Below are 144179 nucleotides of genomic sequence, written 5' to 3' on the forward strand. Positions count from 1 at the left end.
TGGGTAGACTTGCATTGTTAGTCAAGGACAGTATTATGGTGGCAGAAAGGACGTTTGATGAGGACTCGTCTCCTGAGGTAGTATGGGCTGAGATTAGAAACAGGGAAGGAGAGGTCACCCTGTTAGGGGTTTTCTATAGGCCTCCGAAAAGTTCCAGAGATGTAGAGGAAAGGATTGCAAAGATGATTCGGGATAGGAGCGAAAGCAACAGGGTACTTGTTATGGGGGACTTTAACTTTCCAATTATTGACTGGAAACACTATAGTTCGAGTACTTTAGATGGGTCTGTTTTTGTCCAATGTGTGCAGGAGGGTTTCCTGACACAGTATGTAGATAGGCCAACGAGAGGTGAGGCCACATTGGATTTGGTACTGGGTAATGAACCAGGACAGGTGTTAGATTTGGAGGTAGGTGATAGTGACCACAATTCGATTAAGTTTACTTTAGTGATGGAAAGGGATAGGTATATACCGCAGGGCAAGAGTTATATCTGGGGGAAAGGCAATTATGATGTGATGAAGCAAGACTTAGGATGCATTGGATGGAGAGGAAAACTGCAGGGGATGGGCACAATGGAAATGTGGAGCTTGTTCAAGGAACAGCCACTGCGTGTCCTTGATAAGTATGTACCTGTCAGGCAGGGAGGAAGTGGTCGAGCAAGGGAACCATTGTTTACTAAAGCAGTCAAAACACTTTTCAAGAGGAAGAAGGAGGCTTATGTAAAGATGAGACATGAAGGTTCAGTTAGGGCGTTCGAGAGTTACAAGTTAGCTAGGAAGGACATAAAGAGAGAGATAAGAAGAGCCAGGAGGGGACATGAGAAGTCTTTGGCAGGTAGGATCAAGGATAACCCTAAAGCTTTCTATAGATATGTCAGGAATAAACAAATGACTACGGTAAGAGTAGGGCCAGTCAAGGACAGTAGTGGGAAGGTGTGCTTGGAGTCCGAGGCGATAGGAGAGGTGCTAAATGAATATTTTTTGTCAGTATTCACACAGGAAAAAGACAATGTTGTCGAGGAGAATACTGAGATTCAGGCTACTAGACTAGAAGGGCTTGAGGTTCATAAGGAGGAGGTGCTAGCAATTCTGGAAAGTGTGAAAATAGATAAGTCCCCTGGGCCAGATGGGATGTATCCTAGGATTCTCTGGGAAGCTAGGGAGGAGATTGCTGAGCCTTTGGCTTTGATCTTTAAGTCATCTTTGTCTACAGGAATAGTGCCAGAAGACTGGAGAATAGCAAATGTTGTCCCCTTGTTCAAGAAGGGGAGTAGAGACAGCCCCGGTAACTATAGACCAGTGAGCCTTACTTCTGTTGTGGGCAAAATCTTGGAAATGTTTATATGAGATAGGATGTATAATCATCTGGAAAGGAATAATTTGATTAGAGATAGTCAACACTGTTTTGTGAAGGGTAGGTCGTGCCTCACAAACTTTATTGAGTTATTTGAGAATGTGACCAAACAGGTGGATGAGGGTAAAGCAGTTGATCTGGTGTTTCTGGATTTCAGTCAAGTGTTTGATAAGGTTCCCCACGGTAGGCTACTGCAGAAAATACAGAGGCATGGGATTCAGGGTGATTTAGCAGTTTTGATCAGAAATTGGCTAGCTGGAAGAAGACAAAGGGTGGTGGTTGATGGGAAATGTTCAGACTGGAGTCCAGTTACTCGTGGTGTACCACAAGGATCTGTTTTGGGGCCACTGCTGTTTGTCATTTTTATAAATGACCTGGAGGAGGGCGTAGAAGGATGGGTGAGTAAATCTGCAGATGACACTAAAGTCGGTGGAGTTGTGGACAGTGCGGAAGGATGTTACAAGTTACAGAGGGACATAGATAAGCTGCAGCGCTGGGCTGAGAGGTGGCAAATGGAGTTTAATGCAGAAAAATGTGAGGTGATTCATTTTGGAAGGAATAACAGGAAGACAGAGTACTGGGCTAATGGTAAGATTTGTGGCAGTGTGGATGAGCAGAGAGATCTCGGTGTCCATGTACATAGATCCCTGAAAGTTGCCACCCAGGTTGAGAGGGTTGTTAAGAAGGCGTACGGTGTGTTAGCTTTCATTGGTAGAGGGATTGAGTTTCGGAGCCATGAGGTCATGTTGCAGCTGTACAAAGCTCTGGTGCGGCCGCATTTGGAGTATTGCGTGCAATTCTGGTCGCCGCATTATAGGAAGGATGTGGAAGCGTTGGAAATGGTGCAGAGGAGATTTACCAGAATGTTGCCTGGTATGGAGGGAAGATCTTATGAGGAAAGGCTGAGGGACTTGAGGCTGTTTTCATTAGAGAGAAGAATGTTAAGCGGTGACTTAATTGAGGCATACAAGATGATCAGAGGATTGGATAGGGTGGACAGAGAGAGCCTTTTTCCTTGGATGGTGATGTCTAGCATGAGGGGACATAGCTTTAAATTGAGGGGAGATAGATATAGGACAGATGTCAGAGGTAGATTCTTTACTCAGAGAGTAGTAAGGGCGTGGAATGCCCTGCCTGCAACAGTAGTGGACTCACCAACACTAAGGGCATTCAAATGGTCATTGGATAGACATATGGTCGATAAGGGAATAGTGTAGATGGGCTTGAGAGTGGTTTCACAGGTCGGCGCAACATCGAGGGCCGAAGGGCCTGTACTGCGCTGTAATGTTCTATGTTCTATGTCTGCTTGTGGTTGTTCAGATACGGTGGGTAGATCTTCATGGTCTTGATCATGCATGGCGTTCGCTATGGAGTGTTTAATTGCTTCCCCTTTGGAGTCTGTGAACGAGCTCTCTGTGGAGGCTTGCGTCACTCTCTCTGTGGAGTCTTTAGTCACTCTCTGTGTGGAGTTGTGCAGTGTTCTCTCTGTGGAGTCGATCTGTGCTCTCTCAACGGAGTCGGTCAGTACTCGCTGTGTGGCGTTGTGTTCTTCTTGGGTATTTGACAGGTTGCTGTCATCCAATGTATCGACGATCTGCCATTGCATCATGGTATTGGATTCATCTACCATAAGTAGAGTTTTGTTTAGCTTTGCAACTGTGTTGCTGATGCTATGATTAGCATATCCGAATAACTCAGCCATGTCTGAGTCGTATTTTTTGATAAACAAATCATCTCTTTTTGTTTCGGTGTTGTTATCGTTCTCTTCGTGTTCAATGAACAAATCATCTTCTTTGGTTTCGGCTTTGTCATTGTGCTCTTCACTTTGGGTGGTGCAAATTGCTTTTCCAGGATGCTGCGAAAGTTATTTTCAACTGCTGGTAGAAGTTCAGGCAATGTGCCCTTTGAGGTTGAATTTGGTGGTTTTGTGCCTTTAAAGGTCTTATTTGTGATTTTTGGGCATTTCCCCTTTAAGCGGACGTCTGATGACATCATGACGCTCGTGACGTAAAGCGTAGGAATCGATTGCGCATGTGCAATCGCTTTTCCTTTACTGTGCGTTTTTTTATAAACGGCGCATGCGCGACGTGCGCAGATCCCTCGCTGCACTGTGCGGTCTTTTCTTTCAACTGCGCATGCACGGCGTGCGCAGATCGATCGGCGACTGGTGCACGATGTTCTGCTGACTGCGCATGTGCGGCTTGCGCATGCGCAGATCGATCTGCGCCCAAAACTTTTTTTTTAAACTGCGCATGAGCAAGACAAACGGTCTTCACGCAAAACGGCTGATTTCAACTGCGCATGCGCAGCTGCGGTTTCCTGCGCATGCGCAGACCCACATTTGCATCTTTTGTTCCCCGGGCAGTTTAAAACGTGCTGAGACGCCATTTTAACTGCTTTCGACCCGTGGAAAAGAACTTTATCAGCGTTTGTTCTAGGTAAGCACTTAAAGTTATCTTTTTCTTGCAATCTGCACTTATCACTCGCGATTTCCAGCATTAAACCTTTCTGTTCTGGTAATGATTGGTTGAGTTTTGCATCGCTCATTCCCTGTGCATTTTGGTCTCTGAGCATTGAATGTCTTAAAGCAGCATTGTTACTGGTGTTACAGTAATCTTCAAATTTCTTCAGTATTACTTCTAATTTGGTGTTTTCTTCACCTTTCAAGTATTTAAAACAGTTATATATTTCTCTAGCTTCATGTCCTGCGAGGTGCAGTGCTATTTTCATTTCTTCTGAGGCTGCGGGGTCCTGGGGGGGCGCGGGGCGATCGGGCCCCGGGGGGTGCCCCCACGGTGGCCTGGCCGGCGATTGGGGCCCACCAATCCGTGGGCGGGCCTGTGCCGTGGGGGCACTCTTTCCCTTCCGCCTTCGCCACGGTCTCCACCATGGCGGAGGTGGAAGAGACTCCCTCCACTGCGCATGCACGGGAATGCCATCAGCGGCCGCTGATGCTCCCGCGTATGCACCGCCCGGAGATGTCATTTCCGTGCCAGCTGGCGGGGCACCAAAGGCCTTTTCCGCCAACTGGCGGGGCGGAAATTCGTCCGGCGCGGGCCTAGCCCCTTAACGTTGGGGCTCGGCCCCCAAAGATGGGCAGCATTCCGTACCTTTGGGGCGGCGCGATGCCCGACTGATTTGCGCCGTTTTGTGCGCCAGTCGGCGGACATCGCGCCGTTTCCGGAGAATTTCGCCCATAGTAAGCGTTCTGAAGTCATCTGGTACCATGTGTTATTCCTTGTGTCTGAATGAAGCTTGTAGTCTTACAGTTGAAGAAGATGCTTTATTTTGAGTTTGTTCTCTCTCCAGTGCTGTACTATGTTACATCTGAGCTGCCTGTCTGTGTCCTGATCACCAGCTGCCGTTCCTGTGAAGAGTTCCTGTTTATCTGTATTTATACATCTCCCATGCTCCCTCTGGTGATTGCTTAGTTGTATTGCATTTACATTGACCCCTTGTGTATATATACACAGATATGCAGATCACTACAATGCTGTGTTACAAAAGCTGATTATTTTATATTTCTGCCACAAAACATGGATTGCTGATTGTGAAAGAGCAGACAGCACTGCTTGTTGGAACGATCAGATGGCTTTACTCCTGTCACTGGGCAGGAATGTAATTTGATTCAAAAGCAATTAAACACACTGGTTTAAATTGCTGCAGCTGCTTCCATTCTAAAAGATCTCTTTATTTTCCATTGTGCATTGCCTGTTACACATTACTGTTAAACCTGTTTGTCTGGAAATGTGGCAGAAATATGAATTGCGCAGATGGAATTATGTTTTCTGCTGTGAATTCCGTTCACATGCACACAATAAATGCAGGTATTCGTTACATTGTTAGAACCATAGAACCATTGGATCCCTACAGTGCAGACAGATGCCATTTGGCCCATCGAGTACACACCAACCCTCTGAAAGAGCACCCTATCCCACTCCCCTATCTCCGTAACACTGTAACCCACCTAACCTAATCGAAGGGGCAATTTTATCATTGCCAATCCACCTAACCCGCCCATCTTTGGGCCGTGGAAGGAAACTGGAGCAAATCCACACAGGCAAGGGGAGAAAGTCACCAAGGCTGGAATGGAACACGGGTCCCTGGTGCAGTGAGGCAGCAGTGCTAACCACTGTGCCACCCTAAATTATATTTTTAAATGTATTTTATGTCAAACATGTATCAACAAGAACAGTAACAAATACAGCAACACAATCAACAACCTACAGTTTGCACAGTTTTATCCTGTTTTACCTCTTGCCCTCCCCCCTTCCCATGACGAACAATTCTTCAAACATTATCATTAACAATCCCCACCGTGCCTCAAATTCCTCCTCCCACCCCCTCAACTCAAATGTGATCTTTTGCAAATGTAGAAAATCATACAAGTCCCTGAGTCAGGCTGCCACTCCCGGTGTCGTGCCTGCCCTCCAATTTAACAAAATCCTCCGCCGGGCAATTCGAGAAGCGAAAGCCATAACGTCCGTCTTGTTTCCTTCCATCAGCTCCGGAACGTCCGAGACCCCAAAGCTCACCACCATTTGGTCTGGCCTGACCTCTACCCCTATAATTTTGGATAAAACACCGTATCCCAGCAACTTACCAGCTTCTCACACCCCCAGAACATGTGCACATGGATCGCCGGCCCTCACCCACACTTTTCACACATGTCAACCACCCCACGAAAGAACCCACTCACTTGTATTTGAGTCATGTGCACTCTGTGCACAGTCTTATATTGGATCAGGCTCATCTACGCACAAGAAGAAGTAGCATTTAACCTACGCATAGCCTCGCACCAAGGACACGAGGAGTCCAAATATGAAAAATAAAGAAGTCTTACTGACCAGTTGTGGAAATAGTGTTTGTGATGCTGATACCATCGAAGACAGATGGACGATTCCAATGATGCTGAATGCCACATTGATCAAATGCAAACTCGACACGGGAGAGAAGACCAACCTCCTCAGTTTGTCCGATTTGAACGGGCTGCGAGTTAAGCCGAAAGTCGCCAATCAAACAGGACTACTGAAAGACTGCAATGGGAATGAGATTGCAACGCTGGGAGCATGTGAACTCGAAGCATGGGTACACAACAGGTATACCATTTTCCATTGTGGACACGGAACACGAGTCCATCATAGCAGCGGACGCGTGTGAGGCCCTGAACCTAGTTGAGCGGCTGCACATTCGAGACAGCGCTGCAAAAGAGGATCATTGCGACTGGCAACAAGATATAATGGCGCAGTTATCCGATGAGATGCAAGCGAAAGTTAAAGTGGAGGAAGACGAAAGAGTGAGAGGATGGGTACACAAACCCGGCACAGATTAGGTGCAAATGGAGAAGACCTCCTGTAAAGGAATGACCCTACGGGCCCTGGCTACAGCAGTACTCCCATCCCCCTCAACAAGATAAACAACCAGCCCAGTGGTAGCGGCCACGCTGAGAACATGGGCTTAGCTGAGACAACACTTCAGACTAACTAAAATGTTCCACATGACCCCCATCTGCAGCAATCAAAGATTCCCCCCAGCCATGCTAGATACCACCTTCAAAAGATAGAGGCGGGACTGGGGCACACTGACGGTCGGGGACCTTTACGTAGGGCACAGACTGGCGACACTGGACAAACGGACGACGAAGTGGAAACTAGCAAAAGGACAGGAAATGAGACACCTCCAAATAAAACATTTCCTCCACAAAGAGACAGTAGGGTACCCCTGGGCCCCAGAAAACACACTACTAGAGGACCTGATAGGCACAGGCAGCAAGGAGGGGGGGAGCTATGTGGGAAAATATACGGACAGAGCTCGAACACCACTAGACGAAACCAGACAAAAATGGAAGGACGAACTGGGGACAGAGGTGGGGTGGGGACTCTGGAGTGAAGCACTGAGCAGGGCTAACTCCAACTCCTCCTGCACAAGGCTCAGCCTAATGCAACTCAAGTGGTGCACAGAGCGCACCTGACCAGAACCCGAATGAGCAGGTTCTTCACAGAGGTGGAGGACAAATGTGAACAGTGCCAGAGGGGCCCTGCCAACCACACCCACATGTTCTGGGCCTGTCCAAACTTGTTGGGTTCTGGACAGACTTCTCCGAGGCATTGTCCAGCTTGTGTGGGTGAGGGTGAAGCTATGCCCAAAAGTGGCAATCTTCGGGGTATCGGAGCAACCAGAGACTACACATGGGGAAGGGGGCTAAAGCCCTTGCTTTCGCTTCCCTAATCGCACGCCGGCGAATCCTGCTCGGCTGGCGATCAGCAGCACCACCCACAGCTGCAGACTGGCTGGCTGACCTGTCGGAATAGACTGACCCAGAGGGTGGCAAAATGTAGATAGGGTCAATTACAAGAAAGACAAAATAAACCTTTCTATACAATAAAGTAAATTAACCCAGGTAAGAAAAATGTGATGTATATATACAAATGTTTATAAATATGAGAAATGCCAATAAAAATATTTTTTTTTAAAGTAGAGGAAGACAAATCAGAAGAGATGGCGGATCCAAAAGGGAATTCCAGAATTCTGGTTAACAGTCTTCAAAAATGTGAATTTGCTCAGTGACATGATACAGGAGCATGATGAGCCTATCTTAAAGCATCTACAGGATGTAAACGGAAAATGTTTAGAGCCTGGACAGCCAATGAGCTTCACTCTGGAGTTCAAACTTAATGAGCCAAATGAGTATTTCACAAATGAGATGGTCACAAAAGCTTACCAAATTGAGTCGGTAGCACCCGCAATAGTGAAAAGGAAGGCATCCGCAATACGGCTGATATGCAAGAAAGCACACGGAGATGGAGTAGGAAGAATCGAGTCAGAAAGTTGAAAAAGTTGGTGACGCAAAAAGACCAGCAAGAAAACCAGTATTCCGAAGGTTGAAGTGACGTCAAGTATCTGGTCACGGTTCAGAAGACCAACCGGACAATGTCGATTTGAATGTGTAATAAGCTGTGCACAAGGAACACGTTCAAAATTATCAGGCATATCATGTTTTGTAAAGCACAGTTACAGTTATACATATGGCCTGTTTAAAATTATGATGCAGATCATGATTTGTAAAACAGTTACATTTGTATGGATGTGCAGAGTCTGCAGGTTCTCCTCGTGTCTGGGTGCATTTTCTCTGGGTGCTCCTGTTTCCGCCCACAAGTCCCGAAAGACGTGCTTGTTAGATGAATTGGACATTCTGAATTCTCCCTGAGTGTACCCGAACAGGTGCCGGAGTGTGGCGACTAGGGGATTTTCACAGTTACTTCATTGTAGTGACAATAATAAAGATTATTTTTATTATGTAAATGTTAACACTTCCAGAGGAAGGGGAATGTTGTGATATGCCTGCGCACAGTTTTGTATATAGTTGTCTATCAAGGTATACACTTAGCGATGCGACTTCCAACCAGCTGGTGGCAATCCAGATCTACCATGTAACTTGAGACACCTGGCAGTTGGTAGTAATTCATACCAGAGGACAGTCGCACAAGGTGTAGCTGCAGGAGAATTCACTGAATTCCACCATTAGCCATCATCTATCTTATAGTTTGTTATTTATCTTTCCACCTGTTTGTTCATAAATCATCTTACTAGTTAAAGAACATGGGGCGTCATTCTCCGACCCCCCACCGGGTCGGAGAATGGTCGTTGGCCGCCGTGAATCCCGCCCCCGCCGAAGTCTCCAGACCCGGAGATTGGGCGGGGGCGGGAATCGGGCTGCGCCGGTTGGCGGGACCCCCCGCTCAATTCTCTGGCCTGGATGGGCCGAAGTCCCGCCCAGAAATTGCCTGTTCCGCCGGCATAAATTGAACCTGGTATTTACCGGCGGGACCAGGCGGCGTGCGGCGCGGGGCGATCTGACCCCGGGGGTGCCCCCACGGTGGCCTGGCCCGCGATCGGGGCCCACCGATCCGCGGGCGGGCCTGTGCCGTGGGGGCACTCTTTCCCTTCGGCATCCGCCCCGGCCTCCACCATGGCGGAGGCGGAAGTGACTCTCCCCACTGCGCATGCACGGGAAACTGTCAGCGGCCGCTGACGCTCCCACGCATGCGCCGCATTTCCGCGCCAGCTGGCGGGGCACCAAACGCCATTTCCGCCAGCTGGCGGGGCGGAAATCCCTCCGGCTTCGGCCTAGTCCCTCAATGTTGGGGCTCGGCCCCCAAAGATGCGGAGCATTCCGCACCTTTGGGGCGGCGCGATACCCATCTGATTGGCGCCGATTTGGGCGCCAGTCGGCGGACATCGCGCCGTTGGGGGAGAATTTCGTCCTAGATGTTCTTTGTACATCATTACCACGGCCATAACACTGAACACAACAACATGGAGTTTACTGTTGGTTTCAACTCCAGTTAGACATGCTGGCACCAAAGGTGTTGCGATAAAATAATGAAAACAGCTTGTATTTTATACAGAACTCGTCTCATGCAGAGCGTCAAAAATGGTTGACAGGGTTGACACGAGTAGCTTCAACACAGGTCTCTGGAGTACACCATTACACACTTCCCTCCAGTTTGAAAAACATTTTTTCACCACTACTGTCTGTTGGTAAAATCATTGGCCCAGGTTTTGCAGTCAGTGGCAAAGCAAGGGGTGCCTGCCGCTTGCTTTGAGGTGAGATTTGTTGAGAGACTTAGCGGTCTAGCAATCTCTCTGATGAGATTTTCAGCTTCATTGCTGTGCTGTGTACTGCTACTGGTAGCAACTTTGTTCACTGGGCATTCAAAAATTATACCTAGAGAAAATTAATGATTAGAATAGAAACGCAGGGCAAGGTACAAAGTGAAATATTCCAAAAGACATTTTAAAAATAAAATTATTTAAAAAAATGTTTATAACAGAGGTAGGTTTAAGTTATCTATAATTGTATTGTCAAATATTAGAAATAAGGTATATATTAAAGTGGGTTTAATTTAGTGTTTTGTGTAGGGGCGAGCACACCTTTTGTTGGATTCATGTTAAACAAAAGTGCTTGTATGTTGTGGTAAACCACGTGACTGTATTGTCTGGTCTGTACTGTTCCATACATGCCTGGGCTTGTCCAGATGGCTCCGCCTGTGGCTCCTCCCCTCGGGGCTTTCTGTATAAGAGTGGCAAGTCTCCACCTCTGGCCCCAGTTCGGGTCCAGAGGCTGGAGGCTTGCTGTTTAGTGTATTAAAGTCTCAGCTAACTTTATCAACGCGTCGTGTATTATTGATGGTGTATCATATGTATGGAGGTTTTTGATTTTATTTTGTGCTGAAAGAAGACTTTTGATGGGAAAAGTAGACACGAGCTGGGAGAAAGAATGAGATGCTGCTTAGCAACCACGTGCCACTTTTAGGGGTTTAGTAGGCTTTTTGGGTGTGTTTTAAACTGAACCAAGAGGCAATTGGAGATAGGAGGCTAGAGAGGGAACAGCTCTCGGCTCAGCTAGAAATAGTAAAGCTATACAATGGAGTAATGGGCACGAAAGCAAGCTCCAGAGAAGGTAAGGGACTGTTAGTTCTAGAAACCAGGGAATGAAAAAGAAACTCCAGGAATATTGAAGAAAAAAGGAACAAAAAGGAAATGCCATTGGAAGAGGGTAATGTCCAGTGAATCTACACTCAGGCCTGGGAATAGAAGAGCTGACGAGGTTGGCTATAGAAAAGCTATATAACTGAAGCTATCCAAAGATTTGGCGTCCTTATTTTGAGTTTTTGAAACAATGGTATTCTGTTCTGAGTATTTGAGTTTATGTGTCAAAGTTTAGATGCATGTTGCAATTCAAGACAAAGGAATACTGAAAGGAGAGCTGGAAAACCTGGAGGCGGGTCCTTGCTCAAACGGCTGAGAGAAAGCGTTGGCTGAAAGAAGATTTTAAAGTGTGTCTTTTTGAGAGTGGAATTTGGAAACACCTGTGTGACAATCATCTGGCGGCAGTTTGAGGAGAAATCCACAGAAGATCGATTGAGTGGCATTTGCCACTTTGTTTCAGAGTGTGGTGTTGTTTGACCATAGATAGACTGTTGGGTTACAGGGAAATGAAATGAAAAACTGTGTGTTTATTGGGAACATTTCAGCTGAAGACATATTTTATAACCAGTGGTCTGCTTAAAATCTGTGAACATTTGTGAAGCTCAGTGGGAGTGAAGGAGTTTTGTATTGTATTGTAGCTAATTGGTATCCCTGTGACTATGTTCATCCATGTTTTTCTAAAAAAAAGTTAAAGTTAGGATGTTTTGAATCAGCGTTCCATTCTAGGATCTTCCCGTCCAGTAGTAACATCAACTGGGATCATAACAAAAGTTAGCTCAAAATACCTACTAATTAGCCAGTCACTAACACTCCATGAATATGAAATTATTTTTTTCAGGGCAAGATCTGTTGTTTGTTAAATTATAAAACCCAGTTAAACCTGATTAAATAAGGTGTAACTTTTTATGGATTTTTGAGGAAAAAATGGGAAGCGGGAAAGTTGAAATTCTCACTGATTTCATTAATACCACCTGAGAGGGTGTTGGTTGGGTTTGTAGGGTGTCCACAATGCAGCCTGTGTTGGAACCCCGAGTGACAAACTGCAACATCAGGATTTCTGAGCTAATCTACACATGCAACATCCTGAAATTGCAATCACTTTCAGAGGGCCTCCTTCAGAGGATAAGGACAGTGTACAGAATAGCAATCACCATCACCCCCGACCAATCAAAAAGGGAGCTGACATTCCTGCTATGTCATGGTGACGTTGTATGAAAATCTTGACTTGGCATTGGCCAAATGTCACCAAATGCCAATTAATAACTTGGAGTACCAGATATAATTTCCAGCACTTATCTAGCCTGAAGTGTGTTGCGAGATATTGAGGAGTCTTAGCTGACTTATCCATTCAACATGCCCAACCATTGGAAAAGAAAAATCAATAAAGGCAATAAAATGTTGACCTATGGAGACAATATAGTTGAAAATAAGTAAATAGAAGATGTGGCCATTCCAAACTTTGCTCTGGTCAGACTATACTTTCAATACTGCATTCAGTTCTGCTTGCTGAGACACAAGAGAGACAGTGAAGTTTTGGAGGCAGTGTGAGAAGAACCTTAAGGCTGGTCGCTAGCATGCATGCTCTGAGTTATAAGGAAAAACTGGTAAACCATGTTTTCTTTGAGTGGAGGAATCTGTTAAGTAATGTTGTAGAGGCATACAATAAGTTCAATTGTGAGTGTTGATCAGAGATGCAGGTTGAAACTACTATAAAGCAAATTTAGGATTAATGCAGATCATTTTGATCAGTGATCAACTGATGGAATGGAGTTGAGGATGGAGCAATGAAAGGAAGTACTTTAAGAAGCAATATATGGGCAGCACGGTGGCACAGTGGCTAGCACTGTTGCCTCACCGCGCCGAGGTCCCAGGTTCGATCCTGACTTTGGGTCACTGTCCGTGTGGAGTTTGCATATTCTCCCCATGTTTGTGTGGGTTTCGCCCCCACAACTCAAAGATGTGCAGGGTAGGTGGATTGGCCACGCTAAATTGCACCTTAATTGGAAAAAATGAATTGGGTACTCTAAATTTATTTTTAAAACAGAAGCAACATGTCATCGCTAAGCCTGCCCATTTCCACCTCTATAACATCACACCACTGCCCCACATAATCTTCCACTGAAACCATCATCCATGTAGTTGTTGCCTCCAGATTTCACTATTCCAGTGCATCCTGCTGGCATCCTGCATTCTACCCTCTGTAAACACCTGTTCTTAATCGTAGCAAGACCCTTTCACCAACTCCCTTGCACTTGCTGACTTACATCGGCTCCTGGTCAAACAATACCTTGATATTAAAACTTTCAGCGTTATTTTCAAATCTTGCCATGGCCTTATCGCTATCGCTTCAGCAACCTTGGCCTTAAGCTCTGGAATACCTCCCCAACACCTCACCACCTTTTGTTCGTTCTGACCAAATTTTTGGCTGACTATCCTTACATTGTATTTTGTGGCTTTGTGGCAAATTATCCTCAATAATGTTCCTGTGAAGTGCTTCCTTTGGGGTATCCAATTACAATAAAGGCACTATGTAAATCCAAATTTTTGTTGATGCGGGGGGGGGGGGGGGAGGCGGGTGAGCTGCTTTAGAATGAACAAATTGCAAGAAACAATACTTTTCACTGTATACCAATACATGTGACAATAATAAATAAATCAAATCATCAAATTGAGGTCTGAATAGTTTCCTTTACTGAGATGTAAGGTAATGTAATTACGAAGTTTAAAAAAATTGCATCAGAATTTTTCTTAAAGTTTGCCGTTATATTTGTAATCTGCAACAGTGACAACGGTTGCAAAGCCATTTGCACAGAGGCGATTGGGACAAGCTGTTTATCAATGATTGACGGGTGGGGCTCAGGTTGATGAGCTGAGCAAGGAACAAGTGACGGGCCAGCGCCCCTTGTGCGCATGTCAACAAAGTTGTTGTTGCAGCTGGCGGCTGCCGGGAGTAGAGGCAAAATGGCGGCGGCGATGCGAAGTCAGGGCTGAGGGAGAAGGGTATCTATTCACCTCCCTCTCCTTGTTTACATTTATCAGAAACAGGATGGACGCGGGCCGGTTTGCGGAAGGGCAGTGCGAGGGAAAAGAAATCCGCATCATCGGGTCGGAACTGGTGGAAAATTATACGGTGAGAAAGACGTTCTGGTGTTTGGATCTCGGCGGCTGGGACTCGGGACAGGGAGAACTTCGGAATGTGGGAAGAGGGAAGGGGAGGAACCGATTTTAACATGGGTGAAGAAGTGGAAAGGATTCTTCCACTCCATCGCCTTCTGCTTTCAGCGGCGTCGCCCTCCTTCAAACAGCACCTCAATCTGTAGGAAGGGGTAGTAATCCAATTTAATCTAAAATGGGCCATAATTGGACATTATTTATTGAATATGCTGCGGAAATGTTTCTAATGTGATATTACGCTTATAACAACAGTCCATCTCATCGACCTGTATAGAAGTATTTATAGCATAATATGGAGCAAGGCATATAACATACTCTTGTGTTTTTTAACGTTTAGGTGGACTCAAATGTTTGTTTTATTACAGATCAGTGTACATTCTTCTGACCTACATTTCCACAAATGCTTGCGTGGAGGCCAGAATGGGAACAGATTTCACTTTGGAAAATATAATTAGACCAGCCTAACTGCACCCTTCAACAATAGGGTGCAGAACATTTTCCTCTCTCTTTCATTGTCTAGAAAGTAGATCAGAATGCTGTCTTCTCTGTGGACTAATCCGTATCTTTATGGCTAATTTGGACATGCCCAACAGATTGTGATGAGACCTTCTTGCAGATGCTATTTCTTCCATCTTAGAGGTTTCCATTTTCTTAACTCATCTATAGATAACTTGATCGATTTCTTTGCCTGAGAATCGGCTCCTTCCCCCAGATGTATTATTATCTAGTGACCTCCCTGGGGCTGAGAGATTGTCTGTTCCTTAAGTGAAGGTAGAATTGTTATGATGTTTGAATAACAGCTGACATTTTGTTAAGGTTTACACATGACTAACAGTTAAAGTACTGGAACGTGCCTCCAACCTTATTATCTACTGATGGGTCAGCATGTCTCTAATTCTGGCCTTGTGCACATTCCAAATTTTCTTTGACCATGGCTTCAGCTGTCAAAGCCCTTATTTCTGCAGTTCCCTCCATAAACTTCTCTACCTCTGATGTCAAAACTGAGAACTACTAATGTTAGTTTAATTCAAAACTCTGAATAAATTATCGTAGGGGTCTTTCACAGTAACTTCATACTTGTGACAATAAAAGATTATTGTTATAATTCCTGGGCTTTTTATCCAAATTAAAATTCCAACATTATTGGAACCTGCCTGATCTGAAGTTAGAAATCTATTTGATCTAATCTTGGAAATATACAATGCTAGTAACAATATTTTAAGTTTTGCACTTGCAGTACTTTGGTAGTTTTTGTACCTTGTGGTTTAGGAAGCCATAATTTCCTGGTTTGGGGTTTTGTTTCTGGCTGGTCTTTTGTTTTTGTGTCTTCTACACTAAGGTTTGTTAAGCAAATAATATGTATTTGTGGGGTTGGGTGGCAAGAAAGAATTAAAACTCCTGTTTGACTTTTCATATCCAGTCCTCTTAAATGAGAAACAAACTTCAAAGCTTTTTGATTTGAGACAGGCCTGACTTTGCAGAGTGAAAGCAAAACAATTTTATGATCTGAGTCAAAGAAGTCTGTGAACCACTCCTGCACTTCCCAATTTTCTGTGTGGATATTTTGCATTCATTCTTCATAGTACAGAACATTTGTTGAGATGCAGATTATTGCACATTGTGGAGCTCAAGTCTGATACAACCCATCTTGCTGCATGAATATTTAGTAAACTACACAAGTGGTCAGTGCATGAAAGCTCTTAACATTACAAATGTTTAACAGATTTCATGGTCTCTTGAATTTAAAAGTTAAAAGCTTTATACTTAGTTGATGTCCAATTCTCGGGTAACTGATCAGGGAAACCGGAGCGTAGCCTTTAAGATTCTTCTTGGGCTGCCTGTCTATTTGATTTCTAGTGCAGTATGGTTAAATATTACTTTTGATTGAATTCAGTATGGTTAGTTAATACTTTTGAGCTGAATCTTGTCATCATCCACAATCCTGGCAATCAACACTTTCAGCTGGATTTCCTGAATATTGGGGGCCTGATTTCACACCTCAGCCCACAGGTTGTCCAAATGTCTGGCTCGGTTGTGATCAGCTGATTTGTGAAGAAAGGGTTGAATCTAACATCTTTCTTGTCCGTGTGGATAGGTTGTTCACTGAGCCTTGGAGGATGGTGCATTTTTGTTCTGGATAGAGCATTTTGTATAATTGGTTTAAAAATATTTAAAATTAGTACAGATGTGAAATAAATATTTTAAATTGTTTTATTGAACAATCTAAATATTTGTGTTTTTGAATAATAGCTTTAATTAAAATTGCTTCATCTAGCTTCACCATTGCAAAACTGATTAGTTTATGGACAGTGGAGGGAGTCTCTTCCGCCTCCGCCATGGTGGAGACCGTGGCGAAGGCGGAAGGGAAAGAGTGCCCCCAAAGCACAGGCCCGCCCGCGGATCGGTGGGCCCCGATCGTGGGCCAGGCCACCCTGGGGGCACTCCCGGGGGCCAGATCGCCCCGCGCCCCCCCCCCCCCCCCCCCCCCCCCCCCCAGGACCCCGGACTGCCCACGCCACCTTGTCCCGCCGGTAAGATAGGTGGTTTAATCTACGCCGGCGGGACAGGCATTTTAGTGGCGGGACTTCGGCCCATCCGGGCCGGAGAATCGCGGGGGGGGGGGCGCCAACCGGCGCGGCGCGATTCCCGCCCCCGCCGAATCTCCGATGGAGGAGAATTCGGCAACCGGCGGGGGCGGGATTCACGCCAGCCCCTGGCGATTCTCCGACCCGGCGGGGGGTCGGAGAATCTCGTCCCTTGTCTTTTTTGTGTGGCAGAGATTGTGGATTTGGGAGGTACTGTCGAAGAAGCCTTGACAAGCTGTTGCAGAGCATCTCAATGCAAACACTTTGTGTTGGTCTTGGAGGAAGGGAATGTTTAATTTGATGGGGTCTAAGATTTTTATTGCGGTTAATTTGGTTTTATTATTGTTTTGGCATCAGACAGAATTCTTGTGATTTTATGCTGACCTAATTTGTTTCTTTTCCCATCATATTGATTCATTATTCTCCTCAAAGAGAATGAAAGAGCTTAAAAGTAATAGCTTGATGTATTGTGGGTTATGTTACAAGGTTAGTGACTTTTAGCAGTTGGCAAAACATCAAATGTGTGTATCCCGTCCTTAATTATTTAAATCACTGCTGCATATTGGTAGCTGTCACTAATGAAAGCCTATAACTTCTTTAGGTGTATATCATAGAAGTGAAAGTTGGGAATCATCAATGGACAGTTAAACACCGCTACAGTGATTTTCATGAGCTACATGAAAAGGCAAGTTTTGCATATTGTAAAACACTTGTATTTTACTAAGATTCTTTGTAGTAATTAAATGCTAGATGTATACACCCTCTGCCAAATTTTCTGAAAAACAGGTTCTGCTTTGAATTCTGACATACAACAACAACTTTCGTGTGGCTTTTAAGCAGGGATGCACTTCAAATTCATGTGTGGCTTGTACACCAGATTTCAGTATCTGCTCCAATGGTCTAGGAAACTAGCTGCAGCCTTTAAATCAATTGGCTTCAGTGATCTTCTCAACCAGTGGTTATCAAATCTTTGGTAAATATTAGTACACTCCGAGTTTGCCAAAGACAATATTAATTGTCTGAATAAACACAGGCATATCACTTATAAATTGCTTTCCCTATTAAATAGTATCAGAAGTAATGCTTGAATAAGTCTGACATCCCTTTTGAACCACAATGTTTTGGTTTGCAAATTTGTAGTCTCAACAATTTGCTCTGTGACTTGACCTGTTGCTTGTGACATGCTTAATACTTCCATGCCAGGGTGCATTGAAACCTTGCTTTCATAATTACACCTCCCCATAATTTTGTGTTTCTGTTCTTGGCTTCCGTCATTTATGTCTGCACCAGACCTGGCTGCTGCCGCTGCTGCTTTGTGTTGGTTGATTGTGTGTTAATTGCAAAGTTCAGATACAATAAGCTTAGACTACATATACTGGATAATTAAGCTGTATTCTGTGCACCTTAAGCCCCAGTTCCAGTATGCATAAATATATCCTTTTTAATCAGATTGTAATTTGGTTGAGCAAAACATGGTAATGGAATTAAAAATACAAATTATCTGACCTTTATGCATTCCAGTACTCAAGAAAGCAAAACTATTTGGAAACAGTGATTGCGCTTAAAGACTACAGAGTGGTAAATGTTACACATCTGTACAAGAGAGGGCAACTGAAAAACTAGAAATGGGAAACATTTAATCATTTTATGAGTAAACTTCTGGAATCTATAATATGGTGATGAAATTGGTGTACACTGAGACTTGACCTAATTGGGGTTGTCATCATAAATTTGTAAACGATCGATAGAGCTTGATTGAAGGAATCTGATTATATACACAAGTGAATGCAGGAGCCATTTTACTTTGGGGGCAGCAAAAAGCTTGATATTGATATGTAATCTTTAACATAAAGGGACACCCTAAGCCATTTTGCAAGTGTACATCAGGAAGATTAATTTGGAGACACGGATACGTTTAACGGCATTAAAAATAAAAACAATAGATTATTGAATTTAGATCTGGACATTCCGTTATAGGAAATTTTGAGCAATGGGGGAAACTGGAGATTTACTAGAATGTTACTGGGAATAAAAGGTAATCGTTACACAGACAGTGTAGAATAAGTGGAACATTTTTGACTGGAACAGAGAAGATTAAGGTGCAATTTAAGCAGTTTTCCAAAGGTAAATTGCAAACAATTGTTCTAAATGATTGGTGAATTTGAAACGAGCAGACAAAACTTCAGGTTAGCTGCAGATACAGGATTGAGATTTATTTGCTTTACTGTGTGGCTAATGAAACAGAAATTTCCAAATAATTTAAAAGGATTGGCTAAATAATTTAGAAGGCCTCTTTTAGCAAAAAAAGGACAGGGAAGTGGGTTTTAAATATTTGGTTTAAATAGAAGCTCGCACAAGCACAGTGGTGAACAATGGCTTCCTGTGCTGTTATTTCTGTGACTATCTTTTTAGAATTCCAATTTCTGAAAAATCGTAATTCTAAAGTGTTGAAGTAACTAACTGTTAATGTGAAGCATTGTTGTGTTCTTGGGATACGAGTGCATTTATTAACCATCTCAAGATGTCATGTGGTTTCTGGTTGACTTTCCTCTCAGTAGAGATTTTCATATATAGCATGCTTATCAGGCTATTTAAGAAAGTATTAGTAGTCAATGTATGTGGGACTAGTCACATGAATGCCAGAGATGATTGGATTCCATTTTGATAGCTTTAACGGTCAGTTTTGTTTTGCTTGTACACAATAAGAGTGTGCAACACACATGCCCATCTGAAAGAAAGCTTATTCCACTCATGCTGGCTAAGCCAGGTCAGTGTGGATTGTAAGGACACATATTTGGGCACTCTTCCTAAAACTACATTGTCAATGCCCACGTCATTGAAGCTGATCCTGCATTAAAGCTGTACTTGTTAAAAAAGGTTTGATGCTGAGATTGGAGAAGATAAATATAGAAAACAATTGTATGTGTTTTCCAAGGGCTAGTCAGTCAGTGGGAAGTATGATTGTTCTACAGACTCTTTCCACGAGTCTCTCCGGGAAGCACTAGCTCACTACCTCCTCAATGATGAACCTTTCCAGTGGAATAGAAGATTTGTAATGAATAATACTATAAAAAAGGCATTGAGCAGGGTGCTAGCATGTTCTCCATCACTTTAGTTCTTTTCTGTAACCACCATCAGTGAAATCTCTTATAATGAATGTACACTCTTCGCTGCTCCCCAGGAAGTTAACCATCATATTGCAAAATATCTCTTTGGTTCACATTCCTTCATACTCTAGTGAATGCTTTGCAGTTTGAGCTGATACCTGCTTTGCTTAATTTAAAATGCAATTGTCCGATGTGTGAAGTTCCTTATGATTCAAGTGTGCGAAAAATCGATGGCCTTTGCCAATTCAGTTTTCGGAAATGTATTCTTTAACATTTTTATTCTGTTTTAGCTAACTGCAGAAAAGAAGATTGACAAAAACCTACTTCCACCAAAGAAGATCATTGGCAAAAATTCCAAAACCTTTATAGAAAAAAGGCAGAAAGAATTAGAGGCCTATTTGCAAACTCTTCTCACGAAGTTCCCATATGCTGCACCAAAAATGTTGTCATTTTTTCTGAATTTTCATCTGTATGTAAGTTTAAAAAAAAAAAAAAATCTTATTCTGTGATATGTTTGGTGCTTAAGAATTTGTTTTTTGTTTTATACATTTAAAATCATTGGGGCAACATGGTGGCACAGTGGTTAGCACTGCTGCCTCACAGCGCCAGGGACCCAGGTTTAATTCTAGCCTTCGATAACTGTCTGTGTGGAGTTTGTGCGTTCTCACTGTGTCTGCGTGGATTTCCTTCTGGTGCTACTGTTTTCTCCCGAAGTCCAAAGATGTGCAGGTTAGGTGGATTGGCCATGCTAAATTGCCCCTTAGTGTCCAATGAAGATGTGTAGGTTAGCTCAAGGGGGTGTTGGGATAGGGTGGTGTGGGGGGGGGGGGGGGGGGGGGTGGTGGTGGTGAGCTTGAGTGGGAGTACTCTCTTTCAGAGGATCGGTGCAGATTCAATGGTCCAAATGACCTCCTGCACTATAGGGATTCTATGATGATGCTCTCAATTGTTGGATTCATTGATAAATGCATGTACTGACATTTTTTTAAAGTGCAGTTCCTTGCTCATGTATTGGTGTCACTGGCAAGGTGGTTATTTTTCCATCCTTACTTGCCACTGTAGGCAAGTAATGTGCCTTCTTAACTGCTGTATGCAACAATTTGATGCAATTGAGTGGCTTGCTTGGCCACCTTCATGGGGAAGTTAAGAGCTGACCATGTTGGGACTACAGTTACATAGAGGGCAAATGTGGCAAGGATGGCATTTTTTCTTCCCAAAAGGACATTAGTAAACCAATTGTGATTTTATAATGGTGTGACAGTTTTATAGTCACTTTTACTATAACAATATTTAACCAAATTTCAAAGAATTGAGGCACATTCTCTATTTCTCTATGTTATTAGTTCAGGCTTCTGGTTACGAGTCCAATAACACAATCTCACTCTATCACAACAATTTCTAGTGCTCATTGGTAAGAATCAATACCGCAACAATTTCTCATGCTGATCTGTAAGAATCAATGGGCAGCATTATGGCTGAAACCAATGCCCCAAATTTTGTTGCATGGTTAATTCGACACTTGTTTATCCTACACTTGTTTATCCTATATGTGCAAAATGAAAATTCAACTCATACTTATAAAAGCAGTAACCTTGTATATGGTTTGATGTTGCTTCCTGAAAAAATTCTGCACCCCTGGCCAATTTTCAGTTCTTTTCTTCCTATCTACACCTCTCCATGATATCTGAACTCCTTCAATTAAGGCCTCTTGACCAATCAAGATTTAACTCGCTGCACATCCACAACTCCTCAGATTCTGAAGCAGTCCATGTCCAAACGCTGCAAGACCCGGACAATATCCCGGCTTGGGCTGACGGGTGGCAAATAACATTCATGCTACAACTCCCAGTCAATGACCATCTCCAACAAGAGAGAATCTACCATCGTCCATGACATTCAATGGCATTAACATCACTGAATCCCCCACTATTAACATCCTTGGAATTACCACTGATCAGAAACTGAATTGGACTCACCATATAAATACTGTGGCTGCAAGAAAGAGGCTAGGAATCCTATGGCAAGTAACCCGCCTCCTGACTCTCGAATGCCTTGTAGATGATGGACAGGCATAAGTCAGGAGTGTTATGGAATGCTGTCTACTTGCTTGGATGAGTGCAGCTCCAACAACACTGAAGAAGCTCAACACCATCCAGGACAAAGCAGCCTGCTTGATTGCTACCTCTTCCACAAACATTCAATCCCCTCCCCACCAATGAACAGTAGCAGCAGTGTGTACCATCTGCAAAATGTACTGCAGGAACTCACCAAGGTTCCTTAGGCAGCACTTTTCAAACCCATGACTGATACCATCTAGAAGGACATGGGCTGCAGACACATGGGGACACCACCTGGGGATTCCCCTCCAAGCTATTCACCGTCCTGACTTGGAAATTTATCATTGTTCCCTCACTGTCACTGGGTCAAAATCCTGGAATTCCCTCCATATTAGCACTCTGGGTGGACCTACACCTCTGGGACTGTAGCAGTTCAAGAAGGCAGTTCACCACTTCCCATCTCGAGGGCAAGTAGTGATGGGCAATAAATGCTGACCTAGGCGTCCACATCCTGTAAATGAACAAAAACAAGAATTATCTTGAATGCGAGGCAAAAAGCATTGACAAGAATTATAATTCCCTATCTTTGTCTCATCAATATGAAGTATGAGAAAAAAATCAGGGAATATTTCTGCTTTTCGAAAAGCGTCTTTTACAGTAGTTTGGAAACACAGTACAAAAGATGCAGCTAATCACTGGATAAACTCTCTGCCTCTGGATAGTTTAATGAGTGCTGTTTGCATCTTGCCACAGAGCTGACTAAAATCGGTCTGATTTGTAGACAGGAAAAAAAGAACAAACTTTTCACAAATTTCTGACTCTTAATGGTCAAGCACACATCTAGATCACATTTGTACAGATGTGAATCTTGTAATTTGAATTTTAGAATATTGTGTTCTGTTGCAGGAGATAAATGGCATTACGGCTGCCCTTGCTGAGCAACTGTTTCACAAAGGTATAGTTTTTCATTTTGAATGCTAAAGGTCTTGACTTTGTGGGCTGCTATTGCAAATTTGTCTACCTGGTTTTCTTTTTAAGACTGCAATAATTTCAGTGGGATAATAATGAAGCATGAATGGAATTTTAAGTTATGGATAAAATGGAAAAAGGTTCTCCTTATAACTAAACTTCGACAATATGATGCCAGGAAACACAATCTTGTATCATGAACTTAACCCTCATCTAAAATTTGAACTTGGAATTCTGCTGTACAGAAGCTTCCTTGGCATGATTGCTTATTGAAAGGAAGGAGAGATTTCATTTTAAGAATTAGCCTTATTAGTTAAAGTAGCGGAAATAAATGTCTTCTCAGTAAACTTTCCATCAATTAATATATCTGTTCTAAATGTATCCCAGCTTAGTCTTTATCAAGTGAAGTGTCATTTGTCTACAAATTTTAAAATATTTTTAATACAATTTTATAGGTGAGCAGTTGCTCTTGGTGGGTGAAGCTTTTTGCCTTAAACCACTACAGTTGTATGCGATCACCCAACAGCTGAGGCTGGCCAGTCCCACCTGTGCCAATGGTGATGCCAAGACTGACCTTGGACACATCCTGGACTTTGCTTGTCGACTCAAGTACTTGAAGGTAAAAATCAATTCTCTAAAAATTGTAAAGTCTAGTGTATGACGGAGACATTTTGCACTGCCCTTTATGGCTTGCAAATTTGAGCCTTTTGATGCTCTTGTACAACTGTAATTTTAATTTGCTTATAAAGGTTGCTGTGGTGCAACCAGTCAATTATTGTTTTCAGGAAAGGAAAATATTTTATTACAAATTAGAGAATCTTATTACTTCTATGTTTCATGGGTAGAATACATTGGACATTGAAAATAATTATTTTGAGCTTCTGTCTGTCTTGATCAGGCAGTTTAAGGATGCCATTGACCCTTCTTTGCAACTGCTTTGTGGATTAAATGCTTTGATTCTATTTTGCATCACTTCGCAAAAAGCTTAGCCGAGATTTAAACTTGACGTAGGAAACAACATCTTCCACGTCCATGCAGCAAAGAAATACTGAGCTATCAGTGCAGAATTATCTTTATTTTTTTAAAAGTCACTTGTGTCTCTTTAATTTTAAATTGTGAAGGATTATAAAAAAACTCATTTTTTTCACTAACAGATAGCAGGCACCAGAGGATCTGTTGGTAGCAGCAATATTCAAGAACATCTCCTTAAATTTGATTTATCAATTTTCAAGTCTGTCCATCAGATTGAGGTTAGTAAAGGAGAAGAGATAATTTAGTTGACGATAGCCCATTTTTTGTTTGTTTTAAAAAGTTCTCCGAATACGGTAACTTATTTCATAATTTCCAGCGAAACAATAAATAATGGGAAGTATATTACATGGCAAGGTACCTATGCTTAAGAAAAGTAATTACTAATGTCTTGAGACAAATCTTAGAAAAGATCAGCGCTTTTCTGGTTTGCACAAAGTAGCATCAAGCAACTTGTGAGGAAAGAATCAAATTGAGTTCTTTTTCCTTCAACTTGCCCAGAAATGCCCACAAATTACTGAAGCTTTTTAAATGGTGTAAAATTTTATTTCCAGCAATCAAAGACATATCTATGTGCAACTTCAGCCGAATATCTCCTTTTATGGCTCTGTCATATTTTGCTTCAAGGTTCCTTTGAAAAATGCTTTGGGATGTTTTATCATGTTAAAGGTGCTATATAAATACAAGCTAATGTTCTTCACGACTAATTAATTACTTTAGGCATGCCAGTCTGTTTGTGCGCAACCAGGTTCTGCAAACAGCAATGAGATTAATGACCGGATAATCTGTTTTTGTGGTGGTGGATGAAGAATGAATGTTGACGAGGTTACTAGAAGAATTCCTCTGCTCTTGTGTCACAAAATCTTTTGCACTCACTCAAGGGGGAAGATGGGCCCGTGGTTTAATGCTTCATTTGAGAAATTGCACCTGCAAAATACAACTTTCTTTTACTGTTGCATTCCCTCCTGTTCAAATGTATGTGCCAAATCTGTGATGTACTTTGTCCATTTTGGACACAATGTTATATGGGCAGTAGTGGGTACAATGGAGACTCTCAAAATGCAGCCTAGTATAAGAAAATAGGAATTTGAAGAGTTATGAACATTTGGTATTATTAGAAACAGAGGAAATTATAGTATGAAGATGTTTAAAATTGTGAAAGGATGAAGTACAATAGGTAGAAATACAGTTTCCAGTTATTGGGGGGTCCAGTATACTGGAATTTAAGTACAGGATTAAAGTAAGAGATTTGGGATAAAAAGCAGAAGAACATTTTTTTGCACCGGGGTGCAAGTTGTGGAATGTAGGACTAATATTGAAGCAGAGATCTGCAACATTCAGTAGATGATAGAAGGAAAAGGGACAGATGGGCAAAAATTTGAGAACACTCAACAATAGATTCAAGAACGGCTTCTTCCCCATTGTTACCAGTCTCCTGAGTGGCCCTCTTATGTACTAAACTGATTTCTACACATCTTCACTACAGTTGTAGCAGTATATATGCATCACCCGATGTCTATATTTATGCATTTACATAGCGTATTTATCGTATGTTCTATGTTTTCATGTTTGGAACGATCTGCCTGGACTGTACGCAGAACAATACTTTTTACTGCACCTTGGTGCACATGACAAATTTAAATCTAACATTAGATTAAATTGGTCGTGTGAAGGGAAAACATGGAAAAATTGTGAAGTTTAATTTGAATATAAATCTTGTTTCACACTCCAATAATTTGGAAATTTGTAAAATGTGTTTAATCTAATTTCCTTTATTATATTCTATTTGTTTTTTTGCAAATTTAATGTTTGCATTGTGTTGTTACAGATAAATAACTGTGAGGCTAAACAAATTATTGGACTTCCTTCCCTGAAGAATTCACTGGCCACAATGAGTGTGACTTTTTCAACAGCTACAATGAAAGTATGTATATGATTTTGTGTATCTAAAGGTGGATAAGTCACCTGGACCGGATGGACTACACCCCAGGGTCCTAAATGAGATAGCTGAGAAAACTGTGCAGGCATTAGTGATGATCTTTCAGGAATCACTGGAGGCAGGAAGGGTCTCAGAGGACTGGAAGGTGGCTAATGTAACACCGCTGTTTAAGAAGGGAGGGAGGCAGAAGATGGGAAATTATAGGCCGGTTAGCCTGACTTCAGTCTTTGGTAAGATTTTAGAGTCTGTTATTAAAGATGAGATAGCAAAGTACTTGGAAGTGCATGGTAAAATAGGACTGAGTCAGCACGGCTCTGTCAAAAGGAGGTCGTGTCTGACAAATCTCTTACTTCGAGTTCTTTGAGGAGGTAACGAGGAAGTTCGACAAAGTAGAACCAGTGGATGTGATTTATTTAGATTTCCAGAAGGCCTTTGACAAGGTGCCGCATAGGAGACTGTTAAATGAGTTAAAAGCCCATGGTGTTAAAGGTAAAATCCTGGCATGGATAGAGGATTGGCGGACTGGCAGAAGGCAGAGAGTGGGGATAAAGGGGTCTTTTTCAGGATGGCAAGCCGGTGACTAGTGGTGTGTCTCAGGGGTCTGTGCTGGGACCACAGCTTTTCACAATATACATTAATGATCTGGAAGAAGGTACTGAAGGCACTGTTGCTAAGTTTGCAGATGATACAAAGATCTGTAGAGGGACAGGTAGTATTGAAGAAGCAAGGGGGCTGCAGAAGGACTTGGACAAGCTGCAGAGTGGGCAATGAAGTGGCAAATGAAATACAATGTGGAAAAGTGTGAGGTTATGCACTTTAGATGGAGGAATTTAGGCATAGATTATTTTCTAAATGGGGAAATGCTTCGGAAATCAGAAGCACAAAGGGACTTGGAAGTCCTTGTTCACGATTCTCTTAAGGTTAATGTGCTGGTTCAGTCGGCAGTTAAGAAGGCAAATGCAATGTTAGCATTCATGTCAAGACGGCTAGAATACAAGACCAGGAATGTACGTCTGAGGCTGTATAAGGCTCTGGTCAGACCCCATTTGGAGTATTGTGAGCAGTTTTGGGCCCTGTATCAAAGGAAGGATGTGCTGGCCTTGGAAAGGCTCCAGAGGAGGTTCACAAGAATGATCCCTGGAATTAAGAACTTGTCACATGAGGAACGTTTGAGGACCCTGTGTCTGTACTCGTTGGAATTTAGAAGGATGAGAGGGGATCTTATTGAAACTTACAAGATACTGCGAGGCCTGGATAGAGTGGACGTGGAGAGGATGTTTCCACTTGTAGGAAAACCTAGAACCAGAGGACACCATCTCAGAGTAAAGGAACAATCCTTTAAAAGAGGATGAGGAGGAATTTCTTCAGCCAGAGGGTGGTGAATCTGTGGAACTCTTTGCCACAGAAGGCTGTGGAGGCCAATTCACTGAGTGTCTTCAAGACAGAGATAGATAGGTTCATGATTAATAAGGGGATCAGGGGTTATGGGGAGAAGGCAGGAGAATGGGAATGAGAAAATATTCGCCATGATTGAATGGCGGAGCAGACTCGATGGGCCGAGTGGCCTAATTCTGCTCCTATGTCTTGTGGTTGTATGGTCTATATTGAGTATTTATCTCTTGTCTGAAGGTATGTGATATGGCTCCATGAATGATTTGACACCTTTATTTTGCAGCAGTTTGCACTAGTAAGCAGACAAGAATGAAAGCGGTAGGAGTTTATTTTGGTGAAGGAGTGAAAATAGAACATAAGTCCAATGGGCCTTTTGGCTGGGCATGGACCAGTTTGGGCCGAAAGGCCTGTTTCCATGCCATACATTCTATAAAGTCACGTCTGTTTGTAAGTCTATTTTTAGACAGCAAGGGCTAATTGATTACAATTATTGAAACATGTCTGGATGTGCTAAAACAGACACCTATTGGTTTAGCACTCGAGCACAGATCAGAAGTGAGTTTTTTGGAGCATTAAATGTAGCCTCCATGCACCCCATTTCCAGTGAAGGTGTGAGATGTGCTGGCTGATACAGAATGGAGTGCTTCATTATGTCTCTGGGATCAAGAGTGAAGCTGCACCGGTTCTCAACCCCATTAGTGGTCTGATAAGACCATAAGACATAGGAGTGGAAGTAAGGCCATTCGGCCCATCGAGTCCACTCCACCATTCAATCATGGCTGATTTCAACTCCATTTACCCGCTCTCTCTCCATAGCCCTTAATTCCTCGAGAAATCAAGAATTGATGGAGGAGGATGCCTTGAATCTTTAGAAGGTAGCAGGGCAAGGGACCGACTTTGGCCTCTTCACATTTGCACACTTAGGACTCAGCCTCAGTAAAGGAATAGCGGTATAATTCCAAGTGTGTGGTGTGTGGCTTGGAGGGAGCTTGTGGGTAGTGGCGTTTTGGTGTGTCTCATGCTCTTGTCCTTCTTGAGACTCTTGTTCAGCTGGACAAGATTGTTAATTGAACCACTTGTAATCCATAAGACTGAAAGTGGAAGATCAAAATGGCAAGTTTCAATTTGGGGAAGTTGGGGAGATAATTTTAAGAAGTTAGTGATCACATCCTTGCATTATGAACAAAACCATGTGGCACAGTGGTTAGCAGTGACTCAACAGTGCCAGGGACCCAGGTTCAATTCCAGCCTTGGGTGACTGTGAAGATTTCACGTTTACCGTGTCTGTGGCTTTCCTCTTGGTGCTCCAGTTTCCTCCCAAAGTCCAAAGATGTGCAGGCTAGGTGAAACTGCTGCTTTATGGGGATACAGTGGGGTATGGGCATAGGTAGAGTGTCCTTTCGGAGTATCGCTGCACACTCGATGGGCCGAATGGCCCCCTTCTGCACTGCAGGGATTCTATGAAATGTTTTTAAAGTTGGGAATTCTTTGTTTGTATGAGTAAGTGATGCCATTCTCCATTCATCAGATATTTGCTAAAATTGATTTGTTTTAATTAGGATATCCTTGTGCCAGAGGCTTCTGAATTTGAACAGTGGGAGGTGGAGGGGATGGCATCTGAGCACCCGGTTGCGGCTGTTATCCCGAGATGGAGCATGCTGACCACACTAGATATGAGTCGTAACCAGATATCTAATATTGATGAATCAGTGGTAAGGAAATCTATAAGGTCAATATGTGGTCACTCATATTTCAGTTGACTGCATTCTGTGCTCCTAACTATCCTTTCTATTTTTTTCCCTTTTTGCCCTTTCTCTTCCCTGCACCTGCAGAGAAATACGAAAAACAGGAACAAAACCAGAAAAAGCTGGACAATCTCAGCAGGTTTGTCAGCATCTGTGGAGAGAAAACGGGGCTAACGTTTTGAGTCTGGATGACTCTGTCAAAGGTTTGACAAAAAGTCATCCAGACTATAAATGTTAGCTACATGTTCTCTCTACAGATGCTGTCAGACCTGCTGAGATTGTCCAGCTTTTTCTGTTAATGTTTCCGATTCCAGTATCTACATTAATTTGCTTTAATCAAAAAAAACGATAGCTATGTCAAATTCTGTCCCAATCCTTCATGAGAGATCAGCTAGGAAGAGTATCTCTGTGTTAATTGAAAAGATTTTTGTCATAGACAAGGACAAATTATTGCGAATAAGATTGTTTGAATCCAAAATTTCAAATATTATTTGCCTCTTAAGAATTAATTTTTAGGGCAGCACGGTGGCGCAGTGGTTAGCACTGCAGTCTCATGGCGCCGAGGTCCCAGGTACGATCCTGGCTCTGGGTCACTGTCCGTGTGGAGTTTGCACATTTTCCCCAGTGTATGGGGTTTCGCCCCCACAACCCAAAGATGTGCAGGGTAGGTGAATCGGCCACACTAAATTGTCCCTTAATTAGAAAAAATGAATTTATTTAAAAAAAAGAATGACCTTTTTCTTCCTTTATTTGTTCTATGTAAGATTATTAAAAGTCGGGTTGAGAAAAGAAAATTAGTTTGTTTCGATATAAAATTCATTTACATAGGTTCTCAAAACATTGATTTTTTTTTTTAACCATAAATGACCACTTAGGTTGAACTGAGTATGTGCTTAGCAAATATGAAACTATCCAATTTTAAATTTGGGTTCTGTAAACTCACTTACCGTTTCCAAAACCACATGCTTGTACATAGATTATCATAGAATTTACAGTGCAGAAGGAGGCCAGTCGGCCCATCGAGTCTGCACCGGCTCTTGGAAAGAGCACCCTACCCAAGGTCAACACCTCCACCCTATCCCCATAACCCAGTAACCCCACCCAACACTAAGGGCAATTTTGGACACTATGGGCAATTTCTCGTGGCCAATCCACCTAACCTGCACATCTTTGGACTGTGGGAGGAAACCGGAGCACCCGGAGGAAACCCACGCACACACGGGGAGGATGTGCAGACTCCGCACAGACAGTGACCCAAGCCGGAATCGAACCTGGGACGCTGGAGCTGTGAAGCAATTGTGCTATCCACAATGCTACTGTGCTGCCGTAATTTTGATTGATTTGAAAAATAGATTGGATAAAATATAATAGAGTTGCAAGAAAATCTGAAAGATATGATAAATTGAATTATTGTGTTTTTGAAAGGCTTCCAAATTGTAAAGCTTGCTGCTTATGAAGCTTACTGATGTGTGGTGTGACATTCTACTTATTTTAATTGTCCGTTTGATCCCTATATAGGCATAGGAGAGTCCGAGGTCAGTTTGTGCTCTTTTTTGCTCATTTGCAGTGATCTGCTTTATTTGTGTTGTCAAGTGGTCACATTCTTTCACTGAGTATGTGAGGTTAAGGGTGTTGCCTAGGGTATGACTCTGCACAGTACTCTGGCCGTTGCAACCTTCACGATTAATCCTTTCTCTCTGCCTATTTAATCTAGCTTCCAAACATTAAAATCACAGTTGTTGAAAGTCATTTTGCTTGTCTTGCATGTCACCCTCGCAATAAAATCAGTGAAATTTGAATAGTTTGTAGTTTAATATAAACTACGGTAACGCATATGGCACAGTGGTTAGCACTGCTGCCTCACAGCTCTAGGGACCCTGGTTCAATTCCAGCCTCTGGTGACTGTCTGTGTGGAGTTTGCACTTTCTCCCCATGTATGCGTGGGTTTCCTCTGGGCGCCCTGGTGTCCTCCGACAGTCCAAAGATGTGCAGGTTAGGTGGATTGGCCATGCTAAATTGCCCCTTAGTTTCTAAAAGATTAGGTGGGGTTACTATGTTACGGGGATAGGGTGGAGACGTGGGCTTAAGTAGGGTGCTCTTTCCAAGGGCTGGTGCAGACCCGATGGGCCGAATGGCCTCCTTCATGAGACAGCAGTAAAAAATAACTTTAAAATAAAGGGCAAAATTATAGGATAAATGCAGTGATTGTGATTTTGGACACTGGTGCACAGTGGTACAAGGTGGGAAGTAATGGTTATAATTCAGCTAGGTTGTTTTTGACCTCTTAAAGGATGTCAAGAAGTGAGCTGCCTGCCTTTCCTTAATGGGAGAAATGAGCTGTAGAATCATGAGTGAAAATTAAGAACTTGTGCCATTAATTGGAAAATAATTAATCATCCTCAAAATCCAGCTCAGATGGTTTGGACATATAGCACGTACAAGTGACAGTAATCCTTAAGACATGTATTCACAACTTGAACTTGGGCACTGCCCACGATGTCAAAAGAGTTTAGTATTCAAGGACTCCATGAAGGTGAACCTCAGATGTGACTGGGCAGTAAATGCACAAGACCAAACTACCTGGGGAACAATGTCCTTCAAACAGCGAAGAACACAGGCTGCTAAGCACAAAAGGCAATTTAGAAAGACCAGGCAGTCTCCATGAATTCAGACATTTCATCCTTGCCCACACCTTGAGTATCCAAGCAGACCTGCAATCTAATTCAATAGCCACGTTCGAACACACAACTGGGGAACTTAATGAATTATTCTGGGGAATGTTCCCTTTTACATTGGATTGGAGATTCTAAGACTGTTCAACAGATTTCATATTCATGTTACGCCATAGTATGTAATGGAATTTTTTCCCTCAAAGAAATTCAAAATTGCTGGCTCCTTTTATCCCTGTTGCTGAATATGTTTCTAGCCTGCTAACCAGCCCACTTATGTACCCGAACATTTTCATGAGTTAAGATCACTTGTATCATTGTATCATATCGCAGAATCACCAATTTTAGAGAGTTCACTTGGGCGAGTAGCAACAGTATATATATATATATATATATATATATATATTTTTTTTTTTTTTTTTTTTGAAGGGCCTAACGGGTGTTCAATCTTTTCCTTTTTTTCCCCCTTTTAAATTTCTTTATGAACTCTGATCACAAGACGCTGGTTTAGCACAGTGGGCTAAGACAGCTGGCTTGTAATGCAGAACAAGACCAGCAGTGCGGGTTCAATTCCCGTTCCAGCTTCCCCGAACAGGCGGCGGAATGTGGCGACTAGGGGCTTTTTACAGTAACTTCATTGAAGCCTACTTGTGACAATAAGTGATTATTATTATTATTATCAGAGGGGATGGAGGCTAGGGCAGTTGTGGGGGGGGTGGAGGGGGGGGGGGTGGAGGAGAGGTGGAGGAGAGGTGGAGGAGAGGTGGAGAGGTGACGGGACATACCGGGGAGGCCTGGAGGGGGGGGGGGAAGAGGGGGGAACCTACCGGGGGAAGTCCCGAGCGGCCAGGTCTCTGGCACTGAGCCTGGCTCTGTGGCTCAGAAGGGAAGGGGGAGAATAGAAAAGCAATAGTGATAGTAGACTCAGTGGTTAGGGGAATGGATTGGAGATTCTGTGGTCGCGAAGGTATGTTGTCTCCTGGAGCCAGGGATGTCTCGGATCGAGTCTCCAGGATTTTTAAGGGGGGGGAGGGGGAGCAACCAACGACATAGCTAAGAAAAGGGATGAGGATCTAAAAAGTGATTTTAGGGAGTTAGGTTGGAAGCTAAAGAGCGTGACAAGCAGAGTAGTGATCTCAGGATTGCTACCGGTGCCACGTGCAAGTGAGTCAAGGAACAGAGAGCGAGTGCAGCTGAACATGTGGCTATAGGGCTGGTGCAGGAGGGAAGGCTTCAGATATGTGGATCATTGGGATATCTTCTGGGGAAGGTGGGACCTGCACATGAAGGACGGATTGCACCTAAACTCGAGGGGCACCAATATCCTGGGTGGGAGGTTTGCTAGACCTCTTCGGGAGGGTTTAAACTAGTTTGGCAGGGGGGTGGGAACCAGAGCTATGGATCAGAGGCTAGGGTAGCTGTTGAACAGGCAGAAGTAGTATGCAGCAAGTCTGTGAGGAAGGATAGACAGTTGATAGGGCAAAGTTGCATTCAGTGGAATGGGTTAAAGTGTGTCTGTTTCAATGCAAGGAGTGTCAGGAATAAGGGAGATGAACTTAGAGCATGGATCAATACTTGGAACTACGATGTGACCTTTACGGAGACATGGATTTCACAGGGGCAAGAATGGCTGTTAGATGTTCCGGGGTTTAGATGTTTTCAAAAGAATAGAGAGGGAGGTAAAAGAGGAGGGGGAGTGGCACTGTTAATTACGGAGTGCACCACAGCTGCAGAAAAGGAGGTAGTTGAGGAGGGTTTGTCTACTGAGTCAGTATGGGTGAAAGTCAGAAACAAGAAAGGAGTAGTCACTTTATTAGGAGTTTTCTGTAGACCCCCCCAATAGCAGCAGAATGATGGAGGAACAGATTGGGCGGCAGATCTTGGAAAAGTGCAGAAGTAACAGAGTTGTTGTAATGGGTGACTTCAACTTCCCTAGTATTGACTGGAACCTCCTTAATGCAAATGATTTGGATGGAGCAGATTTTGTCAGGTGTGTACAGGAAGGATTCCTGACTCCATATGTAGATAGGCTGACTAGGGGGGAGGCTATAATGGATTTGGTGCTCGGCAACAAACGAGGCCAGGTGTCAGAAGTCTCGGTGGGAGAGCATTTCGGTGACAGTGACCACAACTCCTTGACTTTTACCATAGTCATGGAGAGGGATAGGAACCGACAGTATAGGAAGGTATTTAATTGGGGGAGGGGAAATTATACTGCTATTAGACAGGAGCTGAGGAGCATGAAGTGGCAACAATTGTTCTTGGGGAAATGCATAACAGTAATGTGGGGGTTGTTTAAGGAGTACTTGCTGCGAGTGCTGGATAGTTTTGTCCTACTGAGACGAGGAAGGAATGGTAAGGTGAAGGAGCCTTGGATAACAAGAGAAGTGGAGCTTCTAGTCGAGAGGAAGAAGGAAGCTTATGTAAGGTTGAGGAAGCAAGGATCTGACTCGGCTCTAGAGGTTACAAGCTAGCCAGGAAGGAACTCAAAAATGGACTGAGGAGAGCTAGAAGAGGGCATGAGAAAGTCCTGGCCGGAAGGATTAGGGAAAACCCCAAGGCGTTCTACACTTATGTGTGAAATAAGAGGATGGTCAGAGTGAGAAGAGGGCCAATCAGGGATATTGGCGGGAACTTGTGCCTAGAGTCTGAGGAGATAGGGGAGGCCCTAAATGAATATTTTGCTTCAGTATTCACTTGAGGACGGGACCTTGTTGCTCATGAGAACAATGTGAACCAGGTTAATAGACTCGAACAGGTTGATATTAAGAAGGAGGATGTGCTGGAAATGTTGAAAAGCATCAGGATAGATAAGTCCCCTGGGCCTGATGGGATATACCCAAGGTTACTACGGGAAGCGAGGGAGGAGATTTCTGCGCCATTGACGATGATCTTTGTGTCCTCACTCTCCACTGAAGTAGTACCGGATGATTGGAGGGAAGCGAATGTTGTTCCCCAGTTCAAGAAATGGAATAGGGAAATCCCTGGGAATTACAGACCCATCAGTCTTGCGTCTGTGGTGAGCAAAATATTGGAAAGGATTCTGAGAGATAGGATTTATGATTATTTAGGAAAACATAGTTTGATTAAAGATAGTCAGCATGGTTTTGTGAGGGGCAGGTCATGCCTCATTGAATTCTTTGAGGATGTGACGAGACACATTGATGAAGGTCGGCAGTGGATGTGGTGTATATGGATTTCGGTAATGCATTTGTTAAGGTGGTATGCTCATTCAGAAAGTTAGGGGGCATGAGATACAGGGAAATTTGGCTGTCTGGAAACAGAATTGGCTGGCCGAAAGAAGACAGCGAGTGGTAGTGGATGGAAAGTATTCCACCTGGAGATCGGTGACCAGTGGTGTCTGCAAAGATCTGTTCTGGGAGCTCTGCTCTTTGTGGTTTCTATAAATGACTTGGATGAGGAAGTGGAAGGGTGGGTTAGTGAGTTTGCTGATGACACGAAGGTTGGGGGAGTTGTAGATAGTGTTGAGGGTTGTTGCAGGTCACAACAGGACATTGACAGGATGCTGGGCTGAGAAGTGGCAGATGGAGTTCAACCTTGATGAATGTGAAGTGATTCATTTTGGAAGGTCGAACTTGAATGCGGAATACAGGGTTAAAGGCAGGAATCTTGGAAGTGTGGAGGAACAGAGGGATCTTGGGGTCCACGTACATAGATCCCTCAAAGTTGCCACCAGGTTGATAGGGTCGTTAAGAAGGCGTTTCGTGTGTTGGCTTTCATTAACTTGGGGATTGAGTTTAAGAACCGTGAGGTTTTGCTGCAGCTTTATAAAACCCTAGTTAGACCACACTTGGAATATTGTGTCCAGTTCTGGTCGCCTCATTATCGGAAAGATGTGGATGCTTTGGAGAGGGTAGAGAGGAGATTTACCAGGTTGCTGCCAGGACTGGAGGGCATGTCTTATGAAGAAAGGTTGAGGGAGCTAGGGCTTTTCTTACTGGAGCGAAGAAGGCAGAGAGGTGACTTGATGGAGGTGTACAAGGTGATGAGAGGCAGGGATAGAGTGGATAGCCAGAGACTTTTCCCCAGGGTGGAAATGGCTGTCACGAGGGGACATAATTTTAAGGTGATTGGAGGAAGGTGTAGGGGAGATGTCAGAGGTAGTTTCTTTACACCGAGAGTGGTGGGTGTGTGGAATGCACTGCCAGCAGAGGTGGTGGAGTCCAAGTCATTAGGGACATTTAAGCGACTCTTAGACAGGTGCATGGACAACAGTAAATTGAAGGGGTATAGGCTAGGTTGATCTTAGATTAGCATAAATGGTCGGCACAGCATCATGGGCTGAAGGGCCTGTACTGTACTATTCTATGTTCTATATCAAGTGACGAGACTAGCGCCCAGGGATTGACAGAGTTGGCATGCAATTAAGAACGTCATTGCATATTGGACTGATTGCAAGTGAATTGGAGCACAAAACAAAGAAATCTTGCTACAATAGCGCTTTGGCGAGATCTCGCTTCGAGCACTGTGAAAAGCATTGGTCTCCCTAGCTAAGAATAAAATTGCATTGGAGGTGATAATGAAGGTTCTAGGTTGAGATGGTAGTCCTATAATGAGAGACTAAGTAAATTGGGTCTAGTCTGTTTGGGGTGTAGAAAAATGAGATGATCTCATTGAAACATGTGGTAGGGTAGGGTAGCTACGGAGGTTGTTTCCTCTAGTTGGGGAATGTGGAACATGGGATCATAGCCTCATGATAAGGGGCTGATCTGAGATGAGAAATTTCTTCACTAGAGGGTTGTGAATCTTTGGAATTGTCTACTCCAGAGGGTGTATGTTTAAGTGAGATGGGAACATGTTTGATGTCTCATCGAATCAAGGGATATGATTAGTGGGCGGGAATGTGGAATTGACGCAGAAGATCAACCATTATATTGAATGCAGAGCAGGCTTGAGGAGCAGTGTGGTCTAGTCTTGCTCCGATTTCTCATGTTCTTATGTTACAAAAGCTGTTTTAACATCCAGTTAGCAGGTGTTCTTCACTCTGGCATAATTAGTCTGCTTGACTTTTTCCCCAATGGATAGATGGTTGGCTTCAACTTCATCCAATGAACCAGTTTATGAAATAGAAATACATTATGTTAAGTTTCTATACATTGTGATTTTGTAATTCATTAATTACATAGTCTGTATTTTGTTGGTCATTTTGAATTGAATCGGTTCTGTTGCTTTATCCAAATTTGCCATGCTTTAGTATTGTAATGAATATTTTTTGTATATATTTTTTTCCAGAAATTAATTCCTAAAGTGGAATTTCTGGATCTAAGTTACAATGAAATAGCAGTAATGGAAAATTTGCAGGTAGGACAATCACTGAATTGTTTGGAATTGTGTCGAACCTGCAGTGTTTGCCAAATATCAAAGATACTAATTACTCCATAATCTTGAACGACCGGTGAGTTACTTTTTGTGGTCGGTCTATACTGTTTAGTAGGAACCTGAAGCAATTTGAAATGAATGGCGCTTTTGAAAATAACAGCAGCAGCTTTGATTCGTACAACATAATTTTTAACATAGAAAGCCTTTCAGAGTGGTGTAAGGAATAAAACAGATGTTTAAGTCAGAGAATGAAAGAATAGAATGAGTGTCCAAAGACATGAAAAAAGCTTGATTTTAAAGACAACCTCATGGGAAGAAAAGCTGGTGGAGGAATGGAGCAGTTTTGGGAGGGAATTCCAGAGTTTGGTTTGCATTGGTGGGGTTGAGGTGAAGCTAGAGAGGAGAAATGCCAATGTTGTTTAGTGAAGGTGATGGGGAGGCCAACTTCATTTTGGAATATGGCAGAATTTTGGGTGAGCTAAAGTTGGAAACCAAGCAGATAAGATAGCAGAAAACCAAAGATCATTCAGCATGATGGGCATTAGTAAGAATAAATGAGAGCTAGCGCAGCAGAGGCTGAAAAGTCTTAGTGGAGCAGCCGAAGTTGAGCATGCAGAAGAGGGCAAGGGATTGTGGAATGAAGGTAATACAGTGCATCTCAGCTCGATGTGTGTTTAGTCCAACAAGGAAAAATGCCATTACTGGATCTGGATTTGCAAATTAAGTACAAAGTGTGACAATGAAGGTAAGTCGAGGGGACAACAACTCTAACAATTTATATTACATATAAAAAAGGAAGAAAGTACTAAAACGGTAAGCGACTCATTGGAGGAAGGATGAGGAAAGTAATTTTGGGGGAAAACGATGCATCAACCCTGCATAGATTGGGGGGAAAATTGGCCTTTTTTGAAGGAATATCGGGTGCCATTGTGGCACAGTGGTTAGCACTGCTGCCAAACGGTTCCAGGGACCCATGTTCAATTCCGTCCTCGGGTGACTGTGTGGAGTTTGCACTTTCTCCCCACATCTGCGTGGATTTCCTCTGGGTGCTCCGGTTTCCCCTCTCAGTCCAAAGAAGTACAGGGTAGGTGGATTGGCCATGCTAATTGTCCTTTAGTGTCCAAAACGTTAGAGGGGTTATGGGGCTAGGGTGGAGGCGTGGGCTTAAGCAGGGTGCTCTTGGGCAGCACGGTGGCACAGTGGTTAGCATTGCTGCCTTACGGCGCTGAGGTCCCAGGTTCGATCCTGGCTCTGGGTCACTGTCATGTAGAGTTTGCACATTCTCCCCATGTTTGCGTTGGTTTCGCCCCCGCAACCTAAAGATGTGCAGGGTAGGTGGATTGGCCACACTAAATTGCCCCTGAATTGATAAAATGAATTGGGTACTCTACATTTAAAAAAAAAAAGAAGTAGGGTGCTCTTTCCAAAGGCAGGTGCAGACTCGATGGGCCGAATAGCCTCCTGCACTGTAAATTCTATGATTGAATGAGGTAGAAAATGTGAGGAGTTGTAGGATTGTGAACTCTTGTAAGAATGCTTGGGAGAGGAGGCTTGGTGAATGGAATGAAGTAATGAAGGGAGGGGAGAGTGGGTTACTGATTCTTGGAGAAACTACATTGCTGAGTAATGAGGAGTTATGGGTGTTTGAACTGAGTTTGATTTTTTGACAGTTTAGCTTGCAAGGAATGCAAGTGCTGGACAGACATGGGTTTGACAACAATAAGCATGTGAAATATCAATTTTGTAATATGGCAGTTTGCTATCTCCATTTTGTAAATTGAAGATTGCAGTGTTCTTGATATTGTAGCTTCTCAAGCTGACTGCAATGCCATTAATTCATGTATTTTAGTCCAACTAGTTTAGTAATGCAGTCCTCTTGCCCAATCTGATTCTAATGTATTTTATTTTCCTTTGTTTGCAGCATCTCTATAATCTCATTCATTTGGATTTGTCGTTCAACAAGATCACAGTATTACATGGCGTTCATACAAAACTTGGAAACATCAAAACTTTAAATTTGTCAGGAAACCAATTGGAAAGTCTGTCTGGTCTTAACAAACTTTACTCATTAGTTAACTTGGATCTCAGCAATAATAAGGTGTTACAGGTAATCTTGCATATTTGTTCCTTGTGTAAATTTAGAAATAATTAGATGGTTTCGCTGAAGATTTATAAAAATGTGGTTAGCATTGCGTTCAATTCTGGGCAACATACCATAGGAAGGATGTCAAGGCTTTGGAGAGGTACCAGAGAAAGCAACATTGATTACATGGTGAAACGGTGTAGCCTGTGTCCTTGTAAATAACAAGCTATTTACAAATGAAATGTCCCAAGGGAAATTTGACCAGCACTATGACACATCCTGGAGGGTTGCCATTAACTGGAAACTGACTGGCCTATCCTTATAACTCCTGTGGCTACAAAACTAGAGGCTAGAAATCCTGCAGCAAGTATCTCGCCTCTTGACACAGCGTCTCCCCACCATCTGCAAGGCTCAAGTTGGGTATGATAGAATATTCTCTACTTGCTTGGATGAATGTAGCTCCAACAACATTGAAGGCACTCCACATCATCCAGGACAATGCAGCCCGTTTGATTGAGACCCCTTCTACAAACATTCATTCCTTCTACCACCAGACACAGTGGTAGCAATGTATACCATTTACAAGATGTACTGGGGGAAATCATCAAGGCTAATGATGAATCACAGGCTCGGCAGGAGATTGGAGCCTCACAATCACAGCAATGTAGGAGGACTGGCTGGCTGTAATCTGACCATAAATAATTAAATCTTTAATAGTAGAAAAAGATAAGAGCATACTTCATAGACTTATTCAAAGTCATGAATGGCTTTCGTAGTTTTCATTTAGTCCTGTATCCTCTGGTTAAAAGTTACGGTAATTGGCAAAAGAATTGGAGGCGACATGGGGAAACTTCATTTCAAATGCATTGCCTGAAAAAGTGATGGAACAGATTCAAAGCAACATTCAAAGGGAAGAAATTACAGGGAAGAAATTACAGAGCTTTGGGAAGAACAAAAGAGTGGGATTGGATAGGTGTGCTTGAGGGCCGGCATAGGCAAGTTGGGCCAAATGTCCTCTTGAGTTGGATTCTATGATATTGTGGTTTTCTAGTATTGGGATTTTATCATTTCTAGAATTAAGGTACAAGGGGACATCATCTTCAATATAGCTAGGCCATTCAGGAGCAAAATCAGGATGCATGTTTTTTGAGAAAAATGGTGGTCTAAATATGGAATTCTTAGCCCTGCCCCCACACTGCAAAAGAAATGGTTGTTCATGTCATGACAACTGAGGCTTTCAGCATGGGTAGACTGTTGGTAGGTCATGAAAATAGATTTGGGGTACACATTAGTCATGACCTAAAAGTAAAACAGTGCAGATGCTGGAGATCTGAAATAAAAACAGTAAGTGATGTAAAAATGGAGGTCTGGTATCACGTGTGGAGAGAGAAAGTGTTTCAACTCCAATATGACTTAGGAACTGAAAAGAAGAAGAAATGTCACGGGTGTTATATTGTTGAACAAGGGTAGGGTCAGGTTGAACAAAAGGGAAGGTTGGGATAGGTTAGAGCATGGTAGAGATTAAATATCAAAGATGTCCTGGAACAAAAGGCAAAGGTTGTAAAGCTACATTGCATTGGTCAAGAGTAGGTGATAATACAGTAGAATTTCAGCTCTGCCTGAAAGCAAAAACGTGAGAATGAGATACAGACTGGACCTTTTTGTGGGAGAGGTGAAAAGGAGGAATCAAAATGGAGATCAGAATTCATGGTCTGAAATAGTTTAAGTCTATGTTGAGTCTAGAAGGCTGTAAAGTGCCTAATTAGACTATGAGATGCTGTTTCTTCAGGTTGTGTTGGGCTTCACTGGAACATTTCAGCAAACTGAGGACAGAAATGTGAGCATGAGAGAAAGTTGTTGAATTGAAATAGCAAGCAACTGGAAGGTCATAATCATGCTTGTGGGCTGAGCATGATCTAATTAAATGGCAGAGCAGGCTTGAGGGGCTGATTAGATCTACTTGCGTTATGTTCCTTAATGCAGAAAGAAAATGGCTGTTAGTTTATTAAAATATGTAGGCTTGTCTTAACCGTGTGCGATCAACATATTTGTAATAATCTTGGCTTTCTTTCCTTAACGGCCTTTGGTTATAAGCTTCTCGTATACCTGCCTCTTGCAAATTATTTTTATTTATATAGTTGATTAACTATCTAGTTTTGACAGATGCCATGAGATTTATGATGTGGAGATGCTGGCGTTGGACTGGGGTGAGCACAGTAAGAAGTCTGACAACACCAGGTTAAAGTCCAACAGGTTTGTTTTGAATCACTATCTTTCGGAGCATTGCTTCCTCGGGTGAACCCTGAGGAACGAGCAGTGCTCCGAAATCTAATGATTCGAAACAAACATGTTGGACTTTAACCTGGTGTTGTAAGACTTAATGAGTTTTATAGTAATTACATCTATTACCATAAATTATTCCAATTCCAAGATATGGCAGCAAATGTAATATTTTTCAACTGAATTCTCATTGTGAATTATTTGCTGGAAAATCTGCTTCAGTGACCCCTGCCTATCATTCCATCTACCTTTTAGTGTTCTATCAGTAACCTGAGACACCTAGTTAAGGGGAAACCCGTGACCACTTGTATTCAGCCCCATTATGTTTTGCATAGAATGACTTCATACTGTACTACTAAAACTACTTTCCCATTCAATTACTAAATTTAGGCTTGTTTATGCAGTAAACATACACTTTATTTTCTATACCTGTGTGGTACTTTGTGGAACCTGATGCGTGTATTTGCTGAGCTCCACCAACATAAGCTTGGCTGCCCAGAACAGAAAAATGCATTTCTATAGAAAGTGTGATTTGTCCTGATGTAAATAAACTTTTTCCAGATTGAAGAAATCAGAAACATTGGGAATTTGCCGTGCCTCGAGAAGGTCATTCTGAGTAACAACCCTCTGAGCATTATTCCTGATTACAGAACAAAGGTGCTTGCACAGTTTGGAGATCGAGCCTCCGAGGTAAGATTGAAATAGTCATTGTACGAATGGAATGTGAGATGTGGAATGTTTTAAAAGCTCCACTGTTATTTATAGACCATCTTATTGAGATGGCAGTAAAACACTGAATATTGCAATTTAAGCATTTTATAACTGTTTGAATCCTAAATTACATTTGTATCTGTAAACAATAGCTTGGGAAAATGCATTTTTAAAAAAAGTGAGTCTAGTGCAATTATTTGTTTATATGAAATTTATCGTAAGTCTTTTTTACCGTGTTTTATATTTTGTAGATACTGGAGTTTGTGTAACAATGCAGGGCTGATAAATTTTCAGGGGCCCTGAAACCAAGAATCATAGGATGAAATAACTTGGCAGTCTAAAAATGTTGTTAATGATATTTGAGATCCTAGAACTGATATTTTTGAAATATCATGTAATGAACTTTGTTTAATGAAAATTTACAGACAACAGTAAAGCTGGTTCAGGAGCTTTCGTATGCCTACCGCTACTCTTTCATTTGAGAGTACGGTTTATTCTCTTCGTTCAAAAACTAAATTGATATTTCTGGGTTTTCCGTAATGTTCCCTGCCTGTCTTACCTCAAAATACTGTCAGACGCCTTCCCAAAGGTGACTTGCTTTTTGTGCATCTTCTAGGTCTGTTTGGACAATACTGTTACAACAGAAAAGGAACTTGATACAGTTGAGGTGCTAAAGGCAATTCAGAAAGCCAAAGAAGCAAAATATCAAATGAATAATGCAGATAAAAAGGTAAGACTACAGTAATAAAACTTGCTTCTAAGTTCAACTATGTAATTACTTTGGCTTTGTGTTTTGAATGGCCACTACTGAGATACCATCCACTATAAAGATTAGGATCCATGCTACAGAGGAATTACACTAAGGTTTGCTTTCCCTCCCTGATGCTCTCGGTAATTGGTGAATAATCAGCATGGGATGTTTTATAAGTGGTAACCTTCAGTTTGAAGTCACCTAGGAAGCAATCTAATCGTTTTTAAGTTGTGTGTTGGTGTCTATAGTCCAAGCTATAATTCTCTAAATAATAGAATCTGTCTGAAAATGCTTTTGATGGAGGGGAGAGCTTGGTTCAGGATGCATTAGCTCTTTTTACTCTGGTTTCCTGTTTTCTTGCTAAAATGAGTACTCTGCCAAGCTTAATGTAGCAGAGTCATTGTGTGTTGTCTTAAATAAGTACATTTTTTTGTTAGATCAGTGAGGAAGCGAGACTTGCTGCTCCAGGGCCCAAACCCAGCTGCTTTTCTAATGCTGCTTGTCCTTCCTCTCCTCTGCTGCACCATGCTGCCAGCTCCAGCCAAGGTAATCATGTATGTATCGGGCTGCTGGTGTGGGCCATTTCTAGTTCTAGTGCTTGCTTGTCTGCATTGGTGTGCGTGCATGCATAAAAGGGTTAGACTACTGCCACTTAACTTGTGTACAAAATATTCCAACTGCAGTTATTGTATTAATACCTCGATGCCTTTTAAAATCTAGGTGGATTGATGGGAGACGGTGGCGAAGTGGTATTGTCACTGGACTAGTAATCTAGACACCCAGGGTAATGTTCTGGGGATCTGGGTTCAAATCCCACCATGGTAGATGGTGAAGTTTGAATTCAATAAAAATCTGGAATTAAAAGTCTAATGATGACCATGAAATCATTGTTTTTCTTTCATTTAAAGTGTCTAATTCTCTTTTTCCAATTAAGGGGCAATTTAGCATGGCCAATCCACCTACCCTGCACATCTTTGGGTTGTGGGGGTGAGATCCACACAGATACGGGGAGAATGTGCAAACTCCACACGGACTATGACCCAGGGCTGGGATCAAACCCGGATTCTCGGGGCCATGAGGCAGCAGTGGAAACCATTGTTGATTGTTGTAAAAACCCATCTGGCTCACTAATGTCCTTTAGGGAAGGGAATCTGCTGTCCTTAACTGGTCTGGCCTACATGTGACTCCAGATCCACAGCAATGTGTTTGACTCTTAAAAATGCCACTCAGTTCAAGGGCAATTAGCGACAGGCAACAAATGCTAGCCTTGCCTGTGACGCACACATACCATGAAAGAATAAAGAAATACTTGAACATTCTCGCTTTTGTAGCTTACCCAATTTCTTTACAAATGGGTTCCCCTCCAACTCTCACTCAGCACTCCATTTGTTTAGCAAGCTCCTTAATAGAGAAGTCCTTTGTGCCTTAAATCTAAAATGATTGATGAATTTTTTTTTTTTTAGACACTTTGCTATCTTTCAAGTAGCTGAACCTTTAACCCTTTATAAAACATGCATGTCAAGCAGATAAGTATGTAATACGTTACAACTCTGCTGTAAATATGTGACTCCAGTATGCTCATACCCCCTGCAAACTATATTCTTTGTCCAATAACTGGATCTTTTAAAGCCATGAATGTGCATTTGGCTATTTGGATTAGCAATGATTTTGGATTATTTTGACAGCTGAACTTAACTACTTGAATTAGTATGATGCTATTAAGTTAAATAGCTTTTCAGCATGAACGTATGTTAGAATTGTGTTATCAAGATGATGCTTCCCACATATTGCATTTTAAGATTTAAGGTTCATTAGGTCAACCAATGAACATTTGCTTATGTATTTGAATGTCTTTAATGTGGGATCAGCATGGAGTCGCTGTCTTTAATGGTGCTGGTTAGCACTTTGGTTTGCCAATTGTGGATATGAAGAGGTACAATATAGTCTTGCGTCAAGTGTTTGGCTTTTGTCTAACTGAGTCAAGCAGACCGAATGACTGCAGAAAACTGGGAAGGAAGACAAACACAGTGGAAGATGACCTTTTGATTAAGGCTGGTGTGATCGTTTAAGATTTCCTTGTTGAAAATTAATTTAGAGTCATGAGGGGAGGGGTGATGTAGCGGTAATGTCACTGGTCAAGTATGCAAGGGACGTGGTTCAGATTACATCAGATGCCATGGGAATCCCACAGCAGCTGGTGGAATTTGAATTTGGTTAATAAATCTGGAATGTAAAGCTAGTCTCAGTGATGGTAACCATGGAACTATCATTGATTGTCATAAATACCCATCCGGCTCACTGATGCCTTTCAGGTAAGGAAATCAGGCCGACATGTGGCTCCGGATCCACAATGTGGTTGACTCTCGACTGCACTCTGAAACGGCCTAGCAAGCTATTCAGTTCAGGGGCAATTTGGGACAGGCAATGAATGTTGGCCTTGCCAGCAATGACGTCCACATCCCATGAAAGAATAAATTTTTAAAATCATACGGTCCAGAATGAGCCATTTGATCTATGGTACTTGTGACTGATTTCTCAATCGCCCTGCATTTTTTTCTCTCAAAGATATAACTAATTTCCTTTGCTTCCACCATTCTTTCAGGCAGTGAATTCCAGTTCATAAACATTTCATTGGGTTCTCTTCCTAATTGCTTTTTATCTGTAGCCTCTGGTTCCTGACCCTTCCATCAGAGGCACTGTTTTTCTCGCTCTTTCTCTCTTTTATAAAATTGAATGTCTCGATGACATCTCCTCTTAACATAAAAAAGTTAAGGAACATGAGTCCCATTATGTAGGTGCCATCCAATTAAATTTCTGTGTGGCCTAATCTCACTACCCTGCTATTGACCCTTAGTTCTGTGGGTGACAGAAGTTTGAGTGCATGTTCAATTGTTTTTTTCAAATATGATGAAGGTTTCTGCCTCGACTGCTGTTTCAGATTCCCAACTACCCTTCAGTTCATAGCTTTAAAGCTATGTGCCCTGGTTATTGACCCCTCTGCTACGGGAAATTGATCCTTGCTATCCATTGTGTTCAGGCACCTCAATTTTACCCGCCTCAATTGAATCTCTTCTCAGCCTCCAGTGTTCCAAGGAAGACCCAGAAGCCTATCCAATTTTTGCTTGTAGCGAGAATTCTCCATTCCTGGCCACATTCTTGTAAATCTCCCCTCTCTAGTCCAATCACATTCTTATACTAACCAGTATTTTATATGGTTGCAGCATAACCACCTCCTTGTACCCTGTCTTTCCCACTAAAGGGTGTTGTTGCCTTAACCACCTTAACCACTGCCACCTGCTATTCAGGGTTGGTTTAGCTCAGTGGGCTAGACACCTGATTTGTAATGCAGAACAAGGCCAGCAGCGCGGGTTCAATTCCCGTACCAGCTGAGAATTCTGAATTCTCCCTCCATGTACCTGAACAGGCGCCGAAATGTGGCGACTAGGGGCTTTTCACACTAACTTCATTGCAGTGTTAATGTAAGCCTACTTGTGACAATAAAATGATTATTTCCATATCATTTTCTTTCCTTATTATTCTGGAATCTATGGACATGCACTCAAGGTCCCTCTGTTGCTCTATTCATCAGTCAGTATCCTATTCATTGTTCATTCCCTTGTTTTGCTTTCCATTCCCAAATGCATCACCTCAAACTTTTTTGGATTGAATTTTATTTCTGCTGATATCTTCCTGCAACTTTCTTCCCCACGATAGCCAACAATCATATCACCTGCAAACCTCTTGATCTTTTCCTACATTTGAGGCTTGATATATACCATGAGTAGCCAGAGCCCTAGAACTGAACCAGGTAGAATCCCATTGGAAACAGCCTTTCACACACTCGTCATGCACCCATTTCCCCCCTTCCCCACACACACTCACACATTTTCCCCCCTCTTGCCCAAACATACTCCTCTCCTCCTCCCCTCCCCCCACCCACACACATACTGCCCCCCACATGCACACATTGCAGGCACTCACACCATCTCGCCACACGCGGGCACTCCCCTGTGATTGAACCAAGCTTTTGGCTCGGAGGCTAGGATGCTCGCCACTGTACCTTAAACCTCTAACCTTAACATCATGTGCATGCCTCAATTCCTGTACTAGTAGATAGATATTTAATATCATCAATATTTTAATATTCTGTTCCATACACGCCACTATTCTCCCTGCTGCTCAGTCAGAGAGCAAGAGTTTGAATCCTAACACTTGAAAGTTACATTTGAACTGGTAAATTGCTCCAATCCATGAGGGAGACAGAAGAGGGAAACCTGGCTCCTTGCTCCCCTCATTTGACAAAGTGACTTTCTTGGTTTCTGTTGAATCTTGTATTTCAAGCTCCTTGGGTGAACAAAGGAGTGATACCAATTTATTCTATTCTAATTTGTTTTATCATATTTGCTCCCTCCCCTTCCATCACTTAATTGTTTTACTCTGCACTTGAGTATGGGCTTTTAGTGATACTAGCTTCCTTAGGCAAATTCCTTGAGTGTACATTATTCATGGGTGTGCCGAAACAGTGAATATTGGGCGACTGTTTATTTGTAGAGATCTCACTGTTGAACCTGATGCTATTTAGGTGTCGAGCAATGGCTGAGTGGGTAGTACTTGCTCCTCTTGAGTTAGGTTATAGCTTCAAGTCCAGGATATATGCACAAAAATCAAGGTTGGCACTGCAGTGTTGAAAAAGTGCTGCACTGTTGGATATGCTGTCATTCAGGCAAGACATTAAACCAAGGCCCCCTCCTGTCCTTTCAGGTCGATGTAATAGATCCCATGGCATTATTTCAAAGCAGCATAGGAGAATTATCCCCAATGTCCAAGCCAATATTCAACCCTCAATCAACATTACAAAAACAGATTACCTGGTCATCATCACAATGATGTTTGTGAGATGTTTGTGGGAACTTGCAGTGTACAAATTGGCTGCTGTGTTTTCATGTGATAGTAAGAAGTCTTACAACACCAGGTTAAAGTCCAACAGGTTTGTTTCGAATCACTAGCTTTTGGAACACTGCTCCTTCCTCAGCTGAATGAAGAGGTAGGTTCCAGAAACATACATATAGACAAAGTCAAAAATGCAAGATGATACTTTGAATGCGAGTCTTTGCAGGTAATTAAGTAAATACAACACAGACTACACTGAGAGACTCTGCCGTCGCACACCCCTCTCACCTCAACCACCTCGTACACCAGCTCTACAGCAGATGCTGCAACCTGGAATCCAAGATAGAGTCCATATTCTCAACTTGTGCTCAGGGTGCAGCAAACCAGCCAAACAGATGAGACAACGCTACTACGCCACCTATATGCACACCAAGGAACAGGAAGCTTGAGAAACTCTGCATCACCAGCAGCAGCAACCAAGCCACCCCCGGTACCACAGTAGAAAACAATACAGGGAAATCTATTGTCAACTTGTCGGACTACACCCTTCAACCAGACAAAATCGAAGTCCTCAGCAGAGGGTTCAATTTCTGGACCGCCCCCAAAATGGACCCCATCAGTTTCGCGGCAGACATGGAGGAATTCATCAGGCGGATGAGGCTCCGGGAGTTCTTCCACAGACCCCAAGAGGCCGACAGCAAACCCAGTGAGCCAACCAATGAACCGGAACAGCAGACCGAGTGATCTGCGGTGCGGCAACCGAAGAGGAAAGAGTCGAATTGGACCCCTCCGGAAGGCCGCTGCCCTAGACGCGACATGTATGCTCAAGCCGTCAGGAGTCGCGTCAATGCCAGATTCATCAGTTGCATTTACAAGACAGCCCAAAAGTCACCCAAGCACAACGCAACGTCATCCGCGCGCTCATAACCAACCGCAACATTGTCATCAAACCAGCAGACATAGGAGTGGCCACCGTCATACTGAACAGAACAGACAACTGCAAAGAAGTGTACCGACAACTGAACAACCAAGAACACTACAGACAGTTACCCGCAGATCCGATCAAGGAACACACCCGCGAACTCAACAGACTGATCAAGACTTTGGATCCAGACCTACAGAGCACCCTACGTGCTCTTATTCCACGTACTCCCTGCGTTGGAGATCTCTATTGCCTCCTGAAAATACACAAGGCCAACACACCAGGCCATCCTATCGTAACAGGCAATGGGACCCTGTGTGAGAACCTCTCTGGCTACATCGAGGGCATCTTGAAACCCATCGTACAAGAAACGACCAGATTCTGTCGCGATATGACGGACTTCTTACAGAAACTCAGCACCCATGGACCAGTTGAATCAGGAACATTCCTCATCACAATGGACGTCTCGGCACTCTACAGTAGCACCCCCATGATGACTGCATTGCTGCAACAGTCTCAGTACTCTAACACCGACAACTGCCAATCTCCAGACACAATTCTGCAACTCATCTGCTTCATTCTGGATCATAACGTCTTCACCTTCGGCAACAAGTTCTTCATCCAGACACACGCACAGCCATGGGGATCAAATTCGCACCTCAATATGCCAACATCTTCATGCACAAGTTTGAACAAGGCCGCCTCACCCCACAGGACCTTCAACCGATGTTTTACACCTGATACATCGATTACATTTTTTTCCCTTTGCACCCATGGCGAAGAATCACTGAAACAACTACACAGTGACATCAATAAGTTCCATCCCACCATCAGACTTGCCATGGTATACTCTCTAGAATCGGTTGCATTCTTGGCGCACTCATCTCCATCAAGGGCGGTCACCTCAGCACTTCACTGTACCACAAGCTCATGGATAACCTCACAATTCTCCACTTCTCCAGCTTCCACTCTAAACACATTAAAGAAGCCATCCCCTATGGACAAGCCCTACGCATACACAGGATCTGCTCAGAGGAGGAGCGTAACAGACATCTACAGACCCTGAAAGATGCCCTTGTATGAATAGGATATGGTGCTCGACTCATCGATCGACAGTTCCAACGCGCCACAGCAAAAAAACCGCACCGACCTCCTCAGAAGACAAACACTGAGCACGACTGACCGAGTACCCTTCGTCGTCCAGTACTTCCCCGGAGCGGAGAAACTACGGCATCATCTTTGCAGCCATCAACACGTCATCAATGAAGATGAACATCTTGCCAAGGTCATCCCCAGACCCCCACTACCTGCCTTCAAAAACCGCGCAACCTCAAGCAAACCATTGTTTGCAGCAAACTACCCAGCCTGCAGAACAGCGACCACTACACCACACAACCCTGCCATGGCAATCTCGACAAGACGTGCCAGATCATCGACATGGGTACCACCATTACACGCGAGAACACCACCACCAGGTACGCGGTACATATTCGTGCGACTCGGCCAATGTTGTCTACCTCATACGCTGCAGGAAAAGATATCCCGAAGCGTGGTACATTGACGAGACCAATGCAGACGCTGCAACAATGGCTGAACTGACATTGCGCAACAATTATCAGGCAGGAATGTTCCCTTCCAGTCGGGGAACACTTCAGCAGTCAAGGGCATTCAGCCTCTGATCTTTGGGTAAGCGTTCTCCAAGGCAGCCTTCAGGTCGCGCGACAACGCAGAATCGGCGAGCAGAAACTTATAGCCAAGTTCCGCACACATGAGTACGGCCTCAACCGGGACCTTGGATTCATGTCACATTACATTCACCCCCCACCATCTGGGCTTGCGAAATCCTACCAACTGTCCTGGCTTGAGACAATTCACACCTCTTTAACCTGCTCCATCTGGACCTGCAAAGACTTAATTACCTGCAAAGACTCTCATTCAAAGTATCGTTGTGCATTTTTGATTTTGTCTATGTATATTGTGTGTTTCTGGAACATACCTCTTCATTCACCTGAAGAAGGAGCAGTGCTCCGAAAGCTAGTGATTCGAAACCAAACCTGTTGGACTTTAACCTGGTGTTGTAAGACCTCTTACTGTGCTCACCCCAGTTCAACGGCGGCATATCCACATCCATGTTTTCTATATTACAACATTGACCACTTCTCAAAAGTACTTCATTGGCTTTAAAACACTTTGGGTCATACAGTGGTTGTGAAATGCAGAACTTTCATTCATTCATTCATTGATTTGATAACTATACACATGCATCATAATAGTGCCCAGTAAGATGGTGAATCCTTGTAGCTTTTTAAAAACTGTTTTTGTTCTTGACCAGTTGCTTTGTTGTCGTCTTTGCTTCCTCCCCTGCCATCACTTAAAAAAAATTTAAGCTGCATGGTGAACTAACGTATAGAGCCATTGGCATTTTCATTCCAGTTTTAAATTATATCATCAAGCTTAAATTCATTTGAATTGCTTCTTAATACAGAAGATTCTGTCACAGGTGGAAAGGTTATAGGGCATTACTGTTTTTGCATAAGCTAATAAAACTGAAATATTAGCCTTTTATTGGGAAATATTGAAGGTGATTTGGCCAGGCTCATTAGTGCAGCCGTGATTAATCCTCCAGTAAAATAATAAAAGGAGACATTTGATATTTATTGGCCATGCATCCAAGCTGTGATTACAATGAATAATTCCAGATTTTCATTTCTATTGCAGAAATAGGTTCTAAATCAGCCCTACTCAGCAATTTACATCAAAATGACAGTTTGACTCCTATGACTTCTACAATTACCCAGGGATGCTCCAACACAGCAAATCTGTACGAAACCAAGAGCAAGGTAATGTTATCGCACGCATTTCATAGTTGGTAGGAATTGAAAAAGTGTTACAATTATTTTACAGGCTGCATTTAAAAAATATATATAATTTATTGAGGCATTTATATTATACATTTCAACAAAAGTCGATAAACGGCTGCCACCTCCGAGTAAAAACTTCCACAAAGCCCCTCGAACTTTCTTTTCTCTAGCCTGAGAAACCCAGCCATGTCACTAACCCACACCCCTGACTTCGGGGGGGGGGGGGGGGGGGTGTCCAAGTCCCTCCATTCTAACAAAATCTGTCTCTGGGCTACCAGGGAGGCAAAGACCAAGACATCGGCCTCTCTCTCCCCTGGGCTCCCGGGTCTTCTGACGCACCACAAATCGCCTCCTCTGGACTCGGGATCACCCTCAACTTTCAGAGCCTCCGACATGAAGTTGGCAAACCCCTACCAGAACCCCCCAAGCTTTGGACATGCCCAGAACATGGGCATGGGTTCACGGGCCCACACCCTCAAACATCCTGCTCATCCGAGCCATAGTCATATTTGCCCTGTGGACCACTTTAAACTGAATAAGGCTAAGCCTGGCGCACGACGAGGATGTATTAACTCTCCTCAGGGCATCTTCCCTCAGCCCAGCCTCCAGCTCCCAACCCAATTCTTCCTCCCTCTTACACTTCACCTCCCCTACTGGGGCACCCTCTCAGTCCACCAGCTCCTTATAAATTTCCGACACCTTCCCTTCCCCTACTCCCGTTTTTGACGCCCCCTTATCTTGCAGCCCTCGGGGCAGTATGTGCGGAAAGCTCGATACCTGCCTCCGCACAAAGTCCCTCATCTGCAAATACTGGAACCCATTTCTACCGGGCAGCTCAAATTCCTCCCCCGCTGCGCCCAGAACAAACCGGCGATTGCCATATATAGGTGCCCAAACCAAAGCCTCCTCCAACCCCAAATGCTGTTGCTACTGTCCCCCATGCCCTCAGGGCCGCCACCACCACCGGGCTTGTGGAGTACCTGGCCGGCAGGAATGGCAGAGGCGCTGTTAATAGTGCCCCCAAACTCTTACCCTTACATGAGGCTGCCTCCATCCGCTCCCATACCGACCCCTCCCCCACTACCCATTTCCTGACCATCGCTATGTTTGCCGCCCAGTAGTAATTTATAAATTCAGGAGAGCCAAATCCCCCCCCGACCCCACTCCAGCAGCACCTTCTTCACCGGCAGGGTTATTTCACCCCCCCCCCCAAATCCTGAAATCACTGCGTTCACCTTCCTAAAAACGCTTTGGGAATAAAAGTTGGGAGGCACTGAAACACAAACAAGAACCTTGGGAAGACCATTATCTTTGTTTGAACCCTCCCCGCCAATGATAACAGAGCACCTAAAGTCCCTTTTCACCTGCTCTACCAACCGAGCCAAATTCAAATTATGCAGCTGTTCCCACCCCAGCGCCACCCAAATGCCCAAGTACCAAATGCCCCCCCCCCCCTCTCCCCCAACCACTACCACCTTAAACAGCATCTCCCCCAATATCTTCTCTTGCCCCCTCGCCTGGACCTCGCTCTTCCCCATGTTCAATTTATACCCCGAAAACCGGCAGAATTCCTCTAAGATCCCCATAATCTCCCCCAATACCTCCCAACGGGTCCATAATGTACAGCATCAAATCATCTGCATAAAGCAAAACCCTATTATTCATCCCACCCCCGATACTATCCTCTGCCAGTCCCTCGACGCTCTCAACGTCATTGCCAGTGGCTCTATAGTCAAGGCAAAGAGCAATGGGGAGAGTGAACATCCCTGCCTCGAACTCCGATACAGCCTGAAATAGTCCGTGCTCACCGGTTTGTCCGCGCACTCTCCACTGGTGCTAGATACAGCAGTTGGACCCAATCCACAATTTCCTGTCCAAACCCAAACCGCTCCAGCACCTCTCTCAAATATTCCCATTCGAAGGCCTTCTCTACGTCCATGGCGAGCTCCACATCCCGTCACTCAGGTGGCATCATTATCACATTCAATAATCTCCTAATGTTAGCTGACAGATACCTCCCCTTCACGAATCCCGTTTGGTCCTCCCCTATCATCCCTGACACAAAGTCCTCTATTCTCGAGTCCAACATCTTGGCCAATAATTTGGCATCCATGTTCATTAGTCAGATCAGCCTATAGGACCCACACTACTCCGGATCCTTGTCCCGTTTTAGAATCAAGGAGATCGAGGCCTGCGATAGCATCGGGGGGGAAGCACCACCCGCTCCCTCGCCTTGTTAAACGCCCTCACCAGCTAAGACCCCAGGACCCCCAAAAGCTTTTTATAAAATTCCACTGGGTTTCCACCCGGGCCTGGAGCCTTGCCCGACTGCATCACCTCAAGCCCCAGCCCAATGGGGCTCCCAGCCCCTCCACCAGGTCCTCCACTCTCGGGAACTCAAATCCCCTCCAAAAAATGCCTCCTTCCCTCCACCCAGGCTGGGATCCAACTCGTACAGCCTCCTGTAGAAATCCCCGTTCACCCCCACTGGGCCCAAGACCGTGTGCCCCCCCTGTCCTACACTTTCCCGATCTCCCTTGCTGCTGTTTCCTCAATTGATATGCCAGCATCCTGCCACAGGCTGCATTTTGTTAATGTGAATGCTTTGTACAGTGAAAAAAGCTGGTTTTATGTATGTCTTCTATGTGAGATGCTCATGAAATCCCTTCACCTCAGGAAGAATGTATTGGCCTCAAAGGGGTGCAGTGCAGTGTAGATTCACCAGAATGATACTGGGTGGGGAAGGGGTATTAGCTTGCATGTGTAAGTTGCGGTTGGATGTTTTAAGATTTGGTAGATAGAGGAGAAGCTATTTCTTGTGGGGAAATCTGGAACTTCTCCCACACTCTGATGGAATAGTATTGAGGGCTGAATGGCCTAATTTATATTCCTATGAGTGAAGACAGTTGAGCTCTAATCCTGTTTAGTAACTGGGACTTGTCAGTTTTGTTTTCCCTATATCCCCTCATCTTTTGAAGCAGAAAAATCTTGATCAGCACCTTTTCTGAAGGTGAAGAAATCCTGACAATGAGACACCGTCTTACTGTGGTCTGGTAATTTGCTGTGCCAGTGGGTCACGTTTTGTTTCACACTTCAAAAAACAAATTGTTACAGTATTGCAAATCAGTTCAACCTGATTGAAAGCATTAGTGGTGATCAGTTTTGTTTACTTTCTCATTTCAAACCACTCCCAGTGACCGATGCCCAGTGACTGTCTTCCATGCAGTAAAATTTGATTAAAACCTGTACTAGTTCAAATTGTGGAACTGCTGTGTAAATATTACTAGGTTTCCACAATCCGAAATATATGACTCAGCACAAATATCAGCATAAACCAAGTGCATCATTGTTCTGGAGTTGCAAGTTTAAGCAGAATTGGGATTAGCTCATGGCTTTGTATCCACATTAGCCAAGCAAGGAATTGCAAGATATCACAGAATTTCATAGTCCCAAGGAGAGCATTTGGCCAGTTGTGCCTCTGCAGGCTCTCTGGTGGAGCTAGCTACATAACCTGTTCCTTCCCTCCTCCCCATACCTTTCCAAATATTTATCCTCTTTGCCTTTAAACACTCTTCTACCACTGTTTCTTATAAAGGCATTTCATTTTCTAACGGCTTGTTTTATTTCAAAAAACCCTTCACCTTTCTCTTCAGTCTTTTGCTACTGATCTTCCAATTACTGTCCTCCAGTTGTGTATTAAGAAACAAAAGAAATAGTGTACCCCTGTTCACCTTATCAAAGCCTTGGATAATTTGAACACCTGTCATATGTCCACCTAAGAAAAAAAGCCAAGTTTCTCAATAACTAGAACCTCTTTGCCAAGATGATACTGATCTCTTGTCATCTGCTCCATAATATTTGACATCTTTCCTAATGTAGTGTTCACAAAACTTGACACATATTGGTGATTTGTCTCAAGTTAGCTACATTGCTTTGGATTTTTGTCCTGTGTTCTGATTAATATTATATTTTATAACAAACTTTGTATCCACGTTGCTACATTCCTTTTACATAAGAAAGAACTAGAAGCAGGAGTAGGCCACCTGGCCCCTCGAGCCTGCTCCACTATTCAATGAGATCATGGCTGATCTTTTGTGGACTCAGCTCCACTTTCCGGCCTGAACACCATAATCCTTAATCCCTTAATTCTTCAAAAAAACTATCTATCTTTATCTTAAAAACATTTAATGAAGGAGCCTCTACTGCTTCACTGGGGAAGGAATTCCATAGATTCACAACCCTTTGGGTGAAGAAGTTCCTCCTAAACTCAGTCTTAAATCTACTTCCCCTTATCTTGAGGCTATGCCCCCTAGTTCTGCTTTTACCCGCCAGTGGAAACAACCTGTCCGCATCTATCCTATCTATTCCCTTCATAATTTTATGTTTCTATAAGATCCCCCCTCATCCTTCTAAATTCCAACGAGTACAGTCCCAGTCTACTCAACCTCTCCTCGTAATCCAACCCCTTCAGCTCTGGTATTAACCTAGTGAATCTCCCCTGCACACCCTCCAGTGCCAGTACGTCCTTTCTCAAGTAAGGAGACCAAAACTGAACACACTACTCCAGGTGTGGCCTCACTAACACCTTATACAATTGCAGCATAACCTCCCTAGTCTTAAACTCCATCCCTCTAGCAATGAAGGACAAACTTCCATTTGCCTTCTTAATCACCTGTTGCACCTGTAAACCAACTTTTTGCGACTCATGCACTAGCACACCCAGGTCTATCTGCACAGCAGCATGTTTTAATATTTTAAAATTTAAATAATAATCCCTTTCGCTGTTATTCCTACCAAAATGGATAACCTCACATTTGTCAACATTGCATTCCATCTGCCAGACCCTAGCCCATTCACTTAGCCTATCCAAATCCCTCTGCAGACTTCCAGTATCCTCTGCACTTTTTGCTTTACCACTTATCTTAGTGACGTCTGCAAACTTGGACACATTGCCCTTGGTCCCCAACTCCAAATCATCTCTGTAAATTGTGAACAGTTGTGGGCCCAACACTGATCCCCGAGGGACACCACTAGCTACGGATTGCCAACCAAAGAAACACCCATTAATCCCCACTCTTCGCTTTCTATTAATTAACCAATCCTCTATCCATGCTACTACTTTCCCCTTAATGCCATGCATCTTTATCTTATGCAGCAACCTTTTGTGTGGCACCTTGTCAAAGGCTTTCTGGAAATCCAGATATACCACATCCATTGGCTCCCCGTTATCTACCGCACTGGTAATGTACTCAAAAAATTCCACTAAATTAGTTAGGCACGACTTGCCCTTTATGAACCCATGCTGCGTCTGCCCAATGGGACAATTTCCATCCAGATGCCTCGCTATTTCTTCCTTGATGATAGATTCCAGCATCTTCCCTACTACCGAAGTTAAGCTCACTGGCCTATAATTACCCGCTTTCTGCCTACCTCGTTTTTAAAATAGTGGTGTCACGTTTGCTATTTCCAATCCGCCGGGACCACCCCAGAGTCTAGTGAATTTTGGTAAATTATCACTAGTGCATTTGCAATTTCCCTAGCCATCTCTTTTAGCACTCTGGGATGCATTCCATCAGGGCCAGGAGACTTGTCTACCTTTAGCCCCATTAGCTTGCCCATCACTACCTCCTTAGTGATAACAATCCTCTCAAGGTCCCCACCTGTCATAGCCTCATTTCCATCAGTCACTGGCATGTTATTTGTGTCTTCCACTGTGAAGACCGACCCAAAAAACCTGTTCAGTTCCTCAGCCATTTCCTCATCTCCCATTATTAAATCTCCCTTCTCATCCTCTGAAGGACCAATATTTACCTTAGCCACTCTTTTTTTGTTTTATATATTTGTAGAAACTTTTACTATCTGTTTTTATATTCTGAGCAAGTTTACTCTCATAATCTATCTTACTCTTCTTTATAGCTTTTTTAGTAGCTTTCTGTTGCCCCCTAAAGATTTCCCAGTCCTCTAGTCTCCCACTAATCTTTGCTACTTTGTATGCTTTTTCCTTCAATTTGATACTGTCCCTTATTTCCTTAGATATCCACGGTCGATTTTCCCTCTTTCTACCGTCCTTTTTGTTGGTATAAACCTTTGCTGAGCACTGTGAAAAATCGCTTGGAAGGTTCTCCACTGTTCCCCAACTGTTTCACCATAAAGTCTTTGCTCCCAGTCCACCTTAGCTAGTTCTTCTCTCATCCCATTGTAATCTGCTTTGTTTAAGCACAAAACACTAGTGCTTGATTTTACCTTCTCACCCTCCATCTGTATTTTAAATTCCACCATATTGTGATCGCTCCTTCCGCGAGTATCCCTAACTGTGAGATCCTGAATCAATCCTGTCTCATTACACAGGATAAGATCTAGGACCGCTTGTTCCCTCGTAGGTTCCATTACATATCATTACATACCATGCTGCCTTTTCAGCACCTTTATCAAAATTGGCAGTGATATAACCTTTTGGAATTACCTCACCGAAGGATTGATTGGCATTTACAGCAAAGTGCTCAGTACGTCACAGGAGTGTAACAACCTACGTTTGCACTTTTTACTTTCCTATATGGGAGTGGATCTGAGAGCAAATTAATTTGAGAGCCTCTCTCACTTCCTTGGCTCCAATCAGTAGAGAAAAATACATCGGAAGAAGTGGAGAAAAAGCAAGGAGGGTGGTTGAGGAAAATAGTAAATACAAGTTGTAATTGAAGCTTATTGAAATCCAATTTTTGAAATCTCATTAGATTTTCATTTGTTTGAATTTTATTTCAGGTTGCAAATCAGGAGATAAAATCTCAAAAGAAATCACTTGAGGAATGTCCTGACTGTCCACATATGAGGTATGGCATTCTTGTGCTGCTGTATCAGTAAATTATTCTTTTGTGGATAAGAACAAAGAACAATACAGCACAGCAACAAGCCCTTTGGCCCTCCAAGCCTGCACTGATCACGTGTCCTATCTAGACCAACCGGCTGTATCCTTCTATACCCCGTCTGTTCTCGTACCTATCCAGATAAGTCTCAAAGGTCACGAACGTATCTGCCTCAACCACCTCACTTGGCAGTGCATTCCAGGTCACCACCACCCTCTGTGTTTATTAAAAAAAAACTTCCCCTGCACATCTCCACTGAACCTTTCCCTCTTCACCTTGAAGTTGTACCCCCTTGTAATTGTCATTTCCGCCCAGGGAAAAAAACTCTCAACTGTTCACCCTATCTGTACCCCTAATAATTTTATGCACTTCTATCAGGTAGCCCCTCAGCCTCCTTCTCTCTCGGGAGAACAATCCCAGTTTATTCAATCTCTCCTCAAAGCTAATATTCTCCATACCAGGCAACATCCTGGTGCACCTTTTCTGTACTCTCCAAAGTCTCCACGTCCTTCTGGTAGTGTGGTGACCAGAATTAGACACAGTATTCCAAATGTGGCCTAACCAATGTACTATATAACTAACATAATTTTTGAGCTTTTATACTCTATACCCCGTCCTATGAAGGCAAGCATGCCATATACTTTCTTTACCAGGTTTCCTAGATCTGGTAAAAATGGGTAGATTGTTTTGTTTGGAATTTTAATATAGAACTTTAAATTTTTTGATGCACTTGGCTTGATTTTTTGGTTTCATCATCTTGTCTTCTTTTCACTTCAGCAGTAAGTATAGGTGTTTTTCTGGTCTCTGCATGTTTCTGCAGTCTGTCTCAGGTGGCGGTGGCATAGTGCTATTATTGCTGGACTAGTAGTGCAGAGACCTGGGTTCGAATCCCATCACAGCAGGTGATCAAATTTAACCTCCATAACTATCTGGAATTGAAAGTCCAATGATGACCATGAAACCATTGTCAATTGCTGTAAAAACCAGCACCATTCACTAATGTCCTTTAGGGAAGGAAATCTACCATCCTTGTCTGGTCTACATGTGACTCCAGACCCACAGCAACGTGGTTGTCTCTCAAATGCCCTCTGAAATGTCCTAGCAAGCCACTCCGTTGTATTCAACTGCTACCAAAACACAAAAAAGGAACAAAACTGGACGGACCACCTGGCATCGAACCAGGCACTGGAAACGACAACGGCAAACCAGCCTTGCCAACCCTACAAATAATAATCTTTATTAGTGTCATGAGTAGGCTTACATTAACACTGCAGTGATGTTACTGTAAAAAGTTCTCTTTACTAACTCTGGGGCTTGTGCCAAAGTTGGGAGAGCTGACTCAGAGTAGTCAACCAACAGCCTGACATAGTCATACTCACAGAATCATACCTTTCAGACAATGTCCCAGGCACGACTATCACCATTCCAGGGTATGTCCTGTCTCACCGACAGGACAGACTCAGCAGAGGTGATGGCACAGTGCTATACAGTTGGGAGGGAGTTGCCCTGGTAGTCCTCAACATCGACTGGACCCCATGAGGTCTCGTGGCTTCAGGTTAAACATGGGCAAGCAAGCCTCCTGCTGATTACTACGTACCGGCCACAATCAGCCGATGAAGCAGTACTGTTCCATGTTGAACACCACTCGGAGGAAGCACTGCTCTGGGTGCGGGACTTCAATGTCCATCACCAAGAGTGGCTCGGTGGTACCACCACAGACCGTGCTGGCCGGGTCCTAAAGGACTTTGCTGCTAGACTGGGACTGCAGGAGGTGGTGAGGGAACCAACAAGAGGTAAAAACATACTTGACTTCATCCTCACCAATCTGCCTGCTGCAGATGCATTTGCCCATGAGAGTATCAATAGGAGTGACCACTGTAAAGTCCTTGTGGAGACAAAGTTCCGCCTTCCCATTGAGGGTACCCTTCATACTGTTGTGTGGCACTATCACTGTGCTAAATGACATGACCACTACCATCTAGAAGGAGAAGAGCAGCAGATACCTGGGAACCCCACCACCTGGATGTTCCCCTCCAAGTCACCCACCATCCTGACTAGGAAATATATCGCTGTTCTTTCACTGTCGCTGGGGCAGCAACCTGGAACTCTCTCCCTAACAGCACAGTGGGTGCACCTACACCTCAAGGACTGCAGCGGTTCAAGAAGGCAACTCACCACCACCTCTGAAGGGCAACTAGGGATGGGCAATAAATGCTAGCCCAACCAGCAACGCCCACATCCCTTAAAATCCCAATTGCCATTGCAAGCAATATAGAGAATCTAATGATAACTGGCATATCATTCTACATTGTGTACCATATCTTTCTTACTAATACAATTTATTTACTTTGGACTGACTTGTGGAGACTGTGTGAAAGGGCATTGGCAAAGGGAACCAGAAATGAAAAGCTCAGCCAGCTGAGAAGAGAGTCCAGACTAAACTGAGGCCACAGAAGGCATGCATCTTCTCAGTCCATTGTCTTCCTCTGCAGAAAGTGTAGCAGAGTCTGCAATGCTGTAGTGGGGCACCTGAACTACACCAAATGATGCTGACGAGTTAATAACCATGGCACAGACCATTATCTCACAAGACAAAATGGTGTCATTAATTTTGGGCAAAAGTATAGCATCTTTAGCTTTTGATTAGAACATAGAGGCCATTCGGCCCATTGAGTCTGCACCGACCCACTAAAGCCCTCACTTCCACCCTATCCCCCAACCCAATAACCCCATCTACCCTTTTTGGACACTACAGGCAATTTAGCATGGCCAATTCACCTAACCTGCACGTCTTTGGACTGTTGGAGGAGGGCTATATTGTTAACAGGGTGGCATGGTAGCACAGTGCTTCACTGCGCCAGGGTTCCAGATTCGATTCCCACTTGCGTCACTGTCTGTGCGGAGTCTGCATGTTCTCCCCGTGTCTGCATGGGTTTCCTCGGTGCTCCGATTTCCTCCCACAAGTCCCAAAAGATGTGCCTGTTAGGCAATTTGGACATTTTGAATTCTCCCTCTGTGTACCTGAACAGGTGCCGGAATGTGGCGACTAGGGGCTTTTCACATAACTTCATTGCAGTGTTAATGTAAGCCTACTTGTGACAATAAAAAGATTATTATTACTATTATAATGCAGGGTTGTAGCCTTTTCAAAACGCAACTGAAAACCTGTATTCAGAATAAGTCTCGTATGACAAAATATTGTGAAGTCTTATTACACAGTATGAGCTATGATTTATGCAAGAATCTTTGAAACACTGCAGTCTTCCATGTATTATCCAGATCAATTATATTTTTTGCAACTAATCACTACTTAGTAGTCTGACATATATATTGAATTGTACTTTAGGTTTTATTTCAACATCTTTTTTCTTTCTACAGCATTTGCATAATTTCCACCGGCTCATTTAAATCTTTTGTCTCCCCCCAAAAAAGGTTTGGACCTGAGAATGCAATTGCCCAAGCTGATGTGCCGAACACATTACACAATCCTACAATGACACTTGTGTTACCTTTCTCCTGTGTGTCATACACTGCCAGCAATCATGACTTTGCTGCATATTTGTCTGGAATGATTAACCAAGCTGCATTGAAACTACATACCACTGAGACATTGATTGACTGCGCAGGAAGCCCTGTTGACCATCCTGAGGTATTCCATACTGAAGCTGGGTATTTTGAGATGGGACTCGATCAAGGTGAAAATATTTTTGAATGTAATTCAGACATTGATCTTGCTCGTGTTTCTGCCAATGCAGGAACTGAGGCCAGTAATGTATTAAAGGTACTGTGGACGCTTTGTATTCAGGTGAACAAGGGACTACGGTTGTTTGCATCTTGCATTGTGTTGACTGACAGTGTTGTAGCTGTATTTCAGATTCTTCAACATGAACCTTTGGGGAATATGCAAAGTGTTATTTCTCAGATGCAGATGGTACTCTATCTTCCCTGTTCAGAAATTTTGGAAGTGAACTTTGAAGTGCCAGAAATGTGTGTCTCAATGAAGATGAAAACCCATGGTTGTTTCTTCTTTATCTCTGATTCCCAGATTCTCAAAGATTTCTACTTGTGTTTAAAAACTGTTCTATACCAACAGTCTGTATCCATCTCAAATTTGCCTCGGCTTGATTATGAAGGGCCACTTATAAAAGACTTTATCCTTCAGCTTTTGCAGTATCAGCAGCTCCCACTAAATGACACTGATATTAAAGGTAGTTTTGCTGCATATATTCTGATTAGAGATAATGTCATGCTGCAAGATGAGTTAGAAGTGTTAAATTCATCTGTTCAACAAACTGATGTGGTCAGTGATACTGAGTCAGAGTCCAAGAAAACATTATATTCTGAAATCTGTTCACCAATTCTTCCTGAGAGAGAAGAGAATCTCAAACCTATGTACATACCTTGTCTGCTGTTTTTGACAGCCCAGAATCTTTATTTTGTACGGGTAGATTTCTCTGCAGCAGCAAAAAGGAGATCTGCTTCTGAAGAGGAGGATTCAAGATATCCATTTAAGGTGAACAGAATTCCACTGGCTACATTGCTTTTAAACCCAAAGCAAAAAACCCATAGAGTTGAAACAGTTGCATTTTCAGATGGCCATGTTCTTGAATTCTTCATTGGATATCAACTTGCAACAGCAGTTTTTGTGCTGCCTCATGAGAAGTTCCACTTTCTACGACAATTCAGTCAACTCAGAGCAAGTCTTCGGGGTGTCAAGTCGATTGTGGTATCCAGACGTTTTCCAGATCGTAGCTGCTTGGAAAAATGTTCTGCAAATACCATCAGTCACTCTCCAGAAAACAGGTAATATCAGGACAATGCATGGTTGGTAGTCAAATCCTAAAATGTGTTTCAGAAGGTAGATGATCTAGACATGTCCAAAAGAAACCAAGTCACTCCCACCCCTATAAGCATACATGTATTTGCCGATTGGAAGCCAGAATTGGCGGTCCTGTGGATCTCCAGACTCTTATTGATGCAGTTGTATGATTGGTAATGGCGGATTGTGAACTGGGTAATTCTATTTGAGGAATTGAATGTCTCCCTTTCTGCTTGGCAGTTAGTCTATCAGCTTTGATGAAGGCATGCACAACCCAGTGAACCAGAGTTTTGATGTCAGTGCCTGCTGGGTACTCTTCAAACTGTGTATGGTTGGTTTCCTGTATAAAAACTAATGTAAACATAGTACTTTCGCACAAAGCTTGAACTCTTCAATTGATGTTGAAACTTTTACAAGTCTATGCGACTTGTTGCTAGCAGTGTTAAAATAAAAAAACTGGAATGATCTGTATCTGGTTATTGATCCAGCACATGATGAGTAGAATGTATTTTATAGCAGCTTCTAAAGTCCAGTTGATCATATAATGACAAAATTAACATTATAATTAATCCAAGACTATTGGATTCAGTGTTGCCCTTTTATTCAGAAAGGTGATGCTTAACACGTGTAATAATTTCTTTAAAATGTATAACTGGAGAAACCTGTGTGCATCAGGTTGAACAAAGAACAATACCGCACAGGAACAGGTCTTTCAGCCCTTCAAGACTGTACCGGTCATGATACAAAGCTTTGCCAAAATCCTCAGCACTTCCTTGTGCTGCATCCCTCTATACCCATCCTATCCATGTGTTTGTCAAGATGTCTTTTGAATGTCGTTAATGTATCTGCTTCCACAACCTCCCCTTGCAACGCGTTCCAGGCACTCTCCACCCTCTGCGTAAAAAACCTGCCTCGCACATCTCTCAACTTTGCCCCACGGACCTTAAACCTATGCCCCCTGGTGACTGGTCCCTCCACCCTGGGGAAGAGCGCCTTCCCATCCACTCGATCCATGCCCTCATAATCTTGTAGACCTCTATCAGGTCACCCCTCGACCTCCATCTTTCTAATGAAAATAGTCCGAGTCTATTCAGCCGCTTCACGTAGCTAACACCCTCCAGACCAGGCAACAATCCTGGTAAACCTCCTCTGCCCCCTCTTCAAAGCCTCCACATTTTTATGGTAGTGTGGCGACTAGAATTGTGCGCAATATTCCAAATGTGGCCTTACCAAGATTCTATACAACTGTAGTATGACTTACAAATTTTTATACTCAGTGCCACTTCCAATGAAGGCAAGCATTCCATATGCTTTCTTGACTATCTTGTCCACTTGTGTTGCCATCTTCAAAGATCTGTGGACCTGCACACCCAGATCTCTCTGACTTTCTATATTCCTAAAAGTTTTGCCATTTACGGTATATTTCCCCTCTGTTAGACCTACCAAAATGCATAACCTCACATTTGTCCGGATTAAACTCCATTTGCCATTTCTCTGCCCAAATCTCCAACCTATCTGATGTATCTTCTGACAATCCTCAACACTATCTGCCACTCCACCAACCTTGGTGTCATCCACAAACTTACCAATCAGACCGGCTACATTTTCCTCCACATCATTTATGTACACTACAAACAACAGAGGCCCAAGCACAGATCCCTGTGGAACACCACTAGTCACAACCTTCCATTCAGAAAAACACCCATCTACTGCTATCCTTTGCCTTCTGTGACCGAGCCAGTTCTGTATCCACATTACCACCTCGCCTTTGATCCCGTGTGACACCTTTTGTACCAGTCTGCCATGAAGCACCTTGTCAAAGTCTTTACTGAAGTCCATGTAAACAACATCTGGCGCCCTCCCCTCATCAATCTTCTTTGTCACCTCCTCAAAAAAAAACTCGATCAAGTTAGTGAGGCATGACCTCCCCTTCACAAAACCATGCTGTCTATCGCTAATGAATCCATTTGTTTCCAAATGGGTAGAATCCTGTCCCTGAGAATTCTCTCCAATAATTTACCTACTATCGATGTGAGGCTCACCGGCCTATAGTTTTCAGGATTATCCCTGCTACCTTTCTTAAACAGCTGTACCGCATTAGCTATTCTCTAAATTGTACCATCTAAATGGTACAATTGTGTCTTTCAAAAAGCATTTAGATGGTTACATGGGTAAGATGGGTATAGAGGGTTATGGGCCAAGTGCGGGCAACTGGGACTAGCTTAATGGTAAAAAACTGGGCGGCATGGACTGGTTGGGCCGAAGGGCCTGTTTCCATGCTGTAAACTTCTATGATTCTATGATTTCTATGATTCTATTCTCCAGTCCTCTGGGTTCTCACCCAATGAGGATACAAAGATGTAATTCCCAGCAAAGCCCCAGCAATTTCCTCCCTTGCTTCCCTCAGTGCTTATATTTAGGCATTAAAATTCCTTCTTGATGGCAGAAGGCTATTTTGTTTTTCATAAATCCAAAATACTGCGGATGCTGGAGATCTGAAATAAAAATGAAATACTGGGAAAACTCAGCAAATTTGGCAGCATCTGCGCAGAGAAAAACTCCAAAATGAATGATGGAGGAGAGTCATATTAGACTCAAAATTAACTCTGTCTTTTCGTAGATGCTGTCAGACCTGCTGCATTTTCCCAGCACTTTCTGCTTTCTCTCTGTATTCATGTTTCTTTAGCTCAGTACTTTGAACACTTAATGTAAAAGGTACATGATGAAATTTAAGATCTAAATTGGGTCCTCCATGGTAATGACCACAGCTGGCCTGAAAAGCTGAAACGCATCTGTAATCTGAAAATTGTTTCATTTAAAACTGCAACATAGAAATGGGCTATCTAGCCCATCAAGTCTATACTAATACTTTACTTCCAGCCATCAAGTCCAATCATACTCTCATAACTATAATTTTTTTAAGACCACTTTTAATCACTGCTTCAAGAGCAATTTGTGACAGAGAAATGCAATTGTCGGGGCAAAGAAACTTTCCCTACATGTTGTTACCTTGCTGACCACTGGAAAAAAAGTTAATGCAGAACCCTTCATAATCTTGACCTTTGAGATTACTCCATAACCACCTCAGCTCATCTGTGTGGGTGGGGGGTGGAGTTGGGTGTGAAGAGTTGGGTCTAATGTGTCAAGCTATAACTTCCTCAGTCTTGTGAAGATCTGAGGAATCAATGCTGTGCCTTGTCCATTGCTTTTATATCCTCCCATAATGGGATCCCCAGGACAGGTCAGCACATTCCAATTGTAACTTAACCAGGATCTTGTCTGTTTGAATTATTTCCTTGTTTTCGTATTCTAGATACAAAGCCAAGGATTCTGTTTTAAATAGAGATGGGTCTTCCTGAAAGAATCCATTTGTGAAAGAATGGTAGCACAATAACTTCTGTTACTACATTAAAAAAGCAACAGCCATAAATCGCAGTACATGGGACAATTCAATTTTTTCCGATGCCAAGATGCAAGTTTAGGCCTATATTTGGCATATAAGTCGTAGGCTCCCCCCAAATTTATCATCTAATAAGTTTGTTTTTGGCTGTGCATGTATTAGGAGTTGTCTTCAATTTTTCAGCTCAGTTATATGTTTAGGGTTAAACTCTCATTTTAAGTTGGTGTATGGATCAAGCAGGTCATCTGAGCCATGCTGCTAAGATGCCATGCCCACACAGAGCAGACTGCATATGGTGACTGACTAACAGAAATTGGACCTCTGCACCAACAGTGGTGCTTCGCACTTTATATTTGGCTGACAAGTCTACCCCCATTTTTGGAAGGATTTTTCAAAGTTGTAAATGTTGATTTATAAGCCATGATGTATGCTGATAGCAAATTCAGGGCAGCAAGTAGTTACAGAAAACCGAAGTGCTTGGAAAACTTATTCCATTCCACATGGATTGTTAAAGCTTTGTTTAGAAAATGCTTTTCCTTTATTTTCTTGTCGCAAAATTTTCATTAGGTTAATCCTATTGATGAAATTCCTTTTTAAGTTTTTATCTTTTGTGATTTTATACAGCAGCCAACCAAACATCAGATCAGAGCTGAGCCGTTCTCTTCTGTATCCTTTAGAGGCACTGCTGCAGAAACTAACTGAAGAAAACCAGTGTCCTTTTCACCTTTCTGCTTCCCAATCTCTCCGACATCTAGCAGGTTTGAAAAGAAGAGCTATTGTGGAATATTTTCACAGTAGTGTGGCTGAGGTAATCTTTATACATAGTGGGGGCACATATTTATGTACATTATCTTTGCTAAAACCACTAGATGAGACCAGTTGGACTAAATATGATGATTGTGGCAGACCTGTTTAAATACTGTGGTAATCTTGATGTTCCCTCCTTCTGGGGCTGGGCTGTGACCACACAAGGAAATAACTCCAGGCATTAGAATTTCCACCAGTTCAACCATTTTGGCAATCACCATGACACTGACATTCCTTTGTGTGTGCATATTGTGAATGGCCTTATCCGTACCTGAACATATTTTCTTCAATTCTGCATCATGAACCATTTCTAGGAATCATAGAAAGGCCTCCTGTGCTGTCTACATTTAGCCTGTCATGTCTGTGCCGGCTTTCTGCAAGAACAACTCCGTTAGTCCCACTCCCCTGTCCTTTACCAATCTTTTCTCTTAGGTGCTTATCCAGTTCCTTTTCCAAAGCCAATTGATTCCAAATTCTCAGGCACTGCATTCCAGATTCTGCTTAACAAGTGTTTCCTTGTGTTACCTTTGTTTCTATAGCCATTCCCCTTAAATTGGTGCCATCTGACTCAAAACTGTTCCGACAATGAGAACGGCTTTTCCCTGTCTACTCTGAGCAGATCCCTCGTGAATTTGAACACTCTTATCTATTCACCTCTTAATTTTCTTCTCCAAGGAGAATAACCTGAACTCCTCCAATCTGTCCATGTAACCAAAGTCCCTCATCCCTGAACCATCCTTATAAATCTTTTCTGCACTCTGTCTAAAGCCTTCACATCCATCTGAATAGTTCTTTGAATTAGACTCATTACTGTAGTTGAATCTGAACCAGTGTTTGGTAAAGGTTCTTCATACTACTTTACTTTTGTATTCTATGCCTTTGTAATAAATTTCAAGATCCCTTATGCTTTTCTGACTACTTTCTTAATCGGACCTATCACCTTCAACAATTTGTGCATGTATGCCCCCAGATCTCTCTGTTCTTTCGCCCTCTTTAGAATTATACTGTTTGTTTTACATTTTGAAATTCTGCCTGTCCCTCCAAACTAGGCCATTGATATCATCGAATCCCTACAGTGCAGAAGGAGGTCATTCAACCCATTGAGTCTGCACCAACCCTTCGAATGAGCATTCTACCTTTGCCCCATCCCATAATCCCATAACCTAACCTGCCCATTCCTAGACACTAAGGGGCAATTTAACATTGCCAATTCACCAAACACGCGCACCTTGTGACTGTGGGAGGAAACCAGAGCACCTGGAGGAAATCCACATAGACACTGGGAGAACCTACAAACTCCACACAAGACAGTGACTCAAGGCCGCAATTGAACCCACTGTGCCGCCTTCACAATATACATCGTGAAAAGCGGTGCTCACAGTACCGGCTCCTCGGTTGCCAATTCTAGCTGGACATATTCCGGGAGATGTCAACAGAAGTGACGTTATCGGAAGCCTGCAAAATGATACCACGATACAGACCAGTGGAACAGAGCGGTCTCTTTGTACTATATATTTTGTATAGTTCAGCTGCGTGACTCTGCTCCATCAAGCTAGTCACCTAGTCCCTAGTCACAGGCTGTTTCTGTCGACTGTGACTCCTGATTCAGTATGGCAGAGTGAGGGAGAATGAACTTATCTTCACTAAATTCTGCTACTGAGTCTAAACAGTTCCTTCCTCTTGTTGCTCTTGGCGGACAGAAATCCGCACCCATCACCAATAATACTAATTGATCACTATACCAGCATCCAGCCCAATGCTCTTTCCTCCAGCTCTGCAGCCTAAGTGGACATCACCTCAACTGATCGGACCAATGATCATATGGTCTCGGCAGTTTTGATAGTTCCATCTGGGAACCTCCGCCAATATACAGGCTTTTCAATGGGTGTTGGAATAGATTTCTGGTGCTGGTACCTGAATGCAGGATGTGAATAACTGATAGCTGTTCCTGACATAAGGAAAGGTCAGCTCGTACCCGAGCATGAGCTGTGATTAGCTAGCAATTAGTTCTGATCTTCTGGAGGGTCAGGTGATACCCGAGCAAAGGCCGTGATTGATTGGCTGCTGATCCTGGCTACTGTAGCTGTTAGCTGACCTCCTAGAATGCTTTGTTTGGCCCTGGTGATTGCGGCTAATTTCGGCAGACGCCTGGCCATTTTGGGAGGGTTGGCAACACTACTGATGCCTAGAAATCCTACCTTCCGCCAGTCTGAAAAACAACTATTCTTCACTGCTGTTTCCTGTCATTCAACCATCTTCATATTCATTATGCTACTGTCACTTTTATTCAGTGGGCTTCATCTTAGCTGGCAAGCCTCTTATGTGGTACTTTATCTTTTGGAAATTCCTTTGGACGCAACATCAACTGTATTACCCTCAATTCTCCTCTGACACTTCATCAGAAAACCTTAATCATCTTAGTTAGACAAAATTTGCCTTTAACAAATCCATGCTGGCTTTCCTTAATTAGTCTGTAATTGTACAGATGACTAAATTTTGTCCAGAATTATCATTTTTGCAATCTTAACGAACAGAGAATAAAGTGACTGACCTGTTGTTGATGGGCTTATCCTTGTTTGAACAGGGTTGTAAAATTTACAATTCTCCAATCCTCTGGCACCACCTCTATAATCTGAGAAATATTCAATAAATACATCTAGTGCCTCCACAATTTCCATCCTTCCTTCATTCCATCCAGTCCTGGTCACTTATCAAGTGCAACCAGCCGTTTGAATATTTCCACTCTATTAATTTTTAGCTCATCCAATAGCTCCTGTTTCACTATGACTTCAGCGGCCTCCTTTAAAAGATAGATGCAAAATACTCATTTAGTACCTCAGCCAAGACCACTTTTTGGTTCCTTTTATTACCCTTTTACGATTTATTTGCCACCAATCTGTTATTTATCTGTCCTCATTTTCTTTTCCACTTGCCCCATGAACTTACTTTATTCAGCCTGGTTCTTAGTTGTATTATCAATCTGACATCTGTCATGCACAGCCCTTTTCTTCATCTTACTCAATCTTTTTCATCCAGGGACCTCTGCTTTGTTTGCCTTGTCTTTCCTCCTCATGGGAATGTACCTCAACGATCTCATTTTTAATTGTGCTTTAATTACTGCCTGTCAAATGGATGTGCTGGGAATTATTTATCTTGCTACTTTGTCTGCAAAGTAAATTTTCAGTTCCATTGTCATGGAATTATTTATTCAACTCATCATTCATTTTTAATGCACGAGTTGCTTTTCTCAAATATATGGTTACATTTTTCGAATGAGCTTCTGTGAGTGTACATGACTTTATATTGCTTGCTGGTCCCCCTGTTTTATATTGTTTTCTCTTGATGCTCCTCATCTTGCTATTCAGATTGTCAATTTGTTATTCTGCTCTAAGTGACTTTCTAGAATCAGGGGCGTCATTCTCCGACCCCCCAGAGGGTCGGAGAATGGCCGTTGGCCGCCGTGAATCCCGCCCCCGCCGAAGTCTCCGAAGGGAGAAAAGTCGGCGGGGTGTTAATGGCGCCGCTGCCGCGGAGAATGTCACGGGTCTGCGCAAGGCAGCCGATTTTCGGCCTGCCGATATTCTCCTTCCCGGATGGGCCGAAGTCCCGTCGACGTGATGACCGTTCACGTCGACGTGAATCAAACCTCGTTTTCATCGGCGTGACCCGGTGCTCCAGGCTCACGCCGACCAGCGAGGAGGTGAGTGACGGCCTGGGGGGTTGGCTCTGGGCAGGAAATGGCGTGGCCGCAGACTGATTGCGTGAGGAGAGGTGTGTCTCGGCTTGTGTGTGTGTGTGTGTGTGCGGCGGGGGGGGGGGGGGGGGTTGGTTGGTTAGAGTAGGCTGGGCTCCGGGGGAGTGCCGGGAGGGGGTCCGTGCCGGGGTGGAGGTTGGGGGTTGGGGGGGGTCCGTGCCGGGTTGGGGGTTGGGGGGGGTCCGTGCCGGGGTGGAGGTTGGGGGGGGGGGGGTCCGTGCTGGGGTGGAGGTTGGGGAGGGGGTCCGTGCTGGGGTGGAGGTTGGGGAGGGGGTCCGTGCTGGGGTGGAGGTTTGGGAGGGGGTCCGTGCCGGGGTGGAGGTTGGGGGTTGGGGAGGGTCCGTGCCGGGGTGGAGGTTGGGGGGGATCCGTGCTGGGGTGGAGGTTGGGGAGGGGGTCCGTGCCAAGGAGGGTGATGGGAGGGCAAATGAGTTGGTCCACCCGGCCAGGTGCCAGCCTCCAACAGTTGGACCCATGCGGTCCATGCCACCTGGCTGGGGGGAGGAGGGGATATGGGCAATGATGACATGTCGTCGTTCCCCTCCCCCCCCCCACCAGGCCGTCATGTTTTCAGATCATCCAGCGATGTTGGCCGCCGTGGTGGCAGCCGCTCATGTCTATGTTGCCCTGGATGATGAGGAGGAGGAGGAGGAGCGTGCCAGAGAGGCGGCGCAGGCTGCCGCAGAGGGGCAGGCGGCAGCCGCCCAGGCTGGAGGGACACCTGACCGACAGGACGAGGAGGGGGAGGAGGACGTCGCGGCCCCACGGCAACGGAGGCTCCCGAGTGCGCCCCGTGTGTACCGGCCCCGGCAGTCACACCAGGACCTCACGGACCGGTAATGCAGGAGGAGACTCCGGATGAGCCGGGAAACCGTGGCACACATCTGCCACCTGCTGGCACACCTGTCACCGCGTGGCACTGGCGGGGGACACCCTCTCCCCGTGTCCGTCAAGGTTACGGTGGCCCTGAACTTTTATGCAACGGGGTCATTCCAGGCACCGAGTGGAGACCTGTCCGGCATTTCGCAGACATCGGTGCACCGGTGCATCCGGGCAGTGACAGATGCCCTTTATGCCATGGCGCACCGCTACATCCGCTTCCCCGTGGACCGGACCAGCCAAGATGCCCGGGCCGTGGGCTTCTCTGCCGTGGCCGGGTTCCCCATGGTCCAGGGCGCGATCGATGGGATGCACGTCGCCGTGCGGCCACCTGCAGATAACAGGGCCGTGTTCACTAATAGGAAGGGGACCTATTCGATGAACGTACAGGTGGTCTGTGACCACCGCATGATGATCCTGCACGTCTGCGCCCGTCACCCAGGCAGTGTACACGACTCATTCGTGTTGTCGCGGTCATCCATCCCCGGCATGTACGAGGGACGCCATCCCCGGCTGAGGGGCTGGTTGCTGGGCGACAGGGGCTACCCATTGCGATCGTGGCTGATGACGCCTATACGGAGGCCACGCAATGAGGCGGAGAACCGCTACAATGATGCCCATGTAGCGACAAGGGGAGTGATCGAGAGGTGCTTTGGCGTGCTGAAGATGCGTTTCAGGTGCCTGGAGTATCGGTCAGATAGGGTCGGCCGCATCATTGTGGTGTGCTGCGTCCTGCACAACATAGCCCAGCAGAGGGGCGATGTGCCGCAGGCAGAGGAGGGCGGAGTGGAGGAGCAGCAGGAAGAGGCACAGTCCTCCCCAGATGAGGGGGATGGGGGCAATGGTCAGGGCAGACTGGGTAGACACAGGCGGGTGGCTGTCCACCGTTACCGGCTGGCCCAGCGGGCACGGGACAGACTGATAGCCGCCCGCTTCACTGACTAGATGGGCGTGGGAATCGGGTAGTATGGCCACAGACCGCACACCATGGCAACAGCCGACCACCCACCCACCCAGCACCCTCACCCCCCTCCCCAACCACACCCACCCCACCCGCATGCACACCCCCCCCCCCCCCATTGCCGATCCACCGGCGGCACAACACAGTTGCGGGTGGACGCGTGTCTATCGCAGGCCATGGAGGATGATGACAACCCGCCCTGCGATGAGCTCCTGGCTCTACATCGTTGGACTATGTCTGACCCATGGCCACCGTACCACCATCCACCCGGACCATCCCTGCATGCGGCTGTGACACTGCAGCGCACGGTCCTGTCCTCTGCCCGGGGGGATGTTGATGGCGGCCCAGGGGGAAGGGGGCAGACTCACCTGGGGCTGAGGTAAGACCACCCCTCACACACACACTTGCGCTCAACGTACATGACACGCCCGCACACTTTGGACAGAGCACAAAGGCAGCTTCGGTAGGTGTAACATTGACTTTAATAACCAAAGGAGTTCATGCACGTGCCCTAGCCCCTAAAACTCATCTGTGCCCTGCACCCGTGCCAACTTACTCAGTGTCTAATTGTTTGGCCTTACGGGCCCTTTGACTACGTCTACGTGGTTCCCCAGACGGTACAGCAGAACTGGAGGTGGACTCCTGTGATTCCTGCCCTCTGACACTGGATCCCTTTGGCGGCCGTTTCCTGGGGCGTCCTGGCCTAGATGGGCCAGGCTGCGGCCCGGGCGACTGGGATGGCGAGCTGCCAGCCTGTCCTGCCCGTTGCCCACCCGATGCACCTGGGACAGAAGGGGGGGAGTCCGAGGTGTCGCGGTGTACCGGGATCTCCCCTACAGAGGGAGCCGGGACGGACCACACCACCACCTCCTCCTCCCTCGGGGTGCCCGATGGCCCAGGCCTCTACATGGGTGGGGGATGCGAACGGACTGGCCATCCGACGCGCCCCCGACATCTGGCGCTGCCAGTCCTGGAGGCCCGTGCTGGTATCGACAGGGGTCTGCAGGTTTGCAGCCATGGAGCCCAGGGGGTTGTCAAACCCTGTCTGTGACAGTGCGACGCCGGCTCGCACATGGCCACTGGCGCCGATGCCCTCAGCGATGGCCTGCAGAGACTGGGCCATGGCCTGCAGAGACTGGGCCATGGCCTGCAGAGACTGGGCCATGGCCTGCAGAGACTGGGCCATGGCCTGCTGAGACTGGGCTATGGCGTTGAGCGCCTCTGCCATCTGGCGCTGGCACTGGCTCATGGCCTCCTGTGAGAGGGCAGCCATTTCCTGGGCCACAGACGCCGCCTGCACGGAAGGCCCCAGGCCTCGCAAACCGTTCCCCATGTCTGACACCGTCGCAACCATTGCCTCCACCGCGGACGCCACCCGTGCGGTGTCAGCCTGGGTGGCACGCATGACCGGGACCACTCCCAGCTCCTGGACGCGGGTGGACTCCTCCACCTGCGACCGCAGCCGCCGCAAGCCGCCCGTCACCCTCTTCGCTCGTCTCCGGGTCGGTGGTTGCATCGGATTTATGTGTGGGTGTGGTAACTGCAGGAACCCGGGATCCATCTGGGCGGCAGATGTTCGCTTGGCCTGGGCTGCCCTCCGACCGCCCGATCCCTCTGCTGCTCCTACCTCCACCTGCTGTACCGGGACGGCTGTGTTGTGCGCACCAGTGAGTGTACCAGACGCCTCATCACTAAAGTGCCCAACCGTGGTGAGTGTTTCTGCGATGGTGGAGGGTGTTGGTGACAGCAGTGGCGTTGTGTCGTGCTCTTCGTCCCACTCTGACTCCATGGCACTTTGGGGTGGGGGTTCGTCTCCACCCATCCACTCTTGAGTCACTGTCCGGTATTTCGTCTTCCCGGGTAGGGCTGTCCCGGGTAGGGCTGTCCCGGGTAGGGCTGTCCCGGCTCGGATGTGACGGGGGCCTGTGGCTGCCCCCCTCATCGCTGGGTGGTCGCTCCCGCACGTGACGGGGGTGTCGTCTCCCTGTTGCTCCAGGTCTCTCCGTCTCCCGTGGTGTGCGAGGGGCATCCTGCGGGCGTCGCATGCTGGAGGGTCCGGGTCTCTCCGTCTCCCATGGTCTCCGAGGGGCATCCTGCGGGCGTCGCATGCTGGAGGGTCCGGGTCTCTCCGTCTCCCGTGGTGTGCGAGGGGCATCCTGCGGGCGTCGCATGCTGGAGGGTCCGGGTCTCTCCGTCTCCCGTGGTCTCCGAGGGGCATCCTGCGGGCGTCGCATGCTGGAGGGTGCGGGTCTCTCCGTCTCCTGTGGTCTCCGAGGGGCATCCTGCGGGCAGTGTGCTTCTGCGGGGATGGGTGCCTGGACGTTTGGTCCTGCGATACACAATGAAGCATGCATGGTTAGACATCAGGCAGTGATCAGGTGATACGGGGAGGGGGATATAGGGGAGGGGGGATATGGGGACGGGCTGTCGGTGGCTCACTTGCTGGTGGGCCCCCGACCTCTGCATCAGCAACCTCCCGGTCCTCAGGTCCGCCAGCCAGTTCCAGGGCCCTTTCCTCGTGTACGGTCAGTGGCCTCTCATCAGCGGGCCCTCCTCCAGTCCTCACATGCTCCCTATTGTTGTGTGCGCGCTTCTCCTGTGGGGGGGGGGGGGGGGGGGGGGGGTGGCAGGGGTAAAAGGCAACAGTGTTAGGCAGGTATATGAATGCACGCCATCGGTTGCGCGTGCATTGCAGAGGTTAAGGTTAGGGCTGGATTCACTTGGGGATATGGGGGAGGGGGGGAATATGGGGGAGGGGGGAATATGGGGGAGGGGGGAATATGGGGGAGGGCGGGATATGGGGGAGGGGGGGATATGGGGGAGGCTCACCCTGCCTGCTCTGACGAGGTCGTTCACCTTCTTGTGGCACTGGGTGCCTGTCCGTGGTGTCAGGGCCACAGCGGTGACTGCCTCTGCCACTTCCCTCAACAGACGCCGGCTGTGGCGTGGGGCAACTCTGCGGCCGTGCCCGGGATACAGGGCGTCCCTCCTCTGCTCCACCGCGTCCAGGAGCGCCTCCACATCGCGTGACTCGAACCTCGGGGCTGAGCGACGGCCAGCCATCCAGTCGGGTGTTGCGGTCGGGTGTTCCGGTCGGGTGGGGGGGGGAGCTGCGCGGCCTTATGAGCCGTCACGCCGTGCGGCGCGTATGACGCTGCACGGCGTGAACCACTGCGCAAGCGCGGATCCCGTTACGTTGCTGCTAGCCCATTTCGGGCCGGAGACTATCGTCCCATTTTTATGACGTGACGCAAGTGGGATTTGCGCCGTCTTTTGCGCCGATCGGCGGACTTTCCGGCGATAACGGAGAATTTCGCCCCAGATTCTGGTTAACTAGAAATTGTTTGTGTGGAGTCAATTGAACTGGACTATGGCCCGCAATTGATGTTTTGCATACTAATCAATATGTTGAATATTTATATTTAATCAATTAATATGTTGGTCCTGCACTGAGGAACTTTTAAATGTATTTTGCTTCCGTTTATCCTTGCACAGCTTAACAGTTTACATAATTTTAAAAACCTTCATATTTTTGCTTGAGAAAATTTTTATAAATGTTGCTCATTTTTGAATTTGAACTAAGTTATTCAATCAGCCTTTATATTAAATAACAGGCCACTTGATAAAGAGAATTTTGGATATCATTGTTGGTCTGTATCAAAGTTGACTCTGGATCATTTGTGTAGTGGTGAACAATTCCCTTTTTCAATTGCTATTGAAATAAGTGCCAGCGTATTCTAGGATAAATTTTCAAAGCTTCATTACTGATGGCTTAAGCAAAATGGATGAGCATTTTTGTTCACCTTTTAGGTACTCTCTTTATTCACTCCGTTTCACCAATTTTCTTCAATTGTACTTTTACAGGTTGAGAATGAGGAGTTAAAGCATTTAACTTGGTCTTCAGTCATATTTCACAAATGTTCTGAGCTTGAAGTGACTGCGTGCATAATGCTCTCAACCAAAGCACTATATTTTGTGCTAGATGATGCTATTGTCCAGCTTGCTGATCAAACTGGTAGGGATAATTGATTTATGTTTACTTAACCGTCGTTTGCCGTGTATAGTAACAATTATCTTCAATTTCTAGGTTTTTCTGCAAATCAAGTTGCATTTAGTATCTGGAACATTACTTAGTAAGATCCTCACTATTATAATGAGCAGTTAAATACAAAGCTAATCTCAAAGGGTGGGACCTCATGGCGGCACAGCACAGTGGTTGGCACTGCTGCCTCACAGTGCTGAGGACCCTGGTTCGATCCCGGCCCTGGGTCACTGTCCATGTGCAGTTTGCACATTCTCCCCGTGTCTGCGTGGGTCTCACCACCACAACCCAACAGATGTGCAGGGTAGGTGAATTGGCCATGCTCAATTATCCCTTAATTGGAAAAAAAGAATTGGGTACTCTAAATTTATTTTAAAAAAAACAAAGGGTGGGACCACTTTGCTCATTTAACTTGGATTAAGGGAAATCTGAAAGACGTTGACTTGAAAGAATGGCAGAAGCAATGGAAATTGCTCTACCATTCTTCCACCACCGACAAACAGTGGCAACCTTGTGTACAATATACAAGATGCACTGCAGTAACTCACCAAGGTTCCTTAGACAGCACCTTCCAACTCCACGACCACTACCACCTAGAAGGACAAGAGCAGCAAATATCTGGGAACCCCACCACCTGGAGGTTCGCCTCCAAGTCACTCGCCACCCCTATTTACAAATATATTGCCGTTCCTTCACTTTCGCTGGGTCAAAATCCTGGAACTCCCTCCCTAACAGCATAGTGGATGCACCTACACCTGAAGAACTGCAGCGGCTCAAGAAAGTGCCACCTTCTGAAGGGCAATTGGGATGGGAAATAAATGCTGGTTTAACCAGCAACGCCCACATCTCATAAATGAATTTTTTTAAAAAACAACCTTTAGAAGGAAATTGGATATAAATTTGAAAATGAAAAAGAAATTGCAAGGCTATGTCGGACGTTTGGGTAACTGGGACTATTGAATAACTCAAAGATCTGGCATAGACATGATGGGAGAAATGGCCTCTGTCCATGATATATGATTCTACAATCTCTGTCTTGTGATTGGGATTGAGAAAAACTATGGTAGTGGTGGGCTAAATGCGGCCCATTAGTGTTCTGAGTGCGGCCTGAGAGAGATTTTGTTGACTGCTGCCCATATGCAGGATTGCCGTATTCCGCTGGTTTCCATTTGTGTAGCTTTTTTCCTACCGGTGTGACTGAAATGATATGCACATAAAAGCAAGGGCTCGCGAAGTGAGGTGTGTGCTGATTGCACACAACATTGACTGCAAGAATCGTGCACTCCCTCTGCCCAATCAAGTGTAAAGAATTATTTTGTTTTTGCCACTTGAAGTTGATAATTCTATTGATATATAAATGAGTAAGCATTTTCTAGAACCCATTATGAAATATTCAGCATGTATTAAATGAATTCAATCTTACTCAAGGATTATAGTTGGTGAACAGGCCTGATTTCAATCTTGCAGCCCACTGAGATGAAGGAGGGACATTCATGTGGCTCTACCATTGAGCTATGTTATTTAACAGCCTCAGCTTTTAGCAGAGGAGCATGAGAGTGGTACTGGAGGAAAATATGGGAGAGCTCAAGAGGTAAATGTGTAGAAATATGTCTGGGCCCGGGAAGAGGAGGGTAACCCCCTTCACCTGGCACCCATGCATCCCAATGGTCAATTAATACAGTGAGCAAAAACATTGATATTATTTTCCCTGACCTAAAGCTAATTTGTTGCATAATTAATGCTACTGTAGTCGAAGTTGACTAACTTGGTGTGGACCAAAGATTGAACCTTAGGTTGGTTAGATATTCTTGTCTGGTAAGATTTAACTTAAAAGAGGAATTGTGCATTTAATTTCAATGTTAGTTTTATATTTTGGCGTAACTAGCATAGAGAATTTTATTGGTAAATGTTATAAAGGGTTATTACTATCAGTAATACTTGGGTCCTTTTGCCATAAATGAGTTTTACTTAAATTTTCCCTGTACATTTGGGCTCCATAACTATTTCAACTAGTTGCAAGTTCCCAAGCACTTCTGGGTCAAATGTAATTTTAATTGAAATATTTACAAGCCGAACTTTGACATTACTTTTTGTTTTCTTCTCCTAACCTATAATGTAAAATACTGGCCAACATTTTGCACTGGTAATGACTGCAGCAAAACTTGTCAGTGTTTGCTCTCGTTACTGCATTGAAACTGACAGCAACTTCTAGAATCCACCTTGTGCACAACAATGCAGAAATCCAGCCGTTTCTGTCGGTGACTATTGTTTCTCCAGAGCATATACTGTAAAGGCACCCCAGGTGATGGGAAATCTTTAAATTGATGAGAACTTCCAGTGTTTTATTTGTTAATCTTGATGTAAAAACCCTTAATTCGCACCTTTTTTTGAATGAGGTGTATGTAATTTTAAAAATATATTAATTCATAATTAGGAATAGACACCCTCACTAGCCACAAAATCATGTTTAGATGGTTCACCAATCTTTTCCATTGTAATGAACATCCACATTAAAAAAATTTGTTTTGAGATTTATTTCAGTAAAAAAAGAGAGTACAGATAGTAGCTATCTGAAAATTTAGAAATGAAGGGTATGAAATGCCTTTAACATTTGAATATAATTGGTTGTTTACCTGCTGACATCACCACTGCTGCATGTCAAGAGAGCCCTTTGATTTGATACCAAATCTGAAAATTGGAATCTGCGCCACAGAGATTTATTGACCCTTGGGACCAACTTTCTTTGAGGTTACAGTCTTTACTAAGACACCTGACTTTACCAACAAGAAGATGCTGTACAGATCATGGTGAAAGAGGAGGTAATTCAAAATCTTGAAAGGTTTGACATTGAAGAGGATAGGTGTTGGATAGGCAGTATCTACTTGAATGAAATGAAAATCGCTTATTGTCACAAGTAGGCTTCAACTGAGTTACTGTGTCGCCACATTCCGGAGCCTGTTCGGGGAGGCTGGTATGGGTATTGAACCATGCTGCTGGCCTGCCTTGGTCTGCTTTCAAAGCCAGCGATTTAGCCCTGTGCTAAACCAGCCCTTTGTTGATAAGGCTCCAGGACTGGATGAGATGCAGCCAAGCATACAGAGGAAATTGAGACAGGACATTATGGAGGAGCCAGTCATTTTAAAAAGAATTTAAAGTGCCCAATTTATTTTCAATTGGGCAATTTAGCACAGCCAATCCATCTACCGGCACATCTTTGGGTTGTGGAGGTGAGATCCTTGCAGGCATGGTGAGAATGTGCAAACTCCACACGGACAGTGACCTGGGGCCGGGATCGAACCAGGGTCCTTGGCGCTGTGAGGGAGCAGTGCTACACACTGTGCCACCCTGTGGAGACACTAGTCATAATATTCCTGTTCCCCCTTAGACTCGGGTAGTGCCAGACGACTGGAGAAATGTAAATATTCATCCTTGTTCAAAGAAAGGTGTAAAAATAACTCCTGGAGCTGCAGGCCAGTCAGTTAAAATGGTGGGGAAGTTTCTGGAAACACTACTTCTGGACAAAATTAATCGTCACTTAAGGAAATATGTGTTATTAAGGAAAGCCAGCATGGATTTATTAACGGCAAATCGTGTTTGAGTAACCTGCTTGAGGTTTTCGATGAGGCTGTTGCTGTTAACGTGGATTTCCAAAAAGCATTTGATAAAATACTATACGGAAGACATTTGAGCTTTAAAAAAAAATTGTTTTGTCATTTACGGGATGTGGGCGTCTCTGGATAGGCCAGCATTTATTGCCCATCCCTAATTGCCCTTCAGAAGGTGGTGGTGTGTTGCCTTCTTGAACCGCTGCAGTCCTTGAAGTGTAGGTACACCCACTGTTCTTTAAGGAAGGGAATTTCAGGATGTTGCCTGGCGACAGAGAAGGAGTGACGGTATATTTCCAAGTCAGGGTGGTGAGTGACTTGGAGGGGAACCTCCAGGTGGTGGGGTTCCCAGGTATCTGCTGCTCTTGTCCTTCTAAATGGTAGTGGTCGTGGTTTTTGGAAGGTGTTATCTATGGAACCTTAGTGAGTTACTGCAGTGCATCTTGTAGGTGGTACACAAAGCTGCCACTGTTCGTCGGTGATAGAGGGTTTGAATGCTTGTGGAAGGGGGAGCAATCAAGCGGGCTGCTTTGTCCTGGATGGTGTTGAGCTTCCTGAATGTTGTTGGAGCTGCACTCATCCAGGCAAGTGGAGAGCAAAGTTATAATTTGTGGAATAAAAGGGACAGTAGAGACATGGATACCAGATTCCCAGAGTAACGGGAAACAGAGTGGTGGTTAATGGATGAAACATAAAACAGGACTTAGAAGCAGGAATAGATCATTTGGCTCTTTGAGCCTGCTCCACCATTCGATAAAATCATGGTTGATCTGATAATTGACATTATTCCAGTTTCCTGCCTGTACCCCATCACTCTTAACTACCTTGTCTATCTAAAATCTATCCAAGTCAGCTTTGAATAAATTCAATGACCCAGCTTCCACTACTTTCTGGGGAAGCGAATTCCACCGATAAATGACCTTCAGAAAAAAAAAGTCTCCTCACCTCTGTTGTAAAAGGGAGAATTCTTATTTATCAACTGTTCTCGTCTCCCCACAAGAGGAAACACCCTCTCTCTATCCATCCTATTAAGTCCTCTCAGCATATTCTGTTTCACTAAGATCACTTCTCATTCTTCTGAACTCCAATGGGTGTAGGCCCAACCTGTTCAACCTTACTTCATAATATAAGCCCTTCATCTCAGGCCAGTGAATCTTTTCTGAATTGACAACACAATTCTATCCCTTTTCAAATGTGGAGAACAAAACTGCACAAAGTATTCCAGAGGTGGTCTCACCAGGGCGTTGTTCACTGCAGTAAAACTTTTCTGCTTTCATATTCCATTCCCCTTACAATACATGCCAACATACTATTTTGCCTGCTTAATCACTAACTGCGTACTGAGTTTTCCAAATTACCCAGATTTCTCTATCACTGAATTCTGAAAATGGCGATTTTCTAAGTATCCTGCAACCTCCTTGAAATGAAACGAAAATCGCTTATTGTCACAAGTAGGCTTCAATGAAGTTACTGTGAAAAGCCCCTAGTTGCCACGTTCCGGTGCCTGTTCGGGGAGGCTAGTACGGGAATCGATTATAGCAATTTCTCTCTGACAGATGTTCGACTAGCTGGCCTTTGGTTTCCTGCTTTTTGTCTCCTTCCTTTCTTGAATTAAAGTGTTATGTTTTCTATTCACTAATCCACTGGAATCTAAGACATTTTGCAAGATTGTAGCCAATGTCTGTCTTATCTCTGCAGCCACTTTTAAGACCCTATGTTGCAGGCCAGAAGGTCCTGGGAACCTGCCTGCCTTCATGTCTAAGAATTTTCCCAGTACATTTTCCCTGGTGACGGTGATTGTTTTGATTCCTTTCACCTCTTGATTTTTCACAATGTTTTTGGGACGGGACGAAGGTTTATAGTGGAGTTCCAAGGATTTGGTTTTTAAGACCCGTGCTCTTCCTGATATATATTAATGACTTAGACCTTGGTGCACAGGACATGATTTCAAAATTTGACCGTTTGTACAAAATTTAGAAGAATTGTAAACAGTGAGGGGTATAATGTAGAACTTTTGGACGTAGGATGATGCAATGGGTGGACAAGGGATTTTTTTTTTTAAAGACATTTTATGAAGGCATTTATAAATTTTTAACAACAATTTCAAGAGGAAAACAACAAAGTAAGTAACACCCACCCAACCAACAACCACACCCAGCCAACTTGGCTTACATACACAGTTCCCCAGTCCCACTCCCCCACTTACTAATCCCGCCTCAACCCCACCTCCCTCCCGAACCCCCCCCCCCCCTTTTTGTGTTTCCTGACAGCTTAATTTTCCCCAAAGAAGTCGATAAACTGCTGCCACGCCCGGGTGAACCCTAGCATCGATCCTCTCAGGGCAAACATGATCTTCTCAAACCTGAGAAACCCGGACATGTCACTAACCCATACCCCCGATTTTGGGGGCTCGACAAGGGATTTATTTTAGTGGGAAGAATGTAGAGAGACACTATTAAATAACGGGTATAATTCTAAAACGGGTCTACTGTGGCCGAACAGGTTGATTGAGTGGTTAATAAAGCATACAATATCCTCTACTTTTATTAATAGGAGCACAGAGTACAAATGCAAAGAGGTTATGTTGAACTGTATAAAACATCGGTTCCACCTCAATTAAAGTGTTAGGTTCTGGGCGGCACACTTTAATGCCGTCCTACCTTTCCTAAAGAGATTGTAGAAAAGATTCACAAATGGTTCCAGGGATGAGGAACTTCTGTTACCTGGATAGAGAGTGGGACACTTTTCCTTGGAGAAGTGTTGAGAGGAGAATTAATAGAAATACAAAATCATGAGGGGGTCTTGGCAGAATAGATAGGGAAAAACTTCCCATTGATGGAAGGATCAAGAGAAAGAGAGCTCCGATTTAAGGTAATGAAAAACTTTCATGCAATGAGTGTTTGGGATCTGGAATGCACTGCCAGAATGTGGTAGATGCAAGTTCAATTCAGGCATATAGGAGGAAATTAGATTATCTGGAAAGGAAGAATGTGCAGGGCTTCAGGGAGAAGGTTGGGAAATGGCATCGGGTAGATTGCTCGTTTGGCGTCCCACCACAGACTTGAGAGGCCTCCTTCTGTATTGTAACCATTCTGTAATTCTGTTGGCAGCAAGGTGTCTACAAAATCAGCACCTTTATCTTCGTTAGAAGATGAAACATTCTGGATATATGTCCAAACCTCAGTTGAAAGTGGATACTTCGCAAGTTGCCACAACATAATGCGGTTGGTCATATAAACTAGTGCATTCTGAATGTTGCACCGATTTGAGTTCAAGTTTCAATATTGCTTTTTGAACAGTTCTCTCGAAGCATTGATTAATAACTTAAAATATTTCCAATACATTAAGTTCACAGTAACATTAAATGATCTGTTTTCATAAATTTAATTAGGATGTTGGAATGAGCAGTTGTCTTTTGACCGTGAACAGACCAGTCTGCTGCTGTCCTTCTGCTTTGTCTTAAAATTAAATGATCTGCAGTCTGTGCATGTGGGCCTTTTTGATCAGTATTTTCGCATCACTGGTGAGTCAATTCCCCTCATTTTCTCTTGGTAGCTCACAATTTTGCAAGCATCTAGAAAATATCTAACTTTTATGTTCCATTTTTTTATAACCGTAAACGTCAATTGTATTTTTATGAAATGTATTGACATTTTGACCATGGTGAATTGCTAACACCGATTTCTGTATGTATTCTTGGTGTTTTAATACTTGATGTGCAGTTGTGGTAAGAATTAGGAGTTTGCTTTGCAACTGCAGTCCAGTCTTTTGACTGAAGATAGAAATTCGTGCAGTACAAATTAATTTTCTTTTATCTTGCTGACCTACACCACAGAAGGGGGCCATTCAGCCCATTGTGTCTGTGCCAGCTCTTTGAAAGAGCTATCAGAGTTCCCCGCACAGTTGCTCTTTCCCCAGTATCAAAGAACTATACTTTTGAAACTATACTATTGAATCTGTTCCCACCACTCCATTCTTTCAGTCAGTGCATTCCAGATCACAAAACTCCTCATCTTCCCCCTGGCTATTTTGCCAGTTAACTTAAATCTTGTGTGCTCTGATAAATGACCCTCCTGTTAGTGTAAATAGTTTCTCCACATTTGTTATCAAAACCCCTAATCATTTTGAACACCAAAAATTAAATCTCTCCATTAATGTCCTCTGTTTTAAGGAAAACAATTCCAGCTTCTCTACTCTTCAACATAACGGGCCTCACATCCTTGGTCACTCTCCTCTTAAGACTTGTCACTGCAGCATTTCTAAGGACTGCAGCATGTGATGATATGGAAGTTAGCTGCTAGTGTTATTTGTAACTGTTCTTGGTTTATGATTTTTGTAGAACAGATTGGGTCCCCGATTAATGGCACTTTTTTGTTGTTAAGTCCTGCTTGGGTGTAGGCCCATAAAATCGTCCACCATGAAAAATCTATCAAGCTCAGTCCATGTGAAGAATTTGGGAATTTTCAAAGATCAGCACTGTTGCAATGCACAGAGATAATTCATAATTGTACTTGTACTTTGTCATCACAAGAATGATTGTAGATGTTAGCAAGTTAAGAATTTTTACTATTAAAACCTTTATTGGATAAAATGTTCTTTAAAATGAGGACAAAATATATTCTTGCATATTTAGGTAAACTGCAGTTTTCTCCAAGGTTTAACAAATTCCACAAAAAGAATATTGCTTCATTATGAATTTTTAACTTTTGATCTAGGCCCATCTGCTGAACAGACAGTTGCTTGCCTGACCAGGGATAGCTATACCACGCATACCTTTGTGCAGCAGTTAATGGCTGTTTTATCTTTGTTGGAACGGACACCTTCACCAGAGCCAGTCGAACTAGATTTCTATACAGAATTCGGAAAGAAAAGCACAGGTAATGTAGACGGGACTATATAGCTTTGGGCAGTCTACTTTTTGAAGTAGTTTAATTGACGTTCGTAGCTATGCCTTACCTGACTCTCCACATTAGTGATTTGGAGAATGGAAGCTGTAGGTTTATTTTTCTCGTGTTTATTTCGAGAATGTTATATGGTATATAGAAAGAAGAAATCTGTGATGTGTAACCATCACGGATGTGCAGTCTGAACATCAAATGAGCTGCCACAGTATTTAATGTGGCCCGTGAAAAGCATGTTTATGATCATTATCAAAACCGTCAAACCGTATGACACTCTTGATCCAACGTTTCTGATTGCTCTATCTTGCCAGTTTTACTGCATGTCATTGGTACCGATAAAGACTGACTATGTGACTTGTATTTAATACAGAGACCTGAAGATAATTGTTCAGTAGGTTCCCACTATTAAACATAATCCTGAATATATTTTGGGGTTAAATATTTTATTAAATTCTGTTTATTAATTTAATGGACTGACCATCAATTTGCACAACTGTGCACAAAAAAGACTTTGTAACTGACTCATTTAGATTGGTTTTTAAGATTAGTAGCCCCTCATAGCCCTTGTGGCGTACGATTAGTAGCCCCTCAGCCTTTCCAAGTCTCAAATGTCTTTTGACCAACCTACTTCATCAATGTTGTCCATAACCAACTGCTAGGAATGTGTGTTTAATCTACTCCTAAAGGCATCATTGATTAGAGATTGATAAATACTGTAATTTCACATGTTCTGCTCCCAATTGCTACATTTGCTTCAGCATCAACATGACTCCTTCCTTTTCTTTAAATCCTGCTTTGAGTCCATAGCATTATTTTCATTTTTAACTCATCTTAACAGAGTAACTAGCATGTAGTCACAACAAATAATAGTTTAATGAAAACAGAGATGATAGTCATACTTAATCCTAGGGCCTGCTATTTGCCGACTATTTTCTTTGTTATAAATTTAGAGTACCCAATTCATTTTGTTTTCCAATTATGGGATAATTTGGCGTGGCCAATCCACCTAGCCTGCACATTTTGGATTGTGGGGGTGAGACCCCTGCAGACACGGGGAGAATATGCGGACTCCACATTGACAGTGACCCGCCGCTGGGATTGAACCCAGGTCCTCAGCGCCGTGAGGCAGCAGTGCTAACCACTGTGCCATCATGCCACTTTACTATTTGCCGACTATATTAGTGATTCTGCCTCCTTGTAAAACTAAATATGTTGGTTTGTGCTGCACTTCATTTTTTAAAAAGTATGAATATGCAAGGCAATTTGTAACTTGTGAATCTTTTTTGAACAGGTCAAATGGAAAATTATGAAATTATCCACTCCAGTAGAGTGAAATTCATTTATCCTAGTGAAGAAGAAGTTGGTGACTTGACTTTTATTGTAGCAGAGAACATCCAGGAACCAAAAAATCTCCAGACATCCAACATACTTTTGTATGTCCTGGCATTCCAAGTAAAGTCTCTGGAAACGTCTTTGCATGCTAGCAAAAGTTCTCTACAGCCTAAAACTTTAATTTTGACTAGCTATGACATGCTTCTATTTGAAGAAGATTATGTCAGTTATCCATTGCCAGAATTTGCAAAGGAGCCTCCACAGAGGGACAAATACAAATTAACTGATGCCAGGCGGATCCGGGATCTAGATCGTGTACTCATGGGTTATCAGACTTACCCACAGGCCATCACATTTGTGTTTGATGATGTGCAGAACCGTGACCTCTTGAGTGACATGATGCTTGACCATTTTGAACATCCACTTAATGCCTCTTCTGCCAGTAGAAAATACCACTGTAACAGCAGCCGTGAAGTTCAGTGGTGTCTCTTTGTAGCCAGCCCTGAAAGTCGTGAGAAGCTGATTGCATTGCTTGCTAGACAGTGGGAGCTGCTTTGCAGTAGAGAACTACCACTTGAACTTACAGGTTAACATTTTGTCCATGTCAAGTATGACCAATAAACTGTAAAACTAAGTTGTACTGATGATAAGCAGTTATTTGTACAGCACTCTTGGGGATTGTAAATACCATGGGAGTCAGACCAGTTTCTTTGATGTCTAGGGCGTTTAAAATATATTTTTTACGAATTCAGCATAAACAAAGTTTACTTGTACACACTGATGCATCTTGCTTTTGTGCAATATAAACTGAACATAAAGGTCACTGTTATGCTTGTATGTTTTTGAAATATTAAGTGCAATGTTTATCTAATGGACAACTTTCTTTGGCATGCTGCTATAATTAATTTGAAATAAAGTTGGTCTTGGATTTTTTTTTTTAAAAGTACTGTGCTTTAATGAAACTTTGGAAATATTTAATTAATGGTTTTCTTCTGGATAAAGTTGCAGTTTGGAGCACTGCTACGTAGTACTGTTGAGTAGATAAGGTGCAGATTTTCTATTCTCTATCAAGGAAGTGAAAATTGGGTCATTGGCAGTATAAATGTGTCTGATTGTGTCCAGTCAAAGATGGCACTGGCTAAGCTATAGAAGGGGGCTGCTGAACTGTCTGTGGCAGAGGGTTTAAAAACTACTTGGCAATGGTAAAAACAGGGACATAACAATTTCTTTCCAACAACCCAAAACATACTTTTGCAATGTGTAAATGAATGTCCAGTAAGTGCTTCATGTAGCATATTAAATTGTTTTGTCACTTTTCAAATTCTGAAAATGAGGGCTTCCTTGCTGAACATAGTATACTGAAGCTTTGATGACGTGTAATGTTATGGGAGTTCATGCTATTAACTTGTCTGCCAAAAGATTCTCAGTAATAATTGACTGCCATCCTAAACTGGAAAATCTTATGCCAAATTATGCCAGAATCCTCTCTCTGATGCCTCTTAACAAATTACTCTGAAATGGCATTAGTCATGGCCAGGACTATGCCCCCCTGCTGCAAGAGAAGAGGTAAAAATTAGTCCTACAAAGTAGGATGATGTTAAAGGCTAATGAAACTGTCATAAATGTAGTTTGGACTTTCCTAGTTAAGTGGAATGATTTCAGAACTTTTGCTTTTGTATCATGCTACACACATTGTCCAGAATTTAACCACATGTGCTATGTAAAAGGAATAAATTAGTAATCTCGTTCAGATCTCAGGTTATCTTTACAAACCATTCTCATGTTCCTTCATTTGGACCTTCTGGAGAATGTCTTTTAGAATTCGAGTTATTCATTTAAAAAAGAAACAAGTGGAAGTTACAGGATGATTATTGTAACAACAAATACATTTGTGTTGGTTCAGCATGGGACAAATCTTCACCTCTTCCCTTAACTCCTTAAGGAGCCATGTTGGTATCCCACCAGTCAATGTCCAGGAGTTGATTTTGAAATTTGTCTCCGATTCTGCATGACCGTTTTGGGTGAGTTGTATTAGCATTTAAGATGAGTTACATAGTGGAGGTTAAAAATATCTCCGTATTGGATTTAAATTGTGATTAATTTAGAATTGGGTTATTAAAGGAAAGACATTATAGTAATAAATTAAATAACCAATCTATTAAATAGATTAAACTTTATATGCTAATAATTAGCAATGTTTCCAGAAATTCTTATTGGGACTTTTAACGTTTAATAATAATTATACACAAGTATGCCACCCATAACTACCTTCCATGGGTGTTCACCTCTACCATCATCACAGCAGTCTACGTCCCACCCCAGGTGGAAGTGAAGAAGGCGCTTGATAAATTGTACACTATGATGAACAGCAGTGAAACAGAATACCAAGAGGCCTTATTCATTGTGGCTGGGGACTTCAACCAGACCAACCCTGAGTGTACTGCCAAAATTCCACCAAAACATCACCTGCCCCACCAGGAGCCCCAACATCCTTGACGACTGCTGCACAAACATCAAAGGTGCCTACCGATCCATCCCCCGACCACATTGCGGAAAATCGGACCACAAGACGGTACTCCTTCTCTCGGCATATAAGCAAAAACTTAAGCGGGAGAATCCGGCTCGGAAGGTTGTACAATGTTGGTCCGAGGCAAGCGGGAGAATCCGGCTAGGAAGGTTGTACAATGCTGGTCCGAGGCAATGGAAGAACTCCTACACGACTGCTTGGAGTCAGTGGACTGGTCCATGTTCAAGAACTCACCTAGACGAGTGTGCCATCACCATCTTCATCAGTGTGTGTCGAAGATTGCATGCCAAAGAGGTTAGTGTGTGTGTTCCCCAACCTGAAACCATGATTTAACCGGGAGATCAACTCCCTATTGAAGTCCAGATCTGAGATATTCAAGACGGGTGATCCTGACCTATACAAGAAATCTAGGTACAATGCCCGCAAAACCATCCAGAGATAATACCAGATTAAGCTAGAGTCCCAAACTCTCGTCTGTTGTGGCAAGGCTTAAACAATACTACAGGCTACAAAGCAAAGCCAAGTATAATCTCTGGCAACAGAGCACCCCTCCCCAATGAACTTGATGCTTGTTTTGAGGAGGAAGCCAAGAAACCGTTGTCAACTGCCCCAACAGCCTCGGACACACCCATACCTACCATCACAGCCAGCCTCAGAAGTCATATCAGCCTTCCTGAAAATGAACCCACATAAAGCAAAGGGCCCTGACAGAGTCACTGGTCATGCACTCAAATACTGTGCGGACCAGCTGGCGGGTGTATTCTTAGACATCTTCAACCTCTCCCTACTCTGTTTCAAGGTTTCAACCTGCTTCAAGAAGACTACTATCATACAAATGCCAAAGAAGAACCAGGCAATGTGCCTAAATGTGCGTGGCCCTGACCCTGACATCTATCATGTGGCCCCCGCCCCCCCAATGGTTCTCAAGGGAGGCTAGGATGGTCCACTTCCCAGGTTTGACATGTGGGAGTGATCTGTCCCTTCCTGCGAGTGGCCAACCTCCCCATTTCTTCTCTGCTATCCGCAAGCTCCCTTTCATCCAGGTGGTGAACAGGTCTGCAAAGAGGTTTGTGAACTTCCTCCATGTATCGTGGAATCTCTCCTTGCACCCCTTATTGAGTATATTATTTTTTCTAGTTTCAGGAACTCGGCCAGGTTTGAGAGCCACTCCGAGGCCCTGGGTGGCACTGCTGACATGCATCCTAGCAGAAGTCTCTGCCTGGCGATCGGTGAGGCAAAGGCCAGGGTGTCTGCCCCTTTCCCGGTCCAGAGCTCTAGCACAGCTCCATCTCAACCCCCACATCCCTGGACATGGCCTCTAAAAAGGCCGTCCCGAGGCTGGGGCAGGACCAGAACATGTAGATTATGTAATACTGTCACATGCGGTGGCAGCGTGTGATATAGTTTTGGTTACTATTATTTTTATATTCTGCAAAAGTTCTATATTAAATGCAAAATTCTACTTTAAAAAAAAAAATGTTTCCAGAAATGAAGCAATCTTGTCTAAATGAACTAGTTAACTCTGTGCCACTGGGAGGAAGATGCTTGCCCCTTGAGATGGTGTTCTGAATCTCTTTTGGAGAGTGCTATCCACTCTTTCTGCAAATTCATCTGTGCTAATGGCTGTATGTTGGTTAAAATCTTGCCTCCTTTGATCACAGGAAGCTTTTCACCCATGTGACACTTGGATCATAACTGTAACCCTTCTCTCTTTGAGAGTTGACATTTTTTAAGAGACATTTACCAGGGGCTGGTTTAGCACAGGGCTAAATCGCTGGCTTTGAAAGCAGACCAAGGCAGGCCAGCAGCACGGTTCAATTCCTGTACCAGCCTCCCCGAACAGGCGCCGGAATGTGGCGACTAGGGGCTTTTCACAGTAACTTCATTTGAAGCCTACTTGTGACTAAGCGATTTTCATTTCATTACTCCCAAATTTACTAGACCATCTGCACTGACTAGAAAGACTACAATGAATAAGAAAAAAGTGCTGATTTTTGACAAACTCTTCAGAAATGAACTTCAACCTGTACAAAGATTTGGCAAGTTCTGCAACCTCTTCAGAAATCCAGTCTTGACTGCGACACAGTTTTTTGTCCAGCTAAGCATTAAGACTGAAGCAATCACCTTTACATCTGGTTTTGTAACAGACCTTTGTGACAATTCCATTCCCCTCCCTGCTCACCAAGATTGCTTACTAATTGCTTACAGCCTTGTTCTGTTAGATCCTCAAGACCATTGACCTCCAACAACCATGACCATCTACCTTTGCACCAGTATGACTTCACTCAACAGAAATGTTTCCTCCCAATTCCCTTTGACTGCTACAGTTTTGCTAGGGCTCCTTAATACCATACTTGGTCAAATGCTGCTTTGATGTTACGGCAACCACTTTCATTTGAGTTTCGCTCTTTAGTCCATGTTTGCACTAAGGCTGTAATATGGTTAGGCGCTGAGTGGGCCTGGCAGAACTCAAACAGCATCAATGAGCAGGTTATCGGTAAGTGCTGTTCGATAGCACGAATGACCCCTGCCATGACCATGAAGGCTGATGGGGTGATAATTGAAAGAGTTAGATGTTAACTGCTTTTTGTGGACAGGACATTCCTGGGCAGTTCTCCATATTGCCTGGCCAGTATTAGAACAAAGAACAAAGAAATGTACAGCACAGGAACAGGCCCTTCGGCCCTCCAAGCCCGCGCCGACCATGCTGCCCGACTAAACTACAATCTTCTACACTTCCTGGGTCCGTATCCCTCTCTTCCCATCCTATTCATGTATTTGTCAAGATGCCCCTTAAATGTCACTATCGTCCCTGCTTCCACCACCTCCTCCGGTAGCGGGTTCCAGGCACCCACTACTCTCTGCGTAAAAAACTTGCCTCGTACATCTACTCTAAACCTTGCCCCTCTCACCTTAAACCTATGCCCCCTAGTAATTGACCCCTCGGCCCCGGGGAAAAGCCTCTGACTATCCACTCTGTCTATGCCCCTCATAATTTTGTAGACCTCTTATCAGGTCGCCCCTCAACCTCCTTTGTTCCAGTGAGAACAAACCGAGTTTATTCAACTGCTCCCCATAGATAATGCCCTCCATACCAGGCAACATTCTGGTAAATCTCTTCTGCACCCTCTCTAAAGCCTCCACATCCTTCTGGTAGTGTGGCGACCAGAATTGAACACGAAACTCCAAGTGTGGCCTAACTAAGGTTCTATACAGCTGCAACATGACTTGCCAATTCTTATACTCAATGCGCCAGCCAATGAAGGCAAGCATGCTATATGCCTTCTTGACTACCTTCTCCACCTGTGTTGCCCCTTTCAATGACCTGTGGACCTGTACTCCTAGATCTCTTTGACTTTCAATACTCTTGAGGGTTCTACCATTCACTGTATATTCCCTACCTGCATTAGACCTTCCAAAATGCATTACCTCACATTTGTCCGGATTAAACTCCATCTGCCATCTCTCCGCCCAAGTCTCCAAACAATCTAAATCCTGCTGTATCCTCTGACAGTCCTCATCGCTATCCGCAATTCCACCAACCTTTGTGTCGTCTGCAAACTTACTAATCAGACCAGTTACATTTTCCTCCAAATCATTTATATATACTACAAAGAGCAAAGGTCCCAGCACTGATCCCTGTGGAACACCACTGGTCACAGCCCTCCAATTAGAAAAGCATCCTTCCATTGCTACTCTCTGCCTTCTAAGACCTAGCCAGTTCTGTATCCACCTTGCCAGCTCACCCCTGATCCCGTGTGACTTCACCTTTTGTACTAGTCTACCATGAGGGACCTTGTCAAAGGCCTTACTGAAGTCCATATAGACAACATTCACTGCCCTACCTGCATCAATCATCTTAGTGACCTCCTCGAAAAACTCTATCAAGTTAGTGAGACACGACCTCCCCTTCACAAAACCATGCTGCCTCTCACTAATACATCCATTTGCTTCCAAATGGGAGTAGATCCTGTCTCGAAGAATTCTCTCCAGTAATTTCCCTACCACTGAAGTAAGGCTCACCGGCCTGTAGTTCCCTGGATTATCCTTGCTACCCTTCTTAAACAGAGGAACAACATTGGCTATTCTCCAGTCCTCCGGGACATCACCTGAAGACAGTGAGGATCCAAAGATTTCTGTCAAGGCCACAGCAATTTCCTCTCCAGCCTCCTTCAGTATTCTGGGGTAGATCCCATCAGGCCCTGGGGACTTATCTACCTTAATATTTTTTAAGACGCCCAACACCTCGTCTTTGTGGATCTCAATGTGACCCAGGCTATCTACACACCCTTCTCCAGACTCAACATCTACCAATTTCTTCTCTTTGGTGAATACTGAAGCAAAGTATTCATTTAATACCTCACCCATTTCCTCTGGCTCCACACATAGATTCCCTTGCCTATCCTTCAGTGGGCCAACCCTTTCCCTGGCTACCCTCTTGCTTTTTATGTACGTGTAAAAAGCCTTGGGATTTTCCTTAACCCTATTTGCCAATGACTTTTCGTGACCCCATTCTAGCCCTCCTGACTCCTTGCTTAAGTTCCTTCCTACTTTCTTTATATTCCACACATGCTTTGTCTGTTCCCAGCCTTTTAGCCCTGACAAATGCCTCCTTTTTCTTTTTGACGAGGCCTACAATATCTCTCGTTATCCAAGGTTCCTGAAAATTGCCGTATTTATCCTTCTTCCTCACAGGAACATGCCAGTCCTGAATTCATTTCAACTGACACTTGAATACCTCCCACATGTCAGATGTTGATTTGCCCTCAAACATCCGCCCCCAATCTATGTTCTTCAGTTCCCGCCTAATATTGCTATAATTAGCCTTCCCCCAATTTAGCACATTCACCCTAGGACCACTCTTATCCTTGTCCACCAGCACTTTAAAATTTACTGAATTGTGGTCATTGTTCCCGAAATGCTCCCCTACTGAAACATCTACCACCTGGCCGGGCTCATTCCCCAATACCAGGTCCAGTACCGCCCCTTCCCAAGTTGGACTGTCTACATTTTGTTTTAAGAAGCCCTCCTGGATGCTCCTTACAAACTCCGCCCCATCTAAGCCCCTGGCACTAAGTGAGTCCCAGTCAATATTGGGGAAGTTGAAGTCTCCCATCACCACAACCCTGTTGTTTTTACTCTTTTCCAAAATCTGTCTACCTATCTGCTCCTCTATCTCCCGCTGGCTGTTGGGAGGCCTGTAGTAAACCCCCAACATTGTGACTGCACCCTTCTTATTCCTGATCTCTACCCATATAGCCTCACTGCCCTCTGAGGTGTCCTCCCGCAGTATAGCTGTGATATTCTCCCTAACCAGTAGCGCAACTCCGCCACCCCTTTAACATCCCCCTCTATCCCGCCTGAAACATCTAAATCCTGGAACGTTTAGCTGCCAATCCTGCCCTTCCCTCAACCAGGTCTCTGTAATGGCAACAGCATCATAGTTCCAAGTACTAATCCAAGCTCTAAGTTCATCTGCCTTACCCGTAATATTTCTTGCATTAAAACATATGCACTTCAGGCCACCAGACCCGCTGTGTTCAGCAACTTCTCCCTGTCTGCTCTGCCTCAGAGCCACACTGTCCCTATTCCCTAGTTTTCCCTCAATGCTCTCACCTTCTGACCTTTTGCTCCCGTGCCCACCCCCCTGCCATACTAGTTTAAACCCTCCCGTGTGACACTAGCAAACCTCGCGGCCAGGATATTTATGCCTCTCCAGTTTAGATGCAACCCGTCCTTATACAGGTCACACCTGCCCCGGAAGAGCTCCCAGTGGTCCAGATAACGGAAACCCTCCCTCCTACACCAGCTGTTTAGCCACGTGTTTAGCTGCTCTATCTTCCTATTTCTAGCCTCACTGGCATGTGACACAGGGAGTAATCCTGAGATTACAACCCTAGAGGTCCTGTCTTTTAACTTTCTGCCTAGCTCCCTAAACTCCTGCTGCAGGACCCCATGCCCCTTCCTGCCTATGTCGTTAGTACCAATATGTACAACAACCTCTGCCTGTTTGCCCTCCCCCTTCAGGATGCTCTCTACCCGTTCGGAGACATCCTGGCACCAGGGAGGCAACATACCATCCTGGAGTGTCTTTCACGTCCACAGAAGCACCTATCTGTGCCCCTGACTATAGAGTCCCCTATTACTATTGCTCTTCTGCGCTTTGACCCGCCCTTCTGAAAATCAGAGCCAGCCGTGGTGCCACTGCTCTGGCTGCTGCTGTTTTCCCCTGATAGGCTATCCCCCCCGACAGTATCCAAAGGGGTGTACCTGTTCGAGAGGGGGACAACCACAGGGGATTCCTGCACTGACTGCCTGCCCTTTCTGGTGGTCACCCATTTCTCTGCCTGCACCTTGGGTGTGACCACATTTATATAACTGCGATCTATGACGCTTTCCGCCACCTGCATGCTCCTAAGTGCATCCAATTGCTGCTCCAGCCGAACCATGCGGTCTGTGAGGAGCTCCAGTTGGGTGCACTTTCTGCAGATGAAGCCATCCGGGACGCTGGAAGCCTCCCGGACCTGCCACATTTCACAGTCAGAGCACGGCACCCCTCTAACTGACATTGTGTCAATTAATTAAAATTAAAAGTTTAAAAAAAAAATTTTACATTTTATTTTTTAAAAGTTACTGTTAACTATCTGTTTCCTAGCACTAGATTTCTAATATAAATGCGAAAGCTAAATATAGTACTCTCCGATCTCTGGCTTAGATACCCCTTGAAATTATAATTAAGTAATTATGTTTAACTAGTTACCAATGCTTAATTTTTTTAATTTTGTGTAGATTCCCAACCAGCCACTCGGGTCACAGCTTTTCTGTGATGTCACTTCAGTTTCCCCCCCCCACACACACACAATTTGAAAAAGGTATAAAAGTAAAAATGAGTAAAAATCACTTACTTACCTTCTTACCTTCTGAGTGTCTTAGATGTTCTCAGGTTCTCTCCCTGACAGAGACTGCTCCTCCTCCTCCGAACCGCTCCCGAAACTAGGTCGCGATCTTTTTAAATCTCCGCTCTGACTCGTAGCTCCTGCGTTTTTAAAATCTCCCGCGCTTTTTAAATCTCCCGGCTCTCTCTCCACTCGCGCTGTTTTCAATGTCCTGGCTCACTTTCCTCTCGCTCTGTTTTCACTGTCCCGGCTCTCTCTCCTCCCGCTTTTCAATGTCCCCTTGTTGCTGTAATCCAACAACTTGGCTAAGGGAGCAGCTGGATCTGAAGCATTAATCGTTGGTACTATTGCTGGAATGTTATCGGGACTCCTTGCGTTTGCAGTTGGCAGTTCCTTCAGCCATTTCTTGATATAGTAGAGTGAATCGAATTGGCTGACTAACAACTGATGCTGGGGACCTCAGGAGGCAGAGATAGGTCATCCACTTGCCATTTCTGACTTAAGATGGCTGTAAATGCTTCAATCCTTATCTTTTGCACTTTTGTGCTGGTCTCCCCCATCATTGTAGATGGGGATATTTGGGGAGCTCCTCTTCCTGTTAGTTGTTTAATTGTCCACCTCAATCTGTGGTAGGACTAAGGAGCTTACATCAGATCTATTGGTTATGGGATTGCTTAACTCTGCCACTTGCTGCCTTCGCTGTTTGGAATGCAAGTAGCCATTTGTTGTAGTTTCACCAGGATGGTCATGCCCCATTTTTAGGCATGCCTGGTGCTGCTCCTGACATGTCCCCTTGCACTCTTCATTGAACCAGGGTTGATGGTAATGATAGAGTGGGAGATATGCTGAGCTGTGAGGTTACAGATTGTGGTTGTATAAAATTGTGCTGCTGATGGCCCACAGCTCCTCATGGATGTCTTGTTTTGTGTTGCTGGAGATGTTCAAAATCTATCCCATTTTGTACAGTGGTAATGCCACACAGTACGACGGAGAGTATTCTCAATATGAAGACGGGATTTCATTTCATATGGACTTTTTGGTGGTCACTCCCAGCAATACTGTCGTGGACAGGTGCATTTACGGCAAGCAAGTTGGTGAGGACAAGGTCCAAGTAGGTTTTCTCCCTCTTGGTTCCCTCACACCTGTCTCAGACCCAGTCGAGCAGTTATGCCCTTTAGGACTCTGCAAGTGCTATTCAACATAGAGGAGTACTGATTCATAGCTGAGGTGGGGTGATTGGTGGTAATCAACAGGTGGCTTCCTTGCCCTTGTTTGATCTGATGCCAAGTGACTTCATGGGGTCCAGAGTCTGTTGCGAATTCCCAGCACAACTCCCTCCTGACTATAACCACTGTGCCGCCACCTCTGGTGCATCTGTCCTGTTTGTGGGTCAGGACATACATAGGGATGGTGATGGTGGCATCTCACACATTGTTTATATGTCAGAATGTTGGTTGACTCATCTGTGGGACAACCTCCCAATTTTGGCACACGCCTCCAGATGTTGCTGATTTTTCTGGGGTGACCGGGCTGGGCTTGCCAAAGAACAAAGAAAAGTACAGCACAGGAACAGGCCCTTCGGCCCTCCAAGCCAGCGCCGACCATGCTGCCCGTCTAAACTAAAATCTTCTACACTTCCGGAGTCCGTATCCCTCTATTCCCATCCTATTCATGTATTTGTCAAGATGCCCCTTAAACGTCACTATAGTCCCTGCTTCCACCACCTTCCTACTGCAGCGAGTTCCAGGTACCCACTACCCTCTGTTTAAAAAAAATAAAAAAAAAACTTGCCTCGTACATCTCCTCTAAACCTTGCCCCTCGCACCTTAAACCTATGTCCTCAAGTAATTGACCCCTGTTCCCTGGGAAAAAGTCTGACTATTCACCCTGTCTATGACCCTCATAATTTTGTAGACCTCAATCAGGTCGTCCCTCAACCTCTGTCGTTCCAGTGAGAACAAATCCAGTTTATTCAACCTCTCCTCATGGCTAAATTGTCATTGTTATTTCCGGTGCCTGGGTCAATGCCTGTTTCGTTCCCTTTTGTATCAGTCCAGTTTTTTGTTCCCTTTTTAGACTTTATAGTGGTTTTGATACATCTGAGTGGGTTCTTAGGCCATTTCACAGTCAATTGCTGTGGGTCATATGTAAGCCAGACCAGTTGGGTTTTTATGTCAATGGCTTCATGGTTCCTTACCAAGACTAGCTTGTGAACTGAATTTAAATTCCACCAGCTGCCATGGTGGGACTCAAGCCCATGTCCCCAGAGCATTAGGGGCAGCACGGTAGCCTTGTGGATAGCACAATTGCTTCACAGCCCCAGGGTCCCAGGTGAGATTCCAGCTTGGGTCACTGTCGGTGCGGAGTCTGCACATCCTCCCCGTGTGTGCATGGGTTTCCTCCGGGTGCTCCGGTTTCCTCCCACAGTCCAAAGATGTGCAGGTTAGGTGGATTGGCCATGATAAATTGCCCTTAGTGTCCAAAATTGCCCTTAGTGTTGGTTGGGGTTACTGGGTTATGGGGATAGGGTGGCGGTGTTGGCCTTGGGTAGGGTGCTCTTTCCAAGAGCCGGTGCAGACTCGATGGGCCGAATAGCCTCCTTCTGCACTGTAAATTCTATGATTAGCCCTGGCCTCTGGATTACTAGTCTAGTGACATTACCACTGTACCACCACATACACCACTTGACTCCTTGTACACCCCTTTCCCCCCACAAATGACAATGTATTTATTGGCTCCGTGTTATGCTCTTGAATTTTGTTCCTAAATCCCTCTGTGTGTGTGTGTGTGTGTGTGTGTGTGTGTGTGTGTGTGTGTGTGTGGGTGTCCTCTTTAAAACCTATCTCTTAACTAATATTTTGGTCACTCTTCCCAGTAGCACCTTTGGCTCAACCACCACAAATCTCTGAGGTTCCTTGGGTACTTCTCCATTAAATGGTGCTCTGTAAATACAAATAGTTGGATCTTTTTTGAAAAGTTGTATTACACCCTGCGCTCGTGCATGGTCAATTCCAGCATCACCTGACCCGGAGTCGCAACAATAGTGAAATTAGATCTTATTTAAAAAGATTTTATGTACATTATTGTAATTAAACAGACAGAAAATGTAACTACTACCCCTATCCCAAACCCTCGTCCTCTCCGCTCCACTCTATATGTAAAATATATATCCACATGCACAAAGGGTGGTGGGATGGGAAAGAAAATATTAATGAAAATAAAAGGATAAGGATCTTTAATGCACTGTGATGAATTCCAGTTAATATCTTACTGAGGTTCAGGCTTTCGTTTTGGTACTTCCTTCTAGGCTTGAGATGATTTTTCTGGCAAGGTTGTCTACCTTCTCTGCAGACTCAGCATCATTTTAGGTTCACAGCAAATGATGCGCCAGGCACTCATGCTTTTTGAACAATAGAGCAGTTCTTATCCTTCAGCAAGCGAGAGAGAGACAGTTCCTTTCACCTCCAAGGCCTAAAATTTTCTAAGTTCTCTCAGACAGCATCATGCAGCACTGACTGTTGTCAGGCCAAGCACTATCCCTGGCCAACCCACCGTTGCCCGTTAACCAATTGAACGGACTCCCTCCAAAACCAGTTCCTAAGATCACCTGGTGCCAAAGAGTCTGGCTTCTCCTCTCCCAAAGCCTGGGAACACGCTGTCTTGGCAAGCGGGCTGTTTTAACTGAGTCTTTTGCTTAAAAGCACCTCCTGATTATGGGTCCACGGACCAAAACAATAAAATAAGTAAATGTGAAAAAAGGAAATAGACAAGAAGGACTCTTACAAAGTATTTAAACTCTTAAACTGATCTTTTCAGTTTGGATTTTATCAGGAGCACTTAAAAATCATGAGAGTATATATTGTGATCTACACATGCTCATACAGTGCCCTGTGCTGCTACTTTAAAACCTATTCTGTTGATTAAATTACTTTGGAATTTTGCCCATCTCCCCATCTTCCCACACCAAACCCAACACTTATTCCCTTTTTTTGGACAAATTTTGCGGAGAGCTTTCATAGGAAAACAAGTTCAGTCTGTGCACCTTGCATGCATGCTGTTTTTATTTTTCCTCGCCTTTTTGAACAAGCAAATGTTTAATCAGTCTGCAAATAATCTTAAGTGCAAATTTCTCATGTACTGCCACCACCACCTTAAGGAATGGGCAATAAATACTGGCCATGAGCAAATAAAAAATATTGCTCGGTAATGAACACTTACTGGGAACACACTATACCAAAAGTCAAACGTTGTTTAAAAATCTGGTGTAACAGTAATGTACTATTTATTGTACTATTAAAGCATATATAAATGATATCCAACTGCTTTTTGTAGACGTCTGCTTTCATACTTCACGGATATCTCATCCGACATGCCTTTTACTTCCATTTATTACACATGCAATTGCAGTTTTAAAGATAAATAACTGATCAGCTCTTTATCAGATGCAATAAGTATAGAATTAAATGTACAGTGTAAATATTGATAAAAGATTAAAATGATTGGCATGTAAGCCAGTGATTAGTGTCTAGTGGTAGAATTTGAAATTTTATCTCACTGGAGTAAAATTAGCTGTAAATTAGTCTATAGTAATAAAATCTACAATTCAATTGCTAGTAATATTTTAAAAGATTTATTTAAAAATATGGTTGTGAATCAACTGTTGGTCTATTACAATTCTGAAACCACACTTTTATTAAGAACATATACCATTTAACCTCAAACAAGTGTACTATGTGACTACAGGTCACACTATATGCAATATAGAAACTACAATAGCTTCTTTGGCTTTTCAGAGGAAAGATTACAAATTTTGTCTGCAGTACAGTCACCGATCTTCTCCAAATATCCTTGCTATATTTTAGTGCAGCAGCTGGTTACTGAACTGTAACAAGATTAATGTTTCTAAACTTAAATTCCATGCCTGTGTAGATACATAGATCTTTTTAATGCATTTTGTTATCTCAAAGCTTCTGGGGAGATTTGTTGAACAATTGTTTTTGAACATTGAAAGGTCTTTCTTGTAAAGTAACTGTCCAGCAAGGGGGTACTGGTTTAGTTAAGCCAGTCCTTATGGAGTTGTACAGGGTTAAGAACTTGGGAAGTTGATCGCAGGAGAATTGATAGTCTGAACCGGTATCATTCAGCGCTAAAGAAAATAAAATACAAAAGTTGTTTTGCCAATAGTAATTCTATTGGTCATAAATGGAAACCCAATCCAAGTTATCAAAAAACGGTGGTGGTAATGTGAATCATCGCAATTTACACGTGTTCTTTGGAGAGGTTGAGAGTGAACCTGAATATCCTGTACCATCTCAGAACATTGGACTCCTATTGTAATATTACAGTTGTGAAAAGAGAAAATGCACAGCAGGTCAGTTAGCAACCATGAATCAACTGTTATCCGAGTTCCTGTTCTATAATGGGCATTCTCACTCAATCTATGTACCTTTTTGGTCAGCTGTGCATTTTCTGCACTTCACATCTCCAGCATTTATGGCTTTTCAAATTTAGCTGACTAGGTATGTTTTTATAGTTCCAACATCTAGGTTGTCTCAACGTGGTGTCTTAAATACGTCTGCCAGTTTTGAACTATTGGAATAGTCATAATCATGTTGATAGACAATTAGTGTAAAGTAGATACCTGGAGCAATTCTCAAACTATTTTATATAAAATTCAACATGCTTGCTAATAAAGCGCCTAGACTTGTTTCCTCTTTTTTTTGCTATTTAACTTGGTTTTCAGACGTCTTTTTTGTTTCTTAATGCTGTTCAGCTGAGCTGGGCTTCCAGTATTGGGAATCTCTTCCTGCTGTTTGACATTTGAGGGAGCAAACTGTTGTGCAAAATCACTTTGTTTAAATCCAGTTGTGCCAATCACTCCAGTTTCTGCATCCCAAACGAACCCAGTCACTCGGATGAGGTACTTGTAGCTGGTGTATGACCATCCTGGACAATGAACATCAGGTCTATTTGTTCTTACTATTGTGTAGTTGCAGCCAACACGGACCCTTTCACATCCAATTGGCCAGGCTGAAGGCCTCATTGGTCTGTGGTGAATAACAGATTACCAAGTTATTATAGGAGGAAATTACACGATTTAATCCTTGAAAACGGACTGCAATTTTTAAATGTTTAAATGGCATTTGAAACACTCGAAAAATCTAATACCAGACTTTTTAAACTTAACTGCATAAACTTACTGTTCTGAGAACATTAATTCAAAAATATCTTGACTGAGGTATTGTGAGCATAGGAGTGTTAGGTGAATGGGTCATGGTGCGTGTTAAGAGATGGGCAGCAGAGGTTTGGATGACTAGAAGATAGAATTATGATATATAAGGCTGAATTTTTACCTTGGTGTTGAGGCCCGTTTTGGTTTGTGGCCGCACTGATTATTTGGAGAGATTCTGATATTCTTCTGTATTCCCAATCCTGTTCTATTTTCCTTTCATCTATTTGAGGCTCACAAATTCCTAGTGTACAAAACACACACCCACTCCCCATTGAATTTGAGTTCCCTTTTTAAATTGAGGATGGAATTCCGATTTCCTCCTGCACTTTATTAACTGGTGCTCTGTGGGTTGGAAGCCCATTAAAAGCATGCCAAGCTTGAAAGTGAAGTAAATGCTGAGGAGTCAGAAATGTTCTGCAAAGTGCAAAATGGGTTGACATCTTCAAAGGTCACTATTAGGTGCTATATTGTAACGAAGATGTGCTTTTCATGCAGAAATTCATCATAGGGATATTTCCTACAGGGGTAAGTCGAATTTTTTGAGTCCTGAAAGTGCACAGGTCAGGTTTTCCTGAGCCCAGATGAAACTTTGGACAAAAGTATCACAATTGTGTAAGACAGGTTGGATAAATGGGATGGATTTTATTTGTCTGTACATATGTTAGTATCTTCATTTACTGTAACCCACATTCCCTGGGTTCAGTGCCATTCTCTGGAATTCCCTTCTAAAACAATCTCTGCCTTTCCACTTTCAAGAAAGCTTCTTGACATCCATTGTTTTGATAAAGCTTTTGATCACTTCTAACTCCTGCATTGTAGCTTATTGTCCAATCATTTAATGTATTTCCCTCATCTCCACTCTCCTTATGAAAGGGCCTTGTGATCTTTTCCACATTAGAGCATTTTATAATACCAAGAGTTTAGCATTTGTACGTGGGTAAAGATTGGTTAGGGTCTAAAAATGATTACTCACGTTTCACATTCTTGGAAGAGATCTTTGCCCAATTGCAAACAGCGGCAAAGTTTACAACCCAGAGATGGTGTTTCCTGCCATTGATTTCCCACCAGGCTTGGTGAGCAGCGGGCTGGAGAGAACATGAGTGCATTAAAATAATCTCATTCAAAACCAAGCCAAATTATAACATCATTGTATCAGCTTGGAATCTTATTCAGGAAGACAGTACATTGTGTAACTGCATTAAGAATCAAGCTGTAATGGAGTCATATTCGGGACCAGTTTGCATAATACACTGTACCCTTACCTCTTACCTTAGAGAGGATCTTATTGCCATAGAGGGAATGGAACAAATGTTCATCAGACTTGTTCCGGGGATTGCGGGACTGTCTTATGAAGTGAGATTGGAGAAACTGGGCTTGTATTCTCTAGAGTTTCTAAGAATGAGACGTGATCTCATTGAGACTTACAAAATACTTATACAGGAATAGACAGGGTAGGTGCAGATAAGATGTTTTGCCTCGCTGGGGAACCTAGAACCAGGGTCACAATTTCAAATAAGGAGGAAGCCACTTCGGCCTGAGATGAGGTGCAATTTCTTTACACAGTAGTTTCTGAATCTTTGGAATTTTCTACCCCAGAGGGCTGTGGAATCTCAGTCATTGAGTATGTTTAAGGTAGGGGCTGATACGTTTCTGATTAACAATTAAGGGTTATGACGATAGCGTGGGTAAAAGGCATTGACGTGTCCAATCAACCATAATCGTATTGAATGGTGGAGCAGGCTTGATGGGCTGAATGAGGTTGGAGGTGAGTAGCGAATTTAAAAACCCTTACCTGGTCCCGTGTCTGTTCTTCTTTTCTGTTTTATTTGTTTTTATATAAGGCGGGAACCGGAAGTTCGACCCGCGGACCTCTGGGAAGTCCCCCCCCCTCCAACCAATAAATTCTGGTGGAGAGGAAACCCGAGACACTACACGTGTAGTGTCTCCGACCCGCCCTCCTCCTCTAACCTAATAATAAGACCCATTGGTGTGAGGTAAGTGCCATATTTTATTATTATATTATTAGCATTGTGCAGGTCAAGGTTCGGAGGTGGAGGAGCAGTCTCTGTCAGCGAGAGAACCTGAGAACATCTAAGACACTCAGAAGGTAAGAAGGTAAGTAAGTGATTTTTACTTATTTTTACTTTTATACCTTTTTTCAAATTGTGTGTGTCGGGGGGAAACTGAAGTGACATCACAGAAAAGCTGTGGCCAGAGTGGCTAGTATTTGGTAACTAATTAAACATAATAACTTAATTATAAGTTAGAGGGATATCTAAGCCAGAGATCGCAGAGTACTATAGTTAGCTATCGCATTTCTATTAGAAATCTAGTGCTAGGAAACAGATAGTTGACAGTAACTTTGAAATTAAAAAATATATAATTTTTTTAAAAAAGACAAATTTTAATTTTAATTAATTGACGCAATGTCAGTTAGAGGGGTGCTGTGCTCTGACTGTGAGATGTGGCAGGTCCGGGAGGCTTTCAGCGTCCCGGGTGGCTTCATCTGCAGAAAGTGCACCCAACTGGAGCTCTTCACAGACCGCATGGTTCGGTTGGAGCAGCAATTGGATGCACTTAGGAGCATGCAGGTGGCGGAAAGCGTCATAGATCGCAGTTATGTAAATGTGGTCACACCCAAGGTGCAGGCAGAGAAATGGGTGACCACCAGAAAGGGCAGGCAGTCAGTGCAGGAATCCCCTGTGGTTGTCCCCCTCTCGAACAGGTATACCCCTTTGGATACTGTCGGGGGGGATAGCCTATCAGGGGAAAACAGCAGCAGCCAGAGCAGTGGCACCACGGCTGGCTCTGATGTTCAGAAGGGAGGGTCAAAGCGCAGAAGAGTAATAGTAATAGGGGACTCTATAGTCAGGGGCACAGATAGGCGCTTCTGTGGACGTGAAAGAGACTCCAGGATGGTATGTTGCCTCCCTGGTACCAGGATCCAGGATGTCTCCGAACGGGTAGAGGGCATCCTGAAGGGGAGGGCAAACAGGCAGAGGTCGTTGTACATATTGGTACTAACGACATAGGCAGGAAGGGGCATGGGGTCCTGCAGCAGGAGTTCAGGGAGCTAGGCAGAAAGTTAAAAGACAGGACCTCGAGGGTTTTAATCTCGGGATTACTCCCTGTGCCACGTGCTAGTGAGGCTAGAAATAGGAAGATAGAGCAGCTAAACACGTGGCTAAACAGCTGGTGTAGGAGGGAGGGTTTCCATTATCTGGACCAGTGGGAGCTCTTCTGGGGCAGGTGTGACCTGTATAAGAAGGACGGGTTGCATCTAAACCGGAGAGGCGCAAATATCCTGGCCGCGAGGTTTGCTAGTGTCACACGGGAGGGTTTAAACTAGTATGGCAGGGGGGTGGGCACGGGAGCAATAGGTCAGAAGGTGAGAGCATTGAGGGAGAACTGGGGAATAGGGACAGTGTGGCTCTGAGGCAGAGCAGACAGGGAGAAGTTGCTGAACACAGTGGGCCTGGTGGCCTGAAGTGCATATGTTTTAATGCAAGGAGCATTACGGGTAAGGCAGATGAACTTAGAGCTTGGATTAGTACTTGGAACTATGATGTTGTTGCCATTACAGAGACCTGGTTGAGGGATGGGCAGGATTGGCAGCTAAACGTTCCAGGATTTAGATGTTTCAGGCAGGATAGAGGGGGATGTAAAAGGGGAGGTGGAGTTGCGCTACTTGTTCGGGAGAATATCACAGCTGTACTGCGAGAGGACACCTCAGAGGGCAGTGAGGCTATATGGGTAGAGATCAGGAATAAGAAGGGTGCAGTCACAATGTTGGGGGTATACTACAGGCCTCCCAACAGCCAGCGGGAGATAGAGGAGCAGATAGGTAGACAGATTTTGGAAAAGAGTAAAAACAACAGGGTTGTTGTGATGGGAGACTTCAACTTCCCCAATATTGACTGGGACTCACTTAGTGCCAGGGGCTTAGACGGGGCGGAGTTTGTAAGGAGCATCCAGGAGGGCTTCTTAAAACAATATGTAGACAGTCCAACTAGGGAAGGGGCGGTACTGGACCTGGCATTGGGGAATGAGCCCGGCCAGGTGGTAGATGTTTCAGTAGGGGAGCATTTCGGTAACAGTGACCACAATTCAGTAAGTTTTAAAGTACTGGTGGACAAGGATAAGAGTGGTCCGAGGATGAATGTGCTAAATTGGGGGAAGGCTAATTATAACAATATTAGGCGGGAACTGAAGAACATAGATTGGGGGCGGATGTTTGAGGGCAAATCAACATCTGACATGTGGGAGGCTTTCAAGTGGCAGTTGAAAGGAATACAGGACCGGCATGTTCCTGTGAGGAAGAAAGATAAATACGGCAATTTTCGAGAACCTTGGATGATGAGTGATATTGTAGGCCTCGTCAAAAAGAAAAAGGAGGCATTTGTCAGGGCTAAAAGGCTGGGAACAGACGAAGCCTGCGTGGAATATAAGGAAAGTAGGAAGGAACTTAAGCAAGGAGTCAGGAGGGCTAGAAGGGGTCACGAAAAGTCATTGGCAAATAGGGTTGAGGAAAATCCCAAAGCTTTTTACACGTACATAAAAAGCAAGAGGGTAGCCAGGGAAAGGGTTGGCCCACTGAAGGATAGGCAAGGGAATCTATGTGTGGAGCCAGAGGAAATGGGCGAGGTACTAAATGAATACTTTGCATCAGTATTCACCAAAGAGAAGGAATTGGTAGATGTTGAGTCTGGAGAAGGGGGTGTAGATAGCCTGGGTCACATTGTGATCCAAAAAGACGAGGTGTTGGGTGTCTTAAAAAATATTAAGGTAGATAAGTCCCCAGGGCCTGATGGGATCTACCCCAGAATACTGAAGGAGGCTGGAGACGAAATTGCTGAGGCCTTGACAGAAATCTTTGGATCCTCGCTGTCTTCAGGGGATGTCCCGGAGGACTGGAGAATAGCCAATGTTGTTCCTCTGTTTAAGAAGGGTAGCAAGGATAATCCCGGGAACTACAGGCCGGTGAGCCTTACTTCAGTGGTAGGGAAATTACTGGAGAGAATTCTTCGAGACAGGATCTACTCCCATTTGGAAGCAAATGGACGTATTAGTGAGAGGCAGCACGGTTTTGTGAAGGGGAGGTCGTGTCTCACTAACTTGATAGAGTTTTTCGAGGAGGTCACTAAGATGATTGATGCAGGTAGGGCAGTAGATGTTGTCTATATGGACTTCAGTAAGGCCTTTGACAAGGTCCCTCATGGTAGACTAGTACAAAAGGTGAAGTCACACGGGATCAGGGGTGAGCTGGCAAGGTGGATACAGAACTGGCTAGGCCATAGAAGGCAGAGAGTAGCAATGGAGGGATGCTTTTCTAATTGGAGGGCTGTGATCAGTGGTGTTCCACAGGGATCAGTGCTGGGACCTTTGCTCTTTGTAGTATATATAAATGATTTGGAGGAAAATGTAACTGGTCTGATTAGTAAGTTTGCAGACGACACAAAGGTTGGTGGAATTGCGGATAGCGATGAGGACTGTCGGAGGATACAGCAGGATTTAGATTGTCTGGAGACTTGGGTGGAGAGATGGCAGATGGAGTTTAATCCGGACAAATGTGAGGTAATGCATTTTGGAAGGTCTAATGCAGGTAGGGAATATACAGTGAATGGTAGAACCCTCAAGAGTATTGAAAGTCAAAGAGATCTAGGAGTACAGGTCCACAGGTCATTGAAAGGGGCAACACAGGTGGAGAAGGTAGTCAAGAAGGCATACGGCATGCTTGCCTTCATTGGCCGGGGCATTGAGTATAAGAATTGGCAAGTCATGTTGCAGCTGTATAGAACCTTAGTTAGGCCACACTTGGAGTATAGTGTTCAATTCTGGTCGCCACACTACCAGAAGGATGTGGAGGCTTTAGAGAGGGTGCAGAAGAGATTTACCAGAATGTTGCCTGGTATGGAGGGCATTAGCTATGAGGAGCGGTTGAATAAACTCGGTTTGTTCTCACTGGAACGAAGGAGGTTGAGGGGAGACCTGATAGAGGTCTACAAAATTATGAGGGGCATAGACAGAGTGGATAGTCAGAGGCTTTTCCCCAGGGTAGAGGGGTCAATTACTAGGGGGCATAGGTTTAAGGTGAGAGGGGCAAGGTTTAGAGTAGATGTACGAGGCAAGTTTTTTACGCAGAGGGGAGTGGGTGCCTGGAACTCGCTACCGGAGGAGGTAGTGGAAGCAGGGACGATAGGGACATTTAAAGGGCATCTTGACAAATATATGAATAGGATGGGAATAGAAGGATACGGACCCAGGAAGCGTAGAAAATTGTAGCTTAGTCGGGCAGCATGGTCGGCACGGGCTTGGAGGGCCGAAGGGCCTGTTCCTGTGCTGTACATTTCTTTGTTCTTGGTGTGTTCTTTGAATGGCCTACTACTTTTCCTATGTTCCTATGTAACCGTTCCAGCCTGCAGTGCTTGGGACCAAGTCATTTCTGGACTTTGGAATTTTCCGGATTATAGGATGATGTTAGAATGCCTTACAAATAAGTGTGTGAGCCTCAAAAGACGATAGATATAAATATTTACCTGAAGCATAAAACAGTGATTAAATTCTATAAATAAAATTAATAAACATTATAAAGCAATAATAAAAATGTTCTTTTAAAATCTATACTGCATGTTCTGTGACCCCTGAGTTGTTTGGCCTACTCAAAACGTTTCCGGATGACTGGTGTTTCCGAACAACAGATTTCCAGATGACAGTGGTTATAGTCCAATGTAATTGTATTGGGATTTTATCGGATAGGGGATCACATACTAAGATGTTCTGCTTCTGGAGCCAATGCAATTGGGGTGGCGCCCGAGGATAGATCATATTAACTGGCAAATTTTGGATCTCTGTTCCAGCCACTATTAAAATGTTAGTGCAAGTACTGCACTGTTCAAACAAGGACCAATGTTATTATGTCAAACAGTATTTTACACGACTGAGACTTTTATGGTCTTTTATTCTTTGAAAGACTCTTTGCGACCTTTCATTAATCACACCACCCTTCTGCTGTGCTTCTCCTCTGCACAGCTTTGTGAGGCTACTTGCCCTGGTTTCCACTCTTCCTTCTTGATCATAGCCAGAGCATCTCTTGCAATGGTTTCTCCTCGGAACTTGAAACTACCATATTAGTCTCAGGAATCTAACCCCCTTCTTCCCCTGCATTCATCTTCATTGTTAACCTGTAGCAACATAATCCCGAGCCTTGGGGCTAGCTTCCAAGTGTACACCAATTACAATAGAACATTATAGCACAGTACAGGCCCTTCAGCCCTCGATGTTGCACCGACCTATGAAACCAATCTAAGCCCATCTACACTATTCCATTATCATCCATATGTTTATCCAATGGCCATTTAAACACCCTTAATGTTGGCGAGTACACTACTGTTGCATTGCAGGCAGGGCATTCCACGCCCCTACTACTCTCTGAATAAAGAACCTACCTCTGACATCTGTCCTATATCTATCTCCCCTCAATTTAAAGCTATGTCCCCTCGTGCAAGCCATCGCCATCCGAGGAAAAAGGCTCTCACTGTTCACCCTATTTAATCCTCTGATCATCTTGTATGCCTCTATTAAGTCACCTCTTAACATTCTCTCTAACGAAAACAGCCTTTCCTCATAAGATCTTCCCTCCATACCAGGCAACATCCGGGTAAATCTCCCCTGCACCCTTTCCAATGCTTCTACATCCTTTCTATAATGTGGCGACCAGAACTGCACGCAATACTCCAAATTACATCCAGTTCTACTCTCAATGCTGCATTACCTCTTTGCTACCAGTTTGATTCTTCAGCATCAAATCTTGGATGAGCTATTCTGTCCTCCTGCTAAACATTGGCAAAGAGAAGTCATCATCTTTGGTTTCCAGCACAAACTCTTCCCTTATCCCCGACCCCATCCCTCTCCCCAGTCAGTGCAGCTTTAGCTGTGCCGTTCATATGCGCACCCTGTTTAAATTTCCAACTTTATATCCTTTCCACCATCACGAGCAAACTACTTCCACCTCCATGATATTGTCCACCATTGCCCATTCCTCAGATCATGTAGCTTTGACGCACAGAGATTCAATGTTCTCCCAGTAAGCCACGCTCCAGTATTGCACAGTAAGATCTGCACCCGATCCTCTGCCAGTATCCTCTTTTGCACCATTGTCCTTGACCTCACTGAGACATACGGAAATCCAGTCCCCCCAAACCTCTATTAAAATGCCATGATGTGGAGATGCCGGCGTTGGACTGGGGTGAGCACGGTACGAAGTCTTACAACACCAGGTTAAAGTCCAACAGGTTTGTTTCGATGTCACTAGCTTTCGGAGCGCTGCTCCTTCACCTGAGGAAGGAGCAGCGCTCCGAAAGCTAGTGACATCGAAACAAACCTGTTGGACTTTAACCTGGTGTTGTAAGACTTCGTACTCTATTAAAATGTTCAGTCTTGTGTTTAAGTCCCCCTCATGATGTTGTCCCCACGCTAATGGAGTTATAGAGTTTTACAGCACAGAAAGATGCCCTTTGGCCATCGTATCTCTGCCAGCCATCAAGCACCATATCTCCAGCTTCCTCCATCCACTCTTCAGTTTCAAGTCTATTCCCTCTCCCACAGTCACTGGTTGTGCTGCCTTCACCTGGATGGACATCATGCTATGGAATTCCTTCCATTAACTCCACAAACTTGCATCTGGTCAAAGGTCTGGTCTCCCTCCCAACATTTCCCTGCTTGGCTGGGTATCTTTTTCCTTATAAGACCGAAGCATCATTAAAGACAAAAATATAAATGCATGGCATAAAAAAAACTTGTAACTCATTTTATAAACGTTATAAATCTTAGACGAAAGAGGCAGAAACTCGAATAAAGACAGTTTTAATCACATATCCTGTTTTAGTTTCCCTTCCTGTGTAAACTCCCAAAGATCTCGCTTGGAACTAGGAGACAATTTCTCTTTTTAATGGGTTGAAACTTGATTCATATTTCGTTCCTTCAGTCAGTTGAAGTTTAAACATGTTGAGATTCACCCACAGTGAGAATGAAGAACGCCATGATGACCACAGTGCTCCATGAAGAGTTAGGAGAAAGGCTCCAAAGTGAGAATGCAGAATTAATTTTAGTTACATTTTATGCTCTTACAATCAAGAGTTATGGGGATAAGGCGGGAATGTGGAGTTGAGTATTATCATATCAGATCAGTCATGATCTCATTGAATAGTGGAGCAGAATTCATGAGCCGAAATATCTACTTCTGTTCCTTAATCTTATGGTCTTATAATTTTCTTTTACTCTGGGTCACAATTATGCCTTCAAAATCATAAAAGTTACAGTGTAGAAGGAGGCCATTCGGCCTGTCTGGTCTGCACCAACCCTTGGAAAGAGCACCCTACCCATTCCACATCTCCACCCTATGCCTATAACCCAGTAACCCCACCTAACCTTTTTGGACACTAAGGGCAAGTTAGCATAGCCAATCCACCTAACCCGCACATCTCGGGACTTGTGGGAGGAAACCGGAGCACCCGGAGGAAACCCACGCAGACACGGGGAGAACGTGCAGACTCCGCACAGACAGCGACCCAAGCTGGGAACCGAACCCGGGGCCCTAGAAAATGAAAACCCACACTCCCATCACCCAGTATTAGCTGTGAAGAAGTCATACTGACTCAAACTCTGTTTCTCTCCACAGATGTTGCCAGACCCACTGATTTCCACCCCACCTCAGCATTTTCTGTTTTTATTTCAGATTTTCAGCATCCGCATTTTTCTGCTTTTCTTTTAGTTTTAAGGTGCAGTGGGGCAGCACATCTTGTCACAAAAATGTGGTTTCCGCTTTCCAGCATCAAGTCAATGTGGACAAGGAAATGTCTCTCTGGGTAGAGGGCCTGTTCCCCAGCCTCTGTAGCAGTGGATTGGCCCAAACACACTGTTCAATTCTGCTAACTACACAAAAGAGGGAGAGGGGGAGGGGGGGGGGGGTTAGCAGACGCTTCAGAGAAAGGATGGCAATGTGGGTCAGGCACATTGGGGGGGGGGGGGGGGGGGGGAGATATGAGTTATCAGGAAGCATTACAACATTTCCAGCTCTGTCTTCTAGGAAGAAGGGGGCAAAGTGGTGAGGTGGCAGGGTAGCAGGGTGGTTAGCATTGTTGCTTTACAGCTCCAGGGACCAGGGTCCGATTCCCAGCTTGGGTGACTGTCTGCGTGGAGTTAGCACTTTCTCCCCACATCTACATGGGTTTCCTCCGGGTGCTCCCGTTTCCTCCCACAAGTCCAAAGACGTGCAGGTTAGGTGGATTGGCCATGCTAAATTGCCCTTAGTGTCCAAAAAGGTTAGGTGGGGTTGCTGGGTTACGGGGATGGAGTGGAGGTGTGGGTTTCGGGAGGGGGCTCTTTCCAAGGGCTGGTGCAGGCTCGATGGGCCGAATGGCCTTCTTCTACCCTCTAAATTCTATGATTCTCACTAGGGGCACGTACAATTGTAAAATATTAAACCCAGAAGATCTGCATTATACCAGGGCACAGGATGGAAATGGAAACAAGCGAAGGCAAAATTAAAACCTGTTCAGAAGAATTTCTCTAGTCAGTGACAAACATTTGACTAATCCGTGTCTGGGTGAAGGAGATACTCGTCCAGCCAGATGCTAAAATCCTCAATGTTTAACGTCCTTTTAAATTGCGTTTCTAAAAAAGTGTTATTCTACACCGCGGTGCATGCTGTATAAATGCAGCACTATTCCCACTTTGCTGTTCAAGGAAGATTCACTAATGTTTGCTATCTTCCATCTGGGTTCCCCCAGGACGGGTCTGTTTTTTAATAGCAGAACTCAAATAGAATTCAAACCTTTCTAACAACCTGAACAATTCCAGTGATCGAATTTAAGATGTATTACACAGACCCTGGACTTCCAGTTTACTCGGAAATACTGAGCTACTATATTTAGCGATTAAAGTTGCCCTTTCCTCGACAAGTCACATTGGAACATTAAGTTGATGCTAAATTTCCAAACTTACTCAAATCCGCGCCCAGCAGCAGCCCGTGCGCCGTCCGTCCCAACACACACAGCATCAGATACACAAGCACCCGGAAAATGGTCATTTCGAGCGATCACTGAGCGACGGGATTAGCAGGGAGACTGGGGAGAGGAGTTGGAGCCTTGTGATTTGTTGCAGCGAGGTTGATTCTCTCTGCTTGATGTTTGGGAGCTTTTAAATATTTGAACAAGGCTCTCAGGTTAGGGCTGTTGCATCATCGGAATGTCTGATCAACCAAAACAGGAGGCGTCTGGAGGTAAACTGACAAGGCTGAAATGGGATTTAGAAGGGGACGGGGCTTCCCACATCATTTGACCATATTGTAAAACAGCGAAGTCACTAAACAATGGATTTTGTTTGCTGTTAGCTGAGTCTCTCTTGACTAAACTGTAGAATTCCCTTGCTCTTAACTAAGATCCATCAATCCCTGCCTTCAAACGAGAAGCCCACTCAATGAAACTACAAAGTGTGAATAATGGTCTGGTCACTTAACAACCGTCAGGTTTGACATTTGCAACCAAAGATATCCAGTAGATAGAAAGAGTCAGTTAACTTAAGGAAAATACCTCTTGAGGTTACGCTTAAAGTTAGGACCAGTTTTGTAACATCCAATCAATTATGTAAAACTGTAAAATTGCTGAACATTGATTGTATTATTTTGTCTATGTAGGTGTAAATGTGGAAATAAATTCAATTAAGATCGAAGTTCATCGAATTTAGCAGCACTTTCTCATTTTGAAAATAGTGGGATTCATCTGATGTGAATGTCAACGTTTCAAAAATGTTTCACCCGTTTTACAACAAGAATGAAACTTCCTACATTTATCAGAAGACATGGGTGTGCAATCTATTGTCCATAGCAGCCGCATAATTCATTGTAGTTCTTGCTCATTTGCTATGCAAAATGAAGTATACCTATGGTAATATTTGAGCAAATATTCCAGTTAGATCTCTGGCCAGTCCATTATTTTCATTATTGAAACTCTATGATTGATGTTTTGAGATGAATGCTGATCCCTGATCATTACAAGAATATAGCAGTAGGCTAGTTACTCAAATATTAGAAGTAACCTTCTACAATATTCATCCATTTTACAACTTAAACAAATGGAACATTCTTAGCTTTCCATATTTAAAGTAAAAGTAAATAATCTTTATTGTCACAAGTAGGTTTACATTGACACTGCAATGAAGTTACTGTGGAAAACCCCTAGTCGCCACATTCTGACGCCTGTTCGGGTACACAGAGGAAGACTCCAGAATTCTCAGCTGGTATGGGAATTGAACCCTGTTGCTGGCCTTGTTCTGCATCACAAACCAGCTGTCTAGCCCACTGAGGATATTTGACACTATCCTCTGCAGTGGTGTCGGTACATTCAGTGCTGTTAGGAAGGGCTCTAAGATTTTTACATAGCCACAGTGGTAATGTAGTTCCAAGTCAGGGTGGTGGATGTATTAAGTAATGAAAAAAGAAAGAGGCTAGGGGAACAAAGAACAAAGAAAAGTACAGCACAGGAATAGGCCCTTCGGCCCTCCAAGCCTGTGCCAACCATGCTGCACGTCTAAACTGAAGCCTTCTACACTTCCGGGGTCCGTATCCCTCTATTACCATTCAATTCATAAGACCATAAGACATAGGAGCGGACGTAAGGCCATTCGGCCCATCGAGTCCACTCCACCATTCAATCATGGCTGATTTCAACTCCATTTACCCGCTCTCTCTCCATAGCCGTTAACTATAAGACCATAAGACATAGGAGCGGAAGTAAGGAAGTAAGTTCATGTATTTGTCAAGATGCCCTTTAAACGTCACTATCGTCCCTGCTTCCACCACGTCCGCTGGCAGTGAGTTCCAGGCACCCACTACCCTCTGTGTAAAAAAAACTTGCCTCGTACATCTCCTCTAAACATTGCCCTCGCACCTTAAACCTATGTCCCCTAGTAATTGATCCCTCTACCCTGGGAAAAAGTCTCTGACTATCCACTCTGTTTATGCCCCTCATAATTTTGTAGAGCTCTATCAGGTCGCCCCTCAACCTCCTTCGTTCCAGTGAGAACAAACCGAGTTTATTCAACCTCTCCTCATAGTTCATGCCCCCATACCAGGCAACAGCCTGGTAAATCTCTTCTGCACCCTCTCTAAAGCCTCCACACCCTTCTGGTAGTGTGGCGACCAGAATTGAACACTATACTCCAAGCGTGGCCTAACTGAGTTTCTATACAGCTGCAACATGACTTGCCAATTTTTATACTCAATGCCCCGGCCAATGAAGGCAAACAATCCATATGCCTTCTTGACTACCTTCTCCACCTGTGTTGCCCCTTTCAGTGACCTGTGGACCTGTACACCAAGATCTCTCTGACTGTCATTACTCTTGAGGGTTCTACCATTCACTGTTGTCATGCGAGAGTGCCTTTAAGAACTGATGTTTAAGCAATGTACCTTTAAGAAAACAGTGATGTCATAGAGTGGGTGGAGCTCAGCTCAGTTCAGCCATTTTGCAGTTTGGTTTTGCAGTTTGATTTTGAAGTTTCAGTTTGAAAAGTGCCTGGCTGGTTTTGCTGAGAGCAGTTTAAAAGTGCCTGGCTGTTTTGCTGTGAGCTGATTAAAAGGAGAAAGCCAGTTTGAGATAGCAGCTTGAGAAGGTCTGGTTTGCTGTGAGTTGCCTGCAGGGAGAAGCCAGTTTTGAAAAGAGCTGGGTGTGTGTCTGTGTTTTGCAGTTTGCAGGAAGAAAGCAAGGTCCTGAAGCTGAAGTCAACCAAGCTAATATATCTCTGCCATTCTACAAAAAAAAAATATATCCTTTAATCTGATGTGATACTGTTTAAAGGTGTTAAGTCTCTTGGAAGTTTGAAGGAACATTTTAAGGCGTTATTTACTGTTGCAATATTTTCTGAGTTATCTTTGAAGTAAAGGGTGTTAAGAGATCCAATGGAATAAACAGTGTTTTGTGTTTAAAAACCCACATGTCCATAATTGTAATCCCACACCTAGGGAAAAGCTAGGAAAAGCAACAAATCCATTAAAGGGAGAGGTTGGTTGAACTCCATGATACATTTTGGGGTTCTGAAAACGCCTCGCCCGTAACAATTGGGGGCTCGTCCGGGATAAAAGTCTATCTATTGGATTGGCTTTTGTGAACTTAAAGATAGTGAAGGATTGTTGCTTTTCCGGTGTGGTATTTTAGTTTAAGTGGGGAGAGTGTTGTGAACAATGGCTCTTTCAGAGGCTCAGAGGTTTTTAGGGGTGGAGAATGTCTCACATAGTATTTTACAGACAGAAACGAAAAGCAGACTGTTAGATTTGGCAAGAACATTGCAGTTAACATTACCTGACAAAATGTGAAAAGATGAGGTAATTATGGCGATGGTTAAGCATTTAAAGTTGCCTGAGATAGAGTTTGACTCATTGGAAATGGCAAAAATTCAGTTGCAAATTAAACAAATGGAACATGAGAAAGAATTAAAGTGGCTGGCATATGAGAGTGAGAGAGAAGAAAAAGAAAGAGAGAGAGAGAGAGAGGAAAAAGAAAGAGAAAGAGAGAGAGAGGAAAAAGAAAAGGAGAGAGAAGAAAGGAGAAAAGAAAGAATAGCCCTAGCAGAACAAAAAGAAAAAGAAAGGGAGATACAGATCAGAGAAAAAGATAAAGAGAGGGAGTTTGAACTTCAGAAAATGGCCATGAAACATGACAATCAGTTAAAATTGGCAGACGTAAAGGGAAACGTACAGTTGGATGATAGTGATGAGGATAGTGAGAAAGAGCGTCATAGTCGAAGGCTTGGTGGGAATCTATTTAAATATGTCCAAGCATTGCCAAGATTTGACGAGAAAGAAGTGGAAGCCTTTTTCATTTCATTTGAGAAGGTAGCTAAACAAATGAAATGGCCACAGGACATGTGGGTGTTACTGATTCAAACAAAGCTGGTAGGTAGAGCTAGTGAAGTGTTTGCATCACTACCGGAGGAGGTATCTGGAACGTATGAGGAGGTGAAGAAATCCATCTTAAGTGCATATGAGCTAGTGCCTGAAGCTTACAGACAAAGGCTTAGAAATTTAAGGAAAGAATTTGGTCAAACATACATGGCGTTTGAAAGGCTCAAACAGAGTAATTTTGATAGGTGGATAAGGGCTTTGAAAATAGACCAAATGTATGAACCTCTCAGAGAAATTATACTTTTGGAGGAGTTTAAAAATTCAATTCTTGATGTAGTGAGAACTCATGTGGAAGAACAGAGGGTTAAAACTGCGACATTAGCAGCGGAAATGGCAGATGATCATGAATTAGTTCATAAATCAAAGATTGGTTTCCGACATCAGTTTCAGCCGGTGAGGGATAGAAACTGGGTACATGAGAAATACTCAGTGATAAAGGTAAAAGTGATCTGATGGGAGACAATAAAGAGAGTGTACCTCAGATTGAAAAAGAAATCCAGGCGGGTGGAAAAGAAATAAAAAGTTTCAGATGTTTTCACTGTAATAAACTGGGAAGGCTGATGTGGTAAAACAGGATAAGACAGTGGGATTTGTTAGGGTGGTAAAGGAAAGCCCAAGGGAAATGAAGGAGGTGCAAACGATTGTACAGCCTGTTCAATAAGTAATTTCAAGAAGGTGCCAGGTGTCTTTAAATAATTTACTTGTGTGGGTAAAATTTGCTCATGGGTATCAGGAGGAGCAGGTAAAGAAGTCACAATTTTAAGAGATACAGGGGCTAGTCAAACTTTAATGGTAAGAGATGAGGAATTATGTAGTTTGGGAAGAATGTTGTCAGAAAAGGTGGTGATATGTGGAATTCAGGATGAGAGGAGTAGCATTCCATTATATAAGGTAAGGTTGGAAAGCCCAGTGAAGAGAGGTGAAGTAGTCATAGGAGTAATAGAGAAACTATCTTGTCCAGGAATACAGTTTATCTTGGGTAATGATATAGCTGGATCGCAGGTGGGAGTGATGCCTACTGTGGTTGATAAGCCAGTGGAAAATCAGACAACTGAAGTGATGAAGGACGAATATCCTGGGATTTTTCCGGATTGTGTAGTAACAAGGTCGCAAAGTCACAGGTTAAGACAAGAGGAGAAATCAAAGAGTGAAGATGAAGTTGAAGCGCAATTATCAGAAACAATTTTTTTAAATTAAAAAAAAATATATTTTATTGAAAATTTTTTCTAAACAACATTTTTCCCTCTTACAAAACAAACGGAACAGTAACAAAATATAAAATTTTAACAGTACACAAGTAACAAAACCCCATTATCTATTGACCTATACTAAACTAACCCCCCCCCCCCCTCCCCCCCTTCCAGGGTTGCTGCTGCTGGTCATCTGTCTTCCCTCTAACGTTCCCTTAGGTAGTCGAGAAATGGCTACCACCGCCTGGTGAACCCTTGAGCCGACCCTCTCAGGGCAAACTTTATCTGCTCCAGTTTAATAAACCCCGCCATATCGTTTACCCAGGCCTCCAGTCCGGGGGGTTTCGCCTCCTTCCACATAAGTAGGATCCTGCGCCGGGCTACTAGGGACACAAAGGCCACGACATCGGCCTCTTTCGCCTCCTGCACACCCGGCTCTTCCGCAACTGCAAATAGAGCTAACCCCCAGCTTGGTTTGACCCGGGCATTCACCACCTGCGAGATCACTCCCGTCACTCCCTTCCAATATCCTTCCAGTGCCGGGCACGCCCAAAACATATGTGCGTGGTTTGCCGGGCTCCCGCCACACCTCCCACATCTGTTCTCCACTCCAAAGAACCTGCTCAATCTTGCCCCCGTTATGTGTGCTCTATGTAGCACCTTAAATTGAATCAGGCTAAGCCTGGCGCATGAGGAAGAGGAGTTTACCCTGCTTAGGGCATCAGCCCACATACCCTCTTCTATCTCCTCCCCTAATTCTTCTTCCCACTTTCCCTTTAGTTCTCCCACCGACTCCTCCCCCTCTTCCCTCATCTCTCTGTAAATCTCTGACACCTTGCCCTCTCCGACCCACACCCCTGAAAGCACCCTGTCCTGTATCCCCTGTGTCGGGAGCAACGGAAATTCCCTCACCTGTTGTCTAGTAAACGCCCTCACCTGCATATATCTCAAGAAATTTCCCCGGGGTAACTTATACTTTTCCTCCAATGCTCCCAAGCTCGCAAAAGTCCCATCTATGAATAATTCCTAATTCCCAACTGGTACCAGCTCTGAAATCCTCCATCCATTCTTCCTGGGGCGAACCTATGGTTGTTCCTGATAGGGGACCCCACCAGGGCTCCCCGCACCCCTCTCTGTCGCCTCCACTGTCCCCATATGTTCAGTGTTGCCGCCACCACCGGGTTCGTGGTATACTTTTTAGGTAAGAGCGGTAGCGGTGCCGTCACCAGCGCCTCTAAACTCGTCCCTTTACAGGACTTTCTCTCCAGTCTTTTCCACGCCGCTCCCTCACCCTCCATCATCCATTTACGTATCATTGCTACATTGGCGGCCCAATAGTAATCGCCCAGGTTCGGTAGTGCCAGTCCTCCTCTATCCCTACTACGCTGAAGGAACCCCCTCTTTACTCTCGGAACTTTCCCTGCCCACACAAAGCTCGTGATGCTCCTATCTATTTTATTAAAAAAGGTCCTGGTGATTAATATAGGGAGACATTGAAATACAATTAAGAACCTCGGGAGGACCATCATCTTAATTGCTTGCACCCTGCCCGCCAGCGATAAAGGCTGCATGTCCCACCTCTTGAAGTCCTCCTCCATTTGTTCTACCAGCCGTGTCAAATTAAGTCTGTGCAAGGTTCCCCAGCTCCTAGCGATCTGAATCCCCAGGTATCGGAAGTTTCTTTCCACTTTCCTTAGCGGTAAGCCTTCTATCTCTCTACTCTGGTCCCCTGGATGTATCACAAATAATTCACTCTTCCCCATGTTTAGCCTATACCCCGAGAATTCCCCGAACCTCCTCAAAATTCGCATAACCTCTATCATCCCCCCCGCTGGGTCCGACACGTATAACAATAGGTCATCCGCGTATAACGAGACTCGATGTTCTTCTCCCCCTCTAATCACCCCTCTCCATTTCCTGGAGTCTCTCAACGCCATGGCCAGAGGTTCAATTGCCAACGCAAACAACAATGGAGACAGCGGGCATCCCTGTCTTGTTCCCCTATATAATCGGAAATACTCCAATCTATGTCGACCTGTAACTACGCTTGCCGTTGGTGCCCCATAAAGAAGTCTAACCCAGCGAATAAACCCGTTCCCAAACCTCCTTAACACTTCCCATAAATACTCCCACTCCACCCTATCAAATGCCTTCTCTGCGTCCATTGCCGCCACTATCTCTGCCTCCCCCTCCACTGGGGGCATCATTATCACCCCTAATAGTCGTCGCACGTTAACATTCAGTTGTCTCCCTTTTACGAACCCTGTCTGGTCTTCGTGCACCACCCCCGGGACACAGTCCTCTATCCTCGATGCCAGTACCTTTGCCAGCAACTTGGCGTCCACGTTCAATAGTGAAATAGGTCTATAGGACCCGCACTGCAACGGATCTTTGTCTCTCTTCAAAATTAGCGATATAGTCGCCTCCAACATCGTCGGGGGTAGAGTCCCCCCTTCCCTGGCCTCATTGAACGTCCTCGCCATCAACGGGGCCAACAAGTCCACATATTTTCTGTAATATTCCACCGGGAACCCGTCCGGCCCCGGAGCCTTCCCTGCCTGCATGCATCCCAGTCCCTTAATAACCTCATCCACCTCAATCGGCGCCCCCAGGCCTGCCACCTCCCGCTCCTCCACTTTCGGGAACCTCAATTGGTCCAGGAACCGCCGCATCCCCTCCTCTCCCCCTGGGGGTTGAGACCTATACAGTTCCTCATAAAAGGTCTTAAATACCTCATTTATCTTTCCTGGCCTTCGCACAGTGTCTCCCCTTTCATCCCTAATTCCTCCTATCTCCCTCGCTGCTGCCCTCTTTCGCAGTTGGTGCGCCAACAGGCGACTAGCCTTTTCCCCATATTCGTACCTCCTCCCCTGTGCCTTCCTCCACAGTACCTCCGCCTTTCTGGTGGTCAGAAGGTCAAACTCGGTCTGGAGTCGTCTCCTCTCCCTGTACAACTCCTCCTCCGGGGTCTCTGCAAATTCCCTGTCCACCCTTAAAATTTCCCCCAGTAATCTATCCCTTTCCTTGGCCTCTGTTTTCCTTTTGTGGGCCCCAATAGAGATCAGCTCTCCTCTGACCACCGCTTTTAGTGCTTCCCAGACCACTCCCACAGGGACCTCGCCGTCGTCATTGACCTCCAGGTATCTCTCAATACACCCCCTCACTCTTGCACACACTCCCTCATCCGCCATCAGTCCCACATCTAATCGCCAGAGTGTTCTCTGCTCCCTGTCCTCTCCTACTTCCAGGTCCACCCAATGTGGGGCATGATCCGAAACCGCTATGGCTGAGTATTCAGCTTCTTCCACCCTAGAGATCAACGACCTTCCTAAAACAAAAAAATCTATCCGGGAGTACACTTTATGGACATGGGAGAAGAAGGAATACTCCCTATTCCCAGGTCTTAGAAATCGCCATGGATCCACTCCCCCCATTTGGTCCATAAACCCCTTAAGTACCTTGGCCGCTGCCGGCCTTCTTCCGGTCCTTGAGCTGGATCTATCTAGCCCCGGGTCCAGCACCGTATTGAAGTCCCCTCCTAAAATCAAATTTCCTGCCTCCAGGTCCGGTATATGCCCCAGCATCCGTCTCATGAATCCCGCATCGTCCCAATTTGGGGCATACACATTAACCAACACGACCTCCATTCCCTCCAGCCTACCACTCACCATTACATATCTACCTCCGTTATCTGCTACGATGTTCTTTGCTTCAAATGCTACCCGTTTCCCCACCAAAATGGCCACCCCTCTGTTCTTTGCGTCCAGTCCAGAGTGGAACACCTGTCCCACCCATCCTTTCCTTAGCCTATCTTGGTCCGCCACCTTTAGGTGCGTCTCTTGGAGCATAGCCACGTCTGCCCTTAGTCCTTTCAAATGCGCGCGCGCTCGGGCCCTTTTTATCGGTCCATTCAGGCCTCTCACGTTCCACGTGATCAGCCTCACTAGGGGGCTACCTGCCCCCCTCCCGTGTCGACTAGCCATTACCTTCTCTAGGCCAGTCCCATATCCCGCCTCCGCGCTCCCGCTCGCTCCCCCAGCGTCGCACACCGTCCCCGACCACCCACTCTTTAGCCATTCGCTTTTGGATTTCCGCAGCAGCAACCCAGTTGTCCCCCCCCCCCTCTTCCCCCCCCCCCCCCCCCCCCCCCCCCCGCTAGATCCCTATCTAGCTTGATTGCTCCCCCCACATCGCTTCCGTAAGTCAGCTGACTTCAACTGACCCCGGGTACTCCTGCTCACTCCTCGACCCCCCCGGTGTGAGGGAACTCCCATCCGCCTTGCGCCTGTTTTCCCGCCTTATTCTTTCTGGCACGGGAACACCCCTTTACCTGACCCGCCACTTATGGCGCAGCTCCCTTTCCCCTCCCCCTCCCCTTCCCCATTCTCCGACTATGTCCCGTCTTTCCCTCTTCTCTGACCTTAAGGCGGTAGAATCGCACGATTATCGCCCTCGGTGGTTCTCCCGCTTTTGGTCTTCTCGCCGGGATCCGACCTGCCCACTCCACCTCCATGGGGCCCGCAGGGGCCTCAGCACCCATCAGTGAGCTCAGCATCTTACTTGCGTACGCTCACAGTCCACTCCTTCCACACCCTCAGGGAGACCTAGTATCCTAAGGTTCTTCCTTCGCGCTCCGTTTTCAAGGGCCTCAATCCTGTCAGCACACTTTTTATGAAGTGCCTCGTGCGTCTGAGTCTGAACCGCCAGGCCCAGGACCTCGTCCTCAATACCTGACACCTTCTGCTCCACCACGCGAAGCTCAGTCTCCTGGGTCTTTAAAGTCTCCTTAAGCCCCTCAATTGCCTGTAGCATCGGGGTCAGTACCTCCTTCTTCAGCAGATCCACGCACCGTCTCACGACCTCGTCCTGCTCAGGCCCCCATGTCGCCTGCGATTTCTCCGCCGCCATTTTGTCTTCCACTCCCTCTGACCTTATGGTCGAAGATTCTTCAGGCTGCAGCCGCCGCCGCCAGTTTTTTCCTTCGTCGTTCGGGGGGGACTCCCTTCCCACACACCCCACACCGGGTTGCTCGGCCGAAAAAATCCCCGTTGGGGCTCTTAAAAGAGCCCGAAGGTCCGTCGGAGCTGGAGCCGCCGAAACGTGCGGCTAGCTCATCCTCACCGCAACCGGAAGTCATCAGAAACGATTTTTGATCAGATGATTGAAAAAGAACAAGAACAGGTGGAGGATGAGGCGGATATTTTTAGTTCAGGAAAATTGGCGGAGTTACAACAGAAAGATGTAGAAATAAAACGGATCTATCAGAAAGCATATATGGAAGAGGAATCTGAGAGTATACCAGAGTTTTATTACTGTAAAAATGATGTCTTGATGAGAAAATGGAGACCTGTACATATGCAGGCGGATGAAAAGGGGGCAGACGTTCATCAAGTAGTATTGCCGGTAGGGTATAGAAAGGAGGTGTTGCAAGTTGCACATGAGGTACCAGTGGGAGGTCATTTGGGAATAAGGAAAACTCAAGCTAAAATCCAGAAACATTTTTATTGGCCTGGACTACATAAAGATATCGTTAAATTTTGTCAATCATGTCACACATGTCAAGTGATAGGGAAACCTCAAGCAGTGATAGAACCAGCGCCCTTAATACCCATTCCAGCATTTGAGGAACCTTTTACAAGGGTCCTAATCAATTGTGTAGGACCGTTTCCTAAAACAAAAAGTGGGAATCAATATCTTTTGACTGTAATGGATGTGTCTACTAGGTTTCCAGAGGCCATTCCAGTACGTAATATTACAGCTAAAAGGATTGTGGAGGAGTTACTTAAATTCTTTACTAGATATGGACTATCCACAGAAATTCAATTGGATCAAGGAACAACTTTTACTTCAAAGTTATTCAAAGAAGTTATGGATAGCTTAGGAATAAAACAATTTAAAACAACTGCGTACCATCCAGATCTGGTTGTGGAGCAACTCCAATTTTCCACATGCTCCCCAGAACCCTTAACTCTCTTGTCTATCACAAATCTGTCTGACTCTGCTTTGAGTAAATTCAATGACCTGGCCTCCACTGCTTTCTGGAGAAGAATATTCCACACACTAACAATCATTTGAGAGAAATCTTAGTTTTAAACAGTAGACCTCCTATTCCTAAACTGTGTCCCCTGGCTCTAGGCTCTCCTACAAGTGGAAACATCCTCTCGGCATCCACCCTATCAAATCCCTTCAGGATCCTATGTTTCAATAAGATCACCTCTCACCCTTCTAAACTCCAACGGTTATAGACCCAACATGTTCAATGTTCCTTCATAAGATAAGCCCCTCATCCCAGGAAAGGGGTGAGTAAACCTTCTCTGAACTGCTTTGAAGACTCCATTTGTCTTCCCAGGCTTCCAGACATACCTCTGCCCCTGTTTTAGATACCTAGGCCCCTAATTTGTGATTCCAGCCCTCCTGTGGTGTTCCCCTAGACCCTTTCTTTCCATTTACCTACTAATCCGTTGCCTCAGTGTCATGCTTCACACTATTGAAAACCCCACACAGAATTACTCAATTTCTCTCTCATTCATGTATGTTGTAGGTCCATGATATCATGTGTCCCACCTCAGCTGGATACTAGGTTGGAGCTCTCATTCAAAAGGAAAATAAGGCAGATGCTCAAAATCTGAATTAAACAATGGAAATTCTGGAACTGTTCGGTAGGTCATGCAGCATCTCTGGAGAGAGAAACAGGGTTAATAATGTTTCAGGTCAATGACTTTTTTGTCAGAATTCAGAACTCCATTCTGCCAAAGGCTTTGATCTGAAACATTCCCACTGTTTCCCTCCTCACAGATGTTGCCTGACCTGCTGAGTATACCCAGCATTTCCAGTTTCTATAACAGAATTAAACTATCAGAGATGGATGAGAAGTAGTTTGGGAGTATGTGATTTTGGGGTGATGGAGGTGGGAAGTACACAGGAAAGGTGGGGGAAGGTAAGAGACAGAAAGAGGGAAAGAAATGAAGAATGGTGATGAGAAAATGAACAGCAAAGAACCTAAAGAATTAGTGGAAGAGAAGCAGAGGCACATCTTCAAGAAACAATTTTATTTTGACCAGTCAAGAACACCACAGGATATCCGCTAATTATATTTTTAAAACTGTAATTGTATTCAGGGAATTCTTTAAAGATTTTTTGCTAGTTTGACTTTCCAAATTAAAATAATTCAGCCCTGCAGCAAAGGGCAATAAAGTTTAGAAAACCCATACTGTGAAGTTTTACCGCTAACATTCAGGAGCAACATTTTATGGTTCATTGGGACAGAACACAGTTGTTTGGATCGGACAAGGCCGCAATGTCCAGTAATTTCTGTTTAAATAGAGCGTTGTACCCAAATAATTACTCTACAGCATCTCCCAGGAGTAATTGTGTAAGTGACCAAAGATTCATTTTGCAAAGCTATATGTCACATTTTCTACTTTCAAATGACATTGTTACTTATGATGTTCATTTTTCCTCCCATGAACAGATTCACAAAACCACCATCTGTTACAAATTCTTTATATATAAAAATAAAAATTTCTCTTGTACATATATAATATATTATATATATATATATAACGTTTTTGTGAGCAAAAGCTGTAACAATTAGAATTGGTCAGTAGAAACTATACTTTAATGGCTAAAAGAGCAGATAGAGTAGAATAAAGTAAACAAGGGAAACTTATATCAGATATCAAAAGCTCAGCACTGCAGAAAGCCTAAGGGAATACAGAAAGTGCAGGGAATTAGGAGAGCAAAGAGAGGGTACAAAAAAATGTTTCCAGTTTCATGTAGTAAAATCAAGAAAAACCTAAAGATGCTTTATAAATACATATAGAGGAGAAGGATAACTAAAGAAAGAGTAAGGTCAATCGGAGACCAAAAATACAGCTTATACATGAAGGCAGAAGATGTGGACTTTGTTCTTATTGAATACTTCTTGTCTATTTTCATCAAAGAGGGGAGAATATTTTGGTTCAGAGGTGCAGTGGAAAAGATTGGATTGTATAAGTATAATAAGAGAGGAAGTTTGAGGGCTTTAACATCCTTAAAAGTGTATAAATCATCAGACCTGGGCCAGCAGCACGGTTCGATTCCCGCACCAGCCTCCCCGAACAGGCGCCGGAATGTGGGGACTAGGGGCTTTTCACAGTAACTTCATTGAAGCCTACTTGTGACAATAAGCGAATTTCATTTCATTTCATTTCAAATGTATCCCAGGCTGCAAAGGGAAGTAATGGGGAAATCACAGAGGCTTCGACTATCATTTTCCAATCCTCTCTGGCTACAGGCTTGAGCTGGAGGTCTGGAGGACTGTTAATATAGTACCAATGTTTGAAAAGGGAGGATGGAACAGACAAAGTAGTTATAGGTCAGTCAGTCTAACCTCAGTGGTGGGTGGGCAAAAATGAAACAATTCTGAGGGAAATCCAGCATCTCTGCAGCTATCTCTTTTTGAATCCGAGGGTGCAAGCCGTCAGGTCCCAGGAATTTGTTGGATTTTAGTCTCTTAAGATTCTCCAATATCTTAGCTCTGCGGATATTGATTTTCCTAATTTCCTCACTTGGTTTAGCCCCACGTTTATTGTCTATGTCTGTGTTGGAACCTGTGTCTTCTACTTGAAGACAGACACACAGAGGATGGAATTTTCTGATTCTTCAGCGAAGTGTCGTTTCAGGCAGGGAAAGTGATGATGGCATTGGCAGATTGGGCCTGACTTTTAGGCACTAAAACTTTTTTTTTCCATGGGTTTGATGCCACTTCCATGGTGGGCGGTCTCTGATTCCCCAGTCCCACCATCAGCTGAGCGCCTCAATCAGCAGGGGGGGGGTGGGGGTCCATTTAAAGGCTGCCCCAGTGTTCCCCACCCCACTTCCTCATGGGCCCAACAAAGAGAATGGTTGCAAGGAAGTCTCCGCCAAGGTTCGCGGAGGACTTGCTCAGCAGAATCCTGGATGCCATGGAGGAGCGTTGTCACATCTTGTACCCCCAGAAGGGTAGGAGACCATCAAGCAAGGTCACCAACCCTGCATGGGCAGCGGTGGCAGTCCTGGCAAGTGCCAGCTCCCCGCAAAGGAGGACAGGCATCCATTTCTGCAAGAGGACAAATGGTGGCCTCTGTTCAGCCAAGGTAAGTCACTCTTCTCATCTATCAGTACTCACCTACTCACATACCCATCACACATTCACAGGGAGCTCACCTACTGCCACCTTAGGAGACACCACCACTCCCTCTCCCACACACTTTTTCATCTCCCCTGTGGCTCGTTCCATCATCACGGTAGCATTGTGGATAGCACAATTGCTTCACAGCTCCAGGGTCCCAGGTTTGATTCCGGCTTGGGTCACTGTCTGTGCAGAGTCTGCACATCCTCCCCGTGTGTGCGTGGGTTTCCTCCGGGTGCTCCGGTTTCCTCCCACAGTCCAAAGATGTGCAGGTTAGGTGGATTGGCCGTGATAAATTGCCCTTAGTGTCCAAAATTGCCCTTAGTATTGGGTGGGGTTACTGGGTTATGGGGATAGGGTGGAGGTGTTGACCTTGGGTGGGGTGCTCTTTCCAAGAGCCGGTGCAGACTCGATGGGCCGAATGGCCTCCTTCTGCACTGTAAATTCTATGATAATCACTTCCCTGTTCCCACTCAACAACTAGACGTGCCAGATCTCCTTAACTTTTGCCCTGGTGTGTGTCCTGCTTACACCCTTCCCATCTATTCATGCAGGACAAGCTGGCACATAGTAAACAAAGGGTGATGTCAAATGGGTGGAGGGATGCCAAGTTCAAAATCCTCTCTCAATTCAAGGAGAGAGCCCTCCAGCTGGCCAGGGAGGAAGGTGACCACGTCTCCGCCGAGGATGAGGTGAGTGCCAGAAAAAACAATGAGGACGCCATCATTCATCACACCAAGCTAACGTGAGTCCTGCCTCTTCTTCATGAATGCCCCTGCCATGCAGTAAAGACATCTCCCTTTTCTTGCAGCCACATCAGGGGAGCATCCCTGGTCGTCCACCAGACAGGCACAGGAATCCACCTCGGACACCAGCAAGGATGAATTCTCAGATGTAAAGATCAAAAAGGCATCACAGCTTTCACCCACACCCTCCACAACGCAGGGATGGACACCTTGGTGGGATTCAGTATTACAAAAGTCTTAGGGTCACAATTCAGTGAGCACCTCACTCTCTCTTTGATCCACAGTAAGTGGAGGCAGGGACGTCCGAGGGACCTGGATTTCGGCATACTGCTGGAGGCTGGGACTCTGCTGAGGTCCTGTCAGACGATGTGACTCTGGACTTGGTCGTGCTTCAGTTGTTGGAGTACCAACGGCAATGTTGGGAACATCAGGAATGTATGTCAGCTACACTGCTCCAATTGAAAGGTCAAATGGAGGAGTCCCGATGCCTGCTGTCTGAGGAAATCATGCTGATGCCCTAGAGGCAGCCAGGTCAACAGTGCGAGGGTGGAGACCTTGGTGCGAGACTTCTGTTCTGCACTGGTAGAGAGCATAAACTCCATGGTGCAGGCACTTGTGGGCATCCTTGAGTGTCAATGCCAGAGGATGATAGGGCATCGAGACCTCACTCCAGCTGCCTCGTTATGTGATGGAGGCAGGCAGGGGCCCTCAAGCACCCTTCGGGAGGACGAGAGGCTGGAGTGTAGCCTGAGGGCTTTCCATCCAGGAGACTCTGGGACTGACTCCCCTCTTCCTGTGACCGAATCATCTCCAGCCCCACAGACCAAGGAGGGTAGCACCAACACACAGCATCACCCCAACAGCAGGCCGGATCCTCCAGATTTCATCATGGTGCCACTGAGACAACTGTGTCATATTCCACTGAAAGGCTGGATGTTCACCCCAGAGCCTCCTTCATCTGCCCTCTGCAAGGCTGCCAGCTTATTCGTTAGCATTCCCTCAGAGTGACAGAACACACCAGTTATGCCAGGGTTTAAACTAGTATGGCAGGGGGGTGGGTACCGGAGCAATAGGTCAGAAGGTAAAAAATTTGAGGGAGAACTAGGAAATAGGGCAACTATGGCTCTGAGGAACAGCAGACAGGGAGATGTTGCTGAAAACAGCAGGACTGGTGGCCTGAAGTGCATATGTTTTAATGCAAGGAGTATAACAGGTAAGGCAGGTGAACTTAGAGCTTGGATTAGTACTTGGAACTATGATGTTGTTGCCATTACAGATACCTGGTTGAGGGAAGGTCAGGATTAACACATAAACATTCCAGGATTTAAATGTTTCAGGCAGGATAGAAGGGGATGTAAAAGGGGTGGAGGAGTTGCGCTACTGGCTAGGGAGAATATCACAGCTGTACTGCAGGAGGACACCTCAGAGGGCAGCGAGACTATGGATAGAGATCAGGAATAAGAAGGGTGCAGTCACAATATTGGGGGTTTACTACAGGCCTCCCAACAGCCAGCGGGAGATAGAGGAGCAGATAGGTAGACAGATTTTGGAAAGGAGTAAAAGTAACAGGGTTGTTGTGATGGGAGATTTTAACTTCCCCAATATTGACTGGGGCTCACTTAGTTCTAGGGGCTTGGACGGGGCAGAGTTTGTAAGGAGCATCCAGGAGGGCTTCTTAAAACAATATGTAAATAGTCCAACTAGGGAAGGGGCGGTACTGGACCTGGTTTTGGGGAAGGAGCCCGGCCAGGTGGTAGAAGTTTCAGTAGCGGAGCATTTCGGAAACACTGACCACAATTCAGTAAGTTTTAAAGTGCTGGTGGATAAAGATAAGAGTGATCTTAGGGTGAATGTGCTAAATTGGGGGAAGGCTAATTTTAACAATATTAGGCGGGAACTGAAGAACATAGATTGGGGGCGGATGTTTGAGGGTAAATCAACATCTGACATGTAGGAGGCTTTCAAATGTCAGTTGAAATGAATTCAGGACCGACATGTTCCTGTGAGGAAGAAGGATAAATATGGCAAATTCCGGGATCCTTGGATAACGAGAGATATTGTTGGCCTCGTCAAAAAGAAAAAGGAGGCATTTGTCAGGGCTAGAAGGCTGGGAACAGACGAAGCCTGTGTGGAATATAAGGAAGGTAGGAAAGAACTTAAGCAAGGAGTCAGGAGGGCTAAAAGGGGTCATGAAAAGTCATTGGCAAATAGGGTTAAGGAAAATCCCAAAGCTTTTTACACATACATAAAAAGCAAGAGGGTAGCCAGGGAAAGGGTTAGCCCACTGAAGGACAGGGGAGGGAATCTATGTATGGAGCTAGAGGAAATGGGTGAGGTACTAAATGAATACTTTGCATCAGTATTCACCAAAGAGAAGGAATTGTTGGATGTTGAGTCTGGAGAAGGGTGTGTAGATAGCCTGGGTCACATAGAGATCCCAAAAGACGAGGTGTTGGGCGTCTTAAAAAATATTAAGGTGGATAAGTCCCCAGGGCCTGATGGGATATACTCCAGAATACTGAAGGAGGCTAGAGAGGAAATTGCTGAGGCCTTGACAGAAACCTTTGGCTCCTCGCTGTCTTCAAGTGATGTCCCGGAGGACTGGAGAATAGCCAATGTTGTTCCTTTGTTTAAGAAAGGTAGCAAGGATAATCCAGGGAACTACAGGCCGGTGAGCCTTACATCAGTGGTAGGGAAATTACTGGAGAGAATTCTTCGAGACAGGATCTACTCCCATTTGGAAGCTAATGGGTGCCTGGAACTCGCTGCCGGAGGAGGTGGTGGAAGCAGGGATAATAGTGACATTTAAAGGGCATCTTGACAAATACATGAATAGGATGGGAATAGAGGGATACGGACCCCAGAAGTGTCGAAGATTTTAGTTTAGACAGGCAGCATGGTCGGCGCAGGCTTGGAGGGCCGAAGGGCCTGTTCCTGTGCTGTACTTTTCTTTGGTCTTTGTTCTTTGTTCTTTGTCTTGTTGGTAATGAGGAGGTTCCCCACAATGGCCAGGACCATCATTCAAACCAATCATTGTGAATGTCTGATCCCAGCACATGGAACTCAGCGCCTGGACCCTTATGAAAAGTGCAGCTGCCTCTGGTGACACTGAACCTCTGGGGCACACCTACCTAAGGAGGAGCCTAGTTCAGAGGAAATGAAGCTGTCTATGCAACATCACCCCAATATTGCGCTGGTCAATGATAATACGCAAACCGCCTTCTGTCATTAAAGAGTCAGACATTCACAGTATCTCCTTGAGGAACAATGCACTATCCCCACTGCAAGTCATCACCATCCTCCTGCAGCCATTCCCTTCCCATGACATGGCTTCCTGTAGCAAGACGGGAAGTGACATCAGTTTGAGTGGACGTAATCACTATTCCTAATCCTCGTTATCCATGAAACAGGAAGTTATGAGTGTGTCCCACGCTCTCCTGCCCTTTCTGGTCAACAGCTACTGCCTGATGTCTGACCTCCCCTCCCTCCAGAACCTTATCTTCCTTACCCACATTGACATCCTCTTCATCTGAGCAGACATGCTGCTAATCCATTCCTCCTCAGGTAGCTGCCCGCCCCGTTGAAGCACCAGGTTGTGCAGGGCACAGCAGCCAACCACGATGCGTGACACCCACTGTGGACTGTACTGCAGGGCTCCACCTGACCAGTCCAGGCAATGGAACCGCATCTTCAGCACTCCGATGGTCTGCTCCACCAAAGTGCGACTCGCAGCCTGAACCTCGTTATATCCGGTCTCTGCTTACCTCTGTGGCCTCTGCACAGGTGCCATCAGCCACGTCATCAGGAGGTATCCCTTGTCCCCAAGGAGCAAACCATTAGCCAGTGTACTCCTTCAAAAATGTCAGGTATCAGAAAGAGGCTAAGGATGAAGCTATCGTGAACACTCCCCAGGAACCCAGCACACATGGAGGATGCGCTTTGTATGGTCGCAGACTAACTGAACATTGAGGGAGTGCAAGCTCTGGAAGTTGATAATAATAATAAACTTTATTAGTGTCACAAGTAGGCTTACATCAAAACTGCAATGAAGTTACTGTGAAAATCCTCTAGTTGCCACACTCCGACAGCGCCTGTTGGGATACATTGTGGGAAGCCTCCAATCTGGGAGAATCACATGGTTTGTGTGTCCTGGCTAGCCTGATCCTGGTCCAGATTGATGTAACTGTGAGCCCAAGCAAAGAGTGTATCCATCACCTCCTTGATGCACTTATGAGCGGAAGCCTGTGAGCTGCTGAAAAGATCATTGGTGAAAGGACCCAAATGCATGAAAGTTTAGGGTGCCTGACTTTGTAAGCCACAGGCAGTGGGTGCCCTCCAGGCTCATGCAGCGCCAACTCCTGAGGAAGATGGCACAGATGAGCCACCATGTCCTTGGACAGGTGAAGTCTTCATCAACACTTATTCTCACTCACCTTTAAGATGTTAGGAAAATAAAAATAGTTTTAAGGGATTTATATTTGTATTGGTAAACATTAGAAATAAAGTATAGTTTTAAGTGGGTTTAATTTAACGTTTCTGCGCCTGGAAGGGTAAAAGTAATAGTTGGATTCATGCTGGACAAAGGTATTTGTATTTGAGGGGGTTGGCTAAGTTCCGACTGTGTTTCTATTGTGCTTAGAAAGGGCTACAGTGTGAACAATAAATAAACCAGCAGTGGTTGCTTAGCAACTGGGAACTTGTAAGGTAAAGAAGCTTTTAAGTCTTCGTTTCTCTAATTCATGGACAGTTGGAGACTGCTAGTGAGAGAGAAGCCAGCTCTCGCAGTTCTGCTGGAAGCAGTTGGTTTAGAAGGTTGGAGAGGGAACATCTCTCTCAGCTTGTCTAGAAGAAAAGCCATACTATGGAGTAATGGCTAAGAAAACGATTGATGGAAATATAAATGCCAGCTAGTTAAGGAAACTAGAGAAATGAAGAGAAGTGTCCAAGAAGTCTGGAGTTAAGTGGACAATGACCAAGGTTTTGTTCAGAAGAATTTAAGGAAGAGTAAACAAAAAGTTCTGAGTTAAAGAGACAATTGCGGTGACCTGATTTAAAGTGGGACAGCAATCTTCAAATGTCTGATATCATTTTAATACAGTCTGGGAATCAAGAGTGAAAGCAATTGTGAGCAGTTTGCACAGCAGTGAAGATGGGTGGCATGGTAGCACAGTGGTTAGCACTGTTGCTTCACAGCGCCAGGGCCCCAAGTTCAATTCCCACTTGGGTCACTGTCTGTGCGGAGCTTGTACGTTCTCCCCGTGTCTGCGTGGGTTTCCTCACATAAGTCCCGAAAGACGTGCTTGTTGGGCGAATTGGACATTCTGAATTCTCCCTTTGTGTACCCGAACAGGCACCGTAGTGTGGCGACTAGAGGCTTTTCGCAGTAACTTCATTGCGTGTTAATGTAAGCCTACTTGTGACAATAATAAAAATTATTATTATTATAAATAAATCTTAAAGAGGTTGGTGTAAAATCCTGGATTGGATTCAATGTTAAACATGGTGTGGAAGCTTTGTTTAAATGTCATTTGGAAAACTGGTCTGGGATTTGGAATGCAAACCGCTAAGGGAAAGATTTTAAATTGTGTTTTTGTGAGTGAAGTTTGGAAATTCACATGTAATCATCTTGGGGCATTCTGAGGAGAAATCCACAGACACAAACTCGGGTTCAGAGTAGATAATGCATTTGCCCATAGTCATCTTGTGTGCTTAACAAGGACTTTGTGTTAATTAGACCATTGTAGATTAAGGTTTACTTTGTAATCTGTGTTAATCCTAAAACCTGTGTGTGATTGTTAAACTAAGGGGGAGTAAAGGAGTATTACATAATAATCCAACTTTTATGCTTAATAAATACTTTCTCCTCGTTGTTAAATCTAAATAGTAGCCCTGTGACTCTGTCCTGCCACATTTTATTTAAAAAAAGTAAAAGTTATGATGGGGGATTCTCCACCAGCAGGATTCTCTGTTGCACTGGCATCGTACCCACGCCCGGGGGTTTCCCGTCGGCATGGGGTGGCCACAATGGAAAATTCCATTGGCAGGTGGAGAGAATGAAGAATCCCGCTGCCGACGAGGGCATGCCTCCCAGGAAAATGCGGCTGGCGGACCGGAGAATCCCACCCATGGTCTATTGAGCCGGTGCTCCTTTCTGGGATCTTCCTGTCCAGTTATCATATCAACTGGGTTTATAACAAAGGTCAGGTGTTGTCTGCGGATCTTGAGTCATAGAATGCACCCCCCGCGAGGCCGCTCTCTGGGGTCCCTCTTGTGCCAATGGAATAGCCCCTCCCACCCCTTCCTCCTCAGGGTTCTGCTCCTGCCTCTGGAGAGCCAGGAGCCCTCATTGATGTTCTCTCTCCACTCAAAGCACGAAAAGAGTGATACCCAGTTCCACAGGCTCCATATCTCTCATGCTACTCACTGCAAGGGAAGAAATAGAGAGGGTGAAAATTGAGAAATCACCTCCATGGGTTGACCCTTTTCCCATTCACCCCCAGTAACAGTTCTTGATGGCCACTGACTACAGTGCTAGCTACATTGAGGATCATTACAGTCCCCCAGAATGGACAAGACCATGCCACACTTTTTCCACCTAGCATGGCTGAGGGGCCACAGTTTTGGAAACCCTCCTGTCTCCAGAGATCTCATGTGAGGTGCAGGTATTTGCCCCTTGTTAGGCTCACTGTTAGGTGCTGTGCGCAACCAAGGGGGCAGAGGAGGGCCCTGTAAGAATCTCACAGCACCCACATCAGATAGAGCAGGGTGTTCTGCTGAGCCTTTTAGCTTTTGCCAGGGAACATGTATGTGCTTGTTCTCTCAGCAAGTGATGAAGGCAAACTATGGCTTGCACAGAATGGGGAGGTCAGTGTACAAAGAATTAACTGCTGATTGGTAATCAGTGGCACTCATACACATCAGTAGTGCGTAAGTGGGCATAATTGGCTCATTATAAAGGAATGGTAATAGACTAGTGGCTCAATGAGGTATGATCACTTATGTCATGCCTCTTTATGCTCAATCATGAACTCACAGGCAACACCCCTCCCCTATCTTAGTGGATCCTTCTGACATTATCTAATATGCATCCACCAGCCCAGGCTTCCTTTTTCAGTCTCATGACACTTCAATAAGGCAGAGGCCCATCAGCTGAAAATTTCAGCCTAATTTTGGATGAACTTTAAAAGTGGCTTCTTGGTGTTGAGTGCTTCTCTCATTTCAGACTTCAGACCATACCCCCTTCAATCAAAAAGACCATTTCCCTTCTGAGCCCCCATGCCTCTTCCCCCCTCCCCAGCTCATTTGCTCACCCCCTCTGAGTAAACAGTCAGGCATCTCAACCCTCCAAACCCCCCGAACAACGCACAACCTCTGTCGCCATTGCACTTCCCTCTCCAACCCTTGAACGCAGAGCTGGCTGCTCCCCTGGTTCCCCGAACGCCGTTGTTCAATTGCCCACACCACGATGCAACCCTGGTGCCCTGAACTGCATTGCCAAGTTGCCCCACCGCAGTAAGCACTGGTGCCCTGAGCAGCTGCACCTTCTGAGGCCTAACATCCTTGTTGCCTGAGCAGCAGAGCCTCCTCTGACATCCCATGCCCCACCTTCCCCATCCCCAATGCACCCACTTAAACCACAAGACATGTAGCCTGCTACCTCTCGTCCTCCACAACATTACAGGTGCCCTCGCTGCCCTGGGAGTCATTGGTGGGCTTGGTGAACTGCATGCTCACCTTCAAACTCCCCAGTTTCCTGTTTTTACAAAGCTGAGATGAAGCACTTTGAGGTGACATCACGCCGTCATGGGTGGCCTTTCCACCGAGGGCGGAGGATTGCTGTGGGGAGGCCATCTAATGATATTTAAATAAATGCTAATTGATTGCATCATTGGCAGGGGTCAGGAACAACTGATCCACAAAATCCCGCTGGCGCAAATCACGTTTTCGGCCTCTCGCGATATTTTGTGCCCCCATTACCATTTAGGACCACAGCAAACAGGAGTGCCAAAACACGGCCAAAAAGCTTGTTCAATGCCTTCATCATTTCCTCGTTCCCCATGACAATATCTCCTGTCTCTGCTTCTAAGGGACTAACATTAACTTTGAACTCCCTTTTTATATACTTACAATACCCCATCCAATCTGTTTTTATATTCCTGACAGATTTACTGTCATATTTAATTTTTTTCCTTTTTTATTAACTTTTTGGTGGCTGTTTGATGGTGTCTAAACAACTCCCAATCTTCACACTTGCGACTGTTTTTTTTGCAACATTTTAAGCCTCTTCTTTTAATCCGTAACTTTCTGAGTGAGTCACAAACAGGTCCTTCTGGCTGAGTTTTTGTTTTTGCTGAACATATTGAATTTTTTCTTTAATTGTCTTCCACTGTTTATTTACTTCCGTAACCTTTAGTCTATTTACACAATTAACCGTGGACAATTCTCCTCCCATACCTATGTCACTGGCTTTGTTTAATTTTAAGATTTTTGTTTACGATTGGAATATCTAATTTTCAAGTTGCCATACTGCAAATTGTATTTGTTCCTATGGGTGGAATCAACAGAATTTGGCAAAGTGTCAGGTTGAGACCAAAAACCAACACCTAACTCTCCTATTACACAGACCAGTTTTCTTGCTAAATCTTGAACCTCTTAGCAAAAAAAAGAACGAATGAACGTGGTTTACACCATCACTCTGGCAGGGCGTGGTCTCACAGAGCCACAACTGGCTCCAAAGAGATTGGGGTGCCGCGATTAACGGGCTCCCCAATCAGCACTGCTGCATAATGGCCCCCTACCCCCATCATGGAGATATCAGATCACCACCCCCACCCACAATCTTCACTGGCATTCTATCCCCCCGCCACATTCACCGCCGGCATTGAACATCCCCACCAACACCGCAGAAGTACACTTCCTCCCACCACACATCAATGGACCTCACCCCCATGGGGTTCCCAATAGGACCCGCCCCTGGAATTTCCCTCTCGCATAAGTTGGCACTGTCAGGTTGGTGCCAACCTGGCAGTGCCAACCTGGCAGTGCCTGTCTGTGTTGGGGGCTGTACCAAGGGGCAGTGCATCGGCATGACCCTCAACCACCTGGGGACTATACTTAGCTCTGCATCCGCGGATGGGTCCCCTTGACTGCTTCAGGCCTGGCCCAACCTGTTGAAGTATGAATATTGTCCCTACACCCTGGGCTAGTGTGCGGTCAATTCCAGCCCCACTTGACCCGCTGTCGGAACACAGGTGAAATTAGGTTTTATTTAAAATGCCCAAGGGCCTTGGTTGAGCCCAATAAACTACAGTCACCAGGTTTGTAACTTTAATACACAAGCAATCTTTTATTAGGTACAGTATTATAATTAAACGGTCAAAAAATGTAACTGATTGTCTGATTCCCCTTCCCCAAATTCACCTCCTGACTCACCCCACTCTCCACACAGCCACACACACAAACAAGACAGAGGGGAAAGGGAAATAAAAATATTAATAAAAATAAAAGGATAAGGATCTTTGACGTACTGGGATCACTTCCAGTCGATGTCTTTCTGAAGTTCAGGCTTTCATTTTGATATTTCTACCTTCTCGGCTTGAGATGGTTCGCTCTGGCAAGGTTGTCTACGTCCTCTGCAGACTCAGCATCATTTCAGGTTCACAGCAAAGGATGTGCCAGGCACTCACTGCTTTCAGAACAATTGAGCAATTCTTTCACTTCAGCAAGCAGAAAAGAGAGAGCGCGAACGTTCCTTTCACTTCCAAGATCTAAACACTTCTGGCAAGTTCTCTCAGAAAGCATCATGAAGGAACCAATCACTGACTGTTGTCAGGCAGAACAGTGTCCCTGGCAAACCCACTGGTTGCCAGTTCACCAACTCCCTCCACAGCTGGTTCCTAAGATCCACTTGGTGCTGGAGAGTCTGGTGTCTTCTCTCCAAAATACATTGTCCTGGCAAGCAGGCTGTTTCACCTTCAATCTTCTGCTTAAAGGCAGATCCCGGTTATGGATCTATGGACAAAATAATAAAATAAAAGAACCGGGAACAAAGGAAATAAACAGGAAGGACTTTTAATAAGGACATGGGGAGTCCACACTGAATAAAAATAAGAACAATGTATTATTAACAAACAAGATATGTACATTTCCCTGTAGACCCCAGTGGGTTCCTCTCTGGTCAGTGCCTTACTGACTGACATTATATATACTGGGTAATTGGGTTACTCCACTCTTACTGGGGGAGCTCGTACTCCGCAAGGAGCACGGGGCAGACAAGCATTCCCACCTCACTTGGCCCACGTGGGATATTACAGGACCGTTACAATATTTTGTGAGGGGAATCATGTGGTGGGGGTGTTTTGGGTTTTGCAAGCACGGGCTGGTTGGGTACGGCCTGTACCTTGCCCATTGCAGACAGCAGAAGGGACAAGCTGTTTGATATTATCCACTAGTCTTTTGGATGTACGGCCTACACACTGAGCATCACACTGACACTGAAAGTCATATCCCACATGTGTGATGATTCCCTTGCATGTCTTACTGGGCTTCATCCTGCACTCAAACTCACCTCAAAATGGAGCAGCCAAAATGAACTCCTTTTCCATTGAGAAATTCAATATGTTCAGCAAAAACAAAAACTCAGCCAGAAGGACCTGTTTGTGACTCACTCAGAAAGTTACGGATTAAAAGTAGAGGCTTAAAATGTTGCAAAAAAAACAGTCGCAAGTGTGAAGATTGGGAGTTGTTGAGACACCATCAAAATGGAGCAGCCAAAATGAACTCCTTTTCCATTGAGATTCTGACAGTTCTCTGCGCTATAAGATCGGCCTTATTGACAACCTTGTAAATAGGACCCACGCCATTTGCTCACCATGCTGACATTTTGCGTGATAATGGCTACCCTGACCAGATCATTTCATGTTGTATATTATGCAAACTCATGAATGGACCTAAGGCTGTCATTTTCGGCCTTGGAAAGGGCCCAGTTTAACTCTGATTACCCTGGAAGTTCAAGGTATCTCAAACATTTGAACAATAGATGAAGCTAGCGGTTTTGTGCTGCTCCTGTGCAGCAATAGCATGAGTGGTATTCGCCACTAACAGACATTACCATCCAGCCCGTGCTTGCAAAATGCAAAACACAGTGTCCAACATTAGATGTGATTCTGCAACTGGACAACGTTTGCTAAAGAATCTTCAATATGCTAAAAATTAAGCTGACAACCAATTTAAGATTGTCAGTCGGGCTCACAAAATGGTGTATTTACATGTACTGGAAGCTAGATATATTAATACGCAGGGCCCTGTTCTTTGCAGACAGAAAGAGCATGTACACACATTGCACATGTTTCAGCAAAACAAAACAAGTGTTCAATTTCCCAGGACAATGCTTTTACCAATCAGAGTTAAACTGCCAGGTTTAAAACTCAAACAATGCCTAGCAGTTAACTGTCAGTCACCATCTCCTGGTGCATTCTCCATGGAAACACCTCTATCAATCAGAGTCCACTTGCTAACCAATCAGCAACCTCTTACAGTGTAAAGTTGGTGTTTCCTCTGACATTTGAATTCTTGCGATTGCCCTGATGAGTACAAGACACAAAGCTTCAACAAATTGTCTTTTTTCCAGCAACACTCATGTTCTGTACTACCAAATGACAATTATTTTATTTCATGATGGAATGTGGGCGTCACTGGCAAGACCAGGGTTTATTGTCTATCCCTTTGTTGCATTGTGAAGGTTAGAGTGGGAAAGGCATTATAGTTCCAAATTAGGCTGGTATGTGATTTGGAGGTGAACTAACAGGTAAAGATGTTGCCATCGGCCTGCTGCCATTGTTCTTCAAGATGATAGAGTTTGTGGATTTGGAAGATACTGGCTGGAATTCTCTGGCCCTTCATGTTGACGGGATTCTCTGGTCCCGCCAACAGCGCATCCCCTCCCGTGGGTTTCCTGGTGGTGTGGAGTGGTTTCAATGGGAATGACAGTGGGGGGAGCAGAGTATCCTGCAGCCAGCAAATGGTGTGTCGCTGCCTGCTGCCGAGAAACAGGGCGTGACCGGAGAAACCCGTCCACTGTTAAATCAGTCGTGGCAAGTTATTGAAGTGCACATTGGTAAATGGTACACATAGCTGCCACTGTGCCAGTGGTGGTGTGAGGTGGTAAAAGGAGATTGCTTTGTTCTGGATGGCATCAAGCTACTTTTGGAGCTGTACTAATCCAGACATGTGGTCAGCATTTCATTATATTTCTGACTTGTGCCTTGTGAATGGTGAACAAGCTTTGGGGAGTCAGAAAGTGAGTTACTCACAGCAGAATTCTCAGCCTCTATCCTGCTCTTGTAGACCTACTCCAGGACTCTCTGGTCTGCCAGCTGTGTGTTCCTCGGGGTCCTCACGGTCCGCGGGATTCTCTGTCCGGCCGCCTGACAATGGGATTTCCCATTCTGACTACCTCACGCCGCTGGGAAACCCACAGGGGCGGGTGCGCTACCGGCAGAATGGAGAATCCCGCCGACGGAGAATCCCGCCCTATGTTTCACGGAGGATTAAGCAACCTAACTGGAGCGGGATCTTCTGGGACCGCAAGTTCGCGCCGGTGTGAATGGCTGGAAAATTCTGTCCAGTATTTCTCTGGCTGGTCCAGTTAAGTTTCTGATCAATGGTTCCCACCTTTCCACCCCACTGTCCCCAACCCCACCATGAAGTGGGGGATTCAGAACGGCTGAATGACAAGTGGAGATGATTAAATGCTCATTTGCTGGGCATGGTCATTGTTTGGTACTTGTGCATCACCAATGTTACTTGCCACTTGTTGGCCTGAGCATGAATATTGTTTTTCTACGTGCAGGTATAGACAGCTTCATTATCTGGATTGTGAATGGAACAACACTGTACAATCATCAGTGAACATTCCCATTTCTGACCTTATGTTGGAGATCATCAATGAAGCGGCTGAAATTATTTGGGAATGAGGGGAAATCTCTCCAATGGTTGGACTGATACACAAAGGAAAATGGGTTGTTGGAGATCAATCTCTCAGCCCCAATAGCTCACTGCAAGAGTTCCTCAGGGCTGTGTCCGAGATCCAGCTACTTTCAGCTGCTTTAACAATGACCTTTCCTTGGATCAGGGCTCTATTGACGTCTGGAGTTGAGTGGTTTCGGCTGAACCCAAACTGAGCAATGGTGCACAGGCTGTTGATGAGTACATGTCACTTGATAGCACTGTTCAGGACGCATTACATCATTTTACTGATGATAGAAAGCAGCAGTAGTTGGTTGGATTGGATTTGTTTTGCTTTTTGTGGATCTGAACTGTCATCCTGGAGACAGATCATTTTGATCTTCAGATATACTGCATGTCATGTGCAATGGACTTATTGTCCTGGATGATCTCTTTTGAATATTTAATCAAGAATCTGAGTTTATAGATAATTGTCAGTACATAGTGCATACTAGAACATTCAAGATAATTACTGACGTATAAATCTGCAGCAGTTTTTACCCAGAAAAACATCTTTGATAAATCTCTAATACATAACTGGTTGACTTTCACACTTTGGAATTAGTATTTATTTTGAAATTGTAATGGGCTGGTTTGTGTGTAACTATTTTCACATTTCTGTATTTAGAATTTATATATAAAAAATTGTGAATAATTATTTTTCAACATTAAGCAACAACAACTTTATTTTTGGTTTCGGAACAAAACTAAATATAGTTTTGGCAACAGGTATAGTCTGGAAAGTGGCTGTCTGAGCAAATAACACAATAAATCAAACAACACCATCTGAATGTTGTAGTACCTGCTGTTAAATCTTTCATCAACATTTACAGTAAATTTTTACAGTTGCATACCTGATAGAACTAACTGTGTCATTAATACATCCATATGTTTTTAATATGAACAACCATGTCCAGCTGATTCAGTTGCTTTCCTCTTAACAATATCAGAATGTTAGATTTTGCAGTGATATCTGTCCTTCTGTAAATTAAAATGCAATTCATATATGAAAAACCGATTATCTGTCCATCGTCTAAACTTCTGACGTAGAATTATGTCATCCTTTCAAGCAACAGCTTTAAGCTTTTTAAAAATATAATAGGTGTACAGACTATACCGGCATACACCCTGTGTATGTCTGAAATCTTCCCCTCTCCCACTCCTCAAATATTTTGTAAAATGTTCACCGGGAAACCATCCAGTCCCAGCGCCTTCCAGGATTGCACGGAATTGTTGCACACCATGACCTCCTCCAGACCCAATGGTGCTTCCAGTGCCTGCCCAGAAATTGTTTGATCTCCGAGTCCCCCTCTGGGGGCTCACACATGTACAGCCCTTGGTAGAAGGTTCCATAGGCACATTGATCTCTTCTGGAGCCATGACCAGCCGAACCCCCTCGTCCCTGATCTGTGCTATTTCACATATGGCCTCCTGCTTCCTCAACTGGGGCCAACAAGCACTGGCCTTGTCACCATGCACATAGAAGGTCCTCCAGAGCTGGCACACCGTCTTCACAGTTGAAATCAGCTCCATCTCCATTTGCAGCATTTTCCTTGCCACTCAAAGCTCTACATCAGAGCTGTGGAGCATTGCTGATCCATCTCCAATATGGAGTTGATCCACCGCTGTCCAACCCCCCCTATCTCTGTGGATCCTATGTCATATTATTTTCCCCCTGATCACCACTTCCAGTGCCTCCCAGAATGTGGAGTGTGAGACTTCCCCGTTCTGGCTGCGGCTCATATAGTTACCGATGGTCAGTGCCATCTTTTCACAAAAAACCTTATTGGCAAGGAGAGCCGGGTGCAACCTCCACGAGGGGCACTGGGCCCGACCTGGCTCCAGCCTCATACCCACATAATGTAGTGCCTGGTCTGAGATAACTATTGCTGAATATTCAGCCCCCAATATCCCTGGAAGCACCGATTTCCCTACTACTAAGTCTATTCGGGAGTACGCCATGGGAATGTGTGAGAAGGAGAACTTCCTCTCCCTCGGGTGGCTGAACCTCCAAGGGCCTACCTCTTCCACCCCCCACCCCCTCACTACCCTCATCCCCACCACCATCTGTTCCATGAAAACGGGCAGTTCATTCACCATTCCTGACCTTGCACATGACCTGGGACTTGACATTTCCACCCTCGGGTCCAAAACACAGTCACCCCCCCTCCCCAACCCCCCCATGATCAGGTCGTGGGGGTCGAGGTTGGGGATCGCCGCCAATGTTTTCTTGATAAACTCTGCATCATCCCAGTTCGGGGTGTACACATTCACCAGTACCACCGGAGCACCCTCCAGAGCCACACTCACCATTATGTAACATCCCCCCCCCTGGGTCTGTCACAGTGTTGGTTGCCGTGAAAGTTAACCCATTTATTAAACAGGATAATAGTTACAATATTAATACTATAAAAGCAAAATACTGTGGATGCCGGAAATCGGGAATGAAAACAGTGGGTGCAGTCTCAGCCAGGTTGCAGCATCAGGTGGTTGCTGTCTCAACTTCCACTGCAGTACGGTGGAAGCCACCCAATGTTTCAGCTCAGACAGGCTGTTGAAGGCTCAAATAGAGTTGATGCAGATTAACTAATGCTCTCCACTTGGCTGTGGATTTCTGTCCTCCTTGATTGGATGCACCAGTTCACCAACAGAGCAATTATAACACTTCCACAAACTTTGCCACAGCAGGAGGATGTCATAAACAGCTCACCTGCAAGTTTCATGCTTGTCCCTTTAAATAATGTTACTGGGAGGACCCTGTACATTT

At 44.6% G+C, this 144179-nt stretch overlaps 1 protein-coding gene across 8 annotated transcripts; it reads left to right on the forward strand.

Moving 5' to 3' along the window:
- The first annotated feature begins 13785 nt into the window (after window positions 1-13785).
- nisch (nischarin) lies at window positions 13786-87652 on the forward strand. 8 transcript variants are annotated; one of them, XM_072472653.1, is made up of 21 exons: window positions 13786-13975; window positions 17206-17289; window positions 20002-20184; window positions 22675-22723; window positions 23193-23356; window positions 23892-23987; window positions 25595-25690; window positions 28657-28809; window positions 36765-36833; window positions 38773-38958; window positions 41776-41904; window positions 42542-42655; window positions 43114-43222; window positions 51207-51328; window positions 58109-58176; window positions 61642-63012; window positions 67053-67236; window positions 76694-76844; window positions 83868-83999; window positions 85192-85353; window positions 86669-87652. In XM_072472653.1, the coding sequence occupies exons 1-21, from the start codon at window positions 13892-13894 to the stop codon at window positions 87298-87300; spliced, it is 4338 nt and encodes a 1445-aa protein (XP_072328754.1). In that variant the 5' UTR covers window positions 13786-13891; the 3' UTR covers window positions 87301-87652. The 8 variants fall into 8 exon arrangements, 6 of the variants coding, with proteins under 6 accessions (XP_072328754.1, XP_072328755.1, XP_072328756.1 ...); XR_011934193.1 differs by lacking the exons at window positions 85192-85353; window positions 86669-87652 and adding an exon at window positions 83587-83700 and having other exon boundaries at window positions 83868-84000; XM_072472654.1 differs by lacking the exon at window positions 36765-36833.
- The last annotated feature ends 56527 nt before the right edge of the window (window positions 87653-144179 follow it).

This window comes from Scyliorhinus torazame, chromosome 13 (assembly GCF_047496885.1).
Source record: "Scyliorhinus torazame isolate Kashiwa2021f chromosome 13, sScyTor2.1, whole genome shotgun sequence".
In the NCBI taxonomy this organism is placed as follows: domain Eukaryota; kingdom Metazoa; phylum Chordata; class Chondrichthyes; order Carcharhiniformes; family Scyliorhinidae; genus Scyliorhinus; species Scyliorhinus torazame.

Coding starts and splice junctions, on each gene's coding strand:
- nisch (XM_072472653.1), top strand. CDS start 13,892: ATGGACGCGGGCCGGTTTGCGGAAGGGCAGTGCGAGGGAAAAGAAATC. Junction 25,691..28,656: donor TTTCAACAGCTACAATGAAA/GTATGTATATGA, acceptor TGTTTTAATTAG/GATATCCTTGTGCCAGAGGC. Junction 41,905..42,541: donor TTGGAGATCGAGCCTCCGAG/GTAAGATTGAAA, acceptor TGCATCTTCTAG/GTCTGTTTGGACAATACTGT.